The sequence below is a fragment of the Gobio gobio genome, assembly GCF_949357685.1.
Source record: "Gobio gobio genome assembly, chromosome: 23".
Lineage (NCBI taxonomy): Eukaryota > Metazoa > Chordata > Actinopteri > Cypriniformes > Gobionidae > Gobio > Gobio gobio.
Window position 1 is genome coordinate 32,699,163 of NC_137119.1, and position 144,179 is coordinate 32,843,341.

The following is a 144,179-nucleotide window of genomic DNA, read 5'->3' on the forward strand; positions in this document are numbered from 1 at the left end:
CTGAAAACTTCCCTTTCATCACAGTTTAGAGGCCGTTCAGATTGCACAGATCTACATGTAGCTGCAGACAGGTAAAGCATCCGCCTAGTTCATTACAGCACTGGGAAAAATGGGAAAAACAAGTCCTAAAGGGAATACTGCAGGAAGTGAGACAAGTCCAGTATCACAGTGCAGAGCACTGCTATATTTAGATTTAATGAGGAAATGACTTACTAACCCTTGGTCAAGAAGGTTGTCAATACACTAATGGTAAACTAATTGACTGATATCTGTCTAATAACAGTGTCCTTGGTCAAATAAGGAATTTTGAGTAGAAACAAGCATTTTATTTTAGTGATCGATATTAATAATATATATTATAATAAATGTATTATAATAAGTTCTGCGATTAAAACGATTGTGTTTATATAAAATATGTACTGTGTATAATTATTATAGATATTTAAATACACACACACACATGAATATTTAAGAAATATTTGCATGTATATATATTTATATTATTTATATTATATATAAACTTAAATATTTTATATACAAATATAAAAAAAAAAATCTTAAATATATACATGCATGTGTTTTTATTTATATATATATATATACATAATAATTATACACATTACACACAGATATATTATGTAAACACAAACTTTTACTGTGGATGTGACTAATCGTTTGACAGCACTAATCAAACAAAATCAGTCATAAGGGTACATTTTTTGAAATTGAGATGTATACATCATCTGAAATGCTGAACATAAGCTTTCCAATGATGTATGATTTGTTATGATATGACCGAGATTTATTTGGCCGAGATACAACTATTTGAAAATCTGGAATCTGAGGGTACAAAAAATCTAAATATTGAAAAAAAAACGCCTTAAAGTTGTCCAAAAGAAGTCCTTATGAATGCATATTACTAATATTAATACATTTTTGATATATTTACGGTAGGACATTTAAAAAAAAAATCTTCATGGAACATGATCTTTACTTAATATCCTAATGATTGTTGGCATAAAAGAAAAATCGATAATTTTGACCCATGTATTGTTGGCTATTGCCACAAATATACCTGTGCGACTTATGACTGGTTTTGTGGTCCAGGGTCACAAATACATATATATAGACCCTCCCTAAATATATAATACATATATTATATTATATCAGCACAATATTGGCCACCCTACAATTTAGATCTGATTCCCTGGATCTGCCTCATTGTTTTTCATTATGTCAGTTCTTCCTGCAAATGTGAGTAAATCCCCCTCATTAGTTGATTAAGAAGGCACTGTCTGCGCTATACCAGGATCCTTTCCGGATGGGGCGACACAATGCTTTTGGGGCCATGGGCCCCTGCTGAAAAAGCTGTTTACAGGCCTGTCACCGCAATCCCTTTTGTTTCCTGTCAACGTCTCGCTGCGCGGATCAGATAAACACGCCGTGACAACCCCACAATATATCCCTAGAGATAAGCGCGCCAGAAACACGACGCACAAAACAACCGGTCGTTCCCTTTAAGTGGAAATCTGAAAATAAGAGAGATTTCATAGGAAGGAAACGGGGAAGAGACAGCAATCAATTACCGCAGCCTACATGGCAGGGAGCTGTGATCTTAATCTGAGATGAATAGCAGGACGGGAGGGTCTTCTGTGTGTGAGAACACCTCCAGGGCAGTGTACACACGGGGAGATGGGGCATCATCAATAATAGGGGAGGTAAGGAGGACTCAGGCAAGGTCAGGACAAACATGTTTCCTTGTGAGCCGACAAACTGCCACACACATACAGAAATAGCTCACGGTGTAACCTCAGTCCGATTCCGTGCGTTCCATCTCAGGCCCGGATTCATCCGCTACGCTCCGTCCAGGTGCCCGGGAGGGTCTTTTAAGATGCAGTCTGGCTGAAGGTTCGGGGTTGTGTTTGATAATCTGCTCGCTGAGAGACAGTCCTTCATTTATCAAACCCTGTGCACTTCCTCCAGGATAGACAAACAAGACAGAGAGTGAGCGAGAGCAGCAGCCAATCAGCTGACTCTGTGACTCAGCTCAGTGTAGTCCAGTCGAATGCAGTCCGTCTGCTTTTTTTCTTTAATTTCCTTTCTCTTGTGCACGATCGTTGAGCCGTTCACTCCTCGCCCTCTTCTACGTACGTGGAGGGGAACCAGCCCACCTGTGGATGAGACAGAACAGAAGGAATGAGTGATTAGAGGAGAAGGTTGCGGGGGGTATTACAGAGGATTTGCGTCACTTCATTGCCTCGATAACCTTGAGGATGCGCCTGTTGCAAGAGAAGGGGGGGGGGGAGTCGGCGCTGGATTGTTTAAGCAATTCTGGTGGCTGCACACAGGCCTGAGGAATAATATCCAAAAGGACAGTGCTGTGTCAACAGCTGTGCTGTTCCTGTGATTTTCCACTATTACGATTGTGAGTTTTGGGTGTTTTCTCAGTGTCAGTAAAATCCGCAAAGCCAATCAGAAAATACATTTAAAATGACATAATTTGCTTAATATCCAGCACAACATGAAAAGACACACAACCAAGTCAAGCAAAATGTTTTTTTGTTTATCACTTATTTTCCTGATCTTACTTAAAGTGCCCCTATTATGCTTTTTTGATTATTACTTTTCATGCAGTGTGTTATGTTTCATGTAGGTCTGCAAAGTTTTAACGATCAAAGTGCATGACAAATAAAGTATTGTCTCCTAACAGAAAGAACTGATTCTGAACTGCCAAAACTTGTCGTCAGCAATGCCAGCCCCACTTCCTGTTACACACCTACGTAACAATGTAACACATTTGCATAATGCCAGCCTATGGTTTTCATTGGCTGCCTGTGAACATCGTCTACTCTGACCCGCCCCCAAACACAGCAGTTGTAGCTGATGCCTGGATGAGTTTGGTTTGTGTTGTTGACTGTTTTCAGCGCTGCAAACCCACTCTTCATGCACTTCAAAAGTATACGGACTCATGCTGGAATTGATAAAGAAACACTGTCGCCATTGTTACTGTCCGTATCACTGTGTATACAAGTGCTGAGGAAGCCTCTGAAACTGAGATTCAGATTTGGTAACAGACGTGATGTTTTCCGACACACTGTAAGCAATAAACCAATCACAACTGGGCCGTCTGACCAATCAGAGCAGAATCATCAAAAGAGCCGTTTACAGACTTTTTGACCTCCAAAACAAAATTACGCACGCACAACCATTTCTAGGGTTTACAAAGAATGGTGTGAAAAGGGAAAAACATTCAGTATGCGGCAGTCCTGTGGGCAAAAATGCCTTGTTGATGCTAGAGGTCAGAGGAGAATGGGCCGACTGATTCAAGCTGATAGAAGAGCAACTTTTACTAAAATAACCACTCGTTACAACCGAGGTATGCAGCAAAGCATTTGTGAAGCCACAACACGCACAACCTTGAGGCGGATGGGCTACAACAGCAGAAGACCCCACCGGGTACCACTCATCTCCACAACAAATAGGAAAAAGAGGCTACAATTTGCACAAGCTCACCAAAATTGGACAGTTGAAGACTGGAAAAATGTTGCCTGGTCTAATGAGTCTCGATTAATGTTGAGACATTCAGATGGTAAAGTCAGAACCCCAGATCTCAACCCAATAGAGCATCTTTTGGATGTAGTGGAACGGGAGCTTCGTGCCCTGGATGTGCATCTCACAAATCTCCATCAACTGCAAGATGCTATCCTATCAATATGGGCCAACATTTCTAAAGAATGCATTCAGCACCTTGTTGAATCAATGCCACATAGAATTAAGGCAGTTCTGAAGGCGAAAGGAGGTCAAACACAGTATTAGTATGGTGTTCCTAATAATCCTTTAGGTGAGTGTATATTAATTTGCATAATAGAAGATACAACAAAGTTTTTTTTCTTAAAAAGAAAAAAGGAAAAGGACATTTACAGCCAGAAGTTATGCCGCTCCATAAAATGATGCTGATTTTGTTTATAATTTCAAGTACCTTCTTACAGACACTTCCAAGACTGTAGTGATCCATAGTGAGCTGGATACACTTTATACTAGTAACAAATCTGCATAATTTGCAACAACTATGTATCCAAATGCAAAACGTAATAGTCATGTACTTATGTCTGAGAACAATTTCTGAGCAACCAGGGATTGCACAAATATATAGGGCTATACAGGCATGTAGTGGCTACACAATGGTATTACTGGTATTCATTTGAATCCTTATTAACAAATATATACAAATATAATTTGGAAATCTATCATACATATTGGTTGGGATGGGGACGCCAATAAGGATTTCGCCTAGGGTGTCAAAATGACTAGAAACGGCCCTGCATTTGATATTCAAAACACTACAGCTATGTGAAACTGGAAATTGGACCAATGCATTTTCACTGTAGTCTGTCCAGCACAAAGCAACAAAACTAGAAACCGAGCATCCAACAAAACATATTTTCACGCAACACTGTTGACAATCACAGCTGGTTAGGACAAAACGCAGATTAACAATGGAGAGATGTGATTTATTAGTTGCCGTTTTATCGTGTCACACCTCGAATACAACATGAATACAAAAGGGACAAAAGCAGTTCTGCCAATTTCAGAAGGAGGCAGGGGAACTGTTCAAAGCACTGATCCCAGAATCTATTAATGCCCTCCATAAAACAGCCCTGAACGTTTTATTCACTAAATTACACGTACAGCCTCCCTGATGAAACCATTATAAGACAGCTCAAGAGGCTCAAAAAAAACATTGGACGGTTCGATGTGCTTTAAGTACAAATAAGCTTTTGGGCTCAATATGAAATAATGCCACTTAATTCGATAGTGATGGCACATTTTCTGCGCGGATTTCTGACATTCTTAGCAAGAATGTCTGTCATCTCAGATCAGAGAAGAGAAGCATGCTATGAAGAGACAGTATAAACTGACAGTAGTTTCACATTTATGTAGGGTATCGGTGCTCTGTGACTGCACTAAATGCACTTTATATTTGAACATATTATATTGTGTTATATTGTTTTTAAATACAACTTATATTGTTATAAAATCAAGCAAATTGTATTTAGTAATTAACTATGTGTCAAAATGTGCAGTGCAAACTGGAGCACACTACAAGAAATACAGCCGTGGCCAAAGGTTTTGAGAATGACACAAATATTCATTTTCACAAAGTCTGCTGCTTCAGTGTTTTTAGATCATTTTGTCAGATGTTACTGAAGTATAATCATAAGCTTTTCATAAGTGTCAAAGGCTTTTATTGACAATTATATGAAGTTTATGCAAAGAGTCGATATTTGCAGTGTTGACCCTTCTTTTTCAAGACCTTTGCAATTCGCCCTGGCATGCTGTCAATCAACTTCTGGGCCACATCTTGACTGATGGCAGCCCATTCTTGCATAATCAATGCTTGAAGTTTGTCAGAATTTGTGGGTTTTTGTTTGTCCACCCGCCTCTTGAGGATTGACCACAAATTCTCAATGGGATTAAGGTCTGGGTAGATTCCTGGCCATGGACCCAAAATTTCGATGTTTTGTTCCCTGAGCCACTTAGCTATCACTTTTGCCTTGTGGCAAGGTGCCCCATCATGCTGGAAAAAGCATTGTTCGTCACCAAGCTGTTCTTGTATGGTTGGGAGAAGTTGCTCTCTGAGGATGTTTTTGTAACATTCTTTATTCATGGCAATGGCTGTGTTCTTAGGCAAAATTGTAAGAGAGCCCACCCCACACATGAGTGGTCTCAGGATGCTTTACTGTTGACATGACAGGACTGATGGTAGTGCTCACCTTTTCTTCTCCGGACAAGCTTTTTTCCAGATGCCCCAAACAATCAGAAAGGGATTCATCAGAGAAATACCCCAGTCCTCAGCAGTCCAATCCCTGTACCTTTTGCAGAATAGCAGTCTGTCCCTGATGTTTTTCCTGGAGAGAAGTGGCTTCTTTGCTGCCCTTCTTGACACCAGGCCATCCTCCAAAAGTCTGCCCCTCACAGTGCGTGCAGATGCACTCACACCTGCCTGCTGCCATTTCTGAGCAAGCTCTACACTGGTGGTGCCCCGATCCCTGAATCAACTTTAGGAGATGGTCCTGGCGCTTGCTGGACTTCCTTGGGCGCCCTGAAGTCTCCTTCTTCACAACAATTGAACCTCTCTCCTTGAAGGTCTTGATGATCCGATAAATGGTTTTAGCTGCAATCTTACTAGCACCAATATCCTTGCCTATGAATCCCTTTTTGTGCAAAGCAATGATGACTGCACGTGTTTCCTTGGTTAACAGAGGAAGAACAATAATTTCAAGCACCACCCTCCTTTTAAAGCTTCCAGTCTTCTGTAACTCAATCAGCATGACAGAGTGATCTCCAGCCTTGTCCTCGTCAACACTTAGCCCTATGTTAACGAGAGAATCACTGACATGATGTCAGCTGGTCCTTTTGGGGCAGGGCTGAAATGCAGTGGACATGGTTTTTTGGGAAGTACATTTTCATGGCAAAGACGGACTTTGCAATTAATTGCAAATCATCTGATCACTCTTCATAACATTCTGGAGTATATGCAAATTGCCATCATAAAAACTTTAAAAAAAAAAATGTATATTTGTGTCATTCTCAAAACTTTTGGCAACGGCTGTACTGTGTACCATAATTATAAGCATTCCTTTAAACTCAACAAACGAACTGGAAGCCATTACTTCAATCTTCAGTCTCACATGATCCTTCAGAAATCATTCTAACATGCTGATTTGCTGCTCAAGGAACATTTCTTTTAATAAATGTTGAAAGTAGTTGTGCTGCTTAATGACTTTGTGGAAACCTTGATACATTTTTTTCAGGATTAGAATTAAAAGTAGAATATTTTGTAACATTATAAATGTATTTACTTGGTCTGGCTATCGCCAGACCAAGCTCAATTTAAGATTGAACATTGTTCTGGGGAGTCTGCTATGTATTTTCTACTGCAAAAGAGGCGTGATAAACGAGCATAATTCAAATGACTCCGTACTAGAGGTCTTCACGGAGCACCCGAGACCCGTGAACCCGGGACCCGGGATCAGCCGGGTCCGGGTCGGGTCCCAATCTATTACTTCGGGTCCCGGTTCTGTTTAAGATTTGTGTCTAATACCTGAGTCGGTACCCGGACTCGGAGAACACTGACGGGGATAAGAGTCAGTCAGTACTGCTTGTGTGTTTTTTGTAACTTGCAACTTGTAAAATTAGGATAAGAAAAGTGTGAGCCGGGAAATAAGGTTTAAAAAAAAAGAAAGAAAAAAACACGAGCGATCTCTCTCTCTTGCTCACTCGCCTCGAAAAAAGCTAAAAAACAACGAATATAAAGAAGTTAAACCCACGGGCACCTCTTCTGTCTGGGCATCCTTCATGCATATTGTGGACAAACATGAGAAAAAAGTAAGTGCTGTCAAGTGTATTAGCCTACGTGTGACGCACTGTTGAAGTTTGATTTGAAATTATATTTAAATAATATATTTCAAATCAGCAACAAATTTCTATGATGCTCAAATTGCGTAAAAAAGCTCATATTTCAGTTTGCTCCAGCCAACGCGCATGTGCAGTCTCAAGCGCGTGTCATGTTTCTATGGCAACCCGAGCTTCCGCTGTGATTGACTTTAATAATAATATGAATGAACCGTCTTGTTTAATCTTAAAGTTTTGGTGGTCAGACTCGGCTCACAGAGATGATAGCAAATAAATACTGCGGACGTCAGCGGCCAACGAACGAGCAATCGTTATTATAGTTCAAAAAGGTAACGTTAAACAGTCAAAGTTATTATGCGAGTTAACGGCGAAATGCAAATCTGCAAAGACGCATTTTTCATTCGTCACTGACATAAAGTGGACTTTTAAAGCTGAAATGATGAGTGAATTAAGCATGCTTGGAATAACAAGAGAGGAATAACATGGTTTTAACTTTTTGGCAAGGATGTAATGCATCACAATCAAGTAAAGTAACGTTACAAGGAAGGGAGACAACGGCTATAGGTAAGACAAAAAGTTATATGTTTCGCAACTTGTTTATTGACTTGTTAATATCAGTTTATTGTGGAATATGTGACAATCGGGTCCAGTCGGGTCTGTGTCTTCGCGCCGGGTTCGGTTCCAGCTTTTAAATAATAGACGGGTCCAGGTCGTTTCCGGGTACTACATTTTTGGCATTGCTCAGATCTGCACGGGTCCGGGTCCAGCTTTTGAAATAATAGACGGGTCCAGGTCGGTTCCGGGTACTACATTTTTGGCATTGCTCGGATCTGCACGGGTCCGGGTCCAGCTTTTGAATTAATAGACGGGTCCGGGTCGGTTCCGTTAAGCACATTACGGGTCTCTTCGGGTTCGGGTATGAATTTTTGGACCCGTGAAGACCTCTACTCTGTACGCAATTGGATAGTCCTTCAACCAATCAGACCACAAAAGGCGTGATCAACGGGCAACGATCCATCGCTTCTCTATCCGTCATCGTGTTAACCCCGCCAATAGCGCGCAAGGTGGATAAGCCAGTCTGTGATTGGTTCCCGCAAAAGTGTAACAGAAGCAGTAGAAATGAATGTACAGGTTTCCAGACTGAGTTGCAGGGCGAAATCAAATCGCCGGCAGATCAGGCTGGGTTTACCCAGTCTAGTATTTACTGTTACTTTTGATCAATTTAATGCATCCTTTCTGAATAAAGTATTCATTTCTTGAAGAAAAACAATCATACTGACCCTGAATTTTATATTACTTAACATATAAGGGTTATTTTATTTATACATTTTACAAAATGTAATAACAAATGAAAATAATCTTTTTTCCCACGATGATAACTTTGTGATACTACACAATGAATTCAACATTCCATGACACGAAATCATGTCACAAATTTGTAGAATTCTGTTTAAAACTTTTATTGTTGCATAATGAGTTTCACATATTATTTTATGCAGTGTATAATGTATAGAACGCAGCAAGCTAGTATACTTCCAAACACATCCACACACTCACCCGCCCATTGACTTCGCCCCTCCACCAGCCATTGGCTCCAGTTTTGCTGTAGATCTTCACCACGTCGCCCTCCTGTAGAGACAGTTCCCGCGTGTCCCGGGAGCTGAAGTCGTAGCGGGCTATCGCCACACCCATCACCTTGGGAGTGAACACTGTAGAAGTACAAGAAACAAGAGTGAACATTTAGCAGCAAAAACTACAGGACAAAAATGAAGATGAGAATCAGACAAAATTAACCAGACAAACACGGAGAGGATGGATGCAGCAGAATCAGGCTGTTTAGTTTCCCTGAGGACTCTTGTAATCACCGCACTCCTTCATGTGTTTGCCTGCCTTAGCGCATCCACTCTAAATAAATGATTCTCGTGAATCTGGGACGGGTCCAATCACAGCTGAAGTGGCTGTTTTGATTATGTCTTGAGATGTGTCAACAGCATAATCCGCTGGGTTAATTACATTTCAGGCGACTTTTCCCTCAAAAACACATCATGTTCCTTCTACCAGCTCACTGACTATTGGACGTTTTGTTGGACTCGTTTCGCGGTTCTCTCTAAATGCGGTGGGCCGGGGGAAATACGTGGTGGCGGATTCAAATGAGCCTTTGTTTTATCGGACTTCAGAGGCTCTGAAGACTTTGTGATCGGCAGCCAGAGAAGCTAGGCCCTCCGCCAGACGTGTGTTGATGAGATCCGCCTCGCTGCCAGGACGCTTTCTCTTCAGCTGTTTTAAAGTGAGCAAGACTTGTACAGACAGAGAACTGGCTGCCAGTTAGCTGCCGCCATGCTCAAAGCGAGAAGTTTGTGAAGGAGGGAGAGAGAGATGCCACAAAGTTAGGCCGACTCCTTCCTTTTCATCACAGCTCCCTTGACAAAAAGTGCCCGTAATGACCGATCTAATAAGCAAACTACCTGAAATGAGATAATGATGAGTCATAGAGTCTGTCAGTCAGTGTCGTGCGGCTGACAAAGGACATATGGCGCATGCATTAAAGGAGATGATAGAGGCTATGAAATGATCTATAAACAGACACGCACAATAAGATGGGAGGTGGGGTTAAACGCAGGGCATGGCAGCCTCAGATCTCCTAAGACCTTGACAAAATGACACCAATGGATAAGAAAACGTGTACCTGTACCTGACCAGAATGGGGCGGTAGAGGGGGGGACAAAGCTGTAGCCGGCGGGAGTTAGAAAAGACAGGCCGCAGAGCAACGGGGCTGAGGTGGGCGGAGGCATGGGCGCGGTGGGGCGAGGCGGAGTGAGGTAGGGGTGCGGCAAGGGTAAAGAGAAGAAGAGCAAAAGAAAAAGCATGTTTAATTGAACCGTAACATTTGCAAGCAAACAGTGCAGATTGTAAACAAACGCTAACTTCATGCATCAACACTTGGGCTTATTCTGAGTGCTTCAAACCGGTTTCATGCAGAATGCCAGTTGTGGAATATTTCTATTGACGCCCCATTCCACCGAGAACTATCGATGAGGTCTGGGTTTACTAGTAAAACTCCAGGAGCGGCTGTGGCAGTGAAGCGAGTTCCCCTCACCATCTGATGCTCCATCTGACCGGCTCGGCCCAGTGCGTCACGGACCCCCAGTGTGTCAGCAACACAATATGTTTCCTCACCCACTCTTCTGTGGAAGGCGGCCAATGCAATACGGCACTAAGTGTAACTAACAAGACATCTATGAACAATCTTGATGATTGGGAGTGTGTCATATCTTCAAAAAGATTTGTCGATTTTTCTTGCATAATGGCTATAGATAGATAGATAGATAGATAGATAGATAGATAGATAGATAGATAGATAGATAGATAGATAGATAGATAGATAGATAGATAGATAGATAGATAGATAGATAGATAGATAGATAGATAGATAGATAGATAGATAGATAGATAGATAGATAGATAGATAGATAGATAGATAGATAGATAGATAGATAGATAGATAGATAGATAGATAGATAGATAGATAGATAGATAGATAGATAGATAGATAGACAGACTGACTGATGGACAGACGGATAGATAGATAGCTTGTCCAAGCAGTTCAACTCTGACTAGGTTCAGAAGTATTTCATGTCTTTCTTAAACATCTGTTCAAAGTTTTGAAGGTACAACCCAAGCTGAGGCTAACCAAGCTCATGAATTTATGCAGGAGCACATGCTGTGTCTCCAAAAGGCCTTGTCTCCGACCACTATCCAACCTGTGATGTCCGAGTTGCTGATGGGCACTTGAGATTCAATCCACGTCACTCCAGGAAAGCCAAACACCCGTCCGCCCACTATTCTGCAAACTCTGCGAGGCTCAAACCTCCTGTCTTCAGCACGTCGTTAGCCATAACGTAAATATTCAGGGTTATGGATTTGCCGTCCAACCCGCATGGCTCGCTTAACATTCGATGGAATATAAGTAGAAACGCAGCATAGCTGACAGCATCTCCAGTGCTTCCTGGATATAAATAAAAATGAGGAGGGAAAGGGCAACCATCAAGCGATTTGTTCTGTCTTCACCTGCGAATTAAAGTCACGATCACTTCGGTGTCCAACAAGAACAATGGAGGTAACACTGTACAGAACCGTTTCCGTTCTGCAGTGCTGATTTTTTCCGGTTGAAGCTCTCTTGCTGTACGCTGCCTACGCAGGGTCAAGTTACCACTTAGAGTAGATGCCCCTGTTGCTCTTTACGTCCTGTTTACATGAAAGACTTGTGTGCCTCTGGCAGTCATCTCAAAAACAATTGCATATGATTTGCATGTATTGGCACATAAGAAGACGCTGAGATGAAAAAAACTAAAAGAATCTGTGCTGCATGGGAATAGAGCTTGGGGATGAGAAGAGAAAAACAGCAGCAATGCATGCTGGGAGATCCATTCTTTGGTCAGAGTTGCTTTCGGATCACTTTCGCCCTTTGTTAAAGCAGTGAAGTGCTTGAGTGACATCCCCCCAGCTTCTCAATCTGCCAACATTTCCCAGTTGCGACAAGACCCTCGCTGTGACATATGGACTTACAATAAAATCTCATCTAAGCGCTGATTGCAATGCGCCATAAACTCTCAGATCAGGCTGTAAGCACAGCTCAGTAGTTCAGGGTTTACTAACAGCCCCCGTTTGAGATTTTTAACTCGCTCCTCTCCTACAGCTGGAAAACAACACGGATGTCTTAGGAGCTTTCACAACCACAAAGCCATGAACAGACAGAAGATCTCTAAAGTGTCTTTGGCCAGAAACAAGTATGCAAATGCTGACGTGAATGCCAAGTCCTGAATGAATATACACTTTTCTTATGTGCTACCTATTTATATATATATCACAAATCTGTCTAAATCTGTGTTAGTGAGCACTTCTCCTTTGCCGAGATAATCCATCCTCACAGTGTGGCATATCAAGATGCTTATTAGACAGCATGATTATTGCACAGGTGTGCCTTAGGCTATATATACACACTACCATTTCAAAGTTTGGGGTCAGTAAGAATTATTATTAAAAAAATTATTATACAATTATTCACTGTTAAAACTTTTCCTATTTTAATATATTTTAAAATGTAACTTATTCCTATCATGGCAATGCTAAATTTTTTGATGAATAGAAATTCAATTTAAATAGAATTTCTTTGTGAATTTCTTTTGAAGTCTTTACTGTCACTTACTGAAAAAAAAAAAACATTTTTTTTAATGGTATGAGTGTGGTTTGAATAAATTATTAAACTATTTCAAAAAATATTCTATAAATAAGGCACAGAAACAAGGTTGAGAAAATCATTATGGCGTCCCTTGTGCCACTGACCATGGAACATGTATTAGCGTTCTGATATTTCCAAACGTAATGTGAAATTGAGCTTCCATAGTTAAAAGCATTTGCATTCACTAGTGCAGGTTTCAGGATTTATAATCTTGGTAACACTTTATTTTAGGGTTTAATTGCTTATTAGCATGCATTTTACAAGGATATTGCCTGTTTATTAGTACTTATGAAGCACATATTAATGTCTTATTCTGCATGAACTGATTCTACAGCCCTTAATCCTACCCAATACCTAGACTTAAACGCTACAAAAACTACCCCACTAACTATTAACTCTTTCCCTGCCAAACACAGAATTTTCTGTTATTTGTGTGAAAACGATTCCCTGCCAAACACGGAATTTTCCGTGTTTCCATGTTTTCACTGTTAAACGCTGGGGGGGGGGGGGGGGGGGGGGGGGGGGGGCATATTATGCATCTTCTGAATGAGTACAGAATCTCCTGATCAAAACACAGACGAAGAAGGCGCAGAAAAACAAGCGATCGTATATAAGCAGATGCATGTGTAAAATAATGTGATCATCAACATTAAACATCATATAGATCAAAACTGTCTAATGTCGACATTGTGAAATGTCGACCCAAGATTAGGAGTGTTAATGGACTCTATCTACTCCATCTGTGTTTGGTCATCGTTCTGAATCTGATCTGGATGTAGTCTGTGACAAAAAAAAGTGATTTTCTCAGCTTTTTGTTCAAAATGTAGCTTTTTTTATGAAATGTACCCATATTTAAGTGTTGATAAAAAAGGAATGCATGAAGTTAGAATAATATATATATATATATATTTCTTTAGATATATTGCATGCTCAGATATTCAAACAACAAAATATTCTATGGGCCATTACATTTTTGTTAAAATGACCAAAAACCCTGGCGGTGGCTGGCAACTTTTTTTAAAAACGCTGGCGGGGAAAAAGTTAATAAGCAGTAAATTAGGGGTTTACTGAGGCAAAAGTTGTACTTAACAGTGAATATGTGTTCCCCATGCTAAAGTGTTACCATAATCTTATGTACCGTAATATGAAACTGCACCTTTTGACAAACACTAAGAGAAATGTGTCCTTTAACATCGAGACACCTGGGAACACGTGAGAAGATTTTGTCTCAAATGCACGCATTCAAAGACTTTCAATGAGGAAAGGCTGCTGCCATAGCAGCCGCTCTGGTGACCATAGCTACTGGCCTTCACAACAATGTCACATGTCTAGAACTGTTAAACGTGAATCATTGTTTATACCCAAACTAAGATTAAACAAACAAAGCGAGGCTTTTTTGTTACATAGATCAAGCGTACATTTGGTTAATTGTGAGAACTAATCTGAAACTAGCATGTTTGTGCACAGGACGTACTGTTGGCTCCATTCTCCGGCTCTCGGTAGGCGATCTGCAGTGTGGTGTCAAGTGTCCTGAATCCTTCCCGCAGAGAGTGATGTTTGTAATACTCGATCAGCTCCTGCATTAAACACACACATACGCTCAACGTGATGTCAGTTCACATAAAAGGCTGAATATCTACAGCCATTAAAAGGGAAAATAAAAAAATAAATATATGAACGGATTCGATATGACTCCAGCATTCACAATCCAATAATGTTATTTAACTGGCATTTGCGAGATCGAATCTAAAAGCGCTTTCAAAAAGAAGCTGACAAAAGACATTTGATTTTTTTTTACAGAATAGAGACATTAAGCAGCATGATTTCCTAATGCCCTTTAGAAGGCAAACAGATGACAAAACAAAAGGGATTGTATAAATGATACAAAGAGATTTCAAATGTAATAAGCTCGGTTAATGCAAACATTTATCTTTATTGCACCGATTCCACCGACCTTAAAAACATATGACCGTAACATTTACTTTTCACTCTATATGATAAAGACGTTTTAATAACTAACTAGAACAAAACATTAGCACTTACTAAAATGCTTCTGAACTTCCTGTTTTCTGCAATGTAGAAGGATCCCTCCTTTGTTAAGATCTTGATGTGTTTCACGTCGTTGTTGTACCTGTGGGCCATGAATAAATGATGAGAGTAATTTTCTGGTGATCATTGCGATCGATGCTGCCTATCCCCTATGGGAAGCTGCCATAGTAATGCATGGGGCAAAGAGCTTTTCATGCAGGGAGAAGGGGTCGATAGCGAGGGGTGGGGCGTCTCCATTAGTCCTTGGATTAAAAGTTACGAGCTCACATTTTTTAGAGAGAAAGTGCACAGGACTGTCTGAAAACAAGAAACACTGATAAAATGGGGAAGCTTTTGTCTTTTGGCCTTGTGCTCAAACCCACACACACACACAAACCATAGAGTTGTCCTATCGTTGTTGGAGTGTGTGCATAAAGCAAATAACATTTTTATTTTATCATCATTAATATTGTTGAGCGTAACGGAACGCCGCACATGAGATTCGCACAAAAACTATTCTCGCCGATTCATAAAGTTATTTTAGAACCACTGTAGTGAGATGGACTTTGTAACGACGTCTTTAGTACCTTTTAAGGGTCTTGAGAGTGAACCGTGCATTGTGCCAATGGAGGCCTTTCAGAGCCATCAGATTTCAACTAAAATATCTTCATTTGTGTTCCGAAGATGAACGGGATGTCTTACGGGTGTCGAACGACATGAGGGCAAGTAATTAATGACAGAATTTTCATTTTTGGGTGAACTAACCCTTTAAGATGACATACGTCACGACCAAACGTTAGCGATTGGTTAGGCAGATCCAGAGTGGCTCTGGGCAGATCCAATAGTTTTAAACTTCAACAGAGTACCCGCCTTCAAGGAAGTAAAAACTTGTCAATGGAGAGTGGCCAGACTCAATGTACAAATGAAATGTACGAGAGTCTGGTAGGACCAGGCTAGTAAATCATGGCCACGTTGAACTAATTCATTCCCTCGTTTTGATTTAAATAACACAAAGTTATCACAATGTGGCCATGATTTAGTAAATCGGGAGAACAAATTATTATATCTTGCGCACAATTTACTTAAAACGAAGGAACGAATTAGTAAAATATGCTGATGTGTCAGTAAGTCATGGGAATTCATTGCTTATTCGTGGCCACGATATAATTTTTTTCCCCACATATCACTAGATCCGTAGTATGGAATCTTGTTTCTGCCACTGAATAAAAAATTTAAAAGGTAATTGCAACTTTTTATCTCACAATTTAAAATGTTTTCAATTGCAGAATTGTGTGATATAAAGTCACAATCGGGGGTTATTCAGAATTTTAGGCGGGTGGGACACTTTTTGCCAGGGTCGACATTGTCCCTAACTCTAACACGGATGAACCTACCTAATACAAACAAACCATCTCCAGTTAACAAGCAGAGCAGAATTGAGTTAGTTTGATAAATAATAGGTGATCTGGCGCTCATTGCCACTGTTATCAGTGGCATGGATTTCTCTTGTGGCTCGTGCACACTGTGCAGTCTTCACACGGACGAGCACTTTAATCTATCGCTTATGCCGTTGCAGAGACTTTCTATTTGTTCCGGTGAATTCACAAAACAAAATGCACAAAAAACTGTCCCTACTCTTGATATACAATCATTGATGATATTTGGTTTTGATGAGAAAAAAAAACTATACGAGGGCAGATTAGAACCCAGAACCTCTGACACGCTTAACAAAAGTTCTACCACTAGACCATTAGGGAATACAAACAGCTTTTGCGAATCTATGCATTTATTCACAAATATCGGCACTAATGCTATGTAAGAATGAAACTATCACATTAAACATGAGTTCTACATCGATCAATTAAACCCAATGTACTATTGAAATTGATTTCTTGACATCTTAATATTATTATGTTATTGTACATATTTTACATCTGATATAGCATTGTATTATAGAGAAAAACTTTTTTCTCACAATTTTGATTTTATTTTTATTTCTGATTTTTATCTCGCAATTCTGAGATGTAAACTCAAAAAAGTCAGAATTGTGAGATAAAAAGTCTTATCTTTAAATGTTTTTATTCTGTGGTGGAAACAAGCTTCCATATCATGGTGGGTGGAATATTGTAGCAATGAAATCTTCTCAATTAGTTTTTACAAATTAGTATTATTTGTTTTAAAATAATTTTTTACAGTAAAATAACTTGTGCTGCTGTTCTAACTCACTTGATACTGATGGCGTGCTCGTTGAACTCTCGACTTCTGTGACGGACCAGATACGTGCTGCTCCTCCTGTTGAGCAGCGTGGCCTCTGCCTGCACCCTCTCCATTGGGCCTGCAAACCTGAATGAAAGGTCAGAGGTCAGAGTTAAAGGGCTTGTAGTCAACACACAATGTAAAGCTAACAAGTCAATAGTGCTGACTTGTGTTTGCAAAAAAAAAAGAAGAAAAAAAGCCATGAATGTGCAGTTGTATTTACTATATTTCAGTAAATAGATTGGGAAAGTAAAGAAAAATTAAAGGGGAAAAAGAATTACGAAAAATGACATTGAATAAATTACATTGAAAAAATGACAATGTTTATTTTATAGTCAAATTTATAGCAAGATATACTATGGATATTTTGTGAGATTCTCCCAGTTATTCAAAGTATTATTAATGTAGTTTGTAAAATATTATAATTATAAAAATTAATAAAAGTAATTTAGGGTTAGGGTTAAAGTACTAAAATATTTATATAATAATAAAATGTCAGAATATTTTAATACAAAATGATAAATAGACGAAAAAATATTCAAGATGTTAATAATAATTCTGGTACATAATGATATTCTGGTAGTGAGAATAAAGATCGTACCAAGGCTGGGAAGAGTAGTCGATAGGTTTGGGTACCTAAAAAAAGATAAAGGGATGAAAAAAAGGAGGTGAAAAAGAGAAAGTAGAGCACACGTGCACTTTTGTTCTTGAAATTCCACTCAACCTGATTTTCATACAGTATTTTTAACTTGCAGCTCAAGAAAAAAATCTGCCCCACTTTACTGTATCTTTTTACAACCACAATTGGTTTTCTAAATGCACTCGTAAAGATAATCTAACATATTTTTTCTTAACATGACTTGTACATAATTATGACAGTAAATCATCTTGCTAATAACAGCGTGTTATCGCATTCTGTCCACATTCCGGCTATTCACATGACAAACCAGCATTACATTAAACAAACACTAAGACCAACACCCACAATGCACCTGTGATTCAAAAACAACTCTGAAGAGGTGCTTGCATACCTAAACCATTCGAAAACAACATGCACACAAGGACAAGCCTACCTTGCCTTGATCACATTTGTTTTTGTTTGGCAGAGAATAAAGAATGTTTTTAGCATTTCAATATAATCTGGTATTTGTACTCACACATGGGCAAGGCTTCACTGCGTCGCTTGGAAAGAAGCCAACCTCCTTAGTTGCCAGGACTTTACCCTGAAACCATGGCAGATAATTACATTACGTTCAGCTGGGCAACTCCTCCTCAATAATTCAGTAACAATTAGTACTTAACACGAGTCACGACACGCTACAAATTTACAGCCGAGAGTTAATCAGAGCTGAAAAAGTCTTGGGAGAATATAGGAAGAATACCAGGAGAATGGGGAAACAATAGAATATATCCAGCAGTGTTGAAAACAATTATAAAATAAAAGAGAGAGAGAAATTAATACTTGTATTCAAGGATGCATTAAATTGATCAAAAGTGACAGTGAAGACATGTATAATGTTACAAAAGATTTCTATTTAATAGTGCTGGGCTATCGATTAATCACATCCAAAATGTAATTTTGTGTTTACAAAATATATCATATTTTGCAGTATTGCCGTTTTTACTGTATTTGTTATTAAATACATATAGCCTTGATGAGCATAGGATATTCTTTCAAAAACTTTCCAAACTTCTGACAGGTACTGTAGTTTTTAGGGGGTTTTTTGTTTGTTTATTTAATACTTTCACTAAAACTGAAAAATGAAAAATGTTGCTTTGGCAACTAGATTCAATATTTAATTCATGTTATTCTATTCGAAAAAAAAAAAAAGTCTGTTCACAACAAAGACCCTGCTCAATACTAATGTCTTTCCAATCACCACAAAATATATAGGCCTACTTTTAGAGCACAAGTAATGGAAGCAAATTTGAAGAGTGAGAAAGTCTGCTCACCATAATGTTCAAGCTAAACTGTAAATGACGTGCAATCTGCATGTTTATCTAATTGACAAATAATTTATACTCAGACGCTTCAAGAATGACCTCAAATAAAACGATCATCCGATAAAGCTGTCGCTGATGTAACAACAACTGATGGTTCTCCTGTCGGTAACGCTCGGATCTTTCCCTTCCTCCTCCTCAGACGGTCTTCCAGGGAAACGTAGAAAGTGCATTTCTGTCTCATCTACCTCTTCCTTGAACAAATTTGATTTGTAAGTGGATCCTTAAGCACACCCCCTCCCCAATGCATTTAGCGCATTGACATTTTATCAGCACTCATGATGCCGCCCCACTATTGGTTGTTGCTCAGATAAGGGCCTAATAATGATTAAACTCATAACCCGGTTAGATCAAACAGATGGCAACCAAAGGCCCAAATGAAATTACAGTGAGTGATTGCGTTTGTCTAGGCACCAGAGCGGCAATAATTGTCTCCGGGTTACCGCGGCTACGAGGGCTGTGATCATCCTTTGCTCCGTCCGGAGCTGCCGCGGGACGCTGGATATTACGAGGTCTCAGGTGACACGGGCGGTGTAATTTTGCATGAGCTCAAATTGAATAAATCAAACAACTTCCGGGTGTATGGGACAGCTGGGCGTTCGGAGCCTGTAGCGGATGGCGGTCTTAAAATGAGGCAGAACGAGATTAACATGTTAAAACAGAGCTGTGCAGAAGCGTCCTGGACAGCTGGACCCGTCTGACGGAGAGGGATGTAGGGGCATTCGAGTGTGTGCCAGGCTCTGCCAATTCTCTGGCTCTCTAGATAATCATTGGCTGGTTTCCTGACTGCCTTGGCACATAAATAACCAGAGCAAGAAGAGTGGCCATCAAGATGAACTGCATGTTCTCTGGTGTCCCATCCCAGAAGTACATTTTATTGTTCAAAAGTTGCACTTTCATAGTTCAGGAAACATAATTAGTCAATTGCTTCATTTAAGTATCAACTTTGTCTCAGGTGTGCCTCCTTAAGAGTATTAAAAAATACAATTAATGTGGGTACGTTTTATCCTTCATAGAATTTGAAAACAAATGCTCAAGTTTATATTGAAATCTCTGACTTTTAATAACTGGACTTTTGGCAAATATGAGTACAGTGTGTGACACTGGAGCCTTACGGCAAATGTGACTTGACCAAGTACAACATGTTCCTGGATCGACATCTTTGTTGATCCTGGAGCAACATTCCAACCAATCAATCCGATTTGAGGGACGAGTTTACAGTTTATGTCAAGTTTAGGCTTACAACCAGGGTTAAATGCTTCTACATCAAATCATTTCCCTCTGATTTCAGGGATAAGTGATGGGTAGGGTTAGGACTAAATTTTCCAATTGGAATGTTTTTCCAGGATCAACCAAATATGTTGGATCAAGGGATACTTGGATCACGGTACCAGACTTACTGGGTCTTTTTCTCATGAGAAAAATCAGCAGAGACTTGGACCCCATCCCAAATGGCTCACTTCCAGATGATACCATGTGCCCTTAAAGTCCACGAGGCAGTGGCGTGTCACATTTGTTATTTTAGGCTTCACACATTGTGTTCTATGCAGCATTATCACCAGTGTGTGGACAATTGAAGCGATATTTAGGACAGGGTCCATGTAATCACTTAAAGGAGTAGTTCACTTTAAAATGAAAATTAGCCCATGATTTACTCACCCTCAAGACATCCTAGGTGTATATGACTTTCTTCTGATGAACACAATCAGAGTTATATTAATAAATATCCTGACGCTTCCAAGCTTTATAATGGCAGTGATGGGGTCCATTGAGCTCGAAGCTCAAAAAAGCACATCCATCCATAATCAACATGCTCCACACGACTCTGGGGGGTTAATAAAGGCCTTCTGAAGCGAATCGATGGGTTTTGTAAGAAAAATATCCATATTTAAAACTTTATAAAATAATATATCTAGCTTCCGCCAGACCGCCTTCTGTATTCAACTTATGGAAAAAGCGTAACTGGCACGACGTATCGCTAGAACGTAGCGTAAGCATTTTGAACTGCGAGAGATGTTAGACTTTCTGGGTAAGTTGAATACAGAAGGCGTATATTTATTTATATAACTCATCGATTGTGTTCATCAGAAAGAAGAAAGTCATATGCACCCAGGCCCAGTTCAACAGGGGTGCTAAGCACCCTCAAACACAAGCAAAAGCACCCTCAGTTGATACTGTAATAATACATTGGTGAAACAGATTTGTCAGATTTGCACATTTGTGTTCGTGCTCTGGAGAGCATCAAATGCCTCCATTACAACATGTTTTTGCAGCGGTGAGTAATGTAGCCAATCACAGATAAAACATTGTGATCTCTCGAACGCGAAGTCTAATCAGAGGTAAGTTAGTCAGAATCTCACCACTCTTAAAGTTTTTATTCAGTGCTACATCAATGCAGGCTCGCGAAACCTCTCTTTTAACAAAGTCAAGACTATGTAGCTAAACTCTAAAAAATGCTGGGTTAAAAACAACCCAAGTTGGGCTGAAAATGGACTAACCCAGCAATTGGGTTGTTTTAACCCAGCAATTGGGTTGTTTTAAGCAAACATTTAACCCAACCGCCGGGTTAAAACGACCCATTCCCTAAAACAACCCAATTGCTGGGTTAAAACAACCCCTTCACTGGGTTAAAACAAACCAATTGCTGGGTTAGTCGATTTTCAACCCAACTTGGCATGTTTTTAACCCAGCATTTTTTAGAGTGTAAGTAAGAGATTTATTGTGCATTGTTGACAAATACATTTTTATAACGGAATTTTGTGAGATTGCGATGTTTTACATTACATATTGTCCCCAAAAAAAACATTAATATGCAAATTGAAAACATGTATGGCCATGTTTACACGCATATTGCATAAAGTAAAATGATATATCAAATTATTCTGTCATATCTTCCATAACATAATCTTTATACAAAGTTTGGATAAAAAAATCCCATTGTTTTTGCCTATTCATGTCTTTTAATTTATATATATATATATATATATATATATATATATATATATATATATATATATATATATATATATATATTCTGTAACCGGGCCTGTATACACCTAGGTGAACTACTCCTTTAACAAGCCCAGTTTTGCAACTAACTAAAATAAATGAAGTTTAATTTTAAGTACTAAAACTACTAAAGTAAAATTGACATAAAATAAAGCTAAATAGTAAATAAGGAAAACTTAAGTTAATTAAATGTAATGCCAAATAACTGCCATAACCTTTCAACTAAATGCATATTTCTTATAAAAGTATAAAAGCACAGTAGGAGAAAAAGGTTCATAGGAAAGTGATTCGATTATACTCCAAGAAAGAGTTAATCATTCATCTAAATCTATTGTGATTTTCTTTTGTGTGGCTCATACCAGAGCACTGCATGTGCAGCAACACCTCCTATCAAATGAAAGCGTGACAAATTCAACCTGTCGTCAAGCGCGTGTCTGCTCTCTGGGTGTTGTGCTGGTCTGTGTGTTTTTGTATGGCTATGAAACCTAATTCACAACAGCTTTCTTGTGTTGAAAAGGGGTTGGATTATTTAGCATTTCACAGTCAGTCACGCTTAGCAAAGCATAACAACACAGTCGCTCGGCCTTCGCCACAAACACGAGAGACAATCAATTAGCAGCTGAACACATGCTAGAGCCGTTCCTGCAGGGATGTATGACTTGAAAAGTTTATGATGAGCGAGTAAAACTGTCTCACCTTCCACCAACAGCTGCGGACGTTCGCCTCTAACAGCTCGATGACGTCACCAACCTGGATGTTAAGCGGTGGGCCGCTAAGGGGGCTCGGGACACCATAATAATTACGGATGACCTGCATTTTAGGTAGACCTGGTAGAAAAAAACAGAAAAATTGTTAAAATAAAGCATTGATGTGTTTGTGTGTGTGTGCTATATTGTCAACAAGCATGCTGAACTTTGACAGAGTGTCATTACTGCATGTTTTGACACCCCGTCACATAAAGAACAGGTTTATTTACGTGACGCAGAGATCGTAAATCACCACAGGTGACAGAAGAATCACGTCAATCCATCATAAAGCTGTCAGCGAGCTCATGCTTTGTCTCAAAAGTTTGTGCAGTCATGCGTGCGGTGCATTCATGCAGACAGTCTGCAGAATCCTGCATTTATGCCATTCCTTGATCACGTTAGTGAATCGGATACAAAATAAAACTGAAATAAATAAATGTACACTGTTGTTCAAAAGTTTGGGATCTGTAAAATATTTTTAGGCAGTTTCTTATGCTCACCAAGGCTGCATTTATTTGATTAAAAATACAAAAAACAGTAATATTGCTAAATTTTATTAGAATTTAATTATATTATTATATATAACATATATATTTTAATATATTATCAAAGCAGAATTTTCAGCATCATTTCTCAGTGTCACATGATCCTTCAGAAATCATTCTAATATGCTGATTTGCTGCTCAACAAACATTTATTATTATTAAAAAACGTGTAATTTTTTTTAATGATTGAATAGAAAGTTCAAAAGAACAGCATTTATTTTAAATAGAATCTTTTGTAACATTAAAAATATCTTAACTGTTACTTTTGACCAATTTAATGCATCCTTGCTGAATAAAACAAAAACAAAATTCTTACTGACCCCAAACTTATGAATGATAGTGTTTAATGTTACAAAAGCTTTCTATTTCAGATCAATCCTGTTCTATTGAACTTTCTATTCATCAACAAATCCTGTGGAAAAAACAAATGTACACAGCTGTTTTCAACATTAATAATAGTAATACGTGTTTCTTGAGCAGCAAATCAGCATATTAGAATGATTTCTGAAGGATCATGTGACTGAAGACTACTGAAAATTCAGTTTTGTATCTCAAGAATAAATTACATTTTAAAATATTTTCAAAAATTAAATAGTTATTTGAAATTCTAATAATATTTCACAAATTGGTTTTGTATTTTTAAATCAAATAAACGCAGCCTTGGTGGCAAAAAGGGCCAAATCTTACCAATCTCAAACTTTTGAACGGCAGTGTAAGTAATAAAATGACTAAAGTGAAATAAAGCCAAAAGTAAAAGCTAAATAGATATATTAAAAAAATAATAAAAATGACAAAAGCACATACACTTCATAAAAGTTTATAATTTAACATATTAATAAAACGTCTCTACACACACTAGCATTTAAAACCATAGCTGGCCTTTTTTCTGCTATTCCATGATCATTTTAGTGACTTGAATACTAAAGCAAAAATATAAATAAACCGTGCTATCAGTGAACACAATTCAATCTTAGGGCCGTGACACTATCAGCCAATGCCGCGCCTGCCAGGCTTGTTTTTGCAGTCGGCTGTAGTCAGACTCACATTGGTGGCAATACACCCGGGCGGCGGGCCTTTGGTGAGAGAGATCGCTCTGATTGACTGCTCAGATTAGACGGCCCAGACAGAAGGCTGTTCTAATTTTACGTCATCTTTCCTGAGCATTCCAATATGCAAATATTTTCATAACAAAATAAGCCGCCTCGAATGAAGAAAGTGATCAGCATTATTGATATTCGCTAGACTGGGTAAACCCAGCCTGATCTGCCGGCGATTTGATTTCATCTGGAAATTAATTTCTGCTTCTGTTACACTTTTGCAGGAACCAATCACAGACTGGCTTATCCACCTGGATATTGGCGGGTTTAACACGATGAAGGATAGAGAAGCGATGGGTCGTTGCCCTTTGATCACGCCTCTTGTGGTCTGATTGGTTGAAGGACTATCCAATTGCGTACAGAGTCATTTAATTTATGCTCGTTTATCACACCTCTTGTGCAGTAGAAAATACATAGCAGACTCCCCAGACCAATGTTCAATCTTAAATTGACAGACAAGATATTCGCTGCTTTGCTTACAGTTTGTTTATCTGCAGTCCTAGTTTCGGTTTTTCTTTTTGAATGACAAATATAGACTATTGACACCTGCTGATACAGACATTTATATCCTTACACGCAGGTGCAGAACGCAAGTGCTAGTTGGCAGTCAGCTGCAGTCTTTGCTGTGTGTTCAAGCGCAGCTTTTTGGCCTCGAGGTGACAACTCAATCGGCTTTCGACGCTGCTTGTTCTTTGTTGTCGGCTTGGTGTGTCATGGCCTTTAGCAAATTCCCCCTAGTGTGTGCGAAGACCAGCTGACCACAGACATCTCTGGCTATTACCCTAATTAGTATAAAACATGTTTTTATTCATTCAAGTAATTGCAAGCACAGGTCTCGTGCCACGGGGAGAACTGCGCCGAGCGGACAGCCGTTCAGACGCTCCAGTGAGCTATGAATGAGTGTGTTTGTGTGCACAGGGCTGGTTTGCTGAAGGGTCAATAGTGATGGTCTCAGCTGGTTGCTTCAGCTCTATATATTCTGCCGTTCTGATGATGAGAGGCGAGTGTAGACTCTCTTAATGCAACCAGCTGTGGCTGAAGCCTTCCAGCCCAGCAGATCACCCAAGGCCCTGGGCCTCCAAGCGCAGCTGGCTGCCTTTGAAGACGCTTTAAAGAACAGCGTGAGCTTGTGCTTCTCTGCAGGGAAGAGTCTTGCCGGCATGCTAAGCTAAGAACCTCTGTGCACAAGGGCACAGAGTCAGCACCAATAAACACTAAAATGCATTTTTGCATCCAAACAGCTCATAAAAGGTCACCTGTATGTGCCGAAAGAAAACAAAACTGCAAGTTGAAGTGTTTACAATACAAAAGAGCTCACTTTTAAAGAGTAACAACACACCTCCTCTCAAAAAGCAGCACTATTTGAGGTATCATTTATGCACAAAGATATGAAATGACTGCACATGAAATAACAAATTTAGCTGAAGTGAACAAACATGGTTTTTTAGAAAGGCTGTTTCTGATGAAGACAAATCTAACAGCGCTGAACAGGCAGGAAGGAACTACTTTAATTCAAACGGAGAGATTCCCATGACAGCAAACACTACACAGAGAGCTTCTCTCACCGTAACTTTAATGAATCTTCCGACCCCAATATTGTGTGGGATCAGGAGGCCTCTCACGGATCCACGCAGACAGGGCGACTTAACAGAAATATAATGAACTCAGGAGTGGGTGTATCGTGATGTGGTGAGAAACAGCCACTTGCAATTTAGTTTGATTCACTCGTTTATTTCAAATATTCATGAAGCTATTAAAAACAATGGCGAGGGAGGTGCATCGCTCCATCAGCATGCAGACCTGCAGTCACTCCCCTGATATCTGAACCTGTGTCCCAGGTGGACATTTATCACCTCTTGGGTATCGATTAAACTATCAATGGCGCTGTGAAAACATAATTAAAGATAATGTGGCCCTCTTTACGACAGACTGATGGGTGGAACGACTGCTGCTGAACACTAGCGATGTGAGATCGAACATGTAGTTGAGATGGTGAAAGCAATCTATCTCAGAGTTTCTCGACTGGCAAGACTGTTTTGAGTGGGTCACGTTGCGTGTGTAGTCAAAGAAACAACAAAAACTTATTTAAAAATGTTCTTCTGATGTGAGACTTTTATTTTGAAAGACGTGAACGGAAGATGTTGACTCTTCTGCAAAGACAGAACATGTTTTTCCTTCCCAATGCCAACATTTGCATTGTTTTTCTATGAAAATGAGCTCGATTTTTTGGAGTGTCTCATGCATGATACGGCGTTCTAAAAACGTGGCTCTCAAGTTAAAAGAAGTTACATTTTTAAAAAATAAATAAAAAACGTCTACCTATTTGACCGACCTACCTACCTTAAAGGGATAGAAATGTACATTTTGTCATCATTTACTCACCCTATTTGTAGAACACAAAAGAAGATATTTTAAAGAATGTAGGTAACCAGACAGTTGACGGTAGCCATTGACTTCCATAGTAGGAAACAAAAAATCTGGTTCAATTGTCAACTGTCTGGTTACCAACATTCTTTAAAATATCTTCTTTTGTGTTCAACAAAAGAACATTTTTTTGTTTGGAACAACTCGAGGATGAGTAAACGATGACAACATTTTCATTTTTGGGTGAACTATCTCTTTAAAATAAGTTATCTTAAAATAAAATACAAAGGTAATGTAGGTTTTTAAAACCTCCCATAATTTACACCCTGGTTGAAAGGCATATTTCGATCCAAAGGTGTTTCTGTAAAAACTCCCATTAAAACTCATTAAAACTAAAAAAAAATGATCAAGTGTCGGTTAATTTAGATTGAAATGGCCCAGACTATTTGGGAGCGGTTATTTATGGAAGCTTGTTTCTGTCAGGACCACTATCGTCAAAGATGATTGATTGACTATTAGCATACAGTTTGGATTGGCGGTATGGTTCTTTTCTGGGCAAGAACTCCCTGCGCATCCAAGCAGCCTAGCATGGATAAGAGCAGGGAGGGCAGCAATAACCCCTCAAAGGGTAAACAGAACAGAACCAACATAATGTATTTGCACTAATGTAGTCTGATTCAAGGGGAATCAGAATACCAAATCCTGACTGGACGAGAGGAGGAGCTGGGGATGGAGGAGGGTAAATGAGCTCTGGAGAAATGCGATAGCTGCTGATAATACTGAAGGATGCTGTGATAGACATCGTTTTCCAATAGGTTGACAGCTGACAGTCAGCTGATGCAAGCTTGACCTGCCAGAACTGCCGCTATACGCTTGATTTCTGCCACGGATGAAAACTATTTAAAAGATAATTGTGACTTTTTATCTCACAATTCTTTTATCTTCTTTTTTCTCAGAATTGTGAGATATAAAGTCCAGTTCTGAGGGGGGAAAAGACTGACTTTTTTATCTGAATTGCGAGTTTATATCTTACTATTCTGAGAAAAAAAAAGTCAGAATTGCGAGTTATAAAGTCAGAATTGTGTGATACAAAGAGTTTTTCTAGCAATTGTGACTTTATATCACGCAATTGCAACGAAAACAATCAAAATTGTAAGATAAAAAGTCGCAATTACCTTTTAAATTTTTTTATTCTGTGGCGGAAACAAGCTTCCATAGTTATTAGTACAGGAAAGAGTGGGGAGGTTACATAAAAGAAAAGATTCTTAATGAATACTCTTCTGTGGAGGCCTAAAGTAACTGTGCTAATATAGTTTAGACAGAGGGTCAGGGAAGCTCACACTTCTGAACTGAAGAAGCTCTCCACCGCTTAAGACGCCTACATAATACAATTAAACTGAGTGAACATTCACTGGGAGAAGTGGGTTAAGTATTAGGCCTATCTCTGCTAGCAAATGGAGCAACGGTGGTTAAATGTCTTCGCACATTGTGTTTCCCGCTCATATCTGATTTACATCTGACACTAAACACTAGTTACGTGCATGAGCTTGCCTTTACAACAAACGACAACACTACGCCTCAATGACTTCTAAGAATATGCAATCTGGCTCAGATTAAAGAAGTACGTAATGTACAAGACTATGCATGTTTTGATCGCTTATGAAACCCCAAAGCCATAGCAATGACGAAATTACAAATTTCAATGCAGGGCATGCCAATCTGTTCACCTAAAATTCAATCATCATATGCATTAACATTAACATGTCATTCCAAAACTAAACGCTGTCCTCTTTTCAGTAAATCACAAAAGGAGAATTTTGAAGAATCTTAGTGTCCAGAGTTACCACGTCTTGCATTGGAAATAGTTTCAAAAACCATCCTTTTGTGATCCACTGACATAAATAACACATACAATAAGTCATTTTGCATTCTTTAAGGGATACGTAGTTCACCCAAACATGACTAACCAGCATGTGTTTGTTATTTACCTGGATCTACTCCACGACATGGTGTTTTTCCAATCTGTAATCACAGTAAATAAATCGCATGATTCATACTGTTGCCACTCACTGGCATTGCAATGCATTAATGATTTGATAATTAAGTAAAAGCACAATTAATCTCATCATTAACTTTGACAAGTAAACACGGTCACACCACTGCGCAAAACACGTTCATCCAACAAATGCACAAAAAATGGAGAACGCAGAATTTCCTCTATGCAATTTACCATCAGTGTTGAACTGCACTCTGGGCAAATTCATGTCAATATCCTTATTACATGCTATATAAATGACATTGGGTTTGTTATTGCAAAATGATGACCGTGGTGTTGTGTTGCAAGCGATGCAATTAATAAAACTGGTGCGCAATTAAATAAATGCACAATCCATAACATATATATGATTCTAAACGGCAATGAACTCTGGGCTAGAAACAAAAAATCTCATAATGTTTTCCATAACTAGTGCATTAAATTTTAATAAAGTAATATTTCTTCAATAACAATTCCATGAATAAAGCTGTAGCAACTTTAAAGTGCATTGTAAAAGAGAATTTTCTTATAGTGCTATTGTACTCAATAGGAGTAAATGAGGCCCTGCAGGGCAGAACTACATCACAGATTGACTTGAAAAGGAATTATTTGAACAAAAAGCTCACCTGTGATCCGAAAGAGCTGGAATCTGCAAGCATGTTGAAGACAGGCATGGTTAGAATGAATCTACACTTTCAAATAAACACACTGTACAGACGCTGTCATTAGAGTGTGTAGAACACGGTGTGCTGTGAACATTTACGATTTGTTTTGCTACGCTGCAGGTACCTGACAGCTGCCCGAGCTAAATTGACGTGAGGGGCCGGACTAGACAGAGTTATGCACCAGGAGCCAGTCTCATTGGCTCCCGAGGGAGAGGCTGGGCCTGTACTTGGAGTGTACAGTGAACTTTGTCCTGTTGCACTAGCGAACACCTCAAGAGCTAGTAACACACACACACACACACACACACAGAGGCGTAGACGCAGGCGTGCACATACAAACACAATGTGGAATCTTGTGTACAAAACAACAAAGAGGCCAGACTTGACAAACACACACCCTCCTCGTGTAACTTTTCACACTAATTTCTTTTTCAGTGGCTGGAAATTTCCAGTGAAAAAAAATCTCCATTGGTCCTTTTATTGGGTTCTCAAGAATTCTACAGCCTCAAAATTGTTCAGCTCACCCATAAAAATCTAAAAAGTTGTTTACATTAGGTGTGTGTGTGTGTGTGTGTGTTATTCTGGTCTGCTATTAATATATTTAAAATAAAATATTTCGAAAAATAAATAAATATTGACTTTACAGATCATTGTTTGCAATCATTTTGTTTGGAAATATGTTTTTGCATTTTTAAACTCTTGGATGTATTAAATGCGTTAATATATTGACTAAATTAATCAATTAATCAAATAAATTCCACAATCCCTGCTTGCATGTTGAACAACTAATATTTAAAGCCACCATATGTAATTTTTCATCGCTTATTCAAAACAAGGGCGTAGCTTGATGACGCATTGATTTCGTGGAGCTTTTATAATGCCGCAGACGAGCGCTTCCACTTCTTCCGCTCATGTGTGTGTGAGGTAACGCAGTGCTGTTTTATCATATTAGATACATTATTTGAGTGTGTTGAAAGTTATGTTATAATGCAACTCTGAGTGTTCGCTCGGCGGCTGCTATGAGACACTTGTTGCACACTGCAGTAAGCTAGATTAATATTAGGCATGGTAAAACATGGTACTCGTGGTAAATCATAAACAATAAGACAAACTGTGTTGAGCTATATAACAATTAGTTTTCTGTTGATGAATGTATCCAAACAGTTGCAAAACACATAATATATTAAAGCATCTTTGGTGTCTCCATAGTTTCTACATGGTCCGTGTCCTGGTTAAAATTGCTTATTTCTCTGGATTTAAAAATTCTTGGAAACATCTGGGATAATGTAAGTACACAGGTCAACAAAATATATAACATAGTTCTAGTGGTTTTTGGTTATTTTAATCCAAAAATCTTACATATTGTACCTTTAATAAAAACTGCAAACAATCTAAAAAATTAAAAAATCTGCCATGGTAAAGGTAGAATATTTCTACGTAAAATAATCTGATCTGTCCCTTTTATTGTATGGCCTAATGCCCTAGAAGTCAAATGTGGTTCTGCAGAATCTCACATCGTCCTTCCTGTGATGAGAGATAATGAGCCCAGAATTTTAAGAGTTGAATCTACCAGAATCCTTTTTGTTTTTGATTTGTTTGTTTTTTTCACGTTCTGTGCATATTTTGTTTTGTTTTTATTGCTAGCTTAAAGCACAATCAAATTAGCTAATAGGACATGGGATGTGCAGAACTGATGGGAGTTTAGAGAGCTCAGCTGTGCCTAAAACCGAGAACAAGGAAATTCTATGGAGGCCTGACTAATGCATAAAACAATAAGAAGTGGCACTGTTGGCAGGCGCACACACGCATGCATACATCAGGAGTTCAGGAAGGCAACCAAGCCTGTTCGTCTGTTTGTCATCAGACATCGTGCTTATCTATGTGGCCTAGGTTAGATTATTAGGAATCGCTGCGTGTTGGCAGCTTTTATTGGCCTGTCTGTTACACTACAGCGTACTGTAGGTCAATCATTAGTGTGCAGCGAGGTAAGACGACATCACATAAAGCTGAAACATGAGCCAGAGGCCCTAGCGCAGCTCTGTAAATAGATGATTCATACTGTGCAAGCACAGAAATGGCTAGAATGAGTTTGTTGTGAATGGGGGGCTCACCGGCACTGCTTTTGACACAGACGTCCACCCTGCCGAGACACTCCTTATGGGCGCCAGCACCACATTTGGAGCAGAGGTAACCTTGATAGAAGACTCCTCTGAGAAGATAGATAGATAGATAGATAGATAGATAGATAGATAGATAGATAGATAGATAGATAGATAGATAGATAGATAGATAGATAGATAGATAGATAGATAGATAGATAGATAGATAGATAGATAGATAGATAGATAGATAGATAGATAGATAGATAGATAGATGGACGGACGGACGGACGGACGGACGGACGGACGGACGGACGGACGGACGGACGGACGGACGGACGGACGGACGGAGAGAGAGAGAGAGAGAGAGAGAGAGAGGGAGAGAGGGAGAGAGAGAGAGAGATTAACATCTAACATTATTTCCATTACATTACAAAACTATTCAGGAATGATCTACATGTGACTGGGGTAACCAGTAGTGTTTCTTTAGCCACGCCCACATACTCTGCTCTGATTGGCCTAATTCGGAAGTCATCTAAGTGATGATGATCCATACAAACCCTTGATTTACCACTATTGCTCTATCTTTCCCTCTCATGTGATCCATACAAACCCTTGATTTACCACTATGCTCTATCTTTCCCTCTCTCACTTACTCTAGGTGCAATATTGATCTCATTACAGTGCATTGTGGGTATACTGTGTCATTTCACAAAGCTTCAACGGTGAGCTCACCTCAGCAGCATTTCACACGAGCTGCAGGATGTGGTCGTCTCAAAGGTGTGCATGCGGAACTCATGGAAATTACTTTTCCCGCTCTCTGGACAGATGTTCGATCTGTAGAGAGAGAGAGAGAGGGTGTTAAAAACAAGACTGAAGACTTTGCATAACGTAACTCGTGAACACAGAACCGCTTGTTTCCACATGAAGTCTGCTCCCTCCATCCTCTTAAAATACATAAGGGTAACTAAATATTTGTATTTTCTGGGAAAAAATGTTAATGACTAGCTATTTGACTAGCTGTTAATGGATGCTATTTTTTAACCAGATCCCTGAATGTACAGCATATATAACACATAACAAAATGACATTTCCAACTAAATTCTAACTAATTATCTGTTTTATATTATTATGTAGTGTCGCTGTCTTAGCATGGACCACTAATTACAGCATCAGCAGGGCAGGAGTCATGATGTCGTCTGTGGCTCTATTACTGTTTTATAGTCCAAGACCCTCTCGATCCATCTTGAATAACCCTTGAGCGGCGAGTGCCCTCATAATAAAGGCATTAACAGATGACGGACAGATGAGAGAGCTGTCTGTGCGTGCTGATGTCATGTCATTAGCGCTCGGAGTGTGTAACAGCACTGAGAGCCAATCAGCTTTCAGCTGCAGACTGATCTGATGACACATGACAGAGAGAAAGAGAGCACTGACTCACCACTGTTCGCCAGAATTAATGAGCACTTCAGATAAATCTGTTAAAAACGTGTTATCTAATTAATCAGAGCCCTGTCTCCTGTCTTTGGTGCATTACTCTTTTTTTCTCCTGTCTTATTCCAGTGGGGTTTTTTTTTTTTTTTGTGGATGTGCCTTTTTTGGATATATATGACGTCTGAAATTTGGTACAGTAGATCACTTGTCAGATGGTTTATTGTGTTTTTCATCTGCATTTTACTGATTGTGGCTGTCATCAGCCAGGATCATAAATATATTTTCTCTCGCTCTGTTTTTTTCTCATATGTACGCTGTGGGATCACTTATTACCTTAGTATTTCATAATACAAAGATTTATTGAATCTCTGATTCTCCTAAGAATAGTGAATAGAACCAAATTAAAGTGAAGGAAGTTAAAAAGCTACTGGATGGGTGCAAATAACATAGAAGTCATATGATAGAAAAGAGGATTTATCTTGTGAACTGAGAAATCAACTTTCCCTTGAGCTTTTGATATATAAAAGGTCATGGTAATATAAGAATATCCTGTAAGTTTCAGAGCTGAAAACTTCCTTGTTAGTCAAAGAAAAGCTTTTATTGACACCAGGCCCAGCAAACGATCGATCTCAGAATGTGCTAGGCTCAACAGAAGAAGAACAACGCCTGATTCTGTAGCCCCGCCCACCGACTCATGCCACTAACATATCACAGGCCTACACGGAGCTAAACCGGATAGAATTTCTAAACATACCATAAGCTTCATTCCAATAGTATGAACGCATGGATGAACTTTACTTTTAATGAATATCCAGCTCACGTGGGGAAGACATTGCGTGTCTGTTCTTTCATTTCACCGGATTCATTTGTAAACAAGAGACTGGATTTGCAGAAGGATGAGATTAAGCACACTTATGTGATAGTATTGCATTGTTACAGATCGTTTGATATCTATTGATTATGTGTACGTGTCTAACTTAACATTAGCACGCTGTCATGCTTTATTGGTGGTGTTGTTGGTTCATTGCGAATCGGGATCAGACTCGGACATGTATGGTCTAGGGCTTGCAAAGCCCAACGTCCCGGGGCTATGTGTTTTCCAGATGGGCTAACAAAACGTAAATCTTAAATAGTGAAATAACATTCCTTTATTGATGTGCATTGTTCACTCTCTTGACTTTATATTTGAAGGAAAAATACAATCGCGGAAGTTTTGATCATGCAGTCTGCAAAGTACTTGGCATGCGCGTGTGTGTGATGCACGGTTCACGCTTATATCCACAGATCGGGCGGGCCAAGTAATACAAAAATAACATTCCAATCAATCGCGGGTGGATAAGAGATAAATCATTGTGTTTGTTTGATAAAGAAATTTTGCGTGCCCTGTGGGATGAATCATTTCAGTTGCCGTTTCTCACACGCGTTCAAAACAATTTGTTGTGTAGCCTACTCACAGGGGAGCTGAAGCTCATTAAATATGCAAAACTGTTATCCAATCCTAGCCGTGGGCATTTGCTTCCAAGTCTTCAGTGCAGCACGCCCAACAAAGCCCAGTGTTTCTTGAGAGAGCCTCAAAACCAGGGTAGAAAATAGCCTATTACTTATTAGACTTATTAGACCACAGTATAAAAAAAATTAAAAGCCAGTTAATGAAATCCTTTAAATAAAACTGATTGGTGTACTGTGTAGAAATTTTCTAATGTGTATTATGACATTAGAAACCACCCATGTTTACAAATCAAAACAGAATCATTATTATTATTATTATTTACATATAGAACTCTTCTGCAATATATATAAATTCTGCAATTCTGCAAATTAGCGTGAGAGCGCAATTCCAAAAAAGTGCAGATTTGCATCTTGAAAGAAACTCCTATAAATGCATATGCAATAAGGTCAGCCACAAAAATAATTGTGTCCACGCCTTTTCAGCGTGATTTTTCACAGAGTGTCTTTAGTAAATCCTGACAGTAATTTTTTAACGCAAAAAAAGAGGGTTTTGCGCGGGCGCAAGCTGTTAGTAAATCTGGTCCTATATCTTTTTAAAAACACCCAAACTTACAAAAATAAAAGGAAAAATACCTGGTATATTGTCCAGTCAATCTGCAAAACTGAACCAACCACTCTGAGAGAAGGAAAACCCTTTGGGTCACATTATGTTTTATAAGGTACACCACTGCAAAAATGCTTGGCTAAGCAAGTCTGTCCTCGTTACTGTTTGTTCTGTAGTAAAAATATACACTAATGGTGTTTTAGTCTTGAATCAGTGCCAGGACATACTGTCATAGCTAAATCATGTCTTTGTGTCTGTTGTCAAGACAGATAGCAAACCTGAAAAACAGCATAGTGCAAACATTCATAGGTCATACTGTCACACACACACACTCACAATGCCATGCCAAACTGCTCCAGCCATTTCTTCTTTAGCTCCTTGGTTTTGAAGAAGAACTCAAAGCCGTTCTGACCCTGGTTGTGTGTGAGGTAGAATCCGTGGCACCACTAGGAGAGACAGAGAAGGCAAGGACATCCATGTTATAAATGCAAAACACACACACACACACACACACACACACACACAGAGAGAGATAAGGCAAAGACAAAAACTGTTTTAAGGCTGTTTGATGCAAAACATCAAAGATGCTCTAACAAGGATGAGAGTACAAAGCATGATGGTGTGAGGGGGTCACTGTTGTTTATGCAAGACTGATGAAATGCTACTATCAAATCTAGCTGGATCATCCTGTTATCATCTGTTGGCATCGTGCCGATGCTTACATCATATCACAACTGATGTAGAACAGATTTCATCACTTGGAAGAAATGACAGTGGACAGACAGATAACAAAAACTGATCAGTGTCAACAAATGTATAATGCAGTTCAATAAGCAGTTACGTATCCTGACACTAGGCCTGTCTGTCTTAAATCGTTTGTTTAAATTAGAGATTTGGTTTTATGAATTAACAAAAAATTTGATTTTTACATTTTCTTAAGCAAACGTACGTGGTGCCTGCAACAAATTTTGCCGCCACTATGCAAGGGGGCTTTTAGTGTGTTGCTAAGTGGTTTCTAAGGTGTTCTGTTTCGTTTCTAGGGCGTTGCTAAGCATGCTAAGCCTCTATGGTCTGGAATTATCATGCTTTTTATATCCCGATATTATGTACGCTACTGTTCAAAAGACTGATAATATTTTATAATGTAATTTATTCGTGTGAAGACAAAGCTAAAATTTCAGCATCATTACTCCAGTCTTAAGTGTCACATGACCCTTCAGAAATCATTCTAATATGCTGATTTGCTGCTCAAGAACATTTATCATTATCATGAAACAATTAATATTTCTGTGGAAATTATACTTTTTTTCAGGAGTCTTTAATGGATCGAAAGTTCAACAGAATAGCACACACACACACACATATATATTTCTCAATGAATTCTTGTAATATTTACAGAATTATCTAACCAATAATTGTCCTGGCAAAGAAGCATGTAATGTATAGTAACACACGACATCATGTTTTCTAATTTAGCTGTGTCTGGTGTCGGCTGCGTTCGTTAGCAGTCGCTAGACGGTTTTTAATAGGATACACCATCTGTGCAAATGAAAGCTGCTCTACTGCAGCAACTGATTATGGCACGACAGCATAACAGCACATTTGAACCCTCGGCTTTGAAACAACGATCTTTGGAGGCAATTAGGAGACCGGCTGCACACCTTTCGGTTTTCTCTGTCTGAGGTCGGGTTGTTGGTGATCTTGAAGGAGTGGAGGTCAATCACCTCCTTCATCTCGTAGTTATCTCCGCGTCGTTTGCATACGATCACGGCGGCGTCAAACAGAAAGATGTGCCTGCAGCAGGAAAAAAAAGGCAAAGATCAAAAGAGAAAGAGAAAATAAAAGAGTGGTGCCTGAGGGTGACACCTTCATAACCCTTAGGCCTTAGTAAAGACCGGCGGAGCAGTATTCCACACTTTAATCAGCTCACCTGTCTTGTTTGGCTCGTTTGTCGACTGAAGCTACTCGCACTTCGCTGTCACCTTTCGGTCTCCCGTAGTTACGGAGAGACTGATTCTGCGGAACACAGGGCAAACTCAATGCAGACATGCTCGTATACTACTAGGGGTCAATGTTCTTGAGTTAGATGATTCTTTCTCCAAAAAACCGTTCAAAGCTTCATGCTGTCTCTGCTTAACATCTTTTAGCAGTGTTGGGGAGCAACTAACTAAAAGTAGCCATGCAAATCAGTGCATATTTAGTAGTCTGACACCATCTCGGCTGTTTTTAAAACAGTTCTGCTTTTCCAGTAACTTACAGTAGCATTTTTTTTCCCAGCAAGTAAGAGTGTAGCATGAATAAAGAAGCACACAGCCTTTCAACAGAGTGAGCTGAAGAAACATTTAAATACACTTTCCTGAATAAGTTGCACTGCGAAGTGTGAATCATGTTAGCAAATTGATTTGTTTCAATGGTTAATAATTCGCTGATTCATTTTAATGGTCTTAGTGTTCCCAGAAATTGATTGCATACATTTCATGCATTTTTATTGGAGTGAAATTATAAATGGAGTGAAAAAAAAAAAAAAAAATATATATATATATATATATATATATATATATATATATATATATATATATATATATATATATATATATATATAGTATGTGTGTCTGTCATGTGACACTGAATACTGGAGTAATGGCTGCTGAAAATCCAGCTTTCCATGACAGAAATAAATTACATTTTAAAATATTTTACAACAGAAACCAGTTTATTTAAATTGTAATAATATTTCACAGTATTGCTGTTTTTACTGTATTTTTGATCAAATAAATGTAGCTTTGGTGAGATTAAGACACTACTTTCAAAAACATTAAACAACCTCAATGTTTCCAATGTTTTGACTGGTACTGTATATAGTAAATATTAAATCAATTATATTATGTAATACTAAACTTGGACAATATCATGAAATAACAATGTCTGAAATAACTTAGTTATCTAATCATTAAAGTGATTCAAACTTAAGGTTCTTAAAATTAAACTTTGATAAAACTTCTACAAATGAATCTGAATTCATTTAGTTAAAATATATTATTATTGTTTAAAAAAAAAAAAGCACGTACACCGATTAAAGATGACCTCAGTGAAATAAAATGTTGTTTCAGAGGCTGTAGACTCTTGCATGAGGTACACAATGGGGATCTTCTTCTGAAAAAACTTGTAAGCTTGATCTATTTGGTGTTGAGTGTAAATGATCTGGACCCAGTGAGTCTTTTTAGCTGTAGCTGTAGCTAGATACTTTATCAAAAGTGTAGTTTGACAACAGTAGTTTCCCCAACTCTGCTTTTTAAATGATAGCCTGCGATTTATATGAAGTGTGTGATTTAGCTCACAAGGTTTTCTATAGATTTCTGGTACTGGTCGATGTCTCGTAGAGTCTCGATGTCTCTCTTCACCTCGTTGACATACTGGGCCAGATCCTGAGGAGATGGAAACACAAACAAAACACCTTACCATTCAGCATGCTTAGACTTTGAACTGGGTATAAACAAGGAAATATTTCTATCCGTGAGCTAAAAATAATTATATTTCCTCCCCAGCTTCCTTATTGACAATGTCGCCCCATGTGATGTTTTCAAGGGACTCATTTCCGTCTAAAAATGCTAAATAAGATTTAGCGTCTGAAAGGCGAGGCTTATTTGACAAATCTCATTGCGCGTTCCCGTTCCCGTGAGTGGAGTTTAGCGACTCATTCATCATCGTGTATCTAGAATAATCAGAGAGTGGGGGGGTTGCTCGTGCCCGCTGCTCGCCCACCGTGAGGATCTTTAAGGGGAGCACTTGAGGAGGTTAACCGCGTTAGCCCGATACCCCAATCAATGCTAAGTGGCTAATTTATCCAAATGAAATCATCACAGCCCTCGGTGCAATCTGCACAATCTTCTCAGCTGGATTTGCCTCAATTAGCGGACGGTTACCTGTCAAGATGCATTCGGCACCATCTTGATCATGTCTGAGTCAAGAGGGCCACACTGATTTTCAACAGAAGCTTTTCTTACGAAAAAGTTGATGTACGCCCATGCAAAATAAATCGCTGTAAGAGAATGGAATTTGTCACTGTTGTCATTTCAAATTGAAAAAGGCCTCAAATATCACAGAGAGATGGGTGATTAAAAGCCTGTTGGTATAAATTATGCAATGATGGGGAGCTAAATGTGTGTATGAGAGCATATAACAGTCGGGTGAGGACTGTGGGAAGCCTCGTTTGTCTTTTTATGGTTCAAATGAGTCCTCGCTGTTGCAGACTTCTCAGTGGAATACTACCCAGATCTCAAAGCAACAGGCAGCTTATGGAAAGGACATTTATATACTCAACCCACCTTCATGGCGTCCAGCGCTTGCCGTAAATTACTCTTGTCTGCGGAATCATGGGTGTGTTTCACCAGCTCCTGTCAGGAAGGAAGAAAGATATGAGACGGTGTTCACGGCCCGTGTCTCAGTGTCTTATTATCACCAGATGATGATGAACACAGCAGACAGTCAGATGTACAGGAGCGAAGCCAAGCCGGAGGACATCTGTCACTTTCGCACACTCTCATAACTCCTACTTATAACCGTGCAAATTGTTTACCAACAATAGAAAGAACATTTAGTTATAAGCCTTCTAAAATGTAACAACATTCGGCAACCCTTTAGGTTCAGGTCACACTAAAGTAGAATTTATTTGATTTTACATGTGTGTGTTCGTCAATCCCTGCTCCGTTAAAAAGCGAGTGACTCTGATACAATTTTTAAAAAAAAGATTATGTAGCAAGCACGAGAATACAATTATAATACAAACACATACAGCGTGGCATGTCACACACACACACACACACAAACTGAAATAATATCCCAAACTGTATCGCGGGTTCAAGAATTGAAATGAGAAGCAAAAGGTTTTTGTGGGGTTGAAATTGCCTTCCTGCTCCGGGATGAAGTAAACAAGACATCTGGGCCAGTCTGTAGGATAAGGGAGGCTGCTATGAATGTCCTTTACTCAGGTCTGATAAATGGCTTCCTTTTGGCCTAAGAGATATATTGCCATCCTGCACAAGCCAAATCCCCTGCGTCAGTCAAGCTGAACCTGCGCATTATTATCAGCAGAAAGACGGACATCACCTTATTTTTCATTCTCACTTCCTTCTGCCCTCACACAGCGAAAGAGAGAGATAGAGAGAGAGACAGAAAGGAGGTATGACACTAACACGGAGATTACTGCAGAAATAAAAATGCAGCCAATCTCTTATCCAAACGTTTGCAGAATTCCAGGTGAATATCATTCAAACGTGATTTCACAGAGAAGCATCGCACTATTGTAAAGTCTGGCCCACTTGCACCTTTTTATGTCAAGCAATTGCCCAAATTATGCTCCAAATTTGTTGCAACATTCGCTCATGACCATCATCTGGTTGCTTTGTTTCTGTCAACCAATGCAAAAAAATATTACCACTTTATATTTATTGGCTTAGATGTATGGAAGCTTGTTTCCCCCACAGAAGACACAATTGCGTGATATAAAGTAGCAATTGCGATTTCATAACTAAAAATTCTGACTTTTGTTTTCTCACAATTCTGACTTTATAACTCGCAATTCTGACTTTATATCTCACAATTCTGACTTTATATCTCACAATTCTGATGTTATATCTCACAATTCTGACTTTATATCTCACAATTCTGATGTTATATCTCACAATTCTGACTTTATATCTCACAATTCTGATGTTATATCTCACAATTCTGACTTTATATCTCACAATTCTGATGTTATAACTCGCAATTCTGACTTTATATCTCACAATTCTGACTATATCTCACAATTCTGACTTTATATCACACAATTCGGACTTTATAACTCGCAATTCTGACTTTATATCTCACAATTCGGACTTTATATCACACAATTCGGACTTTATAACTCGCAATTATGACTTTATATCTCACAATTCTGATGTTATATCTCACAATTCTGACTTTATATCACACAATTCTGACTTTATATCCCGCAATTCTGACTTTATAACTCGCAATTCTGACTTTATATCTCACAATTCTGACTTTATATCTCACAATTCTGATGTTATATCTCACAATTCTGACTTTATATCTCACAATTCTGATGTTATATCTCACAATTCTGACTTTATATCTCACAATTCTGATGTTATATCTCACAATTCTGACTTTATATCTCACAATTCTGATGTTATATCTCACAATTCTGACTTTATATCTCACAATTCTGACTTTATAACTCGCATTTCTGACTTTATATCTCACAATTCTGACTATATCTCACAATTCTGACTTTATATCACACAATTCGGACTTTATATCTCACAATTCGGACTTTATATCACACAATTCGGACTTTATATCACACAATTCGGACTTTATATCTCACAATTCTGATGTTATATCTCACAATTCTGACTTTATATCCCGCAATTCTGACTTTATATCAGAATTATGACTTTATATCTCACAATTATGACTTTATATCTCTCAATTATGACTTTATATCTCTCAATTATGACTTTATTTCACACAATTATGACTTTATATCTCACAATTATGACTTTATATATCACAATTCTGATGTTATATCTCACAATTCTGACTTTATATCACACAATTATGACTTTATATCTCACAATTCTGATGTTATATCTCACAATTATGACTTTATATCACAATTCTGATGTTATATCTCACAATTCTGACTTTATATCCCGCAACTATGACTTCACAATTCTGACTTTATATCTCACAATTATGACTTTATATCTCTCAATTATGACTTTATTTCACACAATTATGACTATATCTCGCAATTATGACTTTATATCTCTCAATTATGACTTTATTTCACACAATTATGACTATATCTCGCAATTATGACTTTATATCTCGCAATTATGACTTTATATCACAATTCTGACTTTATATCTCACAATTATGAATTTATATAACAATTATGACTTTATATCACGCAATTCTGACTTTATAACTCGCAATTCTGACTTTATATCTCACAATTCTGACTTTATATCTCACAATTCTGACTTTATATGTCGCAATTATGACTTTATATCTTGCAATTCTGACTTTATAACTCGCAATTCTGACTTTATATCTCACAATTCTGACTTTTTATGTCGCAATTATGACTTTATATCTTGCAATTCTGACTTTATATCTCACAATTCTGATGTTATATCTCACAATTCTGACTTTATATCACAATTCTGACTTTATATCACACAATTCGGACTTTATATCTCACAATTCGGACTTTATATCTCACAATTTTTTGTAAAATGTAAACTCACAATTGTGAGATAAAAAGTTGCAATTATCTTTTAAAATGTTTATTCTGTGGCAGAAACAAGCTTCCATATAGATGGAACCATTAGATGGAACAATTTCTTAAAAGCATAACTTTTTATGTATATATCATGTATATGTATATTTTACGAACATTACTAACATTACTTAACTTCTTTGCACGGTTACAGAAAAAATCTGATTTTCCAAAATCAAATTTCAATCTGAACATACAGTACCATTCAAAAGTTTGCGGTTGGTAAGATTTATTTCATGTTCTTAAAAGAAGTCTATTCTGCTCACAATGCTGAAACATTGTTATAATTTAAAATAACTACATTTTAAAATGTAATATATTCTTGTGATGGCAAAGCTGAATTTTCAGCATCATTACTCTAGTCATCAGTGTCACGTGATCCTTCAGAAATCATTCTAATATACTGATTTGCTGCTTAAGAAACATTTCTTATTATCATAAATGTTGAAAACAATTGTGCTGCTTAAAGGATTAGTTCACCCAAAAATAAAAAATTAGCCCATGATTTACTCACCCTCAAGTCATCCTAGGTGTATATGACATTCTTCTTTCAGACGAATAAAATCTGAGTTATATTACAAAAGTCCAGGCTAATCCAAGCTTTATAATTGCAGTAATAGTTGCTCTGTTTTTGAAGTCCATAAAAAATGCATCTGTGCGTCAAATAACTGCTCCACGCGGCTCTGGGGTGTTAATAACGCCTTCAGAAGCGAATCGATGCGTTTGTGCAAGAAAAATATCCATATTTAAAACTTTATCAATTAAAGTTTCGGCCGACCTCCTTCCGTGTTCAATTTATGGAAAAAGTGTTGAATACTCTGCCGATCGAAAGACTAACGCGACCAGGTAAGCTCGTCATGACGTCACGTACGTATCCTGAGTTTCACTTTCAACTTTCAACACTTTTCCACGGAAGGCGATCGGCTGGAACTTTACTGGATAAAGTTTTAAATATGGATATTTTTCTAACACAAACGCATCGATTCGCTTCAGAAGGCCTCTATTAACACCCTGGAGCTGCGTGGAGCACGTTGGACAGGTGCATTTTTTATCGACTTCAAAAACAAAGCAACTATTACTGCAATTATAAAGCTTCGATTAGCCTGAACTTTATTAATATAACTCTGATTATATTCGTCTGAAAGAAGAATGTCATATACACCTAGGATGACTTGAGGGTGAGTAAATCATCTAATTTTCATTTTTGGGTGAACTATCCCTTTAAAATATTTTTGTTCTGTGATCAACTTTTTGTAGCTATGTAAAAATCTACTCTCACATTTGATCGGTTTAAGAATTAATTTCTTTAAAAAAAATAACCTTCCTGAGCTGTTTTAGAGTTTGAAAAAAAAGTTAATGATCATTTTGGAGTAAATGAAGAAGAACTATTTATTTAATTTGAATATTTAAACATTATAATATTTAATAATAGATTATTCATGAATTATTTTCAATATAACTCATTCTGTAAAGCTGGTTCACTCTTTCTCTCACTGGCCAAGGCTTTCTCCAGCAGAGCAAAGAGCAAAGAAAGACAGTCTGTCACACGCTAGCCTGCTCTCCAGAGGGGCAGCAGACAGACAGACGCTCTATCTGCACACACACACGCACACACACACACACGTTCCCTACACCCACAGCTGGCCAGATGGGCAGGGAGGTGAACTGAGCTGTGGACAGCCATGCAGGCATGCTAAGTAGACGCTTGCACACGAACACACACACACAGAAAACACCTTCGCTGTTCTGTCCGCTGAGAGCCAAAAGGTTCCTGCAACAGCAGGAGGATCGTGGTGGCTCACGCTATGCACATCTCCCTCTTTCTGCACTTTTCTTTTTCTCCCTCGCCTTCGTTCACATTTATTTCTAAATCCCTTCATAGCTGGGTCATGCAGTAGACCTAACGTGTGATGGACAGAGACACACTATGAAATATTCATGGCTGGCTGCGTGAGATGTTTGTGGAATATGGCCAGACCAAACATACACAACTGGATAAAGCTGCTGCCTCTCCATTATGTGGATTATACTGCCTCTACTGGAGGATTGTGGAATATATTATACTGCCCCTACTGGTGGATTTAGTTAATGGATTATGCTGCTTCTCTGTGAAGACGGACACCACTGCCCCTAGAGGACATTAGCAGTAAATCACTCATTTAAAGACTACATGAAACAAAAACGTACCCTATTTCTTTGATCCAGGCACATTAATCAGTGTTTGTTTTGATAAATGCTTTATGATAAACTATCAAAATCAAAATAATATTAATAATAATAATATTAACATCTTTCTCCACCTCTGAAATGACCTTCCTTCTATCAAAAGCAATTTCTGATGGGCTCAGAAAATATTAATAGCAATATATTTATTGTTTATTCTATATAGTAATAATCTTAAACTATGCCAAAATATAACCAAAATATAAAAAAAAAATCTATATTTTTTATTTTTATATTGCCATATTCTCTTTAATTCTAGTTGGAGGTTTATATAATATATATATATATATATATATATATATATATATATATATATATATATATATATAACATATATATATATTAGTTAGTAGTATTTATAAGTGAGTTAGTAAGTTAAACTAAACAAATGAAAATAGGACAACTAGCTGAAATAAAAGAAGTTTTTAATATATATATTGGATTTTACTTCATGCTTTAGTTATGTTTTAGTTTTATCTATGCTATAGTGTGTGTGTGTGTGTGTGTGTGTGTGTGTGTGTGTGTGTGTGTGTGTGTGTGTGTGTGTGTGTGTGTGTGTGTGTGTGTGTGTGTGTGTGCGTGTGCGTGTGCGTGTGCGTGTGTGTGTGTGTGCGCGCGTGTGTGCGTGTGTGTGTGTGTGCGTGTGTGTGTCAATAGCCAAACATGTTTAATTGTTCCAATCATGTGTGTGTCCATAGCCTAACATGTTTAATTGTTCCAATCAAATGCAAATGAATAAAATATGCAAAATATGTCAACATAGACATTATGCATTTTATGCTTTAAAGTACTTATTGGAGACGCGGGTAAAACATGGTGGTGTAGGAGTAAGAATACAGCAAAATCCTTTCAAACCTGTAGAAGCAGATGATACTTCAGAACTCTCTGCATCGGAACAACTAGTAGATCTCTCAGAGTAAACTTCCCATTGTTGGCTCGTTTGGAACATAACTGAAAATAATAAACAAAAAACAATTATGTGACTTTTCTGTAGAAAAATTAAAACAAAATTACAATAAAAAGTTCTGAAATGTTCTGTACTATTCTCAACCACCAGGTGGCAGTGTCTAACAGCAAATCAATTCTACAAGTTCAGTTTTGGTAGTGAAAAAGAAAAACTACTACTTTCATAAATCATTTCTTCCCACATTGCTGTACAAAGGGTCTAAATGATGTCACTTACTGAGTGTTAGATACAGTCAGTTAATTTTACATCTAATAGTTCTCACAACAAAGATTTGTGGTACCGTATTCATGGAAAGTTTTCATGAACCCAGTCTGACAATGCCTTACCTCTAACATCTGTCTGACGTCCTCTCTGTTCTTACAGATGTCATCCAAACACGCAATGGCTGATTCTACGTGACTGCAGTATTTCCCATACAGAACTAATCTATGATACAGGAAAACAGACACGTGTGAGACGAGGAAGGAGAGTTTCATTTCTTAAATAGCTAAAGAGAATAAACTGATCACCTTTCTTTGTATTTGATAAAAATCTGGTGCAGGTTACTGGCGTTATGCAGAACCACTGAATCCTGAATCTCCCTCAGAAGACTTGTGTGCACTTTCACAAGATCCTGTTGCAATGTAGAACATGAAAATATGAGGCAATGACACACAGATCCAAGCTCAAATCTGTCCTCCATTAGAGAAGGTTGTGTGACTCACTGGTATATTGATGAACACTTTTTCGATATCCACACCAGAGAGTGACTGTCCCAGAGGCTTCATAAAGAACTGAAAATAATAATGAAGTATAAAGATCAAGAAGATGATTTGGCTAAAGCTAATGCACAATAAATATTATATTGCAATATAATGAATCTTTGACCCATCAAGGAAAACTACTATGCTTTTATTATACTATAACTACAATGGAAATGTTGCATATTCATAGTAAGATTTTAAATAAATAAAACAGTACAAATATATTGCAATATAATGATTCTTTGAACCATTGTAGAAATGTATTATGGTTTTACTATAGTATCTATAACAAAACTGTGCAGTTTCATACTAAGATTTAAAATAAAGGGAAATTTACCATGATTTTATTATACTGTAGTAACTATTTAAAATCAACCAATAAAAACAAGAAAAAAGCTATAATGGAATATAATGATTTTTGAACCATCGTGGAAATTTACATTTTATTATATAATTACAGAAATGTGTATTTTCATACTAAGATGTAAAATAAATGAAAATTTACCATGGTTTAAAAATAAATAAATCACAATAATAAGAATAAAATACTTTTATAAATATTATATACACTTTTTATATACTTTTATAAGTATAAAATACTTATTTAAACTATGTTAGCATTGGTCATAGTTCATAAATGTGTCTAAGCTACAATTTTTAGTAGTTTAAAGCATAGATTATTTTCAGAATTGTTCTGTCATTTTAATTTCTTTAATAAATAACAATAATAATGATAAATAACATTTTATAATTTAAAATCTCTTCATTTTATGTTATCATTAGTTATACTTTATAAATGTGTTTAAAGCTACTATTTTTACTAGTTTCAAAAGCATAGAATTTTTTCATTTTTCTGTCATTTTAATTTCTTTAATTTTATGATAATTGTGGCTTACAGCAAGTCATCAGCCAGTTACAATTGTAACAATAACTGTAGTGTATATGGTAGTTTGGCAGCAACTAGGTAACATGGTATGGTAAGTTACATTTATCTAAACATGGTAAAAAAAAATATTCATCCATTGTTCTACCTGTGGTTACTATGGTCTTAATAAAAATACCAAAGTTAATTATGTTTTCCATTACATTTAGCAGACACTTGGCAGATCTCACACATTACATTAATGGGTCTGACTGTGCAGTTATAAAAATGCCTCACTTTCTCTATGGAGTCCAGCGTCTCTGTGTATTTCTCCTCAGTCTGTTTGATTTCCATTAGACAGCAGCTCCTGATGTCCGTCTCGGCCTGTTTCTGTAATTACACCAGAAAGAGAGAGAGCGAGAGAGCATTTATGACCCGCAACCCTAAAAATGTTTCCTTGTAAAAGCATTTTGGTTAGCTCACCTGTGGTTGTACCAACTCAACCTTCATCAGGTCTTCATACACCTCTCCACCCTCATCATCATCATACACACAGTCATAGAGATCTTCCTCGTCTTCAACACCATTTTCACTGAGACACAGACCAACAACATTCAGTGATTCTCCAAAGGTACATAAACTTTTCGGTTGCAAACATAAGACTACAGTCAGATAGAGTTGGTTTGAAGAAAGCAAAGAAATATAGATGGACGATGCAACAGAAAACCCCTTAAGAGGACAGCGCAATGTGTTCTAATGCTTTAGCTTATCTGATATATGGAGAAAAATACCTCTTCTCGAAATTGCACCTGAGGGGTTTAAAACGATAATGTTTCCCTAGTCTAAATTAAACACACGGTTTTCAGCTACAGCAAAAGAGACATTATAGCTGAGTCAGGCCTTAAAATCACTCAGATATGTTCTCCAGATGGGTACAAAAGAGAATGAAACTGTTGATCTCTTTTCCTAACCATTTGTGTAGTTTGAATCTATTACGAAACGCCTTCAAGGAAAACTCTCTTTCTGACAGGGACAAAATCGTACTGGCACATCGCCCTCCAGGGAAAAGCACTCAGCAAACACGTTTCATATGAACAAACCATCACATGAGGAAAACAACCCTCTGCTAGAGGGCCTCGTGCGTGTGTGTGTGTGGTTAAGAAACAGATGTGATAATGTTGAGCCAAAACATAGTGACAGCAACATCAATATTTGCTACGCATAATATCATATCCTCAAACATGTCATATGAGGAGAGCAGACATTTCTGCTACGTGTTGCTAAACTATACGGCCCGTTACTCCGAAAATCTTTTATTTCATCAGAAGCAGTGCTGTGGTCATTAACTAAAACTAAAACTAGCAGACAGTCAGATTACAATTTTATGAAAAACAAAAATCCCATACATAGTCACGTTAAAGGAACACTCCACTATTTTTGAAAATAGGCTCATTTTCCAACTCCCCTAGAGTTAAACAATTGAGCTTTACCGTTTTCGAATCCATTCAGCCGATCTCTGAGTCTGGCGGTAGCACTTTTAGCATAGCTTAGCATAGATCATTGAATCTGCTTAGACTGTTAGCATCTGGAGTTTAGAGTTTATATCTCACAATGTGGACTTTATAACTCACAATTGCAAATTCTGACTATTCTTCCAATTCTCAGTTTATATCACGCGATTCTGACTTTTTTTCTCGCAATTACAAGTTTGTATCTCTCGATTCTAACTTTATTTCTTGCAATTCTGAGTTTAAATATAGCAATTCAGAGATTGAGAGAAAAAAGTCAGACAAACATTTGGCCACGGCCAGCCGAATGTTTGCTTGGTAAAGTTTTAAATATGGATATTTTTCCTACACAAACGCGTCTATTCGCTTCAGAAGGCCTTTATTAACACCCCGGAGCCGCGTGGAGCACGTTATTTGACGGACAGATGCACTTTTTATGGACTTCAAAAACAGAGCAACTATTAATCAAATTCTAATGCTTGGATTAGCCTGAACTTTTGTAAAACTCAGATTTTATTCGTCTGAAAGAAGAATGTCATATACATCTAGGATGACTTGAGGGTGAATAAATTATGGGCTAATTTTCATTTTTGGGTGAACTATCCCTTTAAGAAAGGTAATCACGACTTTTTGTCACAATTCTGACTTTATATATCAAAAAATGTTCTTGCAACTGCGAGTTCATAACTCGCAATTCAGGCTTTTTGTCTCAGAATTTTTAGATATAGGGCCATATTTTAATGATCAGAGCGCATGGTCTAGAGCGCATGGTGCAGGTGCACTTAGGGCGTGTCAAAAAAACACCTTTGCTAGTTTAACGGCGGGAAAAAAACGGTTGGCATCCCAGGTCCAAAAGGGTTGTACCTATTCTCTTAATCAGCCATGGTGTGTGTTCTGGGCGTAACGTGCAAGAAACCAATCAGAGTCTCATCATCCTTTCCTTTTAAAAGCCAGTTGCACTTGCACCATGGCGGATTCGCTATTTACATGGCGGAATTTGCGAGCGTTTCTCCAGAGAGGAATCCTTTTATTGTTAATATTTAAAAATGTTTGTGTGCTGGTGCTATATCTGCTTGTCGTCCCTGTGAGTGTAAGTGAGTTGTGCACTCGTCTATAGGCCATTATTACTATGGCATATATTTTTTAGAGTAGTTGCAATATACATATATTTAGATAACACAAAAAATACTTCAGATCAGGTTTTTGCTGGTCAATGGAGCAGTCGTTTTCAGTTGCCTAAAAATAGCAAAGCGCCAACAATGGCCAGACCAGCACGCCCATGGGCGCACAGATGGGCACGAATGCATTTGCTACTTAAACAACGCGACGCTGGACGTGAAAATGATAACTGCGTCGGGCTGAAACTAGCAAAAAACACTTGCGTCGTACTTGGCGTCACATTGCGTCGGGTGTATGATAGGGCTGTTAGACTCACAATTGCAAGTTATAAAGTTATATCACATTGCTTGTGAGATATAAAGTCTAAATTGAGAGATAATTACCTGTGGAAAAAGCTTCCATAACGACCATAATTTTTAACACATATCTGAGGATATCTACAGGAGGACAGTATGTGTGTGGCACACATTATGCCATGACTCAACATGTTAACATCAACCTAAGTACTCCTGTGTGCTCCAGCCTGAGGCTCCTATATCTCTCCAAACAGATACCGTACAGTGAGCTGGAGGTTAAAATATCATCTTGTTTCTGCAGAGGAAGACAAGCAATGTAAGAAAAATATATAACTCACTCTATCAAATCCTCTAGATGATTATAAATATCTTCATCCTCAACACTCTCTTCTGTGGGAAATGGCCTAGAATAGAGAGAGAGAGAGAGAGAGAGAGAGAGAGAGAGAGAGAGAGAGAGAGAGAGAGAGAGAGAGAGAGAGAGAGAGAGAGAGAGAGAGAGAGAGACATAGAGAGAGAGAGAGAGAGAGAGAGAGAGAGAGAGAGAGAGAGAGAGAGAGAGAGAGAGAGAGAGAGAGAGAGAGAGAGAGAGAGAGAGAGAGAGAGAGAAAAAATATGCATTAAATGCATTAATAGTTCAAATTGTTAATTTCTTCTTTTTTTAATATACTGTATACCTTATTCCAGTCTGCTGTGCAATGTGTGTATGAGAGAGTTTGGACAGTGTGTCCATAACCTAAGAGAAAAAGACAATAAAAATGCTCATTATCTGTTAAGTCAGGGATAATATACAATCAGACAGTCATCATTGCAACTACACTACTACTTATTAAACATCATTAAACAAATATTAATATAATAAAGTGTGTTTGCGTGCGTGTGTGCGTGCGTGCGTGTGTTTGTGTTTCCTGGTACACACATAATGGGGACACAATGTCCCCACAAAGATGACAATATTGACATGTTTTAGTCCCCATGAGGACAATAGCTTATAAATCAGACTAAGTGATGCAAAAATGCAGAAAGTTTTCTGTGATGGGTAGGGTTAGTGTAGGTGGATAGTAGATACAGTTTGTACAGCATAAAAGTCATTATGTCTATGGGAAGTCCCCATAAAAAATTAAAATATGTGTGTGTGTGTGTGTGTGTGTGTGTGTGTGTGTGTGTGTGTGTGTGTGTGGCCATTTACATGCATTAAAATATGAACAGGCCTTTTATTTAAAACCTTATTATTATATAAAAACCCTGTATTATATAATTTAATTTGTTTGTAAATGTTATACATATATAATGACAAATAATGTTACCTAAAAAACACACAATCTCCAAGACAGAAATACAAGCAGTGCAACATTAGGCCCAGTAGGGGTCAGTGTGCATCAACATTTCAATGCCGTTCAGGTTTACATGTACAATGAAATGACATGAAAAGTATGAAAGATTCATCATTATCTTTTGTGCTCTACACGATCACCAAGAGTGTTCACCTCTCTGATCTTCCACAGAGCCTCTGAATAATCATGGAGCTATTCATATCATTTGATTCAACACATTAAAGCCAGATTTTACCATCAGGTCACGCACATTTATTGCACAGGTGTGCATTCAAAAGCAAGCATGGTTAAACAAATATGAAAACGTAAAAAATTTAACTTGTTATATTGCATAATTTGCAGGTGTATTTAAGAGATTTCCAAATCTATGGTGAGCACATGGGTGGTTTGAGCATTAACCCGTAGGAGCTGGGGAAGAAGTGTTCAGAAATCAATTCCAATCAGGCCAGCTCAGCTGAACTCTGTGTGCATGACAACTGAATTACATTACAAATACAGAGCACAGACTGAGTCAACTGCCAATCCATGCACACTACTCTGACCGCTTTGCTGAGAGACAGAGAGAGAAAGATGCTCATCCTGTCTTTCAAGATTCAGTCTTGCAAAGAGATCTGATCCAATGCATTTGATCTTATCTGACATGTTGGAGGGAAATAATTTATCTGCATTGTAGGAGGTAGAACGGATCAGTCAGTTTGGCCTTTTGGGAATGAATGTGTTGGGTTTGCAATTTTCTGGGGCAACCTAAAACCCTTGACTGTAAGGACCTCGTAGTTCCCATAATCAATGTTTTAATTTTCACAATTTTCTTTCTTCATCGGAACACAAAAGGAGAAGTTTAACAGAGTGCTGATACTGTTCTTTGCATACAATGAAAGTGACCTTTAAAGCTCAGAAAATTACAAAAAGAACCATAACTATATTCCATATGGGCTTTTATGGTTTTAATGGTGAAATCTTGTTTGTTTGTTTTTTAGACAGCCCCATTCACTTTCATTGCATGCAAAAGAGCAGCGTAACATCCTGTCTAACATTTCTTTTTGTGTTTTATGGGGGAAAAAAACATACAGGTTTGGAACAAGTCAATGATAAATGTGTTTTTCTTCAAAAGCAAAAACTCTTGATTTGCTGTAACCTCACTAACCCAAAAGTACATGTTGGCGGAATATGAAGCTGGCTGGCTGTCTATCTGTTTATTCGTATCATACACCAGCGTATGCTGTGTTTGGGAAATCTCAGCTGGGATTTCCACCCTCCCACCCTCATATCAGCACCTCGCTATATTGTAACACATCAAAACGGAAATTACATGATTTGTATTCAGGCCTGTCACATAAGTTCCACCTGGTTTGGCAGTAAACATGCTGTAAATGTATGCGTTTCAAAGATCCTGGATTCAGACACATCAGCGCTGATAAAAGACACACATGAAAACACAGGAAATTATAATACAGTTAAAAGAGATTAATGGTTTGTCTGGCTTCCTGTTCTGTACACTACGGCTCAGACAAATGGAGAAAATCTCAAAGGTGCAAGTGTTCATTCTGTATAAGGATAACAACGTTCACTGAGTCTCTTAAAAAAAAATGTCACAGCACAGAACAGAACAGAACAGGAAGACCAAATATGGAGCTGGTGCACACTAAGCAAAGGTTACTTTCACTTTCAGGAGGTAACAGACCATCAGGCCATGTCTCGTCATTGCAAAAAATAGCACAGAGCTTTTTATATATGACACAAAATTTAAACCTTTCTAAGTGTTCTAGGGAAAAATTTAGTGCATGACATGCTGTATTTAGAAAAGGGAAGGTGCATTGAGAGTTAAAGACAACTGGGAAAAAAAGATTTACAAAACATAGAAAGAAAAACCCCTTTATTTCCAAGATCTGATTGTATCATAAAGGCTTACATAACAGGCTGAAAGAGAGGAAAGGGTGGAAACAGTCTCTAACAGGTGGCGTGCTTCAAAGACCCCCTGTGAACCCAGCAAAAGCGAGCCAGGGGTGGATCCATGACCTTAGACTTGTTTCCTAAGGATTCCAACAACAGTGGGAATGTTTCTCTCTTTATGAATGTTGAGAGGCTTGCCTCCGAAAAATATTGTTTCTGTTTCTTCTAAAAGTGTGCAGAGATGAAAGTTTTCAGGTTGGCTTGTAGATGCATATTCACTGAAGTGACAGCAATAAGATTTCGGTATGACTCCTAAGTGTGCTCAGTGAGCCTGCTTGAGTCTAGTTTCATATTCTACAAAAACCACTGTGGCCTTTCTCCTATCCATAATTCAATACACACACAAAAAAGCGAAATGAGAAAAAAATAAGAGATTTTTTTCACAGAACTTGTTAAATAATCAGGTCAAAACAGCTTGAAACAACAAACTATGTTAGTTTGAGAACAAAAATGTATAATTAAATATTATATAATTAATATAATATATAAATTAGAATATTTATATATAAAAATGTATATATAATTAGTTTATATAAATTAGCGTATACTAATATATATGGGTGGGATATATCAGGCAGCAAGTAAAACACGTTTTCCTCAAAGTTGATAGAAGCAGAAGTTGTGTTAGAAGCAGGAAAAATGGATAAGCATAAGGATTTGAGAGAGTTTGACAAGGGCCGAATTGTGATGGCTAGACGACTGGGTCAGAGCATCTCCAAAACTGCAGCTCTTGTGGGGTGTTCCCGGTCTGCAGTGGTCAGTATCTATCAAAAGTGGTCCAAGGAAGGAACAGTGGTGAACCGGCGACAGGGTCATGGGCGGCCATGGCTCAGTGATGCACACGGGGAGCAAAGACGTGCTACTGTAGCTCAAATTGCTCAAGAAGTTAAAGTTGGTTCTGATAGAAAGGTGTCAGAATACACAGTGCATCGCAGTTTGTTGCGTATGGGGCTGCATAGCCGCAAACCAGTCAGGGGGCCCATGCTGACCCCTGTCCACCACCGAAAGTGCCAACAGTGGGCATGTGAGCATCAGAACTGGGCCACGGAGCAATAGAAAAAGGTATATATACAGTATAGTCATTGGAAAATCTTCCTCACAATGGCAGATTTTCTGATGCAAGTTAAACAAAGTTGACTGCAAGTTGAAGAACAACTCTGCACAATGTAATTAACACACATTAGGGAACCGCAGTCTCTGCTGTAGAATCACAGGCACCAGGTCCAGGGACTTCCAGGGAGATCCAAGTTTACTGGTGTTTTTAAAAACCATCTGATTAAAATGTACATATGTCAGCCTCTTGCCAGTGAAAGGAGGTGGTTAACCTTTGGAAAATGTGGATTGTCAACATCAGAAAGTCTGTTATTTTATTATATTAGGACATTATTTGGGACGTGTCTAAATACAGCTTGATTTGTGTGACCATTATTTTCTAGCTGTAAACATTAAATAAACATCTATTTAAAACAAAGCTTGTTTAAAACTAGCTACATTTCAAAAGCAAATTGCACACTATTTGTTGAAAGCGCCACCCATATTATCTCCCATCTATCATCAAACTGCAAGAGCATGTTTCCTGTCTGCCTCATCTTGTCTTTATCGGTCTCATCTATCCCCTGTCCTTTAATGTCTCAAGTACAGAGCATGACACAGATAAACTAATCAGATAGATGGCATCACGTCCACATTCAAGGTCACTGGCAAGATCTATTCAAATACACGCAGGTGTACACACACACACCAGATCCACAAGCACAAACAGTTTCATATTTACTGGACAATCAAATAATATGCAAATATTTAAAAAGGTTAACTTCTGGCAGGTGCGAGTTCGGTTATATGCAGTTGTCACTCCCGTAAATAACTTAACTGTGTGTGTACGAAACCGTATTAATAGGGACTCAAACATACAGAACTGACAACCATATATGTTTGCAAGTAAAAACCCTTAAAAAATTATAATCTAGAAAGACTTGGCAAAATGCTGTTTTATCATACAAAATGGAGTATAAGAATGTCAAGTCAACCTTTCAAAAGTATGCGTAACGATACAAAATCAAAAGAATCAGTATCTTTCAGACATAGGCCTAAAGGTTTTGCAATGGTTGTGACTTTACAGAGGCTTGAAATATTATATATTATATGCTTTTCCTTATCAATATATACCGAAACCGGTGTCTACATTCACCATGTTACAGGTCAAAGCTTTATTTTATAATCTAGTCCAATAATAATACTCCAATACCATGCTCACTGCATTCTGATTCATAATAAAATAACGCATAAAATAATGAATAATTTTCATTGTTTTATATATTTCATTTACATTTATGCATTTGGCAGACGACTTACATTGCATTCAAGGTACACATTATACATTATGTCAGTTCTTGCTTTCCCTGGGAATCAAACCCATGACATTGGCGTTGCTAGCACCACGCTCAACTGTTTGAGCTACAGGAATGCTCAAATATATTTGGCACTTTGTGTTTGTAATAGTGCTGTCAAATCGATTAATCGTGATTAATCGCATCTAACATAAAAGTTTGTAAATATATAATATCTATGTGTGTGTAGTATATGTACATATATATACACACACACACACATTTACAAACTTATGTTAGATGCGATTAATCGTGATTAATCAATTTGACAGTTATTAATTTATACCAAATGATTGTATTTATGATGTAAAATGATGTATTAAAGCATTTCACATAAAAACACATGCCACAGAGAAAGTTAGCATGAATATTTAAAACTAGTCTCCAAAACTCACATCAGTTTGAGAGTAAAAATGCTGTAAAAAAAACTCTCTGTCTAATCCCTGCTGATATTCTCCACAATGACTCTGTACTGTAATTTTGCAGTCAGAAGGAGTGAATGTTTAATTATGAGCTTCAATCAGATGTTCAAATCCCCCAGCAGCCTTTGTGGTCTATTTCTGTGCCTCTGTCTAAAAGCAGACAAGCGTTGTCTCGTATAGACTCAACTGAAAGTCCATTATGGTTTGCAGACTTTTATATCCACTCTCTTATCTCTCCCTCTTTGTGGTTTTCCTGCAGGCTCGTTCCTGAAGCGTTCCTTACTTTTAGATTCCAGATCAGTGATTATGGATCACTGGAGCTTAATATAATGTCATTCACAGATCTCAGAGGACATCTGACTGACATCGGTAGGCTACAGAAGCTGCTTAATGGGTCCCACGACTGTCAGGGTGATATCTAACATGACAATGGAATGAATTTTTAATTCAGTTACATTTTTCCATTTTTATGCAGATTAATTATTCATTTTACTCATCTGTGCTTTCATGGATGTACCGTATAATTAAAGCAGAGCTCAGACCCAGTACAATACTGCCTTATAAATAAAACCACAGCAGAATACACTTACAGATGTTTTAACTTGAAGAACGACATGATCAGCCAGAATGAGATGACTGAAAATGAACAGCTCCATTTGCATATTTAAAAACACTCCTTCATTTATAGCTCTTCAGGCCATAAACAGAGAGTCAGCTATCATCCATACCTGTTGTCCTCAAATCCTGTGTACTGAAAGCTCCAATTCTATTCTTAAAAAAATACATCTGATTTCAACAAAAACACTCATCTGAAGGAATAATGAAGAAGCTATAACATTAAGCGAGTACGAAATGAAAATGTTTCAATCTTCACACAGCTCTTATATACAGTACAACAACATTATTCTGATTGGAGCTTTAGCTTTAATTTCTACATTTCCATAACATAATTTATTTCACACCAACATAATACATTTTTCTGCATCTGCCAGAGTGTGGGCCGGCTTTAGATATCGCAGCTCTACTTCCTGCTCTCTACTGCGCAGACTCCGGTCCCGAGGTCACTACTGCGCAGACCCTGTCTCAAATCAGAGCAAGATGTCAGCGGCGCCATATTCTGGCCTCCAGCGGCTTCAATTTTCTTCAGCGGAAGAGAATGAAGTCGCGCCATCCATACTTTTTTACGGTCTATGGTCCGACCTCCTCCGTTCTCACGGTCCCTCTGCCTCACTGCTTTCCACATACGACATACGACTTTTGTCACATGCTGTTTTTCACCTACTATATAGTAGGGAAGTATGCAATTTTGAATGCAGCCACTGACTTCATTTGAACCTTTTTTTTTTTAATCAGTGAACCAATTGATCCAGTTCATACAGACTCAAGAAATTATTCACAAATCTGATTTGTCAGTTGATCCAGTTCACACATTGCACTGAACTAGGGCTGCACAATATATCGAAATATCGCAAATATACATATCGCAATATGCATATTGCAAGGGCACGCAATATCTGAATGATTTTAATAGGATACTTCAACATTGTCTTGTTACACACTCAAACTGTCAATGTTTTTTTTTCCCAGAACACATGCTTTCTTTTCCCAGAAAGAATGTGAAACACATAAATGATATCATTCTGTTTTTAAATATTTTTTTTATTATAATTTAAATAGATTTTACACACTTAAAGCAATATCATATTGATTATTGTAAACTGAACTGGCTGCATCCGAAATCGCATACTCTCTTGAGGAGGTACTTATTTTGAATAAGTTTACTTCATGAGTCATAACCACTAAAAAAATGTGTTCCAGACGTTCTACACAGGGGCGTAACTACAGACAGTGCAGGCAGTGCATCCGCACTGGGGCCCGTGCGGCCGGTGGGGCCCGTGACGAACGCGGGCCCAGCCCACATCGCAAGCGGGGCCCTGGCGATGAAGTGTCAGTGTGACAGGATGCGCCAGTACCTTGGGTTCGCGGGGGCTCGAGCACCCTCGGGAAAAAAGGCTTCATATTCTCCATTCATTTTAACCAATAATAAAAACGATTGCAGCTTTCAGACACGACTTTCATCTCGTTGTATAGTTAATTTGAGGCCGTTTCTATTGCGTTATTTTAATGACAAATGCGAGGGCATTAACGCGCATCCATATTACGAATCTCTCCGCTCTCTAGCAGAAAATCGACGTGCGCTCTCAAATGTCTCACGGCTCTGCTCTTGCTCGCATATTACGTGTGCGTGCTCAAACTGTGTAGCTACTGTGCACTCGTGAATCTATTGCTCTTTCTCTAGAATTTTCTTCTATCCTGGATTTAATGTTGCCAGAAACTTTAGACCACCAGATTTTTCACGATTGACTGATAAAATAAATAACACAGTAAGCTACCTATATAAATTATACGGACTTCACCTTTGCTTCCTTTGAAATCTGATTTTAGTCAGCCAGTTCTCTAGTTATTTTATTGTTTAATAGGCCTAGTTATTTTTGAGTTAAGTGCTTATGATAAATGTGTTTAATGAATTATTTATTTAGTGAACTAGTACTATCAGATCACCAGATCTACTGTGTGGGCACTGGACACGCACTGGCAGAAACATCGGCGCCTATGCGTTGTGAAATTAAATGCGCTGAATTTAAAATCACACGTCACCGCTCACTACACCCCGAAATGTGCCCTTTGCCTTGGTGTTTTATCGAGAGAAAAAAAGACAGTAGCACTAGCAAGCAAACGTAGGCTATAGAAATACGTCTGTCTGACCACTACAACAGGGACATAGGATTTACATTTCCTGCACAACTACTGTCATTCAGGGCCTGTTTTAAAGCAGAAATTGCTCAGCAGTCCTCAATCCACCAACTTGCCAAGATGTTGAGTGTTGATCATCACTCCATAACTTCCTCCTATGGTGAGGTATGCACAGCCCTGCTATTATTTTTGACATTACCTGTGTCAGTGGCAGCAGCCGAGCGCTCCTTCTCCAAATTAAAACTGATAAAGACTTATCTGAGGAGCAGCATGAGTCAGGAGAGGTTGAGTGGGCTGGCTATATTATCAATTGAGCGCATCAGAGCTTGTGAAATGGACATTAAGGACATTGTTGATGATTTTGCTCAGCGAAAGGCTCGTCGGACGCAACTCAAATAGGTGACAGTACAGTACAGTACAGATGCTTTTTTAAAGGATTTGGCGTATCTTATTAGCTGCCATGCCCCCATTTAAAAGGCTGTTCTTGTTTTAGGGCTGTTTCATTGTGTATATATGTGTGTATGATTTTAAATTGTGTGTGTGTGTTTAAGTTTATTTAACACATGAAGTAATACACAGCTGTACAAATTTCCTGTCAGGGATGACACAATAAAGTTACTTATAAAGCTAGCCAGATTTTGGGACATCATTTGGGACTTATTTGGTGTTGATACGTTTTTCGGACCTCTTTTGTCTCATTTAGTCTCTTGCCTCTCGTAGAGGAGTGCAGTTGCTGCGTTTCCTGGGGTAACTGTGTTAAAAATGCCAAAAAGGTTGCGGTAATTTCAAAACCATAGTGCTGATTTGGTACATCTGGCTTCTGCGGCCAGGCGCAAACAGCACAGCCACTGTAGCATGTGTTGGAGAGAGGTGTACGCAAAGATAACTGTTCAACTAAATATAAGAAACTGATAAGTGTTGGTCTAAATGAAGTACGTTAGGCACACAAATTTGCATATATTCCCTTCTAGAGCGCAGTGTGTGTGTGTGTTTGTATGTGCTTCATAAATGTGCAGACCAGGGGTCCCGTCGTAATAACCTGCACTGGGGCCCATCATTACTAAGTTACGCCACTGGTTCTACATTTGCCATTTGACCAACCAGCATCAGTTGCTTCGCTTCACTGCCGTTCACAAATCCTCTCCCATGGCCTCATGGGATAGTAAAGTGTCCATTGTATGCACACTTCAGGATCCTGCTGGAAGTAGTAGGTCACCCGGGTACTTTTTGCCTACTCTTTTACGAGTGCTGTGGATTCGGATGTAACAAGGTATGTTCAACAAACTTGAATAAATAAATAAACAAACTGAGAGTAAAAACGCACACTCATAATAAAACGTAAACAAAACACAACATAAAGTCCAGGCCTGGCTCTCTCTCTTCCGTCACTGTCGTCGCTCCTCCTTTTATGCCTTTTATGCTCGATCGCTCCCAGGTGGTTGGTCCCAGTATAGGTCACAAACCCCACCCCTTCATGTATTCTAATGGACGCAAGACAAACTAAACAATCAAATTACACTTCATATAATTTGTTCTACATTTGCAAATTGACCAACCAGCATCAGTTGCTTCGCAAATCCTCTCCAATGGCCTCATGGGATAGTAAAGTGTCTTCAGGATCTCGCAGGTCATCCAGGTACTTTTTGCCTACTCTTTTATAAGTACTGTGGATTCAGACATGCGTCTTTTGACACATGCTGTTTTTCACCTAAAATATAGTAGGGAAGTATGCAATTTCGGATGCAGCCACTGACTTCTTTTGAACCATTTTTTTTATCAGTGAACCAGTTGATCCAGTTCATACAGAATCAAGAAATGATTCACAAATCTGACTGATTTGTTAACAAATTAAAGTTCTTACTGACTCAGTGATCATGTGCACATTTGTTCTCAAGTTCAACAGGTCGAAAAGGGGACTATTATTAGTGAATGACATCTTGAGATTTTATCATACAAGTCATGTGGACTACTTTTATCCAGATTTTAGTCATTTTTTGGAACTTAGCCATTATGACCTGTGTTAAGATTCATCTTTTTTACTTTTTGTTCCACAGAATAAATAAAAACGATTGTTTGTCTTCTTTTTCATAATGATACTATTCCCAGCAGTTCAGAACAGAACATTAGAACATCTGCAGATCGATTCCTTAGCCGGACAAAAACAAACTTCATGAACAGGATGAAATTTACTTCCTGGCCTTTACAACTGTGTTTGCAATATCACCATTTTGGCAAGTTCATCCTAAACTCTACGCCAATGTTCTAGGAGGTGAAAACAACACTGCACAGACAGAACCAGTGCTCACGTGGCAACATATTCACAACAAGTCCTGAGTAATATTTCGCTGAAAACCCCAATGCTAACACTGATGTGAGCCAGGTGGATCCAACTCGAGAGGAAACAGCTGCTATTATGACCTACATAATCATCTCAGCTCATTGCTGTATTTCTTTTTAATGAAAATGTATAATTTTCTTGTGATGTAAATCAATCTAATTTAAACAGCACACTATTATATGAGACAGTATATGGCGGTTATCTAAGGGAACCTCACGAAGCCAAGATCTTTATCACAATATGAAAATGATAACATATCAACTGCATTTTCTGCATTTATGTTTCACAACCAAATGAAACTCCATACAGCTTCTCCCGCACCCACACACTGCCCACACAGCCGAGAGAATTAGTCCTCCTGTGCCCTGAGGAATCATCCTTCAGGAACAAAAATAGGACCGTTATTTGAGTATGCAGAGCAAGTGGAATTTCAACTGAATGTCGTGATGGCGAGATGGAATCGTAACAGTGGTGTACAATCTGTCATGTTTTCACTTCTGTTTTTATGACATCACTATGCTTTCAAGAAACATTAGTTCTCAGCTTCTTCAGCCAGTGTTAACCCTGGATTACTGGTCCAAAGTCGCTGACTGACCTCCATGCCTCGCATAATATGCATGTTTTATTTGCAGTTGAAACTTTCCATTGACAAGCGTTAACTTCCTTGAAGGCGGGTACTCTGTTGAAGTTTAAAACTATTGGATACATCGCTAATGTTTGGTCGTGACGTATGTCATCTCAAACCATGGCTGAATCCGAAATCGCCCCCTATACCCTTAAATAATACACTATTTGAGGGGACAGCCATTTGTAGTGGTGTCCGAAACCATAGTGGACGTCATCGAGTGCACTCATTCTATCCCACATTGCACCGCAATAATGAGTGTACAGCCTGTTCACACAGCGCCTGTCCGAATTCACTCACTCGTTTTCATTCACTCCTTCAAGTGAACTGTATTAGTGGACTAAAGTATGGAATAGTTGTTATTGCGGTGCAATGTGGGATAGAATAAGTGCTCTCAATAACCTCCACTACGGTTTCGGACACCACTACAAATGGCTGTCCCCTCAATTAATGCCCTATTTAAGGGTATAGGGGGCGATTTCGGATTCAGCCTGTCTCAAACTAGCGCACGTCATCAACGTCATCATTCTCAGCCACTCCCTCTGTTCGCTGATTGGACCGGTTAAAATTTGACCGGAGAAAACCAGAGAATATACCGCAATCCCAGACGGAGTACTGAAGGAAAATGAAAATTGAGCGTAAATACGTAGGAGGGCGGAGCCAGGCTACATAAGTGTTGCACGCTGAATGAATCAGCGTTTTTGAAAGAGTTGGTTAAATGAATGCTTCAATGAATCGGCTCTGTTAAGTTAATGATCCAGAGACTAACTTGTTTCGCTCCTGCATTCGAAATGAATCAGCGCTTTTGAAAGAATTGGTTGAATGAATGATTCAATGACTCATTTAGAACTAGTTTCGATCCTGAATGAATTGCCGTTTTTTACAAATCGGTTGAATGAATGATTCAATGAATCATTTATAACTAGTTTCGATCCAGAATTAATTGGCGTTTTTTACAAACTGTTTGAATTAATGATTCAATGACTCATTTATAACTAGTTTTTATCCTGAATGAATTGCCATTTTTTTACAAATAGGTTGAATGAAATGTATATATATATAAAACTTTTTGAACAAATCTGTTGAATTAATGATTCAATTAGTCACTCATAAAGACCTACAGGCGTATTGATGTAACCTGCAGAAACAATATTTTATTGAAAATTGATTTTACTATATTTTCTTGTAATTTACACTAAGTATTTATTAAAAATTACTGGCAACTAACTGTAGTAGCCTATGACATTTATACAAATCCACAGTACATTCAGAACACATAAACAATACTGTGTGGCTGAAGTTCCTTCTGTGGCATTTTTATGATGAAGTTATGCTAAAATATTGTGTGTATGTATTATCCTTCATGTACTGCGGACTCAAAACAGTTCCTAAAAATCTGTTCCTGGCTGCATTTCAGTCGAGTGCTTAAGACCCTCATGAAAGTCTTACTGAAGAACTGTGTAAAAGGCCTTGGAAGGACATCTTTTCTAAAGAACACAGCTTTGAGCTTCACTGGAGCTGACTGGGATCCAAACAGATGGCTTGAGGGTGCGCTGGAATAAACAAAAATATCTCTAATTGGCTTTAAAAATGACACCTTCAGTATAAAGACTCACAATGCCACGCTTCCAAGGATCAAACAGCTCATAACGGCTTCAAGCGCGATTCGGCTTTTGTGTTTTTGTACCAAGCGCCCACTACAGACTGAAAAAAAAAATCTGTCTTTGCAGCCCACTTTGAAGAGATATGCCGCTTGAACATGATGTGTAAAATAGGACACTAAGGTAGTACAGAGTGTTTGATGTTTGCAGATCTTCACACAGGACCCTTAGCGGTTATGTTGAGAGGGTTAAATGCGCTCTGCAAAAAGTTCCATCTGTGATGGCACGGACCACAGCAAGGAACCATGCACACCAAAACACACACCTGACTTTCATCTTCTTAGTGAGAAACATTGGAGAGGAAGCAAGCAGCTTTAGAAGTTGTTCTGATTTTTCAGCATATTTCAGGAAATGTATGATAATTCAGATAGTTCCTCTTAAAATATGACATGGCAAAATTATGTATACATAAAAGCTTTGTTCCAGTTTTATTTTAGTAACAGTGAGATACTATTATTATTTTTTTACTTTTTTATTCGTTTTAGTTGAAGTTTCAGTAATTATGTTGCATTTTTTGTCATTTTGTATTAGTTATTGTTTTTTTATATGTCTACATGTTTTAATTAATTGTAAAATGATTAAATTATAAAATTTAAAAAAATATGTTAATGGTTTTAGTTAATTAATAACCCTGATCCTAATTAAACCGTAATTGAACCTCAAATATGACCAATTTGAAACACAAAAGCAGCAACTATGCACTTGACAGGGTTCACGACAGAGAAATATTAAGTAAAATAATAAATTTTTATCATATTTTTTTTTTCTTTTTCACAGAGCCAGATGCAATGCATTCTGGGATTGCTTCTCTGCTAAGGACCAGTGACACCTAATGTCATTTTTTGAGAGCCCAGTTCTCCCAGTGTCTTCAGATGTGTTCAAGGGTCTCAGGAAGGGTTTGGTGTCTACACACACACTTCGTCTAAACACACACCCCATCCCCCTCCGTCATGGGGCCCCATGAGTCGACCACAGGAAGCGTGAGTAAGCTCACAACTGAACCTTCAGGGAACGCCACGTAGTAAGAGGTCGACGAGTCAGGAAAGAGGAAGTGTGAATGCTTTCCAGCAGTTTACAGCTCTCTGTTCGGGGGCATGTGACTCTGTGACTTGGGTTAGACAGCCAAGCAGACAGAAAAACACAGACAGACTGACAAAGAGAGAGAGAGAGAGACAGCCACACAACCTGGGATCAGCTTCTGCCAGAAGCCTGATGCAAAACCCTACATGTAACTCCTGACATTTACATCATCTGCATACATAATGCACATAGGTATACACAACTACAACAAGTAATGCCTTATGGGATCCCAGTAAAGGATATAATACAATATAACATAACTGGAGAAATTGGAAAAATGCTAGAATTCGCCTCTGCTCAGTTCAGTGAGAGCAAGGGTATCATCAATGCGTGTCCTTGAGGAGAATCAGAGCGCTTGACACACATGCCTCCTCATATGGTGTGTGTTCTCATTCTGAGAGCCTAACACTTCACTTCGCCACACACTCTTGACTAATAGCAGATGTCAGGTGCTGTATAGTTCCTTTCAAAGAGCTCTGACACATCCCGGCATTGTACCCCTCAGGCCTGAACTGCCTCTAACACTCAACTAAACAATGATTCCGGGGTACCATCATTCAGCGTAACGTGTCTTACATTCTGCTGTGAGATTACATGGCTGTATAACACCTGCACAGTTTGCTGTTAGCATATGTTGCTAAGCTAATATGTTACTCGAACACCTTACATGAGCAACTTTTTATAAACAGTGATTCTGTCTACACTGGATGCTTCGTTATATTTATGATGAACTGACAGGAAGGACAAATGCTTTGCAATGGGCGCTTTGTCGTGCCCAGTGAGGAGAGCCTTTAGCTGTTTAGCAACAACGGTCGTGTCCGTTGTAGTCATGGTGTAATGAACACAAACTGAATTAGTCCATTTTAAAACTCATTGAATGAAATATAAGTATATATAAATCACCATCTCACACTTTTTTTTTTTACAGCAAAGACATTTTTAACTGTTGGAGAATCCTTTATGTTGCCTAAACATGCTGTCTAGGTAGGCAGCTGACTAGGTTTTTACAGACAGACCACCACAAAAGATTTTCTACAGCAACAACCACTCTGCAACTCTGCATCCATTATTGAAAAACCTTGTCACTCGATACTGGATAAGCCCCACATCCGCTCATGAACAAGAGCCTTGAAGGGCACTTCACCCTCAGGAGTATGTCTGCATATTTACAGGCTTACTTGTGCATTCATTGTCCATAATATAGTGATTAAAAGTAGTAAAGAGACAAATAAAGAGAGTGATAAGCTGGCAAAATGAGAGCAGCTATTGATTATTGTTGTTCTCCTTAGGGGCAGTGATATATTTAACTATGGAAATCCAATAGCAGGACAGATGCTCTCCACTTTGTCTCTTATTCTAGCTTCTATATTCTGAGTGATTTTCTAGTCTTAGTGGTAGTGCTGGGCGGTTTACCGGTTCATACTGAATAGCGGTTTTTATTTTTGTTATATGATTTTTTATTATACCGCAATACCGGTGTATTCCACTTAAAAAACGTTCGGAACGCAGCGCAGCGCGACACTGTTTGAGAGGAGTCCCTTTTCACTGTTGCACTTTAGTGAGGACACAGCTGAGATCGCATTACAGATTACAGCAGAGAATTCAAACAACACGCGGCGCACGCAAGAGAGCATTTTCTGCGCGGAGCGCCGCGATGACTTTAAAAACACTCACCAACTCACCACATGGATCATATATCAGATACAGACTGGAACGATGGGCAGAGGTGGACAAAGTACACAACTCCATTACTTGAGTAAAAGTAAAAGTACTACTGGTCAAATATTACTCCATTACAAGTGAAAGTTGTAAAGATAGATTTTTACTTAAGTAAAAGTACAGAAGTACTTGCTTTTAAAAGTACTTAAGTATCAAAAGTAAAAGTAAACGCATAATTTTATTATTGTTGCATTGTTGTATGAATGCACAATGTTCCATCATGGTGGTTTAAGCCAGTCATGCTCCATCTGACATGCTAGCATACCTTGAACTCATTTAAATACTTGTTTAAAAGTTACAAAGCTCTTATCAAAGTCAAAATCATACTAGAAAAGAAAGGTTTCTACATTGTGTTTATTTGACAGGATTATGTAAAACACATTTCTGAAAGGACTTTAGTTAACATTATTAGCCCAACTACGTTTGCAACTAACATCATTGTTGAACGTTAGCTATGCGTTAGCGCTGTATCCACAAGGCTATGGCAACTTGGCGGGTAAATATATAAAAATCATTTGACCGACCATACTTAATAGCCTACCAGTGTTAATTTTGACCGCAAATTGTGATTTAGTTTTAGTCATAGTCTTTTGACTATAACATTTTAGGCATCTGAATTGTTTTAGTTTTAGTCTAGTTTTAATTAACTTTAATACAATTTTAGTAGATTCAATAGACAAAAATTCAGTACTTGTGGTCTGGCGTCTGAGAGGCAGCTTTCTGTGTGCACTTTCGTGTCGTCGCACTTTTTCAGACTTATCCACGTCTGCTCTTCTGAATTTTAACTTTTAAGTATGACCATGGCGTGCACTGCGTCTGGGAACTGCTGTCTTCTATTTTGCCATCAATTGGTTAGTGTTCAAAAAATACTTGGAAATCATTTAACTTTATGTGATCCTACAAGAGTGATTACTGTTAGGCTGTCTGCAAAAAAACAAACAAAAACAAATTACGTTTTAAAGAAGAAAACAAATCATCCATTGTCTTTCAAAGCGGCTACGACTTTCTACTTCGAGGGCCTTGATAGAAATGTAGTGGAGTAAAAAGTACGATATTTGTCTTTCAAATGTAGTGAAGTAAAAGTAAAAGTTTCCAGAAAAAATACTACTCAAGGAAAGTACAGATACTCAAAAAGAGTACTTAAGTACAGTACTCAAGTAAATGTACTTAGTTACTGTCCACCTCTGACGATGGGACATATTTCATATACTCTAGTGCTCTAAACATGAACCAGCACCGTGTAAGTGCACATATTTAATCACATCTTCTTCAAATGAAATATATGTGTCCAATATAAGGACACTGATACAGCCGTACGTCTGATCACGACCGCGATGACACTGGATTATTATTATGATACACAGAAGACAATGTAGACCGAAAATTCAAAGAAGAATGGGCAAAAAAGTAACTGCTTTATTCTTTGTGTTAAACTGACGTGTGTCGTTTGTTTAGAGACTGTAGTGCTCTTAAATGTATTGAGAATATCCTTAGACCTTTTAAATGTTCTACTGCTTTTCTCCCTCATTTTGTTGTTATCCAGGGGTAGATTTTTAAAATGCATAAGGTGCCCTTTTTTTTCTCTCCATGGTCATATTTTAATATTCATGTGTCTGTAATTTGAGACCTTTTTTTGCAGACCTGTAATTTGAAGGTCCACGGCATCATTTTGTGAGGGCTTTGTGGGACTTTATTAATTCTAGTGTGGAATTTTTCTACAATATTCACTCATCATGACAGTAAAATAGGACATTCTAGTCAATCTACTGCAGTATTTCCTCTCTCAATCAGCAGAAAATGTGGTTAACACCCGGTCATGCATGGAGAAAAAATGCCGTCATATACTGCAAAAGCGGTATCATTTAGAAAAAAAACGTCATATACATTTTTGGTCATACTGCCTAGCACTACTGAGTGGTTCTGTCTTCGGATCTTCTATCTCCTCCAAAACCAACAAGTATTCGACATATGTACAAACTGACAGATTTGATCATGTACAGTGCTAAATATGATCCATCTTCACCTCAACAACACTGACAGTTTATAAGAAACGACATTCACAAGAACCCACAAGATTTACTGGTCACTCATTTCGACACAATTCCTTAGGAAATTCTGCGACTTCGCCACTTTAGCTCAAGGTTCACCAAACTAACTGAAATGTAGGAGAATGCAAAGTCAGCCTGTGCACTGAAAATGCAGAAGCAAAGACGACATATCTTAACTTATTTCCATTCAATTGTCAGCAGCATGTGGCTCAGAATAGAGTAGAAGTGCTGATGATGGGATCACATGACTGATGTTACAATAACATCATGGGATATGGCACATCGAGCATGTAAGCAAATGCGCAGTTATTACATCAAATGTAAGTGCCTGAAAATCTAACAGCTGCTTGTTTGAGACTCCAAATGATTTTCTTCATGAAACAATAAAAATAAGGTCAATTTTTTTCCCCATGATGCTCCAGGGGACTTTCCATGAAATGCACCTGCTAAATAGTACTTGACTTGAAACAAATCCATTTCATTTAATTGAAATAATAAGTCCTAATTAGCCATTTAGCAAAGAGAGATTACGTTTCTGCTCTGATTGGAGGATATAATCAGTGGATAAATAGATGAGACAGAAAGTAAGAGAACAGCTGGATGAATGAGAAAGGAGGAGGTTTATGAAAGGAATGATTTAGTTGAGCTGTCACTCTGGCTGTAAACATATAGACAAACATCGATCAAGCTTACAGCCCTGAAGCGCAAAAGCGTATTACTGGAGATCAACCGTTACGATCTATCAGCCAGTGAGAAAACACGTCATCACAACAGGCAACCCTGACAGCACAAAGAAACAGATGAAAAAAGAAATGTATTTAAAAGTGGAGATCTATTTAAATGTCAGCGAACATTCTAATACACTCATGCAAACTTAATATAGATTTAATAAAAATATGTATTTATTTAATACATTATGTATTTTAATGATTCAATTAAAATCTATTTTTATTTATACATTTACAAAAACTTTATTTTTCTACTTTTAAAAGCAATTTTACCGCAATTATTTTGTGACCTACTGTACCAATGTTATTTTATTCCAAACTTCTCATTGAAATTGTTTTCAGAACATTTGTGCTGCACTTGTGATAAAACAAGTGTTGGCAGATTTGCCCATAGCGAGTGTCAGATGAATGAGGCAGATGTTTTTTCAGTCATGTGGAAAAAATCGGTGATGTCTTACGGAGTGTCTAAATGTGTGTGTGAAGACTTTTCCCTTTCTGTGCTTACGAATACATAGAGACTATATGAGATAAGAGAATCGACAGATGTGAGTGTACGGGATGCAGCTGTGGAAAAGATCACATGACATAAGCTCTACTACATGTCTGATAGTGAACTAAATGGTATCAAACTGTCTAAACATTGCACGTTATATATAAGCAGGGTCAAGTGTACATGAGCCCCTTGCATGCACAACAAGGGCAAAGACGATTTCTTTGCCAAAAGACACATTAGCTCTAACTTCAACTTTGCAAAAAAGCTTTTGGAAATATTTAGTTTAACTTTGAAGCCACATCTATTTTTAAAGCACTAGGATAAATGAGTAGGTGAAACACCTCAAATGAGTGACAGTTCACTCAAATGGTCGATTTTGGCACTCCATTTGCTTTCTGTAACGAGTCCAGACGCAGCAGGGGTTGCATTTTATGGGGCAGCAAGCACTTTAAAAAAAAAAATATATATACACTATATTGCCAAAAGTATTGGGACACCCCTCCAAATCATTGAATTCAGGTGTTCCAATCCCTTCCATGGCCAAAGGTGTATAAAATCAAGCACCTAGGCATGCAGACGCTTCTACAAACATTTGTGAAAGAATGGGTCGCTCAGTGAATTCAAGCGTGGTACCGTGATAGGTTGCCACTTGTGCAATAAGTCCATCTGTGAAATTACCTCATTATTAAATTTTCTACGGTCAGCTGTTAGTGGTATTATGACGAAGTGGAAGCAATTGGGAACAACAGCCACGAAGTGGTAGGCCACATAAAATCACAGAGCGGGGTCAGTGCATGCTCACAGTGCGCAGAAGTTGCCAACTTTCTGCAGAGTCAATAGCTACAGACCTCCAAACTTTGTGTGGCCTTCAGATTAGCTCAAAAACAGTGTGTAGAGAGCTTCATGGAATAGGTTTCCATGGCCGAGCAGCTGCATCCAAGCCTTACATCACCAAGTGCAGTGCAAAGTGTCGGATGCAGTGCCACGCCGCCACTGGACTCTAGAGCAGTGGAGACGTGTTCTCTGGAGTGACAAATCATGCTTCTCTGTCTGACAATCCAATTGAACGAGTCAGGGTTTGGAGGTTGCCAGGAGAACGGTACTTGCCTGACTGCATTGTGCCAAGTGTAAAGTTTGGTGGAGGGGGGATTGTGGTGTGGGGTTGTTTTTCAGGGGTTGGGCTTGGCCCCTTAGTTCCAGTGATAGGAACTCTTAATGCTTCAGTGTACCAAGGCATTTTGGACAATTCCATGCTCCCAACTTTGTGGGAACAGTTTGGGGATGGCCCCTTCCTGTTCCAACATGACTGCGCTCCAGTGCACAAAGCAAGGTCCATAAAGACATGGATGAGCGAGTTTGGTGAGGAGCAACTTGACTGGCCTGCACAGAGTCCTGACCTCAACCCGATAGAACAGCTTTGGGATGAATTAGAGCGGAGACTGTGAGCCAGGCCTTCTCGTCCAACATCAGTGCTTGACCTCACAAATGTGCTTCTAGAAGAATGGTCAAAAATTCCCATAAACACACTTCTAAACCTAAAAAAGAAGAGTTGAAGCTGTTAAAGCTGCATAGGGTGGGCCAACTCCATATTGAACCATACGGATTAAGAATGGGATGTCATTAAAGTCATGCGCATGTAAAGGTAAGCGTCCCCAAACTTTTGGCTTGTTTACCTCCCTGGGGAGAAATATTACATGATCTCTCACAATATCACACAACAATCTGAATTCAACGTCTGCTGCTCACGTTTCACAGCAGGTGAGAGAGAACAGAGAGGTCGCTGAGGTTGCATGCATTAGGAGGCCCGTTGGGGTTTAGGGGCTCTTGACTATATTGATCAGTGCAGTACCAGGCCTGGGGCTAAACATCTGCCTGGGCCAATATGCTCACTAATACACAGTTAAAACTAGACATGGTTTTACTTTCTAAACACACATATGTCCACATACAGTCAAGTCCAACAAGCATGCAAACTAATTTGAAGATGTAATACATCTAGACAATGGTGCCACATGCCCTGCTGTCATTCACTGATCTTTAATTAAACTGAAGAGTGGACTAAATAAGCAGCAAGGTGAGACGTAGACACTGAGACTTTATTACAGCAGACCGACCGCCTACAAAGAGCTAAGCATCTCGGAACATTGTCAACTGAGATACAACACCACAAAAAACACAGACTAATGTCAGGAAAGTCAAACACCACCCTCCTGTCTTTCCCACATCTGTGACCGAGGCTGAAGCTACAGCATAAACTGTTATGGATTATCATGCCATGGAATCATGTCAGTTTGATGATGCTTGGAAACAGAACGAGTAAATATGTCAGCGCATTATGGGACAAGTGCAAAATGATTGTGTGTGCCTACGTGTTTCAAACAAGAGAGTTGAAAGTGAAATTGCATCTTACCTTTCCGAAATCTCGAACGTCAAACAAATCGAAAGCCTCAAACAGCTCGCTCTTCTTCATCCCGAATATCTCTGAGCAGGCGTGCAAAAATGTCCTGATGTTCTTCAAGCAGAGGAACTAAACAGAAATTAAAGGCATATGTTATATTAAAGAGGCATATTTAATGTTTAAATTACCTTTATTGTAATTAATGGCTTTGAAGTGCCATTTTTGCATCAACAACATCTGAAGGACACTAAAAAAAATTACAAGCCTATTCTAACTATATTTATTTAATCAACCAAAAAAATTATTTGAAGATAGTATATCATTTATGAACATTTTAATGTATATGCATTTACTCCACATGATCATAGTAGTCATAGAGAATATATTTTAACTGAATTTGTTTTATTCATATTTATCAAAAAACTAGTTTTATTTAAAAATGGGTACTTATTTACATCAAAAACGTTTTAAATAAAATAAAGACGTGAAAGTGACACCATTTGTGTTTTGAGAAGCAGGTTTTGCAAGTTAGCAAACTAATGTTTTTAAATCTCACAAAAAATAACTTTCCAAAATAGAAAAGTCACACATTTTATAGTATGACTCAATATTTTTGTCAAACATTCCCAAATTCAATTCAAAATTACGGCATATGACAACTATAACTATAAATACCATATTGGAGAACAAGACTAACCACAGAAAAGCCAGCATTTAATTCTCTTTTCTTATTTCATGCGATACTTGATCTGAATCATGACTAATGAGTTTACCAAACAGCAAAAGACTGGCAAACACATTCATTTATAGAGTGAAATGAGATGAGTCTCCAACACAAGCTGTTGCATTAAGCAGACACCTGTGTTGACTCATGACCACAGCTCTGTTACAAAACGGATACTTTATCAGAACTCTAGATCCAGAATCTGACCACAAAACTCTACGGTAACTGCAAGCTATCAAAAGCCATAATCCACAGTCCTTGTGGTCTTTTGAGAGAAAAATATTACAGTAATGTTATATAAGTGAGTTTTATTAGTGAAAGTATTGCCATACAAGTCTACATTTAGTTTTTCATTATATTAGCAATATTGTTCAGTCAGTATTGCATAAAATACATTTAAAAAAGACTAAAATGTACATAACCCTCAGTTACTAACGACACCTGCTAACTTGCAATTTTTAAAAAAAACTTTTTAAGTTATTAATTTATAACTAATAATGATTTTGTATTTATTACAGCTATCCCTTATTTAATGTTTTTGTTTTTTAATTATTATTCAAAACAATAATGGTATATTTTTAAGTATTAATAAAACAATAATTAAAAAAATAAGGTAACACTTTATGTGACGAATACTTCTAAAGCATTTATCTCGGTACATTCTCAACATTTACTACATTATTAAAAAATCAAAAGATGTATCTGTTAATATTATTTAATAGACCTGAGCTAACATGAACTAACAATGAACAGTTAGATTTTTATTAACACATTTTTTTTTATTAAGATGAATACATACTGTAATGTATGTATTGATCATTGTTAGTTAGTTAATACATATGTACTAATGGAACCTCATTGTAAAGTGTTTATAGTGCTGCACGATTATGACAAAAATAATTGATAACTCAGATTGTATGTGTCTGAAAGAAGAATGTCATATACACCTAGGATGACTAGAGGGTGAGGAAATCATGGGCTAATTTTCATTTTTGGGTGAACTATCCCTTTAATTACGATTATCACAATTTACATTGATTGAATGATGAAAAACTTGTATTGTTTTTCTATAGCATTACGCCTCAAATGCCAAATATACATTGGTTTGGTTTCTTTAAATTCTCTAAAAATCTTAAAAAATATGCATTGTATCATAATATTACAATAATGTAATATAACAATAATTTCCTGTGGAAAGAAAAAAACAACATCTTAAGCACACAGAATAATGTAAGAATAATGTACGTTTTTTGCGCCTTTGAACGATTACATAATTTTGGCATTCGTAATTGTAATCATGATTACAAATTTGATTAATTGTGAAAAAAATTCAATTTTGTTTGTTTTTCAAAAATGATATACAACACAAATGTACAGTACAAATGTACATAAAACACCATTCAGTACAGTAGTTAGTATACACTTAAAGGTGGGGTAAGTGGGGTAAAACTGCTTTAGAAAAGTGTCTCAGGCCGAGTACCAAAACAAACGTATAGCCAATCAGCAGTAAGGGGCGTGTCTCCTAATGACGGGGAGAAGAGAGCGCTCAGTGCACGTCATTATTCAAAAGACACGACAATGGATGGACATTAGCCGAGCGATGATAGAAAGAGAGAGATGGCAGATAAAAAACAAATGTGGAAGATGTCTGTGGAACAAAAGAAGGCTTACGATCAGGCAAGAAGTAGGACCTGTGTAAATATCAAATCAGCTTTCCAGCGCTGGAGAGAACTCAAGGAACGAAGGCCGAGGTTGCTTTATTTCTTCTCGATAGGCGGGTAACATTGATTTTGTGTAGTTTCACAGAACTAATACTATATGCTGGCTTTTGCTTGAATATGGTCATGTGTCATGTTTGCTTGCTTGTCCATTTGCGATCGTTCACTTCAGCTATGATTCATTTCCACAGCGTATAAACCTGGAGCGTCTAAACCTCCTCCACTGTCTGTTTCAAGCGTCAGCTCTCAAAGTGTGTCCGAAAAGTAAGATAATATACTCCTAATAAATGTTTGTTTCCTTTGTTTCCTCTTTTCGCGATCGATATAACCCTCCAATTCATTGTAATATGTTCATTAGTTGGGCCGTCATGCTCGCGTGTTTGTGTTTTTGGGATGTAAGGGATTACTTTTTCGCTGAACATTCGACCTGGATTACCATAATAACACACATTGCTTTCACTTATTGATGACATCATACCCTCGGCCGGCTGGCACAGCAGATTCCTCCATAGTCGTTGCCTGGATTACGCATGTGTGGGGCGGAGCTATCAAAATAGGGGCGTGTTTGTTTTGGTGAGTTGAAATTAACATCGGTTACTTAAAGCACAAATGATGACAAATGACAAAAAAGTCAGTTTTTGCAGTTTTGTAAAGTTGTTATCTGTAATTTCCTTTTCCAGTTTGTGCAAAATGCCTAAGTGACAACAGACACAGGACATTTTCATCAACAGTGCAGAAGTGTTCTCACAACAACCCATAAAAAAACGATTATAATCTTAATGGATGTCCTGTTATGGTCTGCAGTTCAACACCTTTACCCTCTCGCTGGGCACGTCCACAAGAATGTGTCCGTTTCCACCAGTTATATTATCACCCGCCATCTGTCGGTAGCCGTACGTCGCCTGTCAAGCACTTGAAAAAGAGTTTCACATCTTGCTGCAATGCCAAATCTCAAGCAACAAGAGGAAGTGAATACATCAAGTCTCCGTGTTTTGTGCGGCAGCTGCACCTGTGATTTCTTGAAACTTATGTGAAACTCTAACCTCCATGAGAACAAGGACGCTCAGCCCTTAACCTGAAATCAGACTCGTCCTCTGGCATTTGATGTGTAGAAAACATCAGCCTGGCAAATTCATAAGGCCAGCTTTTTCTCGCATACGAACTAATAAGTCTTATCTGCGAGAAGCTTGCAGATCAAAAGCGACACATGCACCGCCTCTCAGTTCCCATTCCCCATCTACAGATGGCTTCACCAGAGGCCTAGAGCCGCACTTATGCACAGATAAGACAAGCAAATGTTCAGCAAGCAAATCTACTTGATTGTTTACACTTGTTTGGTTTCAACACATTATCAGAAAGGCACATCTTGTGGTTGCCCTGGAGTCTTTAGGAGTCCTGCAGGGTCTGAAGGAAGCTAGATAGAAACAGAGAGGAAGAGAAAAAGAGAGCGAGAGTAAAATGAAGGCAAACATTTAACACATGATGTGCCTGTAGACACTTTCAGTGCCGTTTTCTGCATTACAGCCGCCTCGTCCTTTTCAACCAAACACGGCTTTCAAATCTATCCTTGTAGAAAACTGATATTCCATCTACTACTGCACTGTCGGATCTCTGCGGGAAACTCAAGAGATGTCTTTTCCTACTTCTCCTGAAGGGCGTACTGAGACTAATACTGGATGTATAGCATTTCATCCATAATAAATACCATATGTGAAACAGAATGCTAGATGGCTTTGAAGATAGATACTGATTCAGGTTTAAAGGGACATACCATAAAAAATGTATGGATTATTTTACAGTTGTTTCAAAATAAAAGAGTGTGATACACTACGTAGAGTATGGTTGGGAATTGAGAGCTGGTTCTTATTTTGCAATTATACTGCATGACATATTGTTTTCTGCACAACGAATGACTGCTCAGGAAAGGTTCAGATCAAGTCGCCGACTTGCTCATGCTTAACGACCACAACAACCACCGATTTGTCTGCAATCGGGGGGTTCGCACTGGGGCGGAAAGGGGGGAAAGTTAGGACTATTCTAAGGGCCCACGCACTTTTGAGGCCCCAGGGATCGGTTTTATTAGTAGTAATAGTACTTGTAGTAATGTAATAGAAATTATAAATGTATAATCTACCAAAAAGTAACAAATAAAACAATTACTCACCCAGTTTTTTATATGTATTTATGGTATATGTTTATTTGCGGAGCTTCCATTGCTGTAATGTTAGCGCTATTTGTGTTGCTAACCACTGCCTGATAGTCTATTCAATAGGATATGTTTTTAGATATATTTCAGTCTTTTTTCAGACAAGTATTTTCAGTCTCATGTCCGTCTGCGTCAAGCATTCACTGTGTTTTCGTTCATTTTTGTGCATGCGAGCCAGAAAGATATTCAAGCAGATAGAGACAGAAAAGCGCATCCTGTTGTTTTCTTTATTTTCAAAGGCATGACATTTTGTAGTCATTTTTAATGCACACAAATAAAAAATAGACAATTTGCCGTTTTGAAAGATGTACTCTTCTGTATGACCATAAATAACAGAGTATTAAGTTGTTTCCACTGCTGAGGGAAAAATCCAAGTGATCGCCCCGGCACCTTGCGCGCATAATATGTCAGTTCTAGCACTGCCAATTTGACATTGCAGCCTGTTCATTATCAAAATGTATATACCGAACATGTAAAAAGTTCTGCAGGCTTTATGTTCACAGCTGCTGAGCGTGAATTCCAGCGTGACGCTTCAGTTACTGGTCATAAAGTGCAAGATAAGCTAAACTAAACAGCTCTGTTACGATAGAAGTTTTAAACAAGCGGCAGAAACAATCAGTTTGAAAATGAGAATAGTATTGTGCTATTTAACACAGATATAGGCTACATAGTATATCATTAAATTGCAGACAAAGATTTTGGATTGCTAGGTTGGCTTGTATGTTTGGTGCGGTAGGTATTGTAGTCTAGAACTACAATAACCATCATGTTTACACACAACGCCTCTGCACTTATTTTTCTCAACATGGGGGCAGGAGAGCTGTCAGTCAAATTAATTTGAAAAAGTAACTCATATATTTTGTTGTAAATTTGAAAAGTAATGCATTACTTTACTAGTTACTTGGAAAAAGTTATATTATTACGTAACTCAAGTTACTTGTAATGCATTACCCCCAACACTGCTTATAAGCTCACTTGTAGTAGAGATGCACTAGTTGTTAAATGCACTCTTACACTTATAGTACACTTAAACATTTACTTTTATATACTAAAAGTGTGCCAATTTAGTCCCAAGAAGTTTACTAGTAGTATATTGATATTAGTATACTTACTACACAAAGTATACTTAAAAATATACTTGAACATTACTTTAGTATACTTAATAAAATGAACTTGAAGTAGGCTATACTTTTTTTTCGTAAGGTAGCTAATAGCTAACAGAGCTAAAAGACAATGAAACTACAGCTCATTGCAACTCTTTTAGAGCAAGAAACCTGAACTTATAATACAATGCTATAAAACGTGGATTATATGGCTCCTTTTAAGTCCAAGAGCAGAATGAAGGGTTCACATCAGTAAGGCTTTCAAGAAGAAGGCTGAAGCTTTAAAATGATTCACTGAAATTGATTCTAGGAAAGTCCTGACATCCTCTTAACAGCAACGGTTCCAAAAGCACCAAAAAATCTCATTCAGAAGAAAAAGGAAGTCAAAGGTGTTGTAAATCAATGGCTTCAGGCACTTTTACAGAGTTACGTCCTGTGCAGAGAGCACCAGCTGTGAACCGTGAGCAGCTTTTAGCCTTAGTTTAACCAAGCAGACAGCTAAGCAAGCTGTCTTGTCAAAACAATGTGCTGGATGAAGCATCGGTCTGCGAAGATGCTTTATTAAAAATGCTTGCAAGAGAGCACTGTGGGTAGAAAGTGACCAAGAGCATCAACTTGACAGTCAGCAGGGCATGCTAGCACTGAAATGTTCTCCATAAAATATGCTTTGTTCAATACATTTATGAGCTCTATTTATCTGACATCTGTTCTATGGATTGCAATGGTTTTATGAATTGTAAATGTAGTCTGTAAATGCTCTCCAAAGCCGCTTAACAACAGTCTGATGAAATCTCCATTTAGCAATATCGATGCTAACAACAATGGTGTTGTGTAGTGGTAGAGGGGTTATGCGCCATTCAGAATTCAGCTGGGAATGCCTTATATATTGGATGGATGGATGGATGGATGGATACTCTTCCTCTCATTCTCATTCAAATTTCAATTAAACCTTCAATGGGCCGTGGCCAATTCAATTCACATAAAGGGAGTCAAATCTTCTGTTCAAAATGTCACACAACCCTGGTGGGTACAAATCTAAACCAGCAGATGAAAAGATACAGGTTCAAATTCCACAAGGGTTGATCGACTGTATGTACTATCACCATCCCATCATAACCTTCAGCGCCCCAGGGAAACCGTCCCTGTAATATGGACACTGTTAGTCACTGTGGATAAAAGCTTCTGCTAAACATCTATGTTAGACCTTTGAAAATAGCTAACTCAAAGGTTAAGCTTGCATTTTTGTTAGCATCATATGGGATTCTATAGCAAATATTTCAGATGTGCTTAGCATTATCTCATAGCAGTTTGGTGTTTAACAAAGCAATATTCTAACCCCCAAGAAATCAATGTTGACCTTGGATACATGCATTCTATTGATTTTCTTAGCATATTTCCGATGCAACAACTGATTGTTCTTATTAAGTATTGGTGCTTGTTTTGAACCGCACATGGCATCGCATTTTGTAAAACGGACAGGAGGGGCAGAGGATAAACACTGGCTGGTGGCTAAATTGTGATCACTGGCAGATCCGTGGTGAATTGCCCTTCACAGGGCAGTGCACACGGGCTACTGCACACCACGCTGGGAGAAGTGAACCGTCAGGGCAATGTGAGAGATGTCCGATGGTCAGTATCACACAGCCTGTGCTATTACAAACAAAAAATTCCTGTATACAACAGAACACACTGCAAGGAATACTGTTTCCCACAATGCACCATGTCTTCCATTTTGAATAAACAAATAGTCCAAAAGCAATATCATCAGCAATCTTTAACATTATTTTTTCACACAAAATAGACACAACTAGACACCACTCTCGAAATTAAACATAAGAACTAACAACTGCACACATATGTTATTGTTTAACATGCTTTTTTATTTTGAGTATACTATGATATGTTTGTGGATGTAGTCCCATCATGCTAGGAATGAGCTAAAACATGCTGGCAATTTGTTAGTTAATGCTAGCAACATGCTGAATAATGATAGAAATGTGTTAAAACGGGCTAACTGTTTGTTAATTCATGTAAGCAATGTGTTAAAACATGCTAGCAATGTGCTAATGCATGCTAACAACATGTTAAAACATGTTAATGTGTGAATATCTATCTATCTCTGTCTGTCTATATATCTCTGTCTGTCTGTCTGTCTGTCTGTCTGTCTGTCTGTCTGTCTGTCTGTCTGTCTGTCTGTCTGTCTGTCTATCTATCTATCTATCTATCTATCTATCTCTGTCTGTTTATCTATCTCTGTCTGTCTGTCTGTCTGTCTGTCTGTCTGTCTGTCTGTCTGTCTGTCTATGTATCTATATATCTATGTCTGTCTGTCTGTCTGTCTGTCTGTCTATCTATCTATCTATCTGTATGTATGTCTGTCTTTCTCTATCTGTCTGTCTGTCTTTAAAAACTATGTCAACTTACTTCAAACTTAAAACCTTCTGACTTTGAATCTACTTCTACTTCTACTTTCTGGTCAGGCTTTCTCAAGCCAACTTCAATGTTTGTCTCGACAAACTTTTCTATCAAGTTATTATTGGTGGTAGTACTAGTAGTAGTAGTTGTATTAGTAGTAGTATTTATTAGCCAATTGTACGGTGCGCCCTTTTTTTCTCTACTAAAATTACAAAAAAATGTTAAAGCTCATCTCTCTTTCACTATATATAACTCCCTCAAATGCTACAAATCTGATCCTTGCTGTAGGGCACATGCCAAGTTATGTTTGTGTACTTATGTAATTTGTACTTCTAAGGGAAGAAGTATGACTGTTCCATTCACAAAGAGCTTAAAATTGTCATCTATAACAATCCATTTGATACGTTTTGGCAGAAAGTGTCTGAATGCACTTTAACTGCACTCAAAATGTCAATTCTCTTATTTTATCTCTGGGGCTTCAATTTACAGATGCATAAGCACTTTGAAATGAAATTTGATATTAGTGCTTCTCTGGCATCCTGGTGAAATTCTACCAGTGCCACTGCATTTTTACAGCTCCCGTTTATGGCCTATTTTTAACCTGACTGAGACAAGATAATGCCCATTTCATTGTGCGCTGTGATGTCATTGCTCCGCGTAGGGTCTAAAGTAAAGGCTGCTGCACTGCTGCAGGATGTGTGCATGCATTTACGTGAGCACCGCTGACCTATCAGTTTCTACCAGTGGCGGCTACTGGTCTGTCAGAGAGGGGAAGCTCATTTTCGGCCTACATCATAAAATTGTCTATTTATTTAAAAGTAAATTCTGCCCTACGTTCCTTTTCAAGAAAATGGTCTGTGACCCTGTCGTACCAACTAGGAGTCTTTTCAAGTGACTTGAGTGTCCTCTCAAGAGGCATGGCCAGCAGTACATTTTATTTGTCACAGCACTTCCAGTCAGCCAGCTAACTTTGTTATACCAGGAGAGCTGAAAAGACCTGTTATTTTTCCCTATCTTTTGCACTAAATCAATCTTAGGTGTTGATCTGCTGTTTAATTCTAAGTTTTTCCTCGTAAGGAACACTTTTAAATGGCTTCGCCAAAATCAGGTCGACAATATTAGCACCGTCTGCCATCGTGCGCAGTTTCACCCACAACGCCAGCCTAGCCTACTAACGTTATATGAATGAATGAATGAATGAATGAATGAATGAATGAATGAATGAATGAATGAATGAATGAATGAATGAAGGAGTGAATAATTGAAGTGAATAAAAGAAGTGTATAATTGTGTGAAATGTATGATGAAAATCAAGCAATTTCGCCAAGCAAATATCAAAGAAATAGGTTGCAGCAGTTTTTATTTCGACTGAACTTGAGAAATCAGCGATGGGACTGAGCGCGAATAGCTTCAGTGATTCCTTATAGTACAGAATCGCTGTCAGTCAAAAGGAGATGCAGTCTTTCGACAGACCCTCCAATCATCACGCAGAAGCTCGGAGTCCGGGCCAGCCCACTCCCCATTCACCCCCAGAGACGCTGAGCGTCCGTGGGCAGGACATAATCGCAGCGTTTATCCAATGACCGTCTAGTTTCGAAGCGCTGAAAAAAACCGTTCAAAGCAGCCCCATTGAAGTCAATGGACGCTGGGCTTCAATAGGGAAATGCACTGTGACGCTGCGGGAATGTATGAGAAGGAAATCGAGTCAGCCGACCTGCTATATGTAACTGATTCTGAACGAACTCGTCTTTGAGATGAACGTTTTCTAACGCATTTTTAGTCAATAAAATGTTAATACAATAGTACATATTTGACCATTAATTTTGTGACATTATAAGGGAAGCCGAGCTTCCCTTGCAGTCTTAAAGAAATCGCCACTGGTTTCTACATGTAGTCATCATCAAAAAGGCCATTCTGCCATGTGAGCACAAAATAGGATATTGCTGTTTTTATTGGCCGCTTAAATGGTTGCACAATTGGATACTACAATTAAATCTCCTCATTAATGACCGTCTCTGTTCACTTTAATGGCATCAGCGCAGACGGTAAATGCTTTTACAATGTTCCGAATACAATTCAAATCTCATAAGAGTGCTGGGTAGGTTTTCCAAACATAATAATCATGGATTTTCTGCAACAAAAGAGCTCTGCCTGAAAATGGAAATGTCTGCCTTCATTTACAAATCCTAATGCATGCATGCATCCCTCTGTGACCAGCGTAATTCGCACATTACTGTGCAAAAATCCAGTTCAAATCTGAACTGTAAATGTGTGATTCACACTGTCTATGGAGAGTATCTTTATTCATCCTGATCCCCAACCATTTACAGTAGAGCCTGTTACCTTGGTGACAGAAGGAAAGGTCAGTTTCAGAGAGAGAGAGAGAGAGAGAGCAATCTGACTGGACTTACTAGACCTTGCAAAGATTTGTGCCTCCTGAAAAATGTGCATTAATATGCATGACATGCTGTTTCTGCATAGTTTTATTCCTGTAGTGTGATGTAGTGACTTTCAGTGTTACTACTGAACATACTTTGGGTTAGGAACCTAAACAAACCTATATATGTATTCAATTATGGCATGTAACACCATACTATTTGTGCTACTGACACGAAATGAGGCTTCTGAGAAATGAAATAATGTACTTATGCGCTTACCAGTATATAACCACAGAGAGCATTTTAGGAACCACCTAGAAATGAACCAACAGCCATAACCGGCTGACCGGCTGACACCGCCTGGTTCACACCAACTATAATAGCGTCCATCCACAACACAATATCATTCTGTTTATTCTAAGCGACCATCTGTCACTTTAAATGCTTGAGGTCTTTAAAGCAGGGTGGATTCTGATTAGCTGGAGAAAAAAAATCGCTCTGAAAGTGATTTCAAGGATATAATTTATCTATGCCGTTATCATTATAGTAGTGGTGTGTCTGAAGATGATACGATTTGATTTTGGTGGAAATCGGACAAATTGTCTAGGAGGAGTTCGAAAAAAGTAGGTTTTGAAAGAAGATCAAAATGGCGGACAGGAAGTTTGGCTTCAAATAATGCGCTTATGCGCTTACCAGTACATAACCACCAAGAGCACCTTAGAAACCACCTAGAAATGAACCAACATTCACAAGCACATTCACACCAACTTTAGCATCCATCAATATCATTCTGTTTATTCTAAATGCACACTGCAGTTCTGTCATCTGCCAATTTTAATGCTTGAGGTCTTTAAAGCAGGATGGATTCTGATTCCAACGATATAATTTATCTATGCCGTTATTGTCATAGCTGTGGCATGGACTCTGCTATTCTTTTATATTTAGAACGATTTTTAGAACTATATCTTTATCGTTATAGTTATCATCCTTGGTGTGAATGGGCCTTTAGAGCTGCATGATTTGGTGGAAAACAATCAAATTGTGATTTTCTTTTATGCTTTACTTGCTTTGTAGGACTGCACAATTTGGTCAAAAATGTTGTGATTATATATCAATATGACTATAAACTCATGACATCATGGCTGGGTGCATCAGACCAACTGCAACAATGAGCAATTAAAGACATATTAAGATCATTTTAGGCAAAATGGCTGAAAAACCATAAATACAGTCACAAGTAATATGATTTAATGGTTTATCACTTCCGAACAATAGGTGGTGCAGTGACCAAATTGATGTAGTGTGGTCAGAGTGAGGTGACAATGACACAAGTTTGGTGGCAATATGCCAATGCATTGCAGAGATACAGCCTCAGAGTCATTTTGGCATTATGCCTCAACTTTGTTGTTGCGGTATACAAAAAAAAAAACGTTTTGTTTTTTGACACAAAATCCCTACGTTTTTGTTGACATGATCTGAAGATGATACAATTCGATTTTGGTGGAAATCGGACAAATGGTCTAGGTGGAATTCGAAAAAGTAGGCTTTGAAAGAAAATCAGTATGGCAGACAGGAAATTTGGCCGACTATGGCAAAATTGGTATCTATGTTCTCGGCATGACCTAAGGAATCTATTAAGACCCTTACAATAATACAAGGAATCTATTAAGACCATTACAATAATACAAGGAATCTATTAAGACCATTATAATAATCTATTACAATAGGCTAATATAATCAGAAGTTATTAACATAACATTTTAGAACATTTCATTATTACTTTTGACCACAAGGTGGCGCTGCCATGGAACTTTTTGAGTACTGTCGGGATATGGTGCTGAAGACACATACCGAGTTCCGTAACGATATGCCAATGCGTTCATAAAATAAAGCATTAAATTACTAAATTCAAAATAGCCGATGCCCAAAATGGCCGATATAGCAAAATTGGCCACATGATGGAAAATTACGTCATAGGGTGCAATCGAATCGTCTTGAACCAAAGAAAATTTTGTTTTTAGCCCTTACGGTCCAAAAGTTATTAGCATAAAGTTGCGTGAGTGCAACTTTGGACAGTTGGTGGCGCTAGAGGGATTGAGTTAGAGATGCCACATTTTCTATGGTGACATTTCAGCCTGTCCTCTATCTGTGTGCCATAACTGTTTCATAATGTTCCCTCAAGGGGTTCTATGGGCTGTCATAGACTCAAGAGCCACAGACATACAATAGGTGTCTAAGCACCAATGGTGCCTGGCCCCTAATAAATGCACCCAGTACATGGTACATGCAGAGATGAGTTAGTGTGGAGCAGCATTTACTGCGAACCGATGCGCTCCAAGACACTGAAAACACTGGATAATGAGGTGCTTGTGTGTAAAAGAACAGTGCTTCACTATGCAAAACATCTTTATACTATGGTGTAAGCTAATCCTCTCTAATGCGTCTACAGATGATCCAAAATGCTACAGCAAAATTGTTGACAGGCAGACGAAGGTTGGATCACCCATTCTCGTCTCTCTGAACTGGCTACTGGTTACATTTTGAATTATTTTTAAAATTCTAATATTTGTTTTTAAATCTATATAATCAAGCAGCGTCTTATCTGTCAGAAGCAATTTCCATCCATAAACCAAACCTTGAGATCCTGTAATCTTGGTCTTGGTCAATAACTTTCAACCAAGTATAATGTTTGCATTTTTTTTTATTTGTATTTATTTTTTAAAGTTGTATTTGTATTGTATTGTTGTATCAGATTTTAGTTGCATTTTACAGCACTTTGGGTCAACCATGAGTTGTGTTGGAAGTGTTTTATAAGAAAGAATATATAAAGAATATTCTTATAAAGAAAGAATAAAATAAAGAAAGAAGAAGAAACATGCAGTGCATATTTATTTAATTAAATCGCAGCCTTTGCAATTTGATAATCGCACACTAAGCCATATCCAACTTTAGTTTTTATGTTATTTCGACCGTGCAGCCCTACGGACAACCACTCACAACACATCCGTAAGTCCCTGACATCAATCATAACTTCATGACGACGACTTTTGCATGAGTGACCCCAATCATATTTTCTTCAGAAAATGTAAATATCTAGTTATCTTTTGTACACCACAAAACCCATCTAGCCCCAGTCTGAAATGTACAAATCCACAGTCTGACACTGAGAATTACTGTTGTAACTTAACTAAAACTGAGGGCTGTTTCAAATGTTTAAACACACACATTCGACCAGTCTCTGACCAGTTTAGGGTCTCAAATAGAGCTTTTAACAGACTGTCTATGTAAAGTACAGTATATGTGTATTATTCAAGAAGGGCAGATTCTCCATGGACACTAGACATAAAAAATTAAAGAATATATTTGAAAAACGGCCCAGAATCTGTCATGTACATTTTGTGAATCACATCGTATTACAGCAAAAATTCAAAAACTGAGACAGTGTTCAGACAGGAGCTTGTTGCTCGCTGTTTCACTGAAAAAGAGACCGAACTGAGCCACTAGAGGTTCTGATGTTTCACCGTTCACTCAGTAAAGGATCTTTAGAGGACATTTAGTTTCATTTCCTTCCTCCATCCCATTTCCTCATTTCCCCAGCGAGCGTCAATGCTCGGAAACTATCTGCCCAACGAGTGGGCGTCAGCATTCGTGTTTCCCCCTCCAACCTAGAGATGAGACAGTGACTATCCGGCATTACTATGACAGTGTGAAATAACTGCTCGTCTGTGATTTAGCAGCAAACCAGGCATACACAACTGGCAACAAAAGTGAGGGCTTACATACAGTATTTGCATACTGTAGATAACTTCACTGTTTGATGATGAAACCTTCCAAAACTTACTCTCCCTGACATCTGTTGATATCTAAATAAAGTTCTGACGGCCTGCCAAACAAACACCTGTTGCCATTTCCTTCCACTCTTCTCAAAAGCGTACATGTTAAACGGAAGAAACCCATAACCCAGCCACTGTCTGATTACACAGTGCGTGAGAAAGGCACTTGACTTTGTGGCTTCCTCAAACTTGCACTTCCACGTTTCACGTTTCAAACCTGCCCATAAAGCTTATGTGTTCTAAACCTGTACTATAGGCCCAGATAGAATACAAAGACTGCTGTTTAATTTTCTATGTATATATGTATATACTTAATATATATATATATATATATATATATATATATATATATATATATATATATATATATATATATATATATATATATATATATATATATATATATATATATATATATATATATATATATATATTAAGTATATATGTATATATGTGCAGATGAAGCTCAGCACTGTTCAGGGCGGATTGATCGGTTCGCAATAAATGCTGCTCTATCTCTGCATGCACTGTGAAATGGAGTCATTGGCATTTTAGTTCGAAAAGGGGAACGGTTTGCATGAAAAATTGCTAATGTAAAAGCTGTCAACCGCGGGAACAATCGCGTTTGAACATGACCACAGCAAACGTGCCCAGTGTTAAAGCCCCTTAATGTGCATTAGAAAAAAAGCAATAACCTCTTTCCAAACTTGTAATGAGAAGCGTTTACAAACCTGTTGTCCAACAAAAGAGAACATTTAATCGAGTGTTTGAAATAACCTACTTTTGTAATCTGACAGGCTTCACATCACAGAATGAGGCAGAAATGATATTATTTTATAATATTCTGTAGTACAGTGATAGATTCGCGGTGTAGAGACGTGTACAGTCCTTTTTTTCCTTTCTCAGTGAATACATAAAAAAAATGTGACTGTAATGTCTTAATTTGTCTTATTTTATCTTATCATAATTTAATATTTTATTATAAAACTTTTTGCATTTTTCAGACATGGTAACAGACGTTTTATACATGTGCTACAATTTTGTGGGCTGTGCTACAAAACTTTCAACCTCTGTAGCACCAGTGCTATGTGCAAAAAAAGTTAACGTACAGCCCTGCATTATAATAAATGTTATGGCCTTCCCTGTTAGACATATATAGAAATGTAATAGTTATCAACACCTTTCTTAACTGCATAAATAATAAATTAAATATAGATTAATCATAATTAAAGCTACACTTTTTTCTGTTCCCGTTGTTCTTAGATGAATATTAATGAAAGACATCATCAGTGCTGCTGTCACTTTAAGATCGGGCGCTGCCGAACATGACGCGGATCTGACGTGCTGTTCCACGCATCTCATTATCTCAAGTTCATTTAAGACGTTATTTAACTCATTTCTCTTGTGTCTTGTCGTGCTTAGATGGTTTAAAAGCATTTACATGAATAAGAGCGTGATCATATAATGTAACGCTGGGGGAAAATGGATATAAAAACGGACGCTGCGTTAATTGCGTTAAATACCGACTTCTGGACTCAAATTTGTAAAAATATTTATTCCATGACTAAAAACGCCAACCTTCAGCTCATACAGTATAAGACTCTTCATAGAACACACTACACTGGGGTAAGGATGGCTAAAATGGGATTCACATCAGAAATTTGCGCACACTGCTTACAAAACTGCCTGGACACATATATCCATGCCACATGGCACTGCCCACCCATCAAACACTTTTGATGTCACTGAATCCCTATCCCGCCTCTTGGGTTGCCGCATCCCAGTATCCCCCCTACTCTGTCTACTAGGTGATCTATCAACTCTCAATCAGGAAATAACAAACAAAAGGATGCTCCTTGTAGCCTTAGCCATCGCCAAGAAAACTATCTTCTTAAACTGGAAATCCCGAAACACTATTCACATAACGCATTGGAAAAATTTGCTCATAGACTACATCTCCCTAGAATATTTTTCACCTCATTACAACTGTACTGTATATCGGAACCACAAAACCCCAGATCAGACCTCATTCAACTATTACAAATCTGACACACTCATCCTGATTAATGTATTCATTTATTATTATACATATTTATACAAGTTTTAGTAATTTTGTGAGTATTTTCAGTATTATAATTATTATTGACATTAATGTTATTAATATTTTCAATATTATGGAAACATTTAGCGGTGATGAATGATGGCGATCTGATGACATTTTGCTTGATATAAGGACGGTAATGGTATAATGTATATCTTAAATGATTAAAAGATATTAATAAATAAATGAAGTGATGATGATGATGATGATGATGATGATAATGGTAATGACGATATAAATATCTAAAATATAAAAATTTAACCAAATTAAATCAACACCTAACATATACCACACATGATTTTAATGCACTACACGCTTCTTTTAATGCACCACCTCAGCTTAGGCATACATACAAATAGTAACTGTACTGTGAATGAGAAGAGGAAAGAAAGAAAAACTTTTTAATGCACACTGGCACAGAAACTAGGAGAGGTGTATAATGTGTTAGGTATGTGTCATTTTGTTTTATTGTTGCTATTGTCATTTTGTCATTGTTATTGTTGTTGTTATTATTATTATTGTTACTACTGTAATTATTAATGACATTACTGTCGCCGTCCTCACAAAGTGTTATCGTCGCCATCTTTAGCATTGCTATTTTTTGTATTACTATTGTTATTATATTATTATTGATATTAGTATTGCAACTATACTGTCAATACAGAATATTATCATCACCATATTTAGTATTACTATTATTACTGTTGATATTATTATTGATATAAATGTTATTTTATTGATTTTTTTTTCTGTCAACACATATTTTTTTTATTTATTTTTTTATTATTATGTATAGTATGTATATATAAACTTATACTTATATAAACTAAACGAAGTTCATAATCAACACAGATGAAAAATTTTATATATATATATATATATATATATATATATATATATATATATATATATATATATATATATATATATATATATATATATATATATATATATATATATATATATATATATATATATATATATATATATATATATATATATATATATATATATATATATATATATATATATATATATATACTCTAAAAAAAAGGCTCGTAATCATAGGGGAACCTTTTTTAGTGCTATATAGCACCAATTTTGGTGCTTCAGTGGTTCTTCAGAGGTGCTATATAGCACAATTAGTCAAAGAACCGGTGAAGAACCTCTGAAGAACCGCTGAAGAACCTCTGAAGAACCGCTGAAGAACCACTGAAGCACCAAAATTGGTGCTATATAGCACTAATAAAGGTTCCCCTATGATTACGAGCCAAGAACAATTTTTGGTGCAATATAGAACCTTTTTTTTTTTTAGAGTGTATATATATATATATATATATATAAAGACATATATTAAGTAAACACAAACTTTTATTTTGGATGCGATTAATCGCTTGATAGCCTTATATGTATCAGTTTCAAGGTATCTTCCTCAAAATTGCCTGTCTTTATGTTACAGTAAAATAGTCAATAGTAACCCCCCCCCCCTTCACCTCCTTCACCCCCTTGCCTGCCCTGAATATCAAGAAATTTGCAGAATTTGCCATTATATTTTAATTACACGGCTATCGTGGGGTGAAGGGAAACCCAAAGTGCCCATTGGGGCCCCTGGTGGTGCCCTGATGAGGTGGGGACTCCAGCTTTTAGTTTGGTCTCATCACTGCTTTTGTCTGAGCTGTTCCCCCGGGACGGCTGCGTCTGTGTCCCATGTGCTGTAATGAGTCTTTGATAAAATAGCTGCCAAAAAGGTCATGAATAATTCATGCAAGGATTCAGATGTTGCCCTTAGAGATGGAAATTTCACCTCCACGCTCAAAACACCGGTTTACACAGACAATTTGCTCATTTTCTGTCCCTATTTTGCATACGCTAGTTCTCTATGGAGTTCTTCTTTTGGTGAATGGAGACACATCTACGTCAGTGCAGATGAAAATCATGAACACAAGAAGAAACTATGATATAGCAAATCAAATGAAAACAAAGTAGCCTGTCTGATGTAACCAGACGCAAGGCAATGTCTCAAAGCCAGAATGAAGTATGCTGTCATTTTGATCAGATATGTCAAACTTCCACAGAATATATATATATATATATATATATATATATATATATATATATATATATATATATATATATATATATATATATATATATATATATATATATATATATAAAACATAGTGGTTTTTTTTAATTGTCAGTAAGCCAGTGAACCGAACAAGGCCTGTGTTTTTTTGAAAACTAAAAGCTAATTCTATTGACTTTTTGTATGCTTCTTGGAATCCGCTCACTGTGACTGCACCACATTGACAAATGTAATGCAAAGTGCATGTGTGCCTGTCTAGACACTAGTTACTGTGCATCTGCATGCTTGAAAATAAGCTTTGTTAGAGGTGACTGTGAATTACTGTATTTGTCAGCTCTATGAAATGTCCCTGTGTTGATTGCAGCTTTCACCTCATGTGAGGGGGACATGAAATCAAGTCCAGACTTTGAGCAGATGGTGTTTGACAACACAGAACGCGAGACATATATCAGAGGCCGCTGTTTTCAATAAAGCAGCTTCCCGCAGACACTGAAACTAATCCTGCTCTCTCACCTGACATGGCAAAGCGAACGAGACTAGACTAAAACAGCTTTCATCTGACCCTGATCCTGACCGGAACCAGTGAGCTCTAGATTCATGGTTTCATGGTCAAACAATGAATCAAAAATTACTTTGTCTCATTAGGTTAAATTACCTTCATCATGCTCAGAGCTAGTTGGATTCATTTCACATTTTATTTCATAGACAGCTATAGACTACAAAGGAAGTCAAAAACGATCATATTAAAGGTGCACTCAGTCATTTTTTGTTTGTGTTTAGCCAGCTCTTATTTATCCTAACATAGTAGTTTTTTTAACCTTATTATTTTATTGTTTTTGTTTTGAAAAGCATCTTAAACACTGGCCGAAAGTAGACCTACTACATAAATTGAACATTATTATTGTTGTCATTATTATTAATAGTAGCAACTCAGCTAGTCATCATGTGACTAGACCAGAATTAAAAAAAATATAAAAATAATTAATACTGTTTCATTTGTAAAACGTCTGAAATTAGGAAAAATGACTGAGTGGTCCTTTACAGATCAGCATCTCTTCACAGTGTTACTGCATTGCTCACACCAATAGGGGGCAGAATTCAGCACGTGAATAACGGTACAACACTGGCAAAATATCAACTTTCTGCTACAAAATATTTAATGTCTAAGTAGCTATACAGCGGTAACACCACATTTTTGAATGTGCATAACACCGCATGTTCCTAAAAAAATGCGTTTAACTCTGTTGTTATTGAGTTTAACGTCTATTATCTTCTTATACTGTAAACATACAACTTCGTGCATCCTTACCTGTGACATCTGTGGTCTCAGGTTGATCTCCCTCAGGTTGAGAGACTGGGGTCTCAGGTTGTTTAGGAGCTGGCACAGGAGGACTCCATCCCGAAGGGTCTGCGCCAGGTCGAACACCTGAGCGGACTCCCATGTCACCCGATGGTTCGGTGGCAGCACCTTACAATTGATCAGCCATAACGCACACTGTCTCCAATGCTCCATCCTGTCCAGCGATGCACAGTACAAGATTTAACAGCAATCCAAAAGCAAAGCGCAAGTGGCGTCTCCTCATCCGATGCGCATAACGTTAGCAGAATCACGGGCGATATAATGAATGGGTGGCGTTTCCAGGGTTGGAGCACCAGCGGAGAGTGACTGAACCGTGTGCTGCTGCTCTCCTCGTTCGCTCTTTCACCTCTTATTTTCACTATCCCCTCCCCGCGCCCTCCCTCTCTCTCTATCTCGCTCTCTCTCTTTCTGTGTGTGTCTTCCTGCTTTAGATGTTCCGTATATTGCGCTGCTGACTTGACACCCGGAACACCCAGAGGACGTAGTAATATACAGTGGCCGCAAAAAGTATTTCGACACTTAACTTACGTCAGGGTGCTAATAATGAGGGGAATATCAAAACAAAAAAGTAGAGGGGTTCTCAACTACGTAGGATATTCTTTTACAAATACGTAAATATCGTTCAGTAGTTTTTGAAACCATTTCAGTGGCCACAAAAAAAAAAAAATAGATTTACAAGTTAGTCAGAGTTCGCTAACTATAGCGTTTGCCTGACGAAGGAACCATAGCAACGGCTGCTCGAGCGCTTTCCGTTCGTTAGTGTATTATTTTTGGACTGCAGGTCCTGTCATTATTTATCATTTCGCATATCAAAAGAATAGTATGTTTTAAACGTTTTACAGTGTTTAAACGATTAACTTTATTCATTTAAAGGGGGAAGTTTACAGAAAACACGTTACAATAAGATTTTGTTTATTAAAGCAGTAGCAGTCTCTTTAAAATGAATTGGAAAAATGAAGCACAAAAAAGCACATCCATCCATATTAAAAGTAGGCTACTCCACACGTCTCCAGGGTGGTTAAAAAAGCCTTCTTAAGCGAATCGACGGGGTTTTGTAAAAAAAATAAAAATAAAATCCATATTTAAAAATAGCTTTCGCCAGACCTTCCCTATTCAATTTACGCAGAAAGTGTAATGCCTTTAATAATTCATTGGTTTGAGTAGAGCCACCTTAAATTAAACAAATTAGTTCAATCAAATTAACCTTTATGAGTATTTAGAACTTTCTTTTTTTTGAGTCAACTAAACTGACACATTTTAAGTCATCTGAATTTTTTAATTGTTTTGAGTTTTATAAACTTGTTTCTTTTAATTTAGACTAACTTAAATTTAACCAAAACTATCTCTTTCTATTTCCCAGCATGACACTCAAAATCCATTTCAAACTTGTTTCATGTTCCCAAGCATGGCAGAAGATTCAGCAATACTTTGAGCTGAAATTTGAGGCCTATTTGTTCACCTCATCTGCAGTTTTTTACATTCAGTAAAGAAAAAGAGCGAGATAGAATGAGTGTTGGCTGAAGAGAGCTTTCTCCAGATAAGCAGTAGGCTATGAAACAGGATGATGCATTGTCATGGATATCCTGTTTCTGTCTCTCTGCTCCTGTCATGATGAACTCATAGAAGTCTATATCAATACTGCCAGGCAGCTAAGACTGTGCGTTTTCACTTCAGCGTTGGAAAATCATGAAATTAAAATGCATGGTCACGCTTTGGCACTCAAGTCAACTGTTTGTATAGAACTATAATCAAATCTACAGTACGGTAAATTTCTAATATTGGTTTTTGAGCTTGCAGAAATAACATTTCCAGCAATGACTGCGTGCTCTGTTAAAGTCACCATGAAATCAAAAAGGAAAAAAAAAATGAATCCTTTTTTTTATGGAATATTGCAGTATTTATTATAAATTATTATTATTATTTTTTTAATTCATGCTTTCATAATCTTAAATCAAAAAACTTTCTTGCAGCGACATCTCATCTCTTCTCTGATTACGCGTTTACTGGTGTGAGGGTGGGACAACCTGTCAATCACATGAGATCGACCAATAGCAAACCTTAACCATCCGATCAATTCACAACAGACCAAATCAAGTCCCGTCCAATTTTTTTTTTTTTTTTTTTCAAGGAAGTCTTTTCACTGCACTGTACACTCTAATGCTCAAAATAATTCATTGGTTTGAGTAGAGCCAACTTAAATTAAACAAATTAGTTCAATCAAATTAACTTTTTTGAGTATTTAGAACTTTCTTTTTTTTGAGTAAACTAAACTGACACATTTTAAGTCATCTGAATTTTTTCATTGTTTTGAGTTTTATTAACTTGTTTCTTTTAATTTAGACTTACTTAAATTTAACCAAAACTGGGCTGGGATTTCTATTTCCCAGCATGCTTTGCCATGACACTCAAAAGGGACAGTAAATACCAACATTAAGTGTTATATTATGGGGTTTCTTGTGCAAGATTAACAGTTTAGTGTAGTAAAACTAGTTTAGTTTTTGTAGGGTTACCATCATGGTGACAAATGGAGCATGAGCTTATTTGAGATATATGCTAAATTTATTATATCGCTGTCCTCGTTTAGAAAGTGCTATGCTATGCTAATGCTACCAAAGCATTCTGTAACCAATTAGCAATGTGGCATTTATTGAATTAGCTAAAGCTAGTCAAGTTTCCACTAGTAAAAAAGTTTTAAGTTTTTGTATGAATTAGTGTACGTATGAATTAGTGTACTCCAATATTTCAAGTTCAGACCAAATAAAATGTATGATTACACAATAAAAATCAATTCTCAATTTTTTGGAGTTTTGCCAACTTATTCGGGTTTACAGTGTGGGATATACGTCACAATAGGGAAGAAAAGACTATCATAACTTCCATTTAATGATTTAAATATGTATTTTCATGTCCAGCAGGCACCAGCTAAGATGTTTACATGTTTTAAAAGGCCTCAGTGAGTGAGACGGTGGACCAGGGGGTCTTGAGCGTGCCGTGACAGTAAATTAAACCATCTGTCTGTCATAAGGTGTGTTAGCAGCCTAATAAGCTCTGTGTGGAATTCTTTATTTATTTTCCTTCTGTTTTAGGGTTGACTGAGGGGAGCTCAGCTGGTCTGATGCAGGATGCTACAGCGTACCAGATTTCCTGAACCCACGCTGCTTCACTCATCACCCAGGTTGTGTTTCTATCCCATTTAACACCGGTTTAGAAGGGCTGGACGTCTCCATCAATCACATATCAATCCCTAGAGAGACTATCAGACGGAGTAATAGCGCGCATCAGCCTTACTGTGACCGTTTCCACATGGTGGGAGGGGTTTATCTGTAAAGCAATGCTTTGTGATTGGCTGGGGAAGAGAAAGAGGAAGCTTGACAATGTGGGCCAGCGCAGGAAGGAAGTGGAGAATGCAGGATGTTTGGAGCCAATGTCTATCTCTGTTTCCCTCCACAATTTTAGAGACTTGGCACATGGCAGATAGCCCCCTCTGAGCTGACAGATGATCAAAGCGTTACACACTTGCCAAATGCTCAGAGAGACTAGCGCTCTGCCACATTGCTGCCATTCCAATAACTGCCATACTCTTCATGACCTGCATTGTGTTGGTAATTTATAGTCAGGCGCGGTGTGCTAATGACACTGCGTCTGGTGACAATATACCTGATGACCCTGTTGGGCTCTCTGCACAAGCATCGTGATTATATTTCACAAGCAAAGATCAAGGTTGTGTTCGAAATTTAATATGAACTGAGATTACACAGTCAAACAACTAATGTTAAAAATACATCCCGGGTTCAATATAATTTAAAGGGGTAGTCCGCCCAAAAAATGAAAATTCTGGTCATCATTTACTGACCCTCATGTCGTTCCAAACCTGTATGCATTTCTTTCTTCTGCTGAACACACACACACACACACACACACACACACACACACACACACACACACACACACACACAAAAGGTATTTTGAAGAACCAAACTATTTTTGTTCACACTGACTTCCATTGTACTTTTGTCCATACAATGGAAGTCAATGGAAAACAAAACTTTTTAGTTGCAACATTCTTCAAAATATCTTCTTTTGTCTTCAACAGAAGAAAGTCACCTAAAGGTTCGGAACAACATGTGTTTAACTCTTTCCCAGACATTAACGGAAATTCACGGCTTTCCGTGTTTTCACTGTAATATGGTGGGGGTGCTATTACGCATCTTCAGAAAGAGTACTGATTCAAAACACAGGCGAAGAAGAAGCAGAAACAAGCGATAGCACATTCAAGTAGATGTAAAATAACATGATCATCAACATTAAACAGCCTATATGAAACTGCCTAACGTTACTGAATGAAATGTCGACCCAGGATAAGCATTAGGGGTGTCGATGGACTTGATTTACTCACAGTAAAAAACATTTTTTAAAGTAAGTTACCTGGTTGCCTTAAAATTTTGAGTTCATTGAAATTAAAAATTTTAGTTAATACAATGAACATTTTTGAGAATCAACACCACCCTTTATTCAAATATTATTCAAAGATTTTGTAAGCATATTGCGTAATTGTGTTTTATAATAATGCAGTGAAAAATGCCAAATTGTGCTATTTTCATGATTTATCACAAGAAAATGTTTTATTTATGTGCTTCAGATACAATAATATTTTGAGTTTATATTTATTAAACCAATTTCCTTCATTGTATTAACTCAAATTTTTAATTTCAATTAACTCAAAATTTTAAGGCAACCAGGTTACTTACTTTTTTAAGTTAAACCAACAATATTTTTTTACAGTGCTCCATCTATTTTTTGATCATCATTCTGAATCCGATCCAGACGTAGTTTTTGATAAAAACGCAATTTTGCTCAAAATATTGCTTTTTTACTGAAACTTACCAATATTCAAGTGTTGATAAAAGGGCGTTTCTTCAACTAGGGGCACTTTTAACCATGTGAAGTTGAATTAAAAAAATAACTTCGAAAGTTCAAAAGTCACGTATCAGTCTCATACGTTTAAATAATTTGTCTAGTTTTAAGGTCTGTAAGAGGACAAACTTAGATTACAAGAGAAAAATTATTACACAAATCTACTCTGGCAATCCATATTAAATGTAATTTCCACCACATGCTGTAATTTCAATCACAGAGGGCAGTGTGGTGGAAATGACATTTCTGTATTTTTTTGTGAAAAAATGGAAGATAGCTTCACTGATTAGCTTTGAATTAATACTTAGCAAAATACTCTTATTTAACTTAAAATGTTTAGCTTTTTAAAAACACCCTTGAAGGTACAGCATGATTGGAAATGACGTAGAATAAATATATTAACTGTTCAGGCAATATTTAGCTTGATTTTTCTTCATTTGTTGTCAATGAAAATTTTAATTCCCTCCATGTCCAACATGTACTCTGAATTTGTCCAAAATGATATGTATTTTTAAAAATATGACAAAAGAACATAAAAGTGCCCATAGTCGGGTCTGTTGTTTCTTTTGATATATTACATATTCAGATATTCATACACCAAAACATTCTGTGGGCCATGAAACCTTTAAAATATAAAAATATAAAAAATGCTGGTGGTCGCTTGCAGTTTGCGGGAAAAGAGTTCAATAAACATTTAAACAACAGTATAAATGATGATTTAAACTGCTGTACAACTTATATTATACAAAAGTTTTAACATAAATATTAAAGTTTATAAAATGATGAGCTTCACATTTAGGCTTTTATCAAGTCTAATAGTACCGGTACAGTTAATATTTCAATTATACACACAATTTAACAGCAAATAGTCTGAGAAAAAAAGTAATGGTCCTTTACTAATATCGAGATGAAATAATGTGAGTTAAAACCATTTGTAGAAGTATTGATCCATGTGCACAGAGTCCACTGCAGAAATCAATAACCCAGAGACCCCAGGAGGAACAGAGCCAGAAATCTGATAGGGTTTCTCGGGCATAGAGCTGTCAGCTGTGCAAGGACAGGGGCAAAGCACCGGATGATCAACAAAGAGGAACATATAATAGAGACAGCTAAAGTCACAAGGGTCACAGGTCTGTAATTGTGAGCCACAAGGCAAGTAATAAGTAATAAAAGAGCTAACCTGAACACACCGTTCAAAAGTTTGGGATTTAAAAAAAAATGTTTTTGAAAGACGTCTCTCATGCTCACCAAGGCTGCATTCAAGTTATCAAAAATACAGTAAAACAGTAATGTTGCAAAAAATACTATTATCATTTCAAATAATTGTATTCTATTTTAATATATATATATATATATATATATATATATATATATATATATATATATATATATATATATATATATATATATATATATATATATATATATATATATATATATATATATATATATATATATATATATATATATATATATATATATATAGACATGATCCAAATAAATATTCTAATATGCTGATTTGCAGCTCAAGAAATATTTCTTATAATTATCAATGTTGAAAACATTAAAAAAAATTACTTTTTTTTTCGGGATTCTTTGATGTATAGAAAATTCAAAGTACAGTCTTTATTTCAAATAGAAATATTTTGTAATATTATAAATGTCTTTTTTACATCATCTTTGCTCAAAAGCATAGAGTAAAGCATTTTTTTTTTACTTAAGAACAAAAGTGTAGTTATATAATGAGTGTGTATTATAGGCCAATACATTATATGTCAAATTAATGTATAGTAATTAATTAATGTACAGTTAATTGGTGAAAATGTAAAAATACTGTCCATAATTGTTGGGTGACCTCCACAATTTTGGGTGTCAGGCAAAAAAAACTACTTTCTTAGAAGTGCTCCCTCTATTGGCTGATTAATATACATTCACATGGACTGAATCTACTATTTGGCTTAACCTTGTCTAAAATCATATACTTGTTCTGTCCTTCCACTAGAAGATATAGTCCCGACGACAAGTAAACTATGATTGATACCGATAGGAAATAACCATTCATAAGTTACAATAAATGCAAATCATGCTATAAAAGACTACTGGGTCTCTGCTTGGGTGTGAACTTTTTTAGGGGGGTGTGGATAACGTGACACACCAGCATGTTTAATAACAAAATTACAGGACAACAAATGAAACAGTCAAAGAGAGAAAAAGTGAGACGGGGGAGGCAGTGTGAGAGACCGCAGCGAGGTACAATTTTAATATGCATTCAAATACAGTAAGACAACTTTTTTAAATTTGTGCTCATGAATCATATGTGTGCTCTGAAAGCATATGCATCTGATGAATCAGGTTATGAGAGTCTGTTTTTGGTCTTGGTGTCGCAGATGGCCCGCACCCTGGAGGACAGGCTAACTGGTGCCATCAGTGGCAAGGCTGGGGAAAAAAATTCCTCTTCAAAAAGACTAGCTTGTATTAAAGGTAAAAGTGTTTCAATCAAGTATTAGTATTTTATTTTTCTGTTTTTCCTTAAAATGTTCTATTTGTTTGTTACTTAAATTTTGATGGTTTAAATATAACATTTAAAGGTGGAAAAATATATTTTCAGTTTCGTTTTCACTCAGTTTGATCATTGTATGTGTTCCCTGGATAGTTTCCTTGGCTATTAATTAGTTCCCACACCTGTTTCTGTTCTACTCATATCTCCCTGCTTAATATAACCTTTTATATATATATATATATATATATATATATATATATATATATATATATATATATATATATATATATATATATATATATATATATATATTAGTCCCGTCAAACGATTTTAAAAGATTACATCCAAAATAAAAGTTTGTGTTTATATAATATGTGTATGTATAACAAAAAATATATACATGTATGTGTGTGTATTTAAATATACATAATAATCATACACAGTACACACACTTACAAAGTATTTTGCCAAAAGTATTGGGACACCCCTCCAAATCATTGAATTCAGGTGTTCCAATCACTTCCATGGCCAAAGGTGTATAAAATCAAGCACTAGGCATGCAGACGCTTCTACAAACATTTGTGAAAGAATGGGTCACTCTCATGAGCTCAGTGAATTCAAGAGAATTCAGTGAATAAGTCCATTCGTGAAATTTCTTCACTACTAAATATTCCACGGTCAACTTTTAGTGGTATTATAACAAAGTGGAAACAGAACAACAGCAACTCAGCCACAAAGTGGTAGGTCACCTAAAATCACTGAGCGGGGTCAGCACATGCTGAGGCTCACAGTGCGCAGAAGTCACCAACTTAAGTCAATAGCTACAGACCTCCAAACTTTGTGTGGCCTTCAGATTAGCTCAAGAACAGTGTGTAGAGAGCTTCATGGAATGGATTTCCATGTCCGAGCAGCTGCATCCAAGCCTTACATCACCAAGTGCAATGCAAAGCGTTGGATGCAGTGGTGAAACTCTAGAGCAGTGGAGACGTGTTCTCTGGAGTGACCAATCACACTTTTCTGTCTGGCAATCCGATAGATGAGTCTGTGTTTGCCGGTTGCCAGAAGAACAGTATTTGCCTGACTGCATTGTGGCAAGTGTAAAGTTTGGTGGAGGGGGGATTATGGTGTGGTTGTGTGTCAGGGGTTGGTCTTGGCCCCTTTGTTCCAGTGAAAGGAACTATTAATGTTCCAACATGACAGCGCACCAGTGCACAAGGCAAGGTCCATAAAGACATGGATGAGCGAGTTTGGTGTGGAGGAACTTGATTAAGAATGGGATGTCATTAAAGTTCATGTGCATGTAAAGGTAGGCGTCAAAAAACATTTGGCAATATAGTGTATATTATGTAAACACTCACAAACTTTTATTTTTGATGCGATTAATTGCATCTCTTTCCACAATATTCAAATGTTGTCTTCCTTGATCAATTTAAATGGTAAATGGACTGCATTTATTTAGCAATTTTGCATTTATGATCAATTTAGTTCTATTACTCATTAAAAATACTAACAGTTTTGAGTTTCTGTTTACTGAAGATCACACTCCCAAATGAAAGGCCATAACGAAATGGAAGTCTAAAAGCTTTCATAAGTAACATGGAATGACAATACATTAATGTTTGGCCTTTGTATGTGTACCAAAATAATATAAGGCTAATTATGTCCTCAAATATAAGGATACCATCTACAGGATATAATGTGGATTGTCACTAAACTGGCTATGGTACAAGGAAGGCAGGAGACACTGGATAGTATGAACTCTTGCTGCAGCCAGGTATCTTCAGCATTCAGGTGCCTGCTCTTCTTGCACCGACAGGAAATCATTAACTAAATGTAAATTATAAACAGTAAAACTTTTTTTTTTTGGTATCAGATGCAAACTGCATTGTAACTCATTTTCTTCAGGGCCTTAAGGCACTTCATTTAGAGAGGTATTGATGCCAGTGCTCTGGACTGTGTGTTATTGGCCATAACAGGAAGAACCCACAAAATTTGAAGCTATGACTGGTAAATGTCCTTATTTGCACATACGTTCTTAAAAATAAAGGTTCTTTGTTGCTATGGTTCCATGAAGAACCTTTAACATCCATGGAACATTTCCATTACAAAAAAAGGTTTTTCTTATAGTAGAAAAAAGGTTCTTTAGATTATTAAAATGTTCTTCACACTCAAAACAAGGTTTTTTTTACGGCATCATTACGAAAACCCCCTTTTGTAACCTTACTTTTAAAAGGAAATGTATAAATGATGAGTTAAATTATGTGTAAAATATGAAGTCAAACAAACAGATGTGCTGAAATGTGTAACAGCTTGTCTGGCATATGTTAGCATAGTTTGTTTAAGAGAAAAATACCTCAGGAGACACATAACCAGTGTCCAATCAACCCTTTGTTTGTTCATACTCATTTTCTGAACCAGGAAAAGAAGACGTTAGCCAAGACTCTCCAGGACCTGCTGTGTCCTCGAACACATGAGGTGGGCCGCAGTACCAACGAGATTTCACCAAGTAACTTGTTCCTGGATCAACATCTTTGTTGTTCCTGGAAAAAAATACAAATCAACCAATCAGATTTGAGGTCAAGTTTACAGTTTATGTCAAGTTTAGGCTTACAACCAGGGTTATGCTGCCTTCACGTGCTATCGGAAATTTGATGATTCCGACTTCTGAAGTCGTGATCACGAGCGCATTGCATTCAAGATTCAAAATGTGAGGGCGTTCATGTGCAATGTTTACCTAGGAAACTCGTATTTACGATAATTCCGAGAGCACGTGAAGGCAGCATTAAATGCTTCTATATCAGTGTTATTCACGTATTATTTCCCTCTGATTTTAGGGATAAGCTGTGGGTAGGGTTAGGACAACATTTTCATACAAGAATTTTGATCCAGGAACATTTCTTACTTGGCAAAATCATGGTGACCGCCAACTCCCTGTCACCACAATAAGAGCCTCCCGCTCTGCCCTGGTCCACCTGGCTCCCTCTCAGTGCAGCCAGCTCGGCTCTAGGGAGGATCCCTCACCTGTAATCCTCTGTTAACCGCTCTGAAAAAGAGAGAAACACAATGACACTTGTTTATGTGTAAAACCTGCTGAAATGAAGGGTTGGGGTGCAGGAGCCAAAATAAAAGAGGGTTCTAAATGAGGGGAACCAGTTCACACAATTTTGAAAGGGATTTACAGTTTAGACCTATAGTCTTGCATAGCCAGATCTTCAGGAAAAGGTCTCGATTCTTTAGCAGTTTTAATTGGCCAAGGACCGCCCAGAGGCCATCTGACTACTGACCTGTAAAGAAACCAAATCACAGTTTGTTTTGTTCGGCATCATGTTTAGGGGTATGAACATGTAAAGTCGATGTCTCTATACAAAAAATGGGCCAAGCCAAACATGGTAAAATATTTAGAGTCTTTTAATAGTCAGACCTCCTGTGGTTAAAATAAGTCAACACCATTGCTGAGTATCTTCTCTTTAAAACTACAGTGAACCAAAGACAGTCTCATAAACGCAGTTTATTTGATTTTTGTACCGGCGGCTTTAGCATATCATTAAATATGACCGCTCTGAAGCAGGGGAGTCTCAAGAGAAGCCAGGTTATCCCGTATATTTTTCTGTTGATATGAAAAATCGTGTACATTTACAATATAGCTGGTGAATTATGTATATGATGTATATTACAATGTTATAATGAACTATATGCCTTTCTCCACTGAAGTTCTAAGTTGTTCAAAGCGTTTCTAAGGATACTGACTGATACTGAAAGCAGACTGAGATGGCAAACGGGAACATGGTTTGTGTAACATTAGCAACACTAGCTGTTTGATAACATTCAGCCTACATTTATGCATTTGGCAGACGCTTTTGTCCAAAGCGACTTACAGGGATAATTGTCCTGATTTATTACACTCTATCAAATGTCTATTTCTGATTTCATGACCTATCGTAGTTTAAACTGTCTCTCCACAGTTTTGTATGGAACCTAAAAGATCACCAACGTTGTGTTTTGCACCATTGCTTTGTCAAAGCATCGGTCAATCAAAAAGAAACTCAAAATAATTATTCAGTTATTTGTAATATACAATGTCATTGTAAAAAAAAAAAAAAAGAAAAGTTGTTTCAATGTAACTAGTAGTCTAGCAAAGCCAGACCTTTAGATTGACGGCAGAAGGTCTGGACTCCATCACAGCTTTCATTGGTCACGGACCGCCCAAGAGGACATTTGACTGACATGTGACATCTAACGCAACCAATCGCAGTTTGTTTTGTTCCGCGTCATCGTGAAAATGTAAAGTCGATGTCCCTGCAATAACAGACCAGCGTGCATCTATAAATTATTAATTCAAGAACATTGTGCAATGGAGCCGGGAACTTCACATACTTTTGAAAATCCAGCGTTTAGTTGATCCTGGTAAGCGCTAATTGTCACAGTTTTAAACATTTGTTCTTCTTCCACGAGGGAGTTTGGCGTCACAGCCATAGACTGTAAAAAAATTATGGACGTAGGCTGCGTTTGAAATTGAATACTTCTCTAATATATAGTATGCGAAAAACAGTTCGCGAACAGAGTAGTAGCTATGTCCGCATTCATAGTATTCGAAAAACAGTAGGCGAACAGAGTAGTAGCGATGTCCGCATTCATAGTATTCGAAAAACAGTAGGCGAACAGAGTAGTAGCTATGTCCGCATTCATAGTATTCGAAAAACAGTAGGCGAACAGAGTAGTAGCTATGTCCGCATTCATAGTATTCGAAAAACAGTAGGCGAACAGAGTAGTAGCTATGTCCGCATTCATAGTATTCGAAAAACAGTAGGCGAACAGAGTAGTAGCTATGTCCGCATTCATAGTATTTGAAAAACAGTAGGCGAACAGAGTAGTAGCTATGTCCGCATTCATAGTATTTGAAAAACAGTAGGCGAAAAGAGTAGTAGCTATGTCCGCATTCATAGTATTCGAAAAACAGTAGGCGAACAGAGTAGTAGCTATGTCCGCATTCATAGTATTCGAAAAACAGTAGGCGAACAGTACCCGGATGAAAAAAATAAGGAGACCACTTAAGATTTGATATTTATAAAAAAAAAATTATCTTTCTCTCTCTCTCTCTATAATATATTTGTGTATTGTATCTGACCTCGGTGTGTGTGTGTGTTTCATTCATGTTTATTCATTGATTCATTCATGGTAATATCACAAGCAAATAAATTACTTTTTCCCTTACTAAAAATCAACATCTGTCATTGTTCACAGCTCTGTTTTTTTTTTTTTTTTTTTTCTGAGGTAAAATTCACTAGCTAAATAAATGATGATACTTACGTTGTTTACGAAATTACATAAAAGTTCTCGACGAATGCGTGATCTGCGAACAGCTGACCGACGCCTCCTCTGAACAGTCATTTCGAAAGACATTAAAACACAGACGAAAGCGGCAAAAAGACCCAAAAACATTGCTGAAGTTGGCGCAGTGGAATGGGCTCTTTAAATTTCTGCGCTGTTGTGACAGCGTATGTCATGTGACAATACCAAAATGGCAGATGTAGTACGTTCGGATTCCATTCATACCCTTATTCATACTATATAACGTACTTTTTTAACCGTCGCGTAGTACGTTCTAATTTAAATGTAGTACCTACTCACATTGTAAGCAATTTCGGTCACAGCATTTGTTTCCATGCGAACCGTTAAAGAACGCAACAAACATGTCTTGCGGACATCCTGTAGAATTCAACCAATCAGATGACGACTTGAAAATTTCTGAAGTGTTTCCAGATAAGTGTGCCATATACGTCAGACGTTCAGGCAACGGTCCGTGGGCGTGACGCCTGAGACTATGTAACTAGCTACTTTTTGATAGTAACTTGTAGTGTAGCTAACAACTTTTTCTGAAGGGTAGCTTGACTGTGGCTGCGTACGAAATCGCGTACTAAGTGAGTAGGTACTACATTTGAATTTGAACGAACTTCGCGACCGTTAAAAAAGTACGTTCTATATAGTATGAATGAACATAATATGAATGTAATCCAGACGCACTACATCTGCCATGTTGTCATGATCATGTGACCTACCAACGTCAGTTGCGTCCCATCACCCCCATTCATAAATCGTCTCCCGTGGCCTCATGGGAGCAAAGTGTCCATCGTATGCGCACTTCAGAATCTCGCCTGAAGTAGTAGGTCATCCAGGTACTTTTCGCCTAATGTTTTTTGAATACTATGAATTCGGACATACTACTCTGCCGGCGTACTGTTTTTCGCATACTATATAGTAGAGAAGTATTTGATTTCGGACGCAGCTTATTTCTTAACTACTTTAGTAGCTTGTCAAACTACAGTTTCTTCCCCAAAACTTCCCCACTTTAATCAATGTGGGAGTAGCTTTCCCAACATTGATTAAATATTATGTCAGTTTTAAATATTCAGGATTGGATCGGGGTCATTAGTGATCCTTTTTTATGTGCCTCCCTTATTTCAAATTCAGGTTAAATGTCCAATTTAGTTTGATTTAGATAGTACTGCAAGGAATCCAGGAGGAGCAGAACATTTGGCTACCCCTTATTGCTCAAGTTGGCAAGAAAATTGTGAATCAGCAGACAGCTTAATAGTATCTGTAAAGCCTCAGCAAGGTCTGGCCAAATTGACTTTCCATGTAGCAACATTAGTAGCTTGAGGGCTGAATATTGCATTGGTGCTCTTGTTTTATGTTAAAGTATTTAAAACGTCAACTATATGGAACTGTTGACAGGAGATGCGTTTTAAAGTTTGTGGGATGGAACTTGATTTGTTTCATTTTATCAACAGATATTAAAAATAAGTAGATAAAATGAAACGCTTAAAGATGGAATGATTTTGTACCACTGTAAAGCCACACGTTTTCTATTTTTAAGCAGTCAATCGTGTTTTCTCTGAAAATGGGCAGCGAGTTTAGCGATGTGAATTTAAATAACTTCACCTAAGCGAGAGGATATGAAGAGATAACATCATAGGAAAGGAACAGAAACTTATTTTGTGCAAGAGGAAGTTTCAACATTCATCTCACTTGGGCACATACTGTAGTTGTCATGGCGAAAAACAACCATGTAATGATTTACAGTTTGATGGAAAACAAAATAAATGCAAAATGGGGTCAGCTTTGCAGTCTAAATTGATCTCCATTTTGAATGTAGATGCTAGTATCAGGAGATGGTCTCTTTAAGTAAGAATGAAACCAGATCTTTGAAATCTCAGAGTGGGAGAAAGTTGTGCTGCTCATGTCTACATATATCAGCAGTAATGGGAAGACACACCTAATGCTACAGACATTACATCAGAACAAACGGCTCTCGCGAAACCACAGACACACAGAGAGACTCATGCTGTAGCTATGCTGTAGTGAGTCTAAAACATGTACTGGTTTTCAGTAAATGATTCAGCAAAAAACTTAAATAAACTAAACACATTATGTAATTTAACGAAGATAAACGATAGTTCACCCTAAAAGTATCATTTCCATTCCAAACATGCATGATTTGCTTTCTTCTGTCAAACACAAAACAGATGTTAGACAGGATGTTCACGCAGTCGAATTGCATACATTGAAAGTCAATGGAGATCAAAAACCATCATAAAATTATCATAAAAATGACCTCACATGATGTATGCACTAATATCTCACCGTGCACTGTCATTGTATGAAAAAAAGCAAGCAATTATAGAACTTTGAAACAGTAAATTAATTAAAATTTTAGGGGTGAACTATTCCTTTAAAGGTGTTATGAATTGGCTTTTTTTTTAATTTGTATACTGTTGTCTGAGGTCAACTTATGACGTCCACGTGGTTTTTACATTCAAAAACATCATAATGAATAAGTAATAGGCTATTTTCTGACTTGGTTTTGATGCTCTTTGAAAAACGCTCTGTTTTGATGGGTGTGCCGCACCGAAGACTTGTAACGATACACTCATGTCACGATTCGATATGAATCGCGATACTGAACTCACGATACGATATGTATCCCGATATTTTAAGCCAAAATAAAGGTTTTTTTTATTTTTACTTTTTTATTATTATTAAAATAATATTATTAGTGTATTATTATCAGGACCCACAAATATTCCCACATTGCATACATTATATTCAACATTATATATAGTTGTTCAATGTAGTAATGTCACATAAACTTATTTTTTTTCCCCTCACGCATTACTTGCGCTTTCAATGCAGGCAGCATTCTCTCCCAGTGCTCGCTATGTCCCGCCTCTCCCGCTATTAATGCACTATACACATAAGAATGAACCATCTAAAATGCCTTGAATAATCATACTACTGAAACTAAATGTGATCTGGGGCCTTATTTATAAACGTTGCGTACGCACAAAAGAAGGCGTACGCCGCTCTCTACGCAATAATTGGTATTTATAAAAAGCAAACTTGACGGGAAAATGTGCGGTCCTTCACGCAAGCTCTGACCCAGGCGTGCGCACAAAAACGGGTGAAATGAGAAATGGCGACACCGTCGGCAGATGGAAGAAACACGTGAAAGTGTGTGAAACTGTAGACCGTTGTGTAAAAGAAATGGCTATGCCTCTCATAAATAACATTAAGACTTCACAAAGCAAGTCTTACAATGAACAGCCTACACGAACACCCGTTTGATCGATCTGCAGTGTAAAACACAAAATCAAACGAAAATTACAACAGAAATGCAAATTAACAAATATTTGCAAAAAGAAAAGTGAAATATGTTCCGCAATAATGCATGTTATGCATTGCAATTCATCCTCATAAATATGGTAAACAACGAAATAGCTAATGTACAAAACTGATATTCTCGTCAAGTGTCTGTCTGGCGGAGCAGATAGATGCAATTAGATAGATAGATAATTAGGGAGATATATAGATAAATAGATAGATGTATTAATTGTCCACTGGGGAAAGTTGTTTTCATAGTAAAATTTCTTCATCAGCTACGTTCATGGTATTCATGCATATGCCTTAAGTTTTATTTTTGATAAAATGACGTATGTCTCAACCATTCAGAAAGCTGCAAGACATTACATTTGCACGGAACTATTTCCCATTTCCACGTAGATTATAACCGACATCTGTAGCTTGTCAGATTCAATTAAATGGATGGAAATAAAATGCCCATCTCAATGCGTAATGACGCACAATGGCTGATCTTGTGCTCTAGAAGATGTGGCGAATGGAAGGATTCGGAGTGAACGCATCTTCAGACAGCAAGAAGACTTGCTGGCAAATGAGGACACACTCTGGCGATGGAGCGCTAGACGCTTTTTTGCCTCGACTTTGATGTCCGACCATTTCTTTTTTATTTCGGCGATAGTCCGAGGTTGTGAGGCTACAGCATTTACGGCGTCTGCAACCTTTTGCCACTCAAGTGTCTTTTTGGCATTAGTAATGCCCACACTGTGCCCTCCAAACAACACTTTTCTTCTCTTTTCAACCTCGCCAACGATAACTTCTACCTCACATTGAGTGAAGTTACGTTTTTTTTTAATTTCCTCTCCATGTTTGCCATGATTTCGCAACCTATGAATATTAACTTGTGGGCGTTTCACGGACTATTTATGGGCAACTATGGGCGTGACATGAAGCCGCAAAAGCTGCGCTACATTTAGAATTGATTGTGATTTATTAAGGGAAAACTGCGTAGGATGTGCGTGCGCACGGTTTTATAAATCCGAATATCCCCTGGTGATTTAAATGTTTGCGCTTTCACTAATGAGTGCTGCTTTAAATGATTGCGCTCTCACTCTGAAGAGTGCCGTTCCAGCGCGTGCGCTTCAGATGATCAATGCAGTCACAGTTCTAATCGCAAGAAAACATGTCAAAATGACTATTCTCAAACTGTCAATGTTTAGCTCATCCAAGAATTTTGCATTTACTCACTCTCATGCTGTTTTCGCGCGTCACGCAACCATTTGAACGTCCGTGTGTTTACTCCAGTATCCACGTAAATCTGTTCATCATATAATGCCATCGTGTCTCTTCGGAAGACTTGAATTTGGATTAAACACTCGATTAGTTCTTTTACAATGCCTTTATGACATTTATTGGATCTTTTCAGTTTGAGAGGAATGACTTTAAATGGAGGGACAAATCCCCCCGGTTTCATAAAGAATATCTTAATTTTTTTTTAGAAGTGAACGAAAAACGACATGATGGTGAGTGCATGCTGACAGAGTTTACATTTGTGGTAACCTACATTTGTAAATTTGTGTTTGGGTGAATCATACCTTATAAATAGGCCTACTACAGCAATTTGAGCCTTGGATAAAACAACTCTATATCGCGAATCATATCGTTTCCATCAAGGATACGTCACATTTTTATATCGCGATATATCGTTTAACGATAAATCGTTACACCCCTACTTGGAAGTAAACACCCACAGCTAGGATTGGATAAGATTTGCGTATTTAATGAGCTTCAGCTCCCCTCAGTACATGTGGAAATTGTTTTGAAAGCATCTGAAGAAACGCTCACAGGACTCGCAAAATATCTTTATCAAACAAACAATGATTCATCTCTCATCCACCCACGATTGATTGGAATGTTATTTTTGTAATACTTGGCCGGCCCGATCAGTGAATATAACTGCAAACGGTACACACACACACACGCTCCAAGAAAGGAATGTTATTTCACTATTTAAGATAGCCCGCCGGCAGGCCATTGATCCGTTTTGGTAGCCCCTCTGAAAAACACATAACCCCGGGACGTTGGGCTTTCCGAGCACTGGCGTTACAAGTCCGAGTCTGATCACAAATCTTACGCACATATGCTGGAACCGGCATGTTTATTGCTCGGTAGCGGATTGATTTCTCAATTTATCACCCCTTTAAAACACTCACCCCAAAAAGTATCAGTTTTTTTTTTCTTCAGATATTGATGCAAACATCCTGATTCCTGAAGAAAATTACTTAATTTGTTTACAAGCAGATCTCATGGAGAGAACAGATTTTTTTTTTGCATCATTTCCAAAGACATCTTCACAGATAAACGTCAGACAGCTACTGGTTTAATGGTTGCAGCCCAGAAAATGATTTCCACTAAAAGCCAGAGAAATATATCAGAACAGAAGTGTATTTCATATCAGATTAATGCTGTGAATATGAATTAATATCGTTAGATGAAATATGCAATAAATCTAATATGGATTTCAGCCAGTGGCATTTGGATGAAATGAAAACCAGCAGGATGTAATCCTCCAAAACAACTTAAAAACATCCCCTGCTTAAGGAAATACATCCAACCAGTCATTCGGTATAGTGAGCATTTGAGAAACAAGCTGCAGGCGTCGCCAGTCCTGCCTCTATTCATGTCCAGGGGCCCGGGGCAGTTCTGCTGGGGGCATCTCCGGATCACTGACCCTTCATGCTAATGAACATCATTCAGACAGTCTCCCATGATTCACACTGCAGTTCACTGCATCAACTCAAGTTCAAAGCAGTGAAGGATTCAAATGAGAATTGAGGGACTCACACAAACCATTGTGTAAGATAAATAATTCACCTGTAGTATTTGTGATATTTTGACATCCTGTTCAATGCGACAGGGCCAAATTTTCACTCTGGTTTTTCTATTGCTGTCAGGGCTGTTAACTTTACCTCAGGCTGGGGTGCGATGTCCCAGATATACCAAACGCCCACTTTGTCTGACTCCTGCCCAGCCGGCACTTCCAAATCCTGGTCCTGCCATTTAATGAATACACAAAGCACATGTCTATTTCTCGCAAAACCTTATAGTATGCCTCCTGAACACTTTCCATATATGGCGCGCGTCTCACTGTATCATTGCGTGATACTTTTGTATATTTTTGGTAATGTTTTAGTCTGGTCGCTATCCACTGCCATTATAGGAAGGAGCGCATGCAGGACTATTTTTAAAATGTCTGCTTTTGAGATCCGAAAAAGATAGAAGGACACAGGGCATTAGAACAACAGCAGGGTGAGTATATATATATATATTCTTTCTTTTTTTTCATTTCAATGTGAACTCTCCCTTTAAAGGATTAGTTAACTTTTAAATAAACTTTTGCTGATAATGTACTCACCCCCCATGTCATCCAAGATGTCCATGTCTTTCTTTCTTCAGTCGAAAAGAAATTAAGATTTTTAATGAAAACATTCCAGGATTTTTGTCCATATAATGGACTTAAATGGGCTCCAAACGGTTCAAGGTCCAAATGACAATTTCAGTACAGCTTCAAAGGGCTTTAAACGATACCAGACGATGAATAAGGGTCTTATCTAGCGAAACGATCTGTTTCTGCGAGAAACCGAGCAGTATTTATGCTATTATTTTACCTCTTATCAGACGAACGTGATCGTCTCTGAGCTCCGCCATAACTTCCGCTAAGTGAGGTCAAAATACGAGCATGGTTATAGAAGTATACGTAGATGCCTCATTAGTGCCTGCACGGATCAGTATGAAGCATCTATGATCGATATATCTATGACCACGTTCGTATTTTGACCTCACTTAGCGGAAGTTATGGCGGAGCTCAGAGATGATCACGTTCATTTGGACCTTGGACCGTTTGGAGCCCATTGAAGTCCATGGAGAAAAATCCTGGAATGTTTTCATTAAAAATCTTAATTTCTTTTCGACTGCAGAAAGAAAGACATGGACATCTTGGATGACATGGGGGTGAGTAAATTATCAGCAAAAGTTTATTAAAAAGTGAACTAATCCTTTAAGTTCCCGGATGTGCCGGTAGTCTGAGGCGGAGGGGGCGGGGGAAACAACTCTCTCCAATATTTTGAATTTGGACTGCAGTACCCATTTCAACCTACATACCGCACCTTTAACTTTGGCTGAATTTCACATTACTTACCAGTGACTAGAACTACATTGTTCCGCGCTGACGATCATAGCCGATGCACAACCAAAGCAATTATCTTCAGCGAGACACATGCAATTACATTTTTAACCACTAGAGGTCAATATTGTAGTTTTTAATCAAATTAACTCTGAAATCAAATAAAATATAAATATTAGATCAAAAAAGTTTGTTGAAGCACTAAAATTAGGCTACTAACTGGAAAAAAAATTAATCACTAAAGATGAAAAATGAAACCTAAATAGTAATATTTTTAAAATGACATTTTTTTTTACATTAAACAAATTAAAATTAAAACAAATATAAAAGCTAAGATATTAATACAAATATAATAGTATATAAATAAAAGTAAAATAACATTGGTGTGAATGACAAACTAAATCCCACCTGAAAATTACAATAATTCAGAAGCAAAAAATATCACTTCTTGATTTGGACAAAACTGTCATAATAGTATTTTTTGCAACTCAGAGATGACCAATATGAAATATTATTGCTGTGGTGAATTTGAAAGCAGCGACTCTGATTCAAAGCAAGTTGAAAGGACTGTCCCCGACCCGACAGTCGGCCTGTGAATCGGGCACACAGCAGAGAGCTAGTATTGTGCTTTTTTCCTGTTTCCTCAGTGCTGCCACGACTGCCCTCCACGTTTACCAGCCAAACACCAGGAGGCCTGTGCTGAAACAGCAAGAACCGTGAGGCACAACACTGTAAAAGATGAAAGCCAACCAGCTGACTTCACACAAGCTGCTAAATCACCACCAGAGCACCACAGTGAGAGCAGCGTTCCTAAAGACTATTGTGAACATCAACCCATAATATACTTGTAGCTAGGAGTTTTCTTTCCCCTTCTTTGTGCAATGTTTCATCAAGAAAGGGAGGTAAAGTGAAGGTATAAATTGTTCAAAATGGAGTCTGTTTAACACACATTCCTGGTCTTAAAGGAACAAGTCCTCTTAGAACACTATTAACACTCAATTCTTTTCCAGTTTCTTGCCGAATATCCTGTTTTACTCAGAAATATGTCACCTAATAGAGGCAAAATGGATGCGAACACGGATACATGTTGACTGAAATCACATAGCATTTGTAGTGCTCTTTAGATAATTTGTTTTATTTAAACACATGGGAAAACAATAAAAAGACTTGTCAATGCTTATAAAACATTGTTTCCTGATTTCTATCATACATGTGACTAACAGATTTGTCCAGTTTAACTACTCTGTAAAAAATGATATGATCAATCAGTTATGACAACAAGTTTTTACATTGCATTAACAAATCAAACTAAGTTAAGCAATTTTAAACTTTTTTTATAAGTTATACAAGATTCAACTCGGTTCAATGTAATTTAAGTTTAAATGAGTTAAACATTCAAGTTGATTGTACTTTTTAAAAAAATCAGTTAACGTCATTATTCATTGATACATCTTAGCATGTCCAATTCAGGAATTGTTAATCCAAAAAGTAAACAAAATGTTCCATTTATTAATCTGAATAAATGTCATTCATATCCCTTGAAGTCTGAATGTACAAAATGTTAGTTGTTTTTGTTTTCAGTCGTGACACTGCCATCTAGTGGTTGAAGGCTTTTTGACTTGTACACTTAAGTTACGATCATAGTATAATATAATATCTATATAGGCCTTTACACATACAATTATATAAAAATATGTATACAATTTCAAATATCCCCCTTAAATGATTTAATTAACATTACTTCAGTTTTAAAATAAAATACAATTGAATAACTTCAATTTTTTGACCTCTGTAATTAGAGACCGAGATGATTCAACTATTGTTCTTCCATCTCAATGAGCAACTTACAGTACAGTAAAGAACAGTTTCCTAATAGCAACTCGCACTTACACTTCTTACACTCAAAGGCACAATGGTGAATCTCTAATTGGTTTTAGCACAGAAAAATGCTATATTAACTTTAAAAAAATGAACATAAAAATGTGTAGAGATCCTTCTGGGATCATATGATCATATATTATACATATATAAAAAACTATACTTCTGAAACGAAAGTGTCAAAAAATGGCCTTAACCAGTGAGGAAGGCTGATGCATATTGGGTGTACTTAAGTTGTGCCTATTCCAACAAGAAGTGCTATCAAGAAGGCCAGGTTTCCCAACACAAACACCAAGAGCAGGACTGCTTCAGGTTTAATCTAACAAAAAATAAAACATAATACTTTAAAACATGAAATTTACATGATCGCCTTTTATTTATGTAGCCTACTAAATTATCTATGAGATTAAGCCCATATGTCTTAACGTTGGACTTACCAATCCACAACTGAAAATCTCAGAATCTAAAATAAAATGACAAGGGTGTTATAAATATTTTATGCATTCAATTGTTTGAATAAAACATTTTCAGATAATTTCCAAAATCGGAATTCCTAGAAAAAGTAGAAATCAATAACAATATGATATACAAATATAAATATACACTACTGTTCAAAAGTTTGGGGTCAGTAAGACACATTAAAGTGATCAAAAGTGGAAGGAAAAACATTTATAATATTACAAATTTTTGTCCTCACTTAGATACTAAAACAAACCGTGTGTGTGTGTGTGTGCGTGTGTGTGTCTCCACCCACTTTACTCCTCCATGAGTTTGCCTGTTTTTGAAAGAATCGTTACAGCGTATCTGTCTTTTATAAATATGATAAAACTAAAGACTCTTCAAAGTTATGAAAGATGCAATACTATTCTATAGGTACTCAAGATTAACATGAGATTGGCAGAAACGGTGTGTGTTATGTACCCTTTAAGCCCCAAATAAGTGTATTAGAATGATTTCTGAAGGATCATGTGACACTAAAGACTGGAGTAATGATGCTGAAAATACAGCTTTGCCATCACATTAATAAATTACATTTTAAAATATATTAAAATAGAAAATTTTAATAATTGTAATTATATTTTTATATTTTAATTAAAAATTATATAATATTATATAAGTAATAATAATACAAGTAATAATATTTCACAATATTCTTGTTTTTACTGTCATTTTGATCAAATAAATGCCGCCTTGGTAAGCATAAGAGTTTTGAACTTCTTTCAAAAAATATTTAAAAAATCTTACCATCCCTTTTGAAAGGTAGTGTAGTGTATAAATAAAAAAAAATATAATACAAATAAAAAAATGAGTAAATAAATCAATAAGAAGGGTGTTATGCTTCTTTCAATTGACATCATTGGTGTTTTCATGTAACTTTACCAGCATGAATGCAGCGTTACCTTTTTTCCTGGCGCGGAAGTTAAGATCTTGAAGAACGTACATCAAGGCCTCCCAGGTTATAAAACCTCCCATAACTTTCAACATCCATCCATCTGTCTTATATTCTTCAAACAGTGCCAAACCAGTGAAAATTGCAGCAACTGTGTCACAGAATAAAAAGAGATATTGTTTTCATCTGAGGAAATGGAAGATGGAGATGAAGATAATAAAGTTGTTGTCATACCTGCGATGGCTTTGATTGCTAAAGCAATAAAGGAATGGGCCCAGTTGAAAATAAACCTCCTGCAAAGAAAACCATCAGATTAATAATAATACTTCCGCCTTGCCTTTCCAAGACCTATCTGCATAAAAGAAGTGAAGTTACTGACCGCTCGTCCTGCGGGTCACAGCGGAATATAGCAACTATGGGCTGAATGAGACTGAGGATCATCACCAAACAGCCCAGGACAGGATGAGCTCCCTACACACACAGATACAACAATGCATCACGGTATTTCAGGACAAAACACTTCACCATAAACATCTGAAATAATTGTCAATTCAATTTAAAGCCCAATGTCTTTATATGAATATTTTACAATATTGCTCCTTTTACTGTATTTTTGATCAAATAAATGCAGCCTTGGTGAACATAAGATACTTCAAAAACATTAAGAAAATGGACTGTAGTGTATATACATATATATACACACACTATACACACACACACACACACACACACACATACATACATATAAATAAATAATTTATTATATTGCCAAAAGTTTTGGGATGCCTGCCTTTACATGCACATGGTATGAAATTTTCATTTTATGAGGTTTTTAAACATTAATATGAGTTCCCCTAGCCTGTATATGGTCCCCAAGTGGCTAGAAATTTCGATAGGTGCAAACAGAGTTCTGGGTGTCCTGCTCTGCCTTTGAGAAAATGAGAGCTCAGACGAGCTGATCTAGAGTCTTCCCTGTATGTCGTCATGCGGGTAAAGGTTACCTCCCCTTCCTCTGCTTTGCCCGCCCAGAGAATTTGGAGAAAATGGATTCAGTTTATTTTAGTTGCAATGTCAGCACAGGCTTTACAAACAGACTTTACGATATGGATTCGACAGCACCGCCGCAAACAGTGAGTAACAGTGTTCATTAATGCCTGATCTGTGATCAGTGATTTCTGATGTGTAGCTAATCATTCAAGTTCACGCAGACTTTCTTTCATCAGTGAATCAAACCACTGACTAAACAATCAACTTAACATTGTTTCTGTTAGTAGCATGAAACAAATCTGTTATTTAAATTGTGATTAGATGCTAGATTAGCGATCAAACAACACTCTCTTTATAATGTTCGAAGCTGTCAATCACACGTTGTGAGTGTATCTGCACACTTGCCCAAACTGCCGTTATAATGAATGACGCTGTTATGCTGCACAACGAAGCTCTTACTGTATTCATATCGATGTTGTGTTTGCTGTTAATTGTGGTGAAAGCATTTTGTGAGAGAAAACGCGTTGCAATGACGAGATCACAGCATTCACGCGATCAACAGACTGCATGTGTACGCAATGCTCATCACTGCAGCTTTTCATGCGATGGGAAAAGATCTAAAAAGAATGCTATGATCAACACTTTCACGGTTTGTTCATCTCGACAGCTGTAATGGTAAAACAAAAACTTAGTAAAAGTATTCGAGGGGTGTTCCACATGTTACAAAGTTCGTAGAATAAGGAGGAAGAAGACAGGGTCGGCGTGACTGGGACTCGTGTTTATTCAGAACTCTCTGATACAAACAAAATAAACTCCCACTCACAGCGCTCTCAACAACTCAGTACAATATAACTTTCTCATCAATCTTTCTCCACCTCTCCGTCTCTCTGGTCCACGAGTGCCCAGTCCGTCTCTCTCTGGCTGTGCGTGCAGACCTCACTAAACCAAGCCCCCTCCGCCACATAATCTAATACTCATTTCAAATGCAAAGATGTCAGCCAATCACAACAGTGGGCGTTTTCACTGAAGTCTCACAGCAGACACGCCCCTTGAAACAGAGCATTCAAGCCAGAGGCCAAATATCAAGATAGAATAAATGCCTTTTATTTCTACATGATGACATTTTGTGATGTAAAAATCGTAATAACAATATAAGTACACCTCAGGAAACATAAAATAATTTTTAAAAAATCCATGCCACGGGACCTTTAAGGACATCCCATTCTTAATCCGTAGGGTTTAATATGGAGTTGGCCCACCCTTTGCAGCTTTAACAGCTTCAACTCTTCTGGGAAGGCTTTCCACAAGGTTTAGGAGTGAGTTTATGGGAATGTTTGACCATTCTTCTAGAAGTGCATTAGAGAGGCACTGATGTTGGACGAGAAGGCCTGGCTCGCAGTCTCCGCTCTAATTCATCCCAAAGCTGTTTTATCGGGTTGAGTTCATGACTCTGTGCAGGCCAGTCAAGTTCCTCCACACCAAACTCACTCATCCATGTCTTTATGGACCTTGCTTTGTACACTGGTGCGCAGTCATGCCGGAACAGGAAGGGGCCGTCCCCAAACTGTTCCCACAAAGTTGGGAGCATGAAATTGTCATTAAGGGCATTAAGAATTCCTTTCACTGGAACTAAGAGGCCAAGCCCAACCCCTGAAAAACAACCCCCACACCATAATCCCCCCTCCACCAAACTTTACACTTGGCACAATGCAGTCAGGCAAGTACCGTTCTCCTGGTAACCACTAAACCCAGATTCATCCATCGGATTGCCAGACAGAGAAGGGTCGTCACTCCAGAGAACACGTCTCAACTGCTCTAGAGTCCAGTGGCGGCGTGCTTTACACCACTGCATCTGACGCTTTGCATTGCACTTGATGATGTAAGGTTTGGATGCAGCTGCTCGGCCATGGAAACCCATTCCATGAAGCTCTCTACGCACTGTTCTTGAGCTAATCTGAAGGCCACACAAAGTTTGGGGGTCTGTAGCTATTGACTCTGCAGAAAGTTGGCAACTTCTGCACACTGTGAGCCTCAGCATGCGATGACCCTGCTCTGTGATTTTACATGTTGCTGTTGTTCCCAATTGCTTCCACTTTGTTATAATACCACTAACAGTTGACCGTGGAATATTTAGTAGTGAGGAAATTTCACAAATGGACTTATTGCATAGGTGGCAACCTATCACGGTACCACGCTTGAATACACTGAGCTCCTGAGAGCAACCAATTAATTCACAAATGTTTGTAGAAGCGTCTGCATGCCTAGGTGCTTGATTTTATACAGCTGTGGCCATGGAAGTGATTGGAACACCTGTGATCCAATTCAATGATTTGGAGGGGTGTCCCAATACTTTTAGCAATATAGTATATTTATAAATTATTTTAGTTTACCCCAGCCCAATCCTGTGCATAAGAAAACACCAGTATGAATGCGATGGCTGTGGCAATGATTGACAGGAGCATCAGAGATACGTGGGCCTGTGGAAGAACAAATAAACCAGTTATGGTTAATAATTTGGTTAAACTTCCTGTATGTTTTTAACATCATTACATAATGTATAAAACCACATTATTCAAAATGAAAATGTATTAAAATAGATGAATCAGACATTTTGAATGCACATTTGATAGAACCAATCCATTTATTTTAGTGTGCTGATATTGTGCTGAAACGTATGTTACATGATATTATCTTTGTATTTATAGAACTGTTGTCTAAAAGTAATACTGTGCTGTAATCTGTTATGGGCTATATGATGCAATAAGTGTTGTTAAAGGGATAGTTCACCCATTTACTCCCCCTCAAGTTGTTCCAAACCTGTATGAGTTTCTTTGTTCTGCTGAACACAAAAGAAGTTATTTTGAAGAATGTTTGTAACAAAGCAGATAGAGCAACCACTGACTACTATAGTATGGAAAAAAAATATTACAATAGTATATACATAAAATACTATGGTAGTCAGTGGTTGCTCTATCTGCTTGGTTACAAACATTATTTTATGTTCAGCAGATCAAAGAAACTCATACAGGTTTGGAACAACTTGAGGGTGAGTAAATAATGACAGAATTGTCATTTTTGGGTGAACTATCCCTTTAATGACAAGTGATGTTCACACACCATAACTTGCTGATCTTATCCTGCTTGCACTGACTGCACACATACTTATTACTGCAGAGCATTTAACAAAGAGATTTTTCCACTGTCATGCTGATGAAACATATGTCAACATGACTCATGTAATTCACTTTACAAATGAGCTCATGAGGTAGATAATGGAAGGGCTCTGGCTTTGTTTAGTTTAGTTTTTTTTTTCTGCTTCATATCAAACCTGTTTAGTTGCTTAAGGTCTAAACAGCAAAAAATGAAAATCTAAAATCCATATTTTTACAAATCTGATCCAGCTGACATTCAGGTCTGATTTTTTTTATGCCTTTTTACATTTTCAACTTTAGTGTGTAATTTTGCTGTTTGAGCATGAAAAAGGTCTGCACAAAGCACAAAGACACTAAGGGAGTTGTTTTCTATATCGGTGCGCAGTGTTTCTGAACTCCCTGAAACACCTTGATTGTAGTCGTGAGTTTTCTCCTGAACATGAAAACCTACTCTAGTAGACCCCAAAAACAAAACCAAGACTTTGAAAAAGTGCATAATAGGTCCTCTTTAAACAGAAGACTTAAGCAAGGTGCTAACAATGCCAAGGTTATGGGTTTGATTCCCAGGGAATGCATGAATACCTTGAATGCAATGGCAGTCACTTTGGATTAAAGCCAAATGCATACACGTAAATCCCCATGCAATTAGAAATATGGTTAAAATGTGAAAAAATGTGAGTGTAAAAACTGATAAAAGACTTACCATAAACCAGAAATCTTTACCGCCAAGACCTTGGCCCTTGGCAACTCCCTTTAAATAGCGTGCTATGATCATGCCTATACTGCCCGTGGTCATCCAGGCGATTAACATCAGGGCACCTGAACCAGATCAGTAGCATTAGGACCACAGTAATGCTGAAGTGAGGCTCTAATGTGGATCCAGTGGCAGTCTGTCATGGTGTACTCACCATGGGCTTTAAGGATTGGTGGGAATTCTTCAGCGTTTGAGGTGACCGTGGATGGATTCTGTAGATCAGCCTTGGTGCCACTGACAAATCTTTTTGTGTGGGTTTGGATGTTACCTACAAATCAAGGTAATTCTTCAGTTAAAGGACTTTCATCATTTACTATCCCTCATGCTGTTCCAAACCAGTGACTCTTCCAGAAAACACAAAAGAAGATGCATTAAAGGTGCCGTATGTAGGAATGGCAGCTAGTGGTTGAAATGGGTACTGCAGTCCACATTCAAAATATAGTTTGCTCCGCCCCCTCCTCCTCAGACTCAATTCTCGCTTTTTAGGTTGAGTAGAATCTGCGATCTCTGACCTTTGTTAGCTGGCTTCCATGACTGCAATACGCAGTGTTTTCCGTCAACTGGCAACCCGGGGTGTCGAAATACTATTGGGTAAATTGACAACGTGCGTTATTGCACAGATCAAAACAAAAACAGACATTCCGACACGGATCGCTCATTTCAAAGTAGAATAACTGGCTGTAGCATTGTTTTTCAGAGAAACGTAGCATAAAAGTGTCCTGTACACCAATCTTCTGATAGCCTTCTGTGAGGAATTTCATTATTCACTGAAAATCTTACCTCGCGTAAATTGAAACTTTCTGAGAATTCTGCTAAGCATCTTGATTTGTGTTTCATGGAAGAACAAATGTTCTTAGAGTTTGAAACATGAGGGTGAGTATAGGATGACAATTATATTTTTTTTATGTGGACTATCCCTATTGGTATATTAAAGCAGAATGAAAGCATTACATCATTGTTGTTATTGTTTTAAAATAACAATATAAGGATTAGTTCACCCAAAAATGAAAAATCTGTCATTCTGTCAGTATACAAAATGTATTCTCGTCGCTTCATAAAATCAAGGTTGAACCGATGTAGTCACATGGACTATTTTAACCTTTCTGGACCTTGAAAAATGCAATGACGTCACTGCCTATGAATGGTTCAGAGAGCTCTCCAATTTCATCAAAAATATCTTAATCTGTGTTCCGTAGGGCTTACGGGTTTGGAACGACATGCGGTGAGTAATTAATGACAGAATTTTCATTTTTTGGGTGAACCCTTTAATTGTCCTTTCTTTTAAAGCGGAACTAAAATAAATCATAAATATTTGATGAATATTTAAAAACTGAAATAAGTGCTAAAATTACCAAAATTACTAAAATAAAAATAAATCCAAAGAGATATATATTTAAAGAAAAAAAAACACATAGAAATGACAAAAGCACATAACATTACTAAAACTTAAACTGAAAAATACTAATTAAATGGTTAATAAATATTATAATAGTATAGCATTTTACTAAAATAACACTGCATTTCATTTGACAGTTTTTGTTTAAATCTTTGATTTTATCCAACATTGAAATTTTAAATCAAATCTGATAAACCACAGACCTTGACTGGAAGGTCCGGAAGCAATCATGAGGTAGTACTGGCCAGTGGACGCTGCTCTACTTCCCGTGCTAATGGCATTACGAGAAGTAAAAGAACAGTTGATATTTCCATTTGTCAACGCTGTCTTGATATTAGACACATTCCCCTGTAAATCATGTAGAATATACGTGTCAGTGATGATATTAGATCAAACAACAGCTGGAAATGGTGGCGCACTAGAAGAATGGAAGTGATCTGTACCAGTGAGAGAATATTTGGAGCAAATTTTCCTGTAGAAAAAGCATGTTGAACTTGGGGAATGCTGTTTTTGTCCTTACTACAGATGTAGATGTCGTCATTGCCCTGAAAATACAAAGAAAGCACTTCTTAAAACCACATGAACAATGTTGTCTCATTGTTCCTGGTAAAACAACATAACATGGGTTTTGCTGATGTTTGTTGAGAAATGCATAATAATGAGTCAGCGCTGAAAGAGGTAGTTCTCCTGAAAAGATTCAGCAGATGGATCTCATGTTTCGGGTGAAATATAATACGTCCGACATGGCAACACCCACTTGAATGTTTACAGTGTATAGACACCTAACAGACATCCAGGCTCCACATGGAATCTGTGCACAGAATTTGGAGCACCCATCACTCCCGACGTTCTACACATTCCACATTTCATGACGGTTGTTCTGTTAAATATTTTTAGACAAATTAAGTAAAGGTCTGCAGATTTAATTTGGGCCCGCTCATATCTCATGAGCGAGACAGAGTATGTACCATTTCCTTGTCATCTGAAAACCCAATGGCGACATATCCATCAGCCTGGCCAAAAATTTCGATTATCCATTCTGATTGGTTAGATGATGCCTGAACTGCCATGAAGTGACAGTCTGTGCTGGTAGTTGGGTCACAGTTGTTGGGCTGACTGAAGCAGACTTTGGTTTTCCCACAATCAGGGTTTGATGGGACCTGAAATGAACAGAGCAATTTGTGCTGAATATAAAACAACATACACTGATCAGGCATAACATTATGACCCTGGCACCCTGACTGGTCTGCAGCTATGCAGCTATGCAGCCCTATACGAAACAAACTACGATGAACTGTGTATTCTGACACCTTTCTATCAGAAGCAACATTAACTTCTTGAGCAATTTGAGCTACAGTAGCTCAACCACACGGGCCAGCCTTCGCTCCCCACGTGCATCAATGAGCCTTGGCCGCCCATGACCCTGTCGCCGGTTCACCACTGTTCCTTCCTTGGACCACTTTTGATAGATACTGACCACTGCAGACCGGGAACACCCCACAAGAGCTGCAGTTTTGGAGATGCTCTGACCCAGTCATCTAGCCAACACAATTTGGCCCTTGTCAAACTCATTTAAATCCTTACGCTTGCTCATTTTTCCTGCTTCTAACACATAAACTTTGAGGACAAAATGTTCACTTGCTGCCTAATATATCCCACACACTGACTAACAGGTGCCGTGATGAAGAGATAATCAGTGTTATTCACTTCACCTGTTATCATAACGTTATGCCTGATCGGTGTGCGAGAACAGATCGACATATTCCTAGATTTTATGTTTTTGTAGGTGTAGAAAAAAAGCAAAACTTACAGTCGGAGCTACAGTTGGAGCTACAGTCGGAGCTACAGTCGGAGCTACAGTCGGAGCTACAGTCGGAGCTACAGGAGTACCACTATATGTAACAGGAGAGCTCTTGACACCAACCCAAAAAGTTTTCTTACTTCTAACAAATGTTGCTCTGAAAAGAAAATTCCATAAAATAAAATTTAAAAATCACACTATGTAATAACATACAAATGATAAAACAATGCATTTAATGAAACAGGGAAAATTATACCTGAACTCTATATTTTTGATCAGTCCAGATGCAGGGGCCTTCCATTTAGCTTGAATTGAAGTCTTTTTAGAAGCTGATTGATGAGAAACTGCACGATTCTGAATATAATATAATATAATTATGTCAATGCTGTTTTTTTTAACAAAAAACTAAAAATATATCAATGTCATCCTATGCTATGATTATTAATAATGGAAGCAAGTAATGTAATTAAAATATAAATGTAGAAAAACTCACTGCTACAGAACCGCAGTTGATGACCTGTGCAGCACTGTCCGCCACACTAAAAGTACCAATGGGACCAGTCGATCCAACTTCATTTGCTTGTAACATAAACCCTTCAAAATAATCTCCTGATTGTGCATTTAGAGTTACTGAGAAAGAAGAAACAGTGGAATTTCCACTTAGATACAGACAGAACCTGAATAGCATAGACAAATTGATGTGATCTGATATGATGTAACAGTTTTTTTGATTATGACAATAGCGATTCAACATAATCCATGTAAAAATCTGATAAACAGTCATTAATTAATGAATATTATAGTATTATTATAGTATGCATTGTGAATGCATTAGGTTACATAACATAGTATGGTACAGCACTTTTATTATCTAATGATATAGTATAAATATCTATAATATACAGTATTTGTTAACTATTTTAAAGGTTTAATTCACCCAAAAATTTATATCTCACTCATGTTGTTCCAAACCTGAAAGATTTTTATTCATCTTCATAACATAAATCTTTTTAATTAAATCTGAGAGATTTCTTTCCCTACATTGACAGCCCAAGCAACTACCACTTCGTCTCTTCTAAAAGTTAATTTCTCATGCATTACGTGAACATGCTTGAGCTTCCGTTTACCATAACTGATGTGTGGATTGATGAATGTTTATGTGAATAAAAGCTGTTTATCATATAAAATGATCAAGTCTCTTCAGAAAATTTGAACTGAACCACTCAATTCACATGTATTCATTTTATGAACTTCTTGAAGCGTCAAAGTGGTAGTTGCGTGGACTCATTGTATTGAAATCTCGAATTTCATGAAAAATATCTTCACTAAGTGTTACAAAGATGAATCAAAGTTTTACAGGTTTAAAACAACATGAGGGTGAGTAAATTATGACAATTTTAATTTCTGTGTGTACCAAGCCTTCAGATATAGTATACACTTTACAACATGGTTTCATTTGTTAGCATTTGTTAATGCAGAAGTGCGGTTCATTGTTAGTTCATCTTTTAAGTAATGTAGTTAACTAAAGTTAATGTTATTGTAAGCGTTACAAATGTTTTTATTTATTAAGGCTCTGAAATTGATTCTGATTGGTCAATGACAGCATTCAGTGATCAAGTATTTCTTTAATGTCTGAAATTTAGAAATACATGTTTAATATATATATTTGTTTTAAATGTTAGGCTAAATATACAATAGTATTATGTAGTCTGGTTATTAGACTTGCAGCATTAGCCTATACTTCAATATTTTATAAAGAGTAAGCCTATCGTGTACACTACCACAAAGTTTGGACACATATTCCGTTTTTATTATGACAATTTACACTAGTGCTGTCAAAATTAACGTGTTCATTTATGTGATTAATTTTCTCAGTTTAATGCGTTCAAAATATTTAACGCTGTCTGTAAATGTCCTCACACACACGAGACGCACAAAAAGACGCGCACAGTATCATGCTCTCTTTTTGCGTTTGAACGAACAATAACACAAAAATAACACATGCCATGATGCCCGTTTTGTCGAGTATTATCATAAGAGCATTCTTCAATGAGTTAAATAACGTCTTAAAGAGTTGTGAAAAAATGAGCGTGACAGCGTGTCAGATCCGCGTCATGTTCGGCAGCGGAAGATCTTAAAGGGGTCCTATAATGCCCCTTTTTTCAAGATGTAAAATAAGTCTCTGATGTCCCCAGAGTGTGAATGTGAAGTTTAGCTCAAAATACCCCACAGATCATTTTTTTTCCATTCAAATGAATTACTGATATTTCCAGAGACTAAAGTTAGATCTAGGCATGATACTGAATTTCTTCTAATATCTACCCTAGTACCACTTCCATCATTAAGACAAACAAGTGATCTCTCATCCATTAATTCTTCAACTACATCTCCATTTTTATCTGTATAATCACCTCCCCATAGAGTATTACGAGCATTAAAATCTTCAACATATTTCTCTTCTGCCAACACTTGGTATAATGCCTTGAAATATTTGCATTGATAACTTCTTGCATTGATTGTAAAAAATGACTAGCTTAATGTTTCCTCTGGGACTACATATTTCTATTACTACACATTCATATTCATAAGAGACATTTATTCTTCTATATGCTAGAGTATCTTTAATGAACGTTATACATCCTCCACCTTGTGATCCAATTCTATCACATCTAACACAACTATACCCCATCATGACAAATTCCAAGTGTGGTCTTAACCAGGTCTCTTGAATACAAATAATATCAGGGCTAACATCCATATCAGTTATGGTCTTTTTAAACTCTTGCCCATTCGCAAATTAAACTTCTAGCATTCCATTGTAAGTTATTAAATACCATAAGTACGTTAATCACCTTGAGGCAATCCATCATAATTAGTAGGATTCAGCATCTCATCATGAGTCATTTCAGCCTTAATATCTTTTATCCCCAACAGCTCTGTTGCTGTCTGTACAATTGTTTTGATTCTGTCACTTTTTCTCTGTTGCTGCATTGCCACATTCACAGTCTTACGAAAGCCACAAAGCTGATTTTATCCACAATCAGTGAGTGTACCCTTATTAATCTTTTTGCAACATGCACTCTAAAAAATGCTGGGTTAAAAACAACCCAAGTTGGGTTGAAAATGGACTAACCCAACAATTGGGTTATTTTAACCCAGTGAATGGGTTGTTTTAACCCAGCGAATGAGTTGTTTTAACCCAGCAATTGGGTTGTTTTAACCCAGTGAATGGGTCGTTTTAACCCAGAGGTTGGGTTAAATGTTTGCTTACAACAACCCAATTACTGGGTTAGTCCATTTTCAACCCAACTTGGGTTGTTTTTAACCCAGCATTTTTAGAGTGTGTGTTTGTTTCTGTTTGCTTTAGTTTTTCTTCATAAGATGGACTCTCGATTGGACATCTTCCTACAGGCTGACTTATGTTGCTTGCTGCATGGGTCTGGCTAGATCACTTTCCTTGTTTTTTTTTAACTGCATCAGCATAAGACACCTGATTTATTATTTTGTACTTCTGTACCTCTTTAGCTTGTTTTTGAACTGGGCATCCTTCAAAAGCAGCACTATGTTCACCTCCACAGCTGCAACATCTAATTTTTGCATCTTTACCACATTTACCATATTCATGTTCCCCTCCACATCTAGCACATCTCTACTTTCCTTTGCATTGTCCTGCATTGTGTCCCATTCTTTGGCATTTGAAACATCTCATTGGTGCTGGGATATATTCCCTAACGTCATAACAAATAACCCATTCTTATTTTCTTGGGCATAACATTTTCAAACTCAAGAAGAACTGACAGGCTATCCTTTTTCACCCCATTTATTGTTGTTTGTAATCTTATAGCTTTCATCACTTTACCTCCATTCAATTCCTGTATTATCTCTTCCATCGTCATTGTCAAAGGTACATCACAAGTAACACCTCTCTTCTTAGCTGCATTTCCTGGCATATGGACACTGATTCTCTCTCCATTCAGCGTTTCTGCACTAAGTAACTTATCTCTGTTCTTTATCTTTACTAAAGATCAGTAACAATAGGTTACTGTCATAACCCCGGTTCTCTGAAACATCAAGTGGAGATCCACCTACGGGAAGGCCATCTGTACCTGACCTCTGCAGAAGCATCCAATTTCACCAAGTCTGACAAGACAGGCAGGAGCACGCAGCCAATGCCCGGTAAGGCCCCACCCCTTACCTACGGGCATACAGTGAGGAAAAAATAAGTATTTGAACACCCTGCTATTTTGCAAGTTCTCCCACTTAGAAATTATGGAGGGGTCTGAAATTGTCATTGTAGGTGCATGTCCACTGTGAGAGACATAATCTAAAAAAAAAATCCAGAAATCACAATGTATGATTTTTTAACTATTTATTTGTATGATACAGCTGCAAATAAGTATTTGAACACCTGTCTATTAGCTAGAATTCTGACCCTCAAAGACCTGTTAGTCTGCCTTTAAAATGTCCACCTCCACTCCATTTATTATCCTAAATTAGATGCACCTGTTTGAGGTCGTTAGCTGCATAAAGACACCTGTCCACCCCATACAATCAGTAAGAATCCAACTACTAACTACTGTCTTAAAAGACTTAAAAGCAACTTCAGGGAAATATTCCCCAAAGGCTCAAAAGGGAATTGAGACAGAGCTTCCAGCACCATGGAGAGGTCCCATTCAGGGATCCGTTCTCCTAATGACTGGCAACGAACGACGGGCACCCTTCATAAATCTGTGGATTAGAGGATGCTGCCCAACCAAAGCCATGCCCTTGTCCATAAGGTCTTGCAGGAAACACAAAATATCAGAAACTGAGCACTGATATGAAGTGAGACCCCGCCCATCACACCACTCATCGAACACTTGCCACTTACAGCCATATAAGGACCGTGTAGAAACGGCCCTAGCATTCTGTATAGTAGCCCTAACGTGCTTAGGTTCGTCCTCTCACGGGCCAGGGCCAGGCCCAGAGAGCTACCCTGTCCGTGTGTGGGTGATAAATCTCCACGTTCGCTTGAGACAATAGGTCTGTGCGGAGGGGGAGGCGCCACGGCTGGGCATGTAACAGAGGGATAATCTCCGCCAGCCATGGTGCTTCGGGCCACCTGGGTGCTATCAGAATGAGAGACAAGTCCCTCTCTCTCACCCTGGCCAGTGTGGGAATTATCAGGCACAGGAGAGGAAAGGCATACAGCAGCATTCTAGGCCACGGGTGGGCCAGTGCATCTACCCCAAGGGGCGCGTCCAAGTCCTTTAGCGAGAAGAACATGGAACAATGGCTGTTTTCACGCGAGGCAAATAGATTTACGGACGCCTGTCCGAATCTCATCCATATCATGCCCACTATCTGAGGGTGGAGGCGCCAATCTCTGAAGAGCGGGCTCCCCCTCGATCCGTGCCTCTGTTCAGAATGTCCGGAACATGAGTCGCGCGTAACGACAGGAAATATGGCCTGCTCCATACCAAAAGCTTGTAAGCCAGGGCATGAAGCTTTGATGAGGCACCTTTAAGGCGGCGTCGCAGGAGTTTCTCAGGCAGCATTCCCTATGGCCTCTTCCGCCTGCTTGAGGCCCAAGCAAACCACGCAGAAAGGGTGAAGATGCTTAGTGGCGATAAGAGCACCGCGAATGCGGCCGGGCAGGCCCGTGATAAGCTATTGCCGGAAGAAGCAGGAATAGAGAGCGACATACCGGCGAAAAACTCCGAAAAATCTGTGGTGGCAGCCATGGAACAGGAAAGACGTGCAAGAGTGTGGGCAGCTCCAAGAGCAGACACAGAGAAACTGGCAGAATAGAAACTGTCACGCCTGGCGGAGGCTGATCTGAAGATATTTCCTCCTGCAGACAATAAGTGAGCAGCACAAATTTGACCCAGCTGTGTCAGTGCCGAGATCCCGAGAAGTGAATGTCAACTAATGTACAGTAGCGCATGCAGGCTATATATGCTCGTAGGCCTTACCGAAAAACAAAAAAAAACTGCTCTTCAAACAAACTCTCAAAATCCACCGGTGACTCGCCCAAATTGGTATATGATGTAACTCCCTATCTTTAATTGGATTTCAACATAAAAGTAAAAAAATGTGTAGTTTCTTAATGGTCGCACCACATGATATTTCATAAAATGGACATCATCGGACAATATTTGTTTGTATATATATGAAAGAAATAAAAAACGAAACAAATGCTTTGCAATTTTGTGCAGGATTACAAAACACTTTGGAAATAATGCCAAATAGTGTAGAAAATAAATTGGAATACATTTAGAGTCATTTCAAAGATGTTTCCAAAACGGCAGTTATGGCCGGACGGTCACACCACATGATATTTTGACACTTTAAATAACAGAAAAATTACAAATAACTAATGTTTTTTGAAAAAATGAAAGTGAGTTCATATATGGGAGAGGTACTACATATATATGGGATCTTTTTATGCATTTAAACCATTTTTAACTGAAAAAATAAATAAATAAATGCAATCGGACAGAAAATGTAGGCGTCACGTCATTGACCGAAATATGACATTTATTATAAACGGTTTATGTGAACATAGGTTTAAGTTCACTGAAATTTAAAGTTCTTTTTTTAAGCCTAATAAATATTGAAATTGATAGCTTTCAATTATGCTGTATTTCAATTATGTTGAATGTTTATCATTTGTGTCAAGTTGTTTCTACATTAATTTGGAGAGTAACTGTGAAATTATTACAATATGAAAAATTCAGATGTTTTTAAATCGGTATTAATTTTTTTTATGAATTATATTTTTTTTAATCGATTGACAGCACTAATTTACACATAATAATAATAATAATAATAATAAATAGGCATACAGTCATCAAAATTGGCATAACAAAATTGGAAGTATAGCCAATTAAGTTTTGAAAAAAACATCCATAATTCTTCCTTAATTTCCTACTAAATTTAAAATATTTACGGTAGGCTATGCAAAATAAAATATTAATTAACACTCAACATATGAATACCCATATGGGTATGGGTAAAACGGCTGTACAAGTTTGTAAATGCAAAGTATGTCCTACAAAACTCATAGCAGTTGCAGAAGAACAGCCTCACCTGTGATTTCATCTCCCTCTTTAAAGGTGGTCTTGCTAGTAGCGACGTTGAACGGAGAAGGGCTGGTCTGAGCGGTAACGCCGTGATCAGGCATCAAAGATCCACACACTCCGGCGACTTGTCCATTAGAATAGCACTGGACGATCCCAACACACGCCAGGAAAACATACAGGAACATCTGAGGAGATTTATAAACTCACTATAAGCTAAGTAATAAAGTCTTCGTCGAGTGTATCAATGAACAGCGACGGGGAAGAGAAGAGAGAAATAAAATAAATAGATTAAAACAACAACCTTTGGGAAATTTGGCGGATGAGGAACCTGAGGATATTGTTGTCTTTGTTTTGGCTGAAACCGTGTGCGTGCGTGCGTGCGGGCTCAAGAATCCAGTCTCCTCTTCTCTGCAAATAGCGTAGGCTATAGTCATTGTGGGCAGGGCTTACCTGTATAGGTAGATGCTGTAATGCAACGGTGTATGGCAAGCCGTTTTAACTTTCATTAATTCACAGGATTTGAATTATTGATATCAACAATTAAAGGGTAACTATAGTTACCCCTGCTCAGAGCTTAACTCCACCCACTGGCAACATTTGAAAAATCCCACATTATCCGTCTGCAATACCAGAGGCTGCACTTTCAGGACCGCGTTTCTAGGACCCTATTTTTTTGTGCCAGCGCCACCTACCGAATCGGAAAACCGCAATACCAGGAACTCATTTCCAGGACCCTAGTTTTGTTTTGGAGATCCGAAACAAGTCCCACCAAGGCAGTATTTTAACCGATTTTTATCGAGGTTTTTAAAGGTTTTTTACACCCAAATACTGCTTTCTTTATTGCAATTCAATCAGTGGCGGAGCCAGAGGGCTAGTTGGGGTGGCAATTGCCACCCCAGACGAAGTCCTTGCCACCCCTGTTGCCACCCCACTGAAAACATTACACTGTTTGATTTTTACGAACATTTCCCAAATCTCCCAGCGGACGTGAATGCATCCTTACGCCGGTTTCACATTGCACGCGCGTTAGAACAGCGTGTGTTTTTTTCGGCGCCCATGTTAACAGATTAGAGCATTCACACCGCACGCAGAGGCGGCACGCTGATTTAAAGCCACAGTGGATTGTTCTTGATCAAAACTGACCTGATTAACATGGAAAATAACAAATTTCACCATGAAATCATGTAGTGAAGTGTCCCGTGTGTCGTATGACATCCAGCGCTGTGAAAAAAATTATAAAATACACGAAAACACAACACTGCCAGAAGTTTATGCCCAAATTTGAAAGGTCCGTTTAAATGATTAAAAACTAGAGGCTTAACTTAAGGTTACTTTTATCATGTAAACTAATATATATATATATATATATATAAAATAAATATAATATAAATATAATATATGTAATATATACACATTCAAACATGTACCACAAGAATAATAGTAGATATATATTATATATATTATATTTATTTTATATATATATATTTTATATATATATATATATATATATATATATTATATATTTTATATATATATTTTATTTATAAATATATATATATATATATATATATATATATATATATATATATATATATATATATATATATATATATATATATATATAATAAATATAATATATATAATATATATCTACTATTATTCTTGTGGTACATGTTTGAATGTGTATATATTACATATATTATATTTATATTATATTTATTTTATATATATATATATATATATATTTTATATATACATATATTTTATATATATTATATTTATTTTATATATACATATATTATATATATATATATATATATATATATTATATTTATTTTATATATATATTTTATATATATTATATATATTATATTTATAAATATATATATATATAAAATAAATATAATATATATAATATATGTCTACTATTATTCTTGTGGTACATGTTTGAATGTGTACAACTGCCTAGTCCTGCCTTGTTTTGATAGGTCCAAGTTTACCTCAGTTTTTTCTCTTGGACTTGATAAGTCCAAGGAGCACTTTGAATACCTGTTGTTCTATTTTTGCTGTATACTTAATACATATATAACTGTGTACATTTTGGAAAATAAACAACTTTAATTTAATCTATATACATTTTGTGGAAAATAATTTATTTTTAGCCACCCCTTTGCCACCCCTGTTTTTAAAGTCTAGCTCCGCCACTGAATTCAATCTTAAATGTTGAGTAATTATTGGGTCCAAGTTGCATAATTTAATAACTCGTCAAGTAAAATAAACAAGGAATGGTATAGCTTTTTCAGTCAATCACATTTTCAAGTAGGCCTACAGAGGGAATACACAAGGATGACTGTGGGGGTAGATTTAAGATTGTGTATATTTTATAAAATAATACAGGTGCTGGTCATATAATTAGAATATTCTATTTCTATTAATTCTATTCTATTCATACATTCTATTCATTTTCTGTGTGTCTAATTTATAAAAAAAAAAAAAAAAAAATCTGTTCTGTGCTAGATTAACTGAGACTTGTTACAGCACTTGCATATTGTTGCCCTTGACTGCTCTAGTTGCTTCTATTGCCCACATTTGTAAGTCGCTTTGGATAAAAGCGTCTGCTAAATGACTAAATGTAAATGTAGAATATCATTAAAATATATATATATATTTCACAATTTCCATTCAAAAAGTGAAACTTGTATGATGTATTTATTTATTACACACAGACTGACATATTTCAAATGTTTATTTCTTTAAATTTTGATGATTATAACTGAGAACTAAGGAAAATCCCAAATTCAGTATCTCATAAAATTACAATATTACTTAAAGGGGTGGTAAACCACGATTTCACTATTCTAACTTAAGCTAGCGTGTAATGTTGCTGCTTTAGCATAAACAACATCTGCAAAGTTACAACGTTCAATGTTTAAAGCAAAGGGAGATATTTGCTTTTAAAGAAATCCATTTCTAAGAACTACAGCAAACGGCCGGTAGGCGACTACAGATATTCCTCCAGGGTTGGTGACATCACCAGGCTCAATATTTACATAAACCCCTCCTCCGAGAATATTAAATAGGGGGGGGGGGGGTGAGGCCATTTTGTATCGCGGCGCTGTTGTGGTATAGTTAGGCTGGAGTGTTGTTGCCGCGATGCCGAGGAAACGCTGTTATATTCATCCGGATTGCAGGTCTGGGGTTGCAGAGCGTTTAACATACAACATGTTATATGCACGTGTGTATGAGACAGAAGGGAACAGGCACGTGCGGGGCTCCCGCAGCAGTTTTTCACGGAGGAAAACTTTCACAATGTTCGCGAGTTCAACACCGGATTTGCACAACGTCAGTTGCATAAGACAAACACGGCCAGTGTGTGAATGCACGACGCGCGCGGGGCTCCCTCCCGCAGCACATTTCACGGAGGAAAACTTTCACAATGTTCGCGAGTTCAATGCAGGATATGCACAACGGCTTGACCTGAAAGCTGGATTTACAAACAGAAGCTGTTTATGGGCCACAACCTGTAAGTCTGATTTATTTTTCATCGATGTGTTTTCCTGTAATAGGTTGTAGCAAGGAAGTAAACAGATGACAACACTGTTCTGCAAACCAGTCTGTTAAATGCTTATTCATACTTAACGTTATCCGACGAACACCTATCGTTACAAACACTAACGTTAAAATCTCAACAGCGAACTTGGCATTAGTGTAAATGATTCTTTGATTAGAGCTTTTAAGTATTATTTATCTACAGGCATGCTAAACATGGTTCTGTGTGTGATTTGGCTACTATAGTAAAGCCAGTGTTTAGTGTTTTGGGTTAATAGTTCTTGCGACAGATATTTGGCTATAATCGTTCTAAAAATACAAAAGTAACAGTGCCATTCAGTAGCGATCACTATAGATCCGCAGTCTTTACTCATTAGGACTGAACAGGTTCTGCTCGATCATCTTCACTAAAATGTTCTGGGTCTGATTCGGGCTCAGATTGGTGTGGTTTTATTGACGCCATCGTTTCTAATACTGACAAAAGCACAGTCTACCGGTAAGGTAAGGGGCGTGACGTTTCCGACAAACGTACACTGCGGTTAGCGAATCACAACACACTGGGCCAGCTAACCAATCTGAGCCCATTGCGTATTTTTGAGGGACTGGCTTCATACAACCCGGAAAGCATCAGACCGTTTTACAAGGAGGGACAGAGCAGTGTAGAATAAAGGTCAAATATATGAAAAATAATGATTTTTTTTTAAAAACGAAGCATTAACACATGTTACAATGCACCCCACAAACACAATCAAGCCTTCAAAACAATGTGTTTTACCACCCCTTTAAGACCAATAGAAAGAAAGGATTTTTAGAAATCTTGGTCAACTGAAAAGTATGAACATGAAAAATATGAGCAGGTACAGCACTCAATACTTAGTTGGGGCTCCTTTTGCCTGAATTACTGCAGCAATGCGGCGTGGCATGGAGTCGATCCGTCTGTGGCACTGCTCAGGTGTTATGAGAGCCCAGGTTGCTCTGAGAGTGGCCTTCAGCTCTTCTGCATTGTTGGGTCTGGCATATCGCATCTTCCTCTTCACAATACTTAAGGTTAAGGTCAGGCGAGTTTGCTGGCCAATTAAGAACAGGGATACCATGGCCCTTAAACCAGGTAATGGTTGCTTTGGAACTTTGTGCAGGTGCCAAGTCCTGTTGGAAAATGAAATCTGCATCTCCATAAAGTTGGTCAGCAGCAGAAGGCATGAAGTGCTCTAAAACTTCATGGTATATGGCTGCATTGACCTTGGACCTCAGAAAACACAGTGGACCAACACCAGCAGATGACATGGCACCCCAAACCATCACTGACTGTGATGGTTACACTGGACCTCAAGCAACGTGGATCGTGTGCCTCTCCTCTCTTCCTCCAGACTCCGGGACCCTGATTTCCAAAGGAGATGCAAAATGTACTTTCATCAGAGAACATAACTTTGGACCAGCAGTCCAGTCCTTCTTGTCTTTAGCCCAGACGGGACGCTTCTGACGCTGTCTGTTGTTCAAGAGTGGCTTTACACAAGGAATTCGACAGGTGGAGCCCATATCTTGCATACGTCTATGCATAGTGGTTCTTGAAGCACTGACTCCAGCTGCAGTCCACTCTTTGTGCATCTCCCCCACATTTTTGAATGGGTTTTGTTTCACAATCCTCTCCAGGGTGCGGTTATCTCTATTGCTTGTACACTTTTTTCCTACCACATCTTTTCCTTCCCTTTGCCTCTCTATTAATGTGCTTGGACACTAGGGTTGGGTACCGGAACCCGGTGCCAATATATTTCAGGTTTCAGACATTTAAATGCTCATAAGTACACTGTTAGACTTTACCGCAATTTTACAGTTACTTACCGCAAAAAAGCCCAGTAAAATACCATTTATATTATTTACGGTTAGCTACTGTAATATGCACTGCATTGTGGGTATTTTTAATGAAATTTACAGTAACTTACTGTATATGGGAATTTGCAGTATTTTACTGTTTACGTAAAAGCAGTAGTGCTACTGTAAACAAAGAATACACACACACACACACACTGGATGTTTAAAAGTTAAATAAAAACATGTGGATGGAAGGATGTAAAATTAGTTCTTTGTGGGAGACAAAGAAGTAATTTTTATATTTAGTATTTTCTCCTACCCTTTTCACATTTTCGGGTTTCTCAGAGCGGAAGTCGTCATAGTTGGGTTAAATTTTATAGCGGTGAATGAGAGAATACAATAATTATATATTTTTTGTGTGCCCATTTGCTCAAATAGCAAAAGAAAAACTCCACAATAGTGATTTCACAACTTTCAAAAAGAGGAAAAAATAGAGTATAGAATAAATAGAGTAAAGTATTAGTGTTATAAATTTATTTCGAATTCGCCTCATAGGAGGAGCTTCTGCCAGCGGCTCGTCTCGTTGAGAAATGACTGACATGGGCTTTGTTTACACGTCTTTTTGTGTTAAAACTGTTAATGTGTGATAAGACCTTTTCAGTCGGTAATGTAGTTGTTTAAAACTCAAATCTGTGGTTTATTTATAAGAAGAGTGCCTATTTTAACATTTTATCTGGTGTTTTCGGAGATGTGAGCTCCAGTGAGTCAGCGGCGTTCAGCGCTTGTTTACCCGGCGAGAGTAGACTTTCCTCGGCTAGTCCTTCTGACGTCTGCCGCTGGCTCTGATGTCTCTGTGGCGTCTCCAGCTATAATTAGTCTTGTGGAGATTTAACGGCCCATATTTGCTCTCATGGATCTATAATTTGTTCCCTGGCAAATCGTTTAGGCTGAGGGCAAAGTGAAGTTTCATTACTTGTTTATTTTTCGGCTATAACTGTACGTTGCAAAATAAAATGACGGATCATGAGATATAAAATGCTAACGGTAGGTGTCCACACACACACACACACACACACACACACACACACACACACACACACACACACACACACACACACACACACACACACCTACTGTTAGCATTTTATATCTCATGATCCGTAATTTAATTGTATTTATTATTATTTTAATGCCAGAGAAATACCAGTACTAGTGTGGTGATATAAATGTAATTTTTAAATGTTAAAAAAATATATTTATAAACTTTGCTTACACCTCACACAATTTAAATTGTTTACTCGCGTGCCAAGCCCGCGCAAATGAGGTTTGTGTCGAGTGCGCGCATAACGGACGTCCCTGCCTGTGGATCGGATCGCCAGACACCAGCTGCGAGCTTTCCTGAGGTAAGAAGTTTTTATTTGACAAATTTGTCACAAATGTCTTTGATACTTTTAAAACGTAAACCAATATCCATTAAATATAGCTACATATATGAAGAAAGTAAATAATAATATCGAATTGCTATTACTATATGACAGTCTCGGGGAACTGTTCGTTTTCCTCAAGAACCGCTTTCATAACCCATTAAATTTGCATACAATTGACTAACTGTTACCTGCATTGTACATTATGTACCAAATGTTGTATTTACGCGAACAATGGTTTCCGTCTTTTCACGGCCAGTTATAGTTACATATTTTCGTTGACAGTTAAATGTGTGTGACGCCATTTGAAGTAACGTTAGCGCCTGAGCGGTGTCAAAGGCTGTCTCGCGCGCCCGCTCTCTCTCTCTCTCTCTCTCTCTCTCTCTCTCTCTCTCTCTCTCTCTCTCTCTCTCTCTCTCTCTCTCTCTCTCTCATATATATTCAAGTAAAATAATAATTAGTTCAAGTATGTTCATTGTGGCTTCTTATTTATTATATTATTTCATATGAATTCATTTTTACATGCCACTGAAGGCTCTATTATTGTCTTCTCTCTTTTTTCAGTGTTGATAGTCATTTGATTGTGTAAGTGGTCAATCTAGCAGTCATCCTATATCTGTGAATTATCATGTGCATAACATTTAGGCACCATTCTAGTCAATAAACATGAATGAAAATTTCTTCTTTTTCTCTCTTGTGTCAACAGGAGCTAACAACACCCCAGAAAGTGCCACAGCACTGAGCATATTTGGCTTTGTAAGTATATATTTTGACTAACATTATGTGATTAACGTCTTTTAATGCATAACATTTTATTATTTAAAAAATACCTGTTACCTGCATTTCCTACTTGGCATCTATTTGTTATCTTGTTGTGACTGTTTAGTCTCATGTGGGATATGTCACTGCATAACATGACAAAGTAATTAAAAATGATTCATTGTATGCACTTAAAAATTTGTGTAACACTTTACAATACGGTTCATTAGTTAACTACATTAGTTAACATTAACTAATAATGAACTGCACTTATAAAGCATTTATTTATCTTTGTTAATGTTAATTTCAACATTTACTAATGCATTATTAAAATCTTGCTAACATTAGTTAATGCACTGTGAACTAGGGCTGTAATCTCCCAGTCGATTAGTCGATTATTGGTCGATACGTTCTGGCTCGACCAAAATTCTGATTGGTCGATTTTTAGCCGCGTTCATTTAATCAGTTTTGCTGCGTTCATTTAATCAGTTTTGTCGCGCCGCGTTCATTTCGTCAGGTGGAAAGCACTAATTGCTAATGGGGGTGTTTTGAGAGCACCCCTGTTTCACAGGTAACAGTCTGCCTTCAGAACACCCCCATTGTTTTCACTTCTTTTGGATTAGCCCAACCCACTGGCGAAGAGAAGTCTCTCACTGGTCCTTTGTGTTTCATTCCCCGCTGGCTCAAACGTACTAGCCTGGTTTTACCAGACTCTCGTACATTTCATTTGTACATAGAGTCTGGCCACTCTCCATTGACAAGCGTTTACTTCCTTGAAGGCGGGTTCTCTGTTGAAGTTTAAAACTATTGGATCTGCCAAGAGTCACTCTGAATCTGCCTAACCAATCGCTAACGTTTGGTCGTGACGTATGTCAGGCGCCGTTCGCCTTTGATTCTCACATTAACTGAGCACACCACCTCAGTGTCAGTGATAAAACCTTGTGCATTCGGATTGTTATTTATTCACGGTGGAGGAGAGTTTTGTGATCGGAACGCGCTGCTCTCGTGGTGCATATATCGTGCAATCATAACATGATTGTATGCTGTCAATAAAATGTCATATGCTTAGTATGATAAGAATAAATGCTGCCTTGAATAACAGCCCAATTCAAATGTTTACGTGCTTTTCTTCTTTTATTTTTTGAGCGGTGGTGAAATATTTTGCTCTTGTAAACACTTGCCAGTATTTAAAGAAATACAAGTCTAGAAATGCAAATTACAGCTCACGCAACCGCGCAGTGCTCTGAAAGGGTCTATAAAGGATATAAACAGTGAGTTTTGAAGTGATATATTCTTGAAAACTCAGAGATGTGGATTCGGACAGCAATTACATTACCACACGACCTTGGTGTTTGTCAAAAGTCGATAATTCAGCCTGGGTTTTTCTCGCGGGTGGTGGGAGACGGACGGCTTCAGCAACTCCTTCACCACTAACGGAGCGAGCTGGAAAAGACTTTTCCCGGACCACAACATCAGCAGTACAGCAGTGATTGTTCTTGCTCCGTGTAACGGGAGTTCGTTTGTTCAGGGAAGAAGGAGGCGGGAACCGGCGAACGTTTAACAACTTTTAATCAAATAATAAACACAAAATGAAAGTAAAAGCGGCAGCCCCTACGGACGACTGCCGCGCACAAACATAACAAAACCCAACTTAAAATCCAGGCCTGGTCCTCTCTCGTCCTTCACCGGTGTCGCTCGCCCTTATATGCCTCCGTGCTCCCTCATGAGAGGACTCGAGACCGGTGTGTCTCAATCACGCACACCGGTCTCGCTCGCTCGTCCACCTCGCCACACTTTTAACTTCTGGACATTCGTCAGCGCTGCCACACACTCGCATCTTTCTCCGACGCCATTACTGAACTACAACTCAAACTAGCGCACGACATCAACGTCATCGCTCTCAGCCACTCCCTCTTTGCGCTGATTGGACCGGTAAAAAATTGTTCGGGGGAAAACCTAAGCATACACCGCAGTCCCAGACGTAGTACTGAAGGAAAATGAAAATTGAGCGGAAGTACGTAGGAGGGCGGAGCCAGGCTACAAACGTACACCCAAAGTGGTAAACTTGAGGAACGCCCATCAACATACACATGAGGGGAAGCGTCACAACACCGCGCTATTAGTGGATCTGTACCGTCAGTTTTGCCGCGTTCATTTCATCAGTTTTGCCGAGCCACGTTAATTTCATTAGTTTTGCCGCGCCGCGTTCATTTCATCAGGTGGAAAGCACTAATTGCTAATGGGGGTGTTTTCAGAGCACCCCTGTTTCACAGGTAACAGTCTGTCTTCAGAACACCCCCATTGTTTCACTTATTTTGGATTAGCCCAACCCGCAGGCGAGAGAGACAGATTGAAGAAGGCTAGTTTTCTTGTATATTATTTATTTAATTGTGAGAGCGTTTTTTCTGCTCTTGATCTGGCTTGTTTAATAAATATTCCTTTTTTATTAAAGAGGACGTGCCTTTTGTGTTTAAGAGTAAAAGCTTTAAGTTAATAGTCTATTCGTGTCTCAGCCGCGAAGCTGAGCTCAGCTGACTGAGCTCATGTTTGAGCTGCACAGAGCGGCTGAAATGAGTGTCTGTCAGTTATTATTATACATATGACAAAAACAATTGTCTAAATTATGTTGCATATTCCTCAAAAGTTCTTGTGATGATATCTAGTTAACAACACATAGTGCTATATTTTCGGAAGTCATAGTCTATGATATTGCGCAGGTGCATGCGATGCGACGCTGTCAGAGCCGACAGACTCGTGTGTCAGACTCATTTCAGTGCAAAATAATGAGCTCAAAAACTATTTAATATACAGCAAATAGCCTACTAGTTTTTTATGTTTATTTATAATTAATTTAGGGAGACAACAAGGCTACCAAGTACTGCGCACAGTGTGCAGCTTATTCATTTAAGTTTTTTTTTTCCTAACGTTATTTTAGTCGATTTTTAGTCGAAAATTTCAGGACTTCAGTCGACCAAGATTTTCTTTGGTTGATTACAGCCCTACTGTGAACTAATATGAACAGCTGGATTTGTATGAACTAACGTTAACAAAGATTAACTAATGCTGAACAGAGGTGTTGTTCATGGTTAGTTCATGTTAACTAATGCATTAAAGGGTTAGTTCACCCAAAAATGAAAATTCTGTCATTAATTAGTCACCCTCAAGTCGTTGGACACCCGTAAGACCTCCGTTCATATTCGGAACACAAATGAAGATATTTTAGTTGAAAGCTGATGCTGAGAAAGGCTTCAGATAGGCCTCCATTGGCATTCAGTACATTGACACTTCCAAGATCCATAAAAGGCACTTAAAACGTTGTTACAAAGTCCATCTCACCACAGTGACTCTACAATAATTTTACGATGCGACGACAATAGTTTTTTTGCGCAAAAAAAAATCAAAATAACACCTTTATCCAACTTGTTCTCGACTTCCGTGTGTGCCTCCACGACGCATGCGCGAGAATATGACGCAGATCCGCCGTTCGGGAATCCATGAAATACACACCTAAGCCCCATTTTGAGAACTATGCCGAGACCTAAAGCACGATCAATGTAGAATTCAACATCTTAGACACGCGCTTCTTCCTCTGCTCGTAAACAAATCGCTTCTGGGTCATGTGTCCGAACGCCGGATCTGTGTCATATTCTCGCGCATGCGTCGTGGAGGCACACACGGAAGACAATAACAAGTTGGATAAAGATGTTATTTAGATTTTTTTTTTGCGCACAAAAACTATTGTCGTCACATCGTAAAATTATTGTAGAGTCACTGTGGTGAGATAGACTTTGTAACAACGTTTTAAGTGCCTTTCATGGATATTGGAAGTGTCAATGTACTGAATGCCAATGGAGGCCTATCTGAAGCCTTTCTCAGCCATCAGCTTTCAACTAAAATATCTTCATTTGTGTTCCGAATATGAACGGAGGTCTTACAGGTCTCCAATGACATGAGGGTGAGTAATTAATGACAGAATTTTCATTTTTGGGTGAACTAACCCTTTAACTAATGTTAACTAATACAACCTTATTGTAAAGTGTTACCAAAATATGTATACATTATTTTATATGCAGATCATATCCAACCAGTGACCAGAAAACAGAGAGACTGAGGAATAGACGGAGAAACGGACAAAGCTGGACTACAACTAAAACCTGAACTAAAAACTAATCATGGAAGTATGTACAGGTGCAAGTATTTAATTATTTGCAATTTCTGAGAGACTTTTATCTTTTAATTTTCAGCCAACCTCGTCTTATGCTGCCTTCATGTGCTAGAAATTTCCTACTTCCCACTTCTGAAGTTGTGATTACGAGCTCATCACATTCAGATTTTGACTTGAGAGGGCGTTCATGTCCAATTTTTTAACTAGGAAACTAGTTCAGTAATTCCTATAGCACGTGAAGGCAGCATAAGATGTCAGTTGAGCAGGAGGTGACGTTTGCCTACCACACCACAGGTGATATGAAGTATATCATATCATGAAATTGCTCTTATAGTCAGGGTGTCCGCGGGGTTGTAAAAGGTAGTAAATGAAATTAGCCAAAATTAAGGGCATTAAAAAGTAGTAAAAAGTACTAAACGTCATCTGACGAGGTATTACATTTTCGAGCCCAATTTTTTTTAGATACATTTTCAATTTGTGTTAAGTACAGGCCTTTTTTTTCTAAAATTCGCGTGGATTTATTTATATGTTTAGAGTAGGACCTGCGCGATATCGTGTGAGGTGGTGTTCGTTCGCGCGTGCTGAAACAAACTGGGTCCGCGGCTGGCTTGCTGACAAACATGTACGCGAGCTCGCTTCCATTCAGTAATTAAAGCATGGGGAAATGCAAGTTTTCGGACCTCTGGCTGGAGGACTCACGATTTAAAGACTGGCTTAGGCCAGTAGTTTGCAACAGCCGCGAGGCTTATTGCCACGTCTGCAAGAAGACAATTAATATAACCTGGGTGGGGGTGAATGGCGTCAAATCGCATATGTAATCAAATAGCCACCAAGCTAGGATGCGCGGACGTAGCGAGCAGCTTCCCATACCAATGTTCTGCGCTACAGATGCATCAACGACCTCAACCTCCACTGCTTTGCCCTCAACCCCGACTGCTCTCCCGATTCAAACCACTGCCAGTAGCCTAACGTTAGTCTAGCAGCATCATCAACAGTGCGTGACAGACGTCAGACAGCAGACGCTATGCCCTATCACCACCGATACATTGCGAGCTGAGGTGCTGTGGTGTTTAGACCTTGCAACTAAACACCACTCTTTAAATTTGAATCTATGGCATTGAAGAGCTGTTTCGAAATATGCAAGTTGCTTAAAGCTTGGCATGCACTGTGCGATTTCTGTGCGATTTCAGCAAGGTTATCTACTCACACTGTACGAGTAGTACGCATGCGATGTAAAGCCAAAGCTCATGGTTTATGTGCTCACACCATGGCTCGGATCCTCGAGCGCGATTTGTCTGCTCACTGTATGAGTGAAGATTTAGCATTTACTATTTATGTATATAAATGATTATTATTATTATTAGGGTAGGCCTACTTTTATTATTAAATTGATAATACATTTAATTTGCCCCCGTGATAATTTCATAATGCATCAATGCACAACCGACATGTTGCATAATAAAAGAATAGATAGATTAGCTTACTCCTCATTATTTAAATACATTTTGCACAATTAAACAAGGAATTATAGGCCTATAATTAAAATGATTATCAGTCTATAATATGTCAGAACACTACAATAATATCAGTAATATAAGAAAGTAAGAGCAGCTTTATTTAAAAAAAAACTTGTTTAACACGAAATGGGCCTATACTTCTCTTCTAATTTGTTTCACAATATGGGCCAAAAGAGAAATATTAAGAATATAAATTCAGACAGTTATAGGCTATACGTTATCAGCATATGTTAAAGCAGATTTATATAAATAAAGAGATATCTCTTGTCTCTGTGAGAATATGCGCCGAAAGCTTGTCAGATTTTACGTTCACTTTCAGTAGTGAATAATTGACCAGGTTTGAGACTTCACCGACTCTCGCACACATTACGTTTTTGTGTGATATCCACTGA

The 144,179-nt window shown here is 37.8% G+C and overlaps 2 protein-coding genes across 3 annotated transcripts; both read right to left on the reverse strand.

Moving 5' to 3' along the window:
• Window positions 1–2,004: 2,004 nt before the first annotated feature.
• On the reverse strand, window positions 2,005–92,361 carry vav3 (vav guanine nucleotide exchange factor 3). Its single transcript, XM_079805812.1, has 27 exons — window positions 91,864–92,361; window positions 72,003–72,119; window positions 50,731–50,789; window positions 50,395–50,460; window positions 47,617–47,725; window positions 47,431–47,523; window positions 46,233–46,301; window positions 46,038–46,141; window positions 45,855–45,954; window positions 45,417–45,512; window positions 39,313–39,381; window positions 38,326–38,412; window positions 36,918–37,003; window positions 36,649–36,781; window positions 35,324–35,433; window positions 32,236–32,337; window positions 31,513–31,610; window positions 29,363–29,385; window positions 28,690–28,723; window positions 22,646–22,776; window positions 18,097–18,162; window positions 17,541–17,575; window positions 16,910–17,026; window positions 14,699–14,786; window positions 14,130–14,232; window positions 8,974–9,125; window positions 2,005–2,171 (listed from the first exon to the last, which is right to left on the reverse strand). Exons 1-27 carry the CDS (start codon window positions 92,065–92,067, stop codon window positions 2,127–2,129), a joined length of 2,496 nt encoding a protein of 831 aa, XP_079661938.1. The 5' UTR covers window positions 92,068–92,361; the 3' UTR covers window positions 2,005–2,126.
• Window positions 92,362–113,252: 20,891 nt separating this feature from the next.
• Window positions 113,253–130,964, reverse strand: LOC307119366 (putative ferric-chelate reductase 1). 2 transcript variants are annotated; one of them, XM_079805598.1, is made up of 17 exons: window positions 130,866–130,964; window positions 130,572–130,749; window positions 123,994–124,130; window positions 123,757–123,854; window positions 123,510–123,657; window positions 122,668–122,859; window positions 122,143–122,244; window positions 121,903–122,047; window positions 120,816–120,887; window positions 120,458–120,571; window positions 120,253–120,368; window positions 118,788–118,874; window positions 115,790–115,881; window positions 115,645–115,703; window positions 115,421–115,561; window positions 114,458–114,483; window positions 113,253–114,339 (listed from the first exon to the last, which is right to left on the reverse strand). In XM_079805598.1, exons 2-17 carry the CDS (start codon window positions 130,747–130,749, stop codon window positions 114,250–114,252), a joined length of 1,797 nt encoding a protein of 598 aa, XP_079661724.1. In that variant the 5' UTR covers window positions 130,866–130,964; the 3' UTR covers window positions 113,253–114,249. The 2 variants fall into 2 exon arrangements, with proteins under 2 accessions (XP_079661724.1, XP_079661725.1); XM_079805599.1 differs by lacking the exon at window positions 120,816–120,887 and having other exon boundaries at window positions 130,866–130,937.
• Between the last annotated feature and the right edge of the window lie 13,215 nt (window positions 130,965–144,179).

What these genes read in the sequence shown, in the direction of transcription:
- vav3 (XM_079805812.1), bottom strand. Translation starts at nt 92,067, where the DNA reads ATGGAGCATTGGAGACAGTGTGCGTTATGGCTGATCAATTGTAAGGTG. An exon ending in TCGTGTGAAATGCTGCTGAG is followed by an intron (nt 31,611 to 32,235) that starts GTGAGCTCACCG and finishes CTATCTTCTCAG; the next exon opens with AGGAGTCTTCTATCAAGGTT. An exon ending in ATGTCGTGGAGTAGATCCAG is followed by an intron (nt 22,777 to 28,689) that starts GTAAATAACAAA and finishes TTTTTCTACCAG; the next exon opens with GTCTACCTAAAATGCAGGTC.
- LOC307119366 (XM_079805598.1), bottom strand. Translation starts at nt 130,749, where the DNA reads ATGTTCCTGTATGTTTTCCTGGCGTGTGTTGGGATCGTCCAGTGCTAT. An exon ending in ACCAATCCTTAAAGCCCATG is followed by an intron (nt 120,369 to 120,457) that starts GTGAGTACACCA and finishes GATCTGGTTCAG; the next exon opens with GTGCCCTGATGTTAATCGCC. An exon ending in AGATTTTCAGTTGTGGATTG is followed by an intron (nt 114,340 to 114,457) that starts GTAAGTCCAACG and finishes ATTTTTTGTTAG; the next exon opens with ATTAAACCTGAAGCAGTCCT.